Raw genomic sequence first — 120,311 nt, forward strand, 5'->3', positions numbered from 1 at the left:
TTACAAATAATATATTTTTGAATATTTAGAAGCCCAGTTTCTGTTTGTCTTCTTCCTAACAGAAGTGCTTCTTTAACTTTCTTTTTTTTCCACTCAAGGGTTTGAGTCACAAGATCACACGTCCTCCTGCCTGACGTGTCTAGGATTTTGCTCCTGTATTACCAGCATGTTTTCATTTGGGATCTATTACTTATCCTGGGATTTTTGAAGCTCATCGATTTTCAAAAGGGATTTTTTTGTGTTGTGGACTCGCCCATCTGGAGTTTGCACTGGCCTATAAGATCAGCAGTCGTTCTTTCCGCTTCTAGGAATCGAGCTTCCTTTTTGACATAGTATCTCCTATCAACATCTCAAGTGGTGTGTCAGATTGTAGTTGACTGGTGCGCTGTAATCTGCTTTTGTACTGCTGGATTCTGTTAATAAGGACCTTTCAGAAGTTATCTGAGCTGTTTCCTCTTTCCTCAAAGAAAAGTTTGGGATCTATAAACAATGATTTTAGCAGGAATAAGGTATTTTAAACGTCAGAAAGTGTGGGATTTATAGTGACTTTATAGAAATGTTATTCAGCTGATCACTGTGGTAAAGTGACATGTTCGCATTTGATTATGTGAACTTCTTTATATATATATATATATATATATATATATATATATATATATATATACAATTTACAATTCATCTGTCCAGTGATGAAAACTTATTTTCCAGCAGCCTCAAATCCATCCTAATTTGCTAATAAGCGCACTTAACATGCTTAAAAAGCTAATATGATAACATTTAGCATACAAACTAAAATGTAGCATGAAAGAGTTGCTATCTTTGTTTAAACCTGCAATTTTTTCCACAGAGGAGCATGCCTGACCTTTCAGCATATTTTATTCCACATCCGAGGAACTGTGAGTTATAAAGCCTTACTGTTGAGATTTATGTTTCCTTTCCCAGAAATCTGGCCTCCAGGAAAAGGTTGAGATGAACATCTTTCTATTCCATTTTCAAAGTATTTCACAACAACTTCAACATCAACATCACAAGGGCAGATACTTAATCCACAGTTAAAGGACTATAGCTCTCATTAGACAACAAGGAAGCAGAGTGCTGTCTGGTACTTGTATGGTGAACAAACTGGAAGTAGAAATAAAAATGAAAAAGGACAGATGTTTTTCTCTGCAGCTAGCTAGCCTCTCGCTGCGCTACTATAACTCTGAAGGGTACTAAACAAAGTTAGAGCTTACGTCATGCTCCTAAGTCAAAATATCGACTGTATTACTTTCCTATCGCCTCTGTGTTGGCTAGCTTAGCATTTTGAATAGTGTTGTAGGTGTGTGTTCACATGCCACTTACTGATTCTCTTCTAAACCATTGACTTAAAGAGACACATTTCTTCCACAGCCCCAAAGTGACTGTGATGGAAGCAATCAAGCACTTCCTTTCCCAGTGACTGTGGTACAAATGATTCTGTCTCCCTTGAACAAAATCCCATCATGGCTAATTGTCTCTCCTTTGTAACTCTGGCAGTCCTAAATGCTCCTGTAGAAATAGCAGAATCCCCCTATTTCTGCACCATTTTTCTTGTTACATGAAGTCTTAATTGTGGGAGTGCTTGTATGTATTTCCTACACTATTGGAGCACACCGGTGTTTGCTATCCTGGCTAACATCTTTCGCTGCATCTGTTCTCTTTCATATTCTCTTGCTCTTTGCTCCACCTTTCCTTTTCTTGTATCCGTCCATTTTCACCTGGTAATAATGTTGTTAACGTCAGTGGAGAAGCAGCATGAAGACCGTTGCTATGTTCATTGTGAGGGACTTTATTTTTGCAGTCGGTGGCTGTGACAGTACGCCAACTCGCTGAACACTAAACCAACCCTGAGAGTCATGCTTGCATATAATTGTACGTGCATTCAGAGAGGTTTTTTCATTCATTCTTGCTGTTCACATTGAGTACTCACAGCAGGCCAAATAGACCCTCAGGCCACCAGGAAATGTCCCAGTGCTCCCAACCTACAATCCGTGCCTGCTGTACTGGCATACAAGCTTTATTCATTTTAATGTAAATTTAAATATTTACCAAAACATCCAGCTTTTGCTTTAACTGTACAATCAAAGATCCTTAGTTTAAATTTATTTTAACAAAGGGCATACACACATTCACTTTTAAATAATGCCAATGTTAGCTATCTGAAATTGCCATGAATTTAATTTAGACTGAATTGATACAAATCAAGTTGGATTTATAGCCTTAAAACTGCAAAGAGAGTTTTAAATTTAAAAGTGGTTCTTGATAACAATAAAAATCTTGTACATGCTTTTAGTCATGTATTTATGTTTCATCAAAGGCTCAAAGCTTTTTCTTCTTTCAGACCGACTGCTCTTTATTCAAGTTACAAACACTCTGACAGTGGTGTTGACGTCATGGTATACAAGTGCAGGTGTTAAAGTGAATATTCTTTTCACTTCATGCTCATTCTCAAGGCTCCTGTTGAGCTTTTTCTCACCAGTTCTGTGTGCTCCAGTGGTTGGGAATAAAATGTTCTTTTGAATCTTATTTATTTTAGGTTTTTAAAAGGCTGGATCCTGTTTTTAGTTTCTGGATTAACTTCCTCTATTTTCTTCCTTCTAAATGTGAAGCCATCCTCATGTGATGCTGTTAAAAAATATTTATGGCTTCAACAGTAACCTTCTTCATTGTCCTTGAAAACTTCATGTCTTTACTTCAATTTGGAGCCAAAAGTATCAGAAGCATCTAAATGGGTGTTTAATATACACCGTTGAAAGCTTTAAAAATTAAGAGATAAATATTACGTTCTTATTACATGTGATGTCAAACAGTTAGTTGCCAAAAGCATTGCAGTTTTGTAGCTAGGATTAGTTAATGGAAAATTATTTTCAGACTTTCAAATTGCTTTTCATCAAACGTTTAAATTTTAACCATTTTAGTGTTCAGTGGACTTCTAGATCGTAACAGGCAGTTCTTCTGTCAGTTTATTTGCCTGAGTAGTTTTTTTTCTTAAAGCTCCTGAGAAACTTTATTGAATTATCTGCATCAATTTTGGCGCCCCATGTAGGCAAAGATGTGCATCTTATCCTTTTGCTGTTCCTGTCCTGTATGTTTGGAAGCCTCGTTGTCTAATGGAAAAAGTAGGCTAGCTTTCATTTTGAAAGCGTAAACAAAGGATGTTTCTATGCTGTAACTCACTTTATACAACACCCAGGCTGACTGGTTACAGTTATTGAAAATGTAAATAATAGAAACTTATCACTAATATCACTGATGGACTGGTTTGCTTTTGTAGTTCATATAAAAAGTACCAGTATTAAATTCAGCCTGCTTTATAATCAGTTATAAGGTCCTTACAGACGCTATAAAAAAACTTGGTGCAGAGGCATATTCCAGTTTCTATTACCCCTTCAGGCACTTTGAGCCATGAAAGAGCCTTCTATTGAAAGTGAGTCCTTTCAGATGTTATCTTTGTTTATTACACTAAATCTTTTTCCTGCGTTGACCTACATTTTTTTAAAACAGGCCTAAAAAAAAAAAAAAAAAAAAAAGGGAAAGCACTCCCATAAATGGAAAGATGATGCATCCCAAAAGGATGACAAGCTCTTTGATGATTGTTATGGGTCATTATTGACATTGCCCAGAATTATTCAGGTACACAATTGCTCATTTCAATACATAACAAATATACAGAAAAGTTGTTTTACAAACACTCAAAAAATGTTCCTTTAAATTCACTGAAGGCCACATTAAAAGTGATGTCGAAACTTCAGTAAAAAGCCAGAAATCATTAAAATGTGGGAGTAACAGTGCACATTGTCTGTCAGTCTCAAGATGAGAGTTAAGTGTTGCACTCAGTTGTCCAGGTGAAAAGGACATAGTGGTGTTAAAAAGGGAAAAAAGGAATGCTGGGTGTAAAGCTCAGTTTCTCACCTCTGCCTTATGGCAAATAACAGCCACTCATATAAGAGAAAAGGTTTGGAGGAGGGGGGTTTACACACGCTGTTTGATAAATTGAAAAGCACTTCTAAAGGCACCATTATTAATGCCTGTCAAACCAGTCCATAAAGGATTTCAACTCCAACATCATACGGTAGTTTTGAACATAACAATCTTTGTTTTATTCTTCCTTATATTCAGGCATTTGTTTGCACGTTTCTAGCTTCCTCATTACTTCTATCTGTTTGCCTGTGTTGGTCCTCGATGCTTCACAAACGCTGATGACATTTATTGCAGAGACGTCTGCCTCCTAGCAACGTGATTAGAAATCAAATTTACATGACTGTACAGAAACATGCAAGAGTCAAGAAAAAAAACACGATTTTGCACCCTTTGTTATTTTCTCTGTCTTTTGTGGTTTTCTATCACAAAATCACAGAGCCATTGAATGTCTATACCGGTTGAGGTGTATGTGAAAGATAGATATTGATTCATCCTCTTTTCTCTGCTCTGCAGGGATTTCTAAGGTTCTTCGTTTTCTGTGTTAAAACTGTCAAATGTGTAATTTTCACCTCCAGTTCAGAGAAAAAGGCGTGTGTGTAAGTGAAGAGTGTGTCCTTGTGTGTCAGTGATGACAGTGTCTCAATACTCCTGAATGAGTGGGCATGACTGAATAAACTGTGATGTGAAGGCATGTGGCACGAGACTGTTTCACTGCTCACATCTAGTGGTAGAAGGACAAATTGCAAGCTGACCGTCACTCATGAATTTAAACATGCATTGAAAAAACCTGCAAAGGTATGGTCTCTTTACCTGCAGCATGTAAAAGACCGACAGCATGAGAAGTTAAGACCATCAGGCCCAGACTGACGACTTCGACAGTTTAGAGGGCTGACAGTTCTGCTGTAGTAAATACTCAATGATTCATGTTTTTGACTGTAAAACGAAAGCTGGATGAGATTGCAGGATAGTACAGGACAAAATCTTCAAAAAGATAAGAGGTAATTGTTTTTCCACAAGGGGGCGCTGAATATCAGCACAAACAAAAAGTCCTTCTCAGGAGCTTTAAAATATAAAAAAAAAATAAGAAGAAAGGGGAAATAAAGGAAGCTCTTAAAACAACCACATAAGCCAAGTTACAATAAATAAAAGTGCAAAGACCTGCTGTGTCATATTCTATATCATTGTCATCCCAAATGTATTTTGGATGCAGTCAAATTATATGTGAGGTATTTATTGATACAAACATGGTGAACATACAACATAAAAACATGGTGAATCAATATTGAATTTGTTGTGTTTCTGTAGTTGAATGATTAGAAAAAAAACAACTTATAGTTGTGTCTCAGTTTAGTGTTGACACTATTTCGAAAAAAAAAGAAGGAGTTTACCTGTCACAGTTGTAACTCAGGTCCTTTAGAAACCGCAGACACACACTTTGCAAATTAATCTAACCAAGAATATGAGGTTTTAGTTCTGGTTGTGTAGTTTGTCGAACCACAGTTCTACCATGATCTCTTTTGATTGTTATCTATGGAGTCAGTTAAAAAATGACAAACAGGAAATGAAGGCAACCAATGGGCTTTTAAGTGGGAGGAAACTGGACTGTACCAATTAGGGAGTTAGGGGATGTTAACATGCAAGTGTAGAGTTGTGTGAAGTTCAATGTAGCAAATTACATTTTGCAAAACTGCAGGCATGTTTAAGACCCTATGGTATATAACGATACATCTTTGTTTATTTGCTGCTGAGTGAGTACAACTTTAGACAGATCAACCAAAAGTAGACAGCTTCCATAAAGGCTCCTTTTACTCTGGTCACACTGTTCAGGAAAAAACTGATGTTCAAGATAGAAAATTGAACAAAATCTTGTGCATCATTTTTCAGAATGATCGAGCCACTAGTTAGATGACGACTGCTTTTCTTGTCTTTCATAGATTTTTTTTGTCTGCCTGAAATATATATATATATATATATAAAAAATTAAGCAGTACATCACACGAAAACTGCTCCTGCCTTTATGTGTTCCCCCTTCACCAATCGATTTTTAGAGACTGTCAGGCTTCTTTTTTACAGATCGTGCCACAGACAAATGACAACAGACTTTGTACGGTGGTTACGCCCCCTGTGGGAGTGCATTGGTAATAACTTTATTGCAAAAATACAGGTTCCCTCTTTCCCCCGAGCAACACCACCCAGAGTTGACACGCAGTCTACAAACACCCACAAACAATGAGCCCTCTGAAGTTAATCCTCACCTCTGTCCGTCTCCTCTGCCATCACATCATTCACAAACACACACTTTCATCCTTTGGTCTACATTCATTCGCTCTCTTTCTCCAGTCTTGTTGCTCTCTTTTTGCATTCCATTGGTTAAAACATAGTAGTAGATGCAGAACAACAAAGTTCACCAGCAGCATTAAAACATGAGATCTCCTCCTCCTCCTCTCCGAGTCTCTGCCGGAGTCCATGAGAGTGCCAGAGGGCGGCTGTGTCTGCCTCCTGCACTGTCTCTGATACAGGAAATAGTGAGGGAAGGTTGATTTGCATAGCGGACTCATGCGCTACAATTGGCTACATTCTCCCACATCCAGAAACCCCCCAATAAAACAAAAGAAAAAAAATAATCTGAAGATAAATGAAAGTATAAACAGCAACTTTCTGAGTTAAGTGCCAACCTTTGGTTTAGTAACGATCAATCAACATCAGTAAATTCTTGGAGAACTTTACATTGGCCAGTTTTGTTATTTTTTTGTATTATTTCATAGACTAAAGCATATAGTAAACATACCTTACACATGTTTAACGCTCCTCAGTAAAGGGGCAATCAATATATGTTATTATAGTTCATTAATATATAATAACTGTTCATACAACTGAGGAATGGTTGACATCTCTGAAGAAGTAGCTCCCTGGCTGAAAAAATACCTCTAATACATATATATATATATATATCATATAAAGCATAATCATAGTAGACTGTCTCAGGCTGAGGATGAGCATTTTCTATTCACAACTGAGGTCTCCAAACCAGTTTCAATGAAAGTAAAATGTGAAAATTCATAAGTGCCACTAAAGTTCACCTGAGGCCGTTAAGGTAAACAAACAATCGACATCTCTCCTGCAGCTCTTCGGTCCAAAAGCCTTCAAAAAGTGCACTTCTTTCAGGTGCCCTTGTAAAGCGCACTTGAGTCGTTCCCTGTTTAAGAGAACGGTTTCCTAACCTACAATTTTCCTTCAAGACTTTCCTCCCCTTGTTGGCCTATTTCTGGTGCTACTGTTTCCTGTTTTGGAAGAAAATTAAGCAAGCGCGAATCAAAAGGAGCCAGAAGGAAGGAAAGAAAAGGAACAAGAAAAAAGAAGCACTTTTCTTGTTTAATCTCCCGGTAGAAACGGGAGAGCTGTCATTAGGTCGGCGAGCAGTTTAGGGGGGCGGAAACTCCAGCTAGACACTTGTGAAGTGCACTCCACTTCTATTTGAAATGCAGAGATGAGGAAGTACCACTTTAAAGTTTATCAATATTTCGTTAATTATCATTATCAACATTCCATAAGGTCTTATTAATTAACATACAGGTTTCATACATGAGTTTTTCTGTACATGACTTTTAGTTATTAGAAAGTTCGGTCTCGGGCGGGTTTTACTGTGCGCGCACACAGGAGAAAGAAAACAAACAAACCCCGAAAAACAAGAAGAGAAAAAATATGGCTGTCCATCTGAAATAGACCCAGTTCGGCTATGTGTGTGCGTCCAACAAGAAATGCCCGTGAAGAAAGAGGAAGAGGTGTGGCTACTTAAATAGAGCCTCTCCCCTGAGCTGAGGGTCCTGCTGAAGGAGTCTGCAGGATAATCCGGGTCCAAATCAGACCTGGTCAGAGAAGGGAAACCCTCAGAAACCTCAGGGGGAGACGAGAAACAGTCCCAGGAAGAAGGGGGGGGGGGAAGGTTGAGGTTGTAGTTTGGGGTCAGAGTGACTGCATAGACAGAATAGTAGGTCAAAGGAAAGGAAGGTAGGAAGGGAGGGAGGAAGGCAAAGAGGGTCGAAGCAAGGTGCTGCAGGCGCTGAGGGAGGCTCTACGTCAGTGCAGATGTGTGCGTGCATGTTTTTGCGTGTGCATGTTGTTTGAGAAGGAGGAGGAGGAGGAGGAGGTGGAGCAGGTTGGAGGTTATTTTGATCCTCCTGGCCCGATTCCAGGTCCGTCATAGCGAGGCTGTAGAGAACCCCTTAGCCGCTGGCCCCTCTTTGAGCCGGACAGGGTGATGTTAGTGAAGCAGAGCGGGACTCTGGTCAGAGGAGAGCTTGACCCCCGTCAAACACAGCCAGAAACTCCCTGCACCGCCCGACAGCTCCTGCACAGGAAGAGGAAGAAGAGAGAGAGCATGAGGGTGCACCTCAGAATACGCAAACAAAAGGTCATTACTGTAAATGGATTATACATTTTAAAACACTCGATTTAATAAGAAATACGATTTAGCTGTCCACAAATGTCCTGAGTTGTGCATTGATTTTTTTTTTAATTGTAAAGAGTTTGTATCTTCTTAATTGGCGAGAGCTTGCAGAGGCGTCATCACACAAGTCTGCCGCTTGAATTTTATTCCACATGATTCGATGAGTTATATTTGAATCCCATTGTCATACCCTTCGCTGAAGGAAAAACACAGACTCATTCAGGAAATAAATCAATCTCATGACTTGTTTAAAGGGAGCACATTTTCATTGAAATGATCCGTTTCAGATTCTAAAGGTCTCCTGCATCAGTTTAAGACGCGTTCCTTTAATTTACCATCCCTTCTGCGAATGAGTGCACACTAGAAGGTTATTCCAGTACAGGCTTACTGCTCTCAAAGACATTGAAACTAAGACACATTAATGTAAAACACAAGAAGCAACAACTTCCTGAAATCGGTTGCATCAACAAGCCTTCAGCTTTTTTTCCAAATGATGACGAGTAATGTTTGCTGATTCCTGATGTTTCATACCTGACTTTAAGCTCCACAGATACAAACATCATCATCATCACAGTATCCTGGTTTCTGAACATGCGTTTGTATTTGAACCTAGATTTTTTGGTTGTTTTTTTTTTACTGTGTCACAGTTTAATGGAATCAATGAGCTTCTATCTAATCCTGGTTTCTGGATGGTTGTGACGTTTGCTCGCACTGATCCTTTAAAACCTGATCATATCTCGGATAATGCTGCGCGAGTCAACATGCTCAGCGATGAAGACAAGACAGCTGTCAACAAATCCAGAAACAAGACAAATCAGATTTTAAGTGCAGCGTCACCTTGGTGATTTCTCCATTTTATTTGTAACAGATTTTTTTCCTGGTTTGCTTTTTCGTCGCAAACACTTCAGGCAGCCTCACAAATGGCTCCCACACTGACATGCTGCATGTTCATTCTGAAAAACGTTCTTTCCCGTCACCAGTGTTTCCTTTGAAGTTTGCTGTTTCTTCACTTGTTTTCTGCTCTTTTAAAATCTTTCTGCCTTTCGTTCTTGATCTTTCACGTTGATATATTTTGTATTTATTGTCTTATTTGGAAGGATATGTTTACTGAGTTGAAGAAGAACGTGCTGGTAATATCTGCAGTAAGTTTTAACTAAATTTGACACATGACAGATTTGCTGAGGGATGAAAATAAACTCTTGGCTCTCTACAGTAATCACAAATCAGTGCACTTCCCTGGGATATAGGCGTGTAAAAATAGGGGCTTAGCCTACTTTTGTGCTCAATGAGTCTAGTAATGCCAAAAAAATAAAATGTTTGCTCAAAATTGTCAAATAAATTAATGTATTTTGCTGATCAGACCTTATTTAAACCATGCACAGTCCGAGCAGTGTTAAGCAGATGACTGACACTTTAAGTATAAGGTCATGTGAGTTCAGCACAGTGTTTACCTGTGAAGCGGTGAAGGGAGGTGGTGATGAGAAGGTGTTGGTGATGAGGAGGATGAAGGAGATGATAGTGGTGGAATAGCAACAAGGACTCAGAAGAGAGGAAGTAAGCAAGGCGAGGCACTGACATCAGCCTGCTTCACCTTAGAGCGAGAAAGAGAGAGAGAGGACAGGCGAGAGAGGCAAAGAGAGGACGACAGGTTGGAGATCGAAAAAGCAGGACAAAAGGAAGAACAAGACAAACAGCGAGGAGAAGAGCACAGGGGAAAGCAATGTGTAAAGAGCCAAGGCGGGACAACAGCCAGGTGCAGTTCAACAGCAAGGCCACAAGAGGGCGGCAGAGCACTGAGAGTCACACTCACAAAGCTGCGCGTTGCAGTCAGACGGCTGCGGCGCGGGGTCACTACTGTGCCACTCAGGCTGCGTCCGATTCGTCTCAGGTTCTCCCCATCATCTGGCTCCGCCCCCAAACGCAGATCCCGCAACATCATTGGCTGCAGGGGGAGAAAATGTCTGTGAGAGCCTGGAAAATGGATCTATAGTCATTATGAGGGGTTTCTGTTGGAACGGAGATGCTTGCACTACCTTGTTGAGGTAGGTGGGGGTGCTGGTGCAGTCTGCCCCGTACACGCTCCTCTCCATGTCTGCGTTGGGGGTCTTGGAGCGAGCTTGCACTCCCACCCTGGATATGAGCCTCTCTGAGGGGCTGCAGCCTGAACACACAGACATACCAGGCTGGGGGTGAATATAAACAAGATACCCCTTCATTTTAGTGGAAAATCTTAAAGAACCTCAACTTTAAATGTGAGAAGGTCATATGGGAGACACGCTGTCCAGTTTATATATTCAATATCATTCCGTCATTTTTTATCAACACAATTCACGTTTGAGGATCAATTCATACACACATTATCCTGCAATGTGTTCTTCAAAAGTTTGGATTGTCTAGGATTCAATTTTTTTAGTCTATCTCATGAAGTGGGAGCGTAGGAGGAACAGTATGATCGAGCCTTGAGATGGAAAAAAATCTACGTTTGCTCAGAATCGCTATTTATTAGAATGTCTCGCTGGCTCTGGAGCGTGTCCCACATGCCCTCAGAGCACACTTGACTATCTTCTTTTCCCTGGTCTATAATTGAATCAAACGTTTGTTTTACAGCATGTCCAAGGCCTTTAAGATGCTTGGCCAGAAGTGTAATTAAAACAATAAAATGTAGAAAATCCACATAAAAAAATCAAAGCAGCTGGGAATTCCAGAGACCAGGTACTATTCTGTCTTTCAGTAAACTTTGTGCAAAAATACTCTGAATTAAACTGCCAATTCATTCATTTTACATTTTTAGTTTTTTATATTCCTTATTAGCTCATTGTTTATGCAGTGCATTGTTTGAGGAAAACGCATGGAGAGTACATTCAAACGTGGGGGGTGTTAAAGTGAAGACAAACTGCTTAACAGCCGCATCGCACACTGCAAACCCCAAACCTGCTTAAATAGCAGATGTGTTATTAAAGGGCAGAAGTTTCTGGCTTGTTTTCAGCAGTGAAAGTCAGAGCAACAAGGTTTAAAATAAAACGCTTATAACATGAGTTGATAGGTTCATTTACAGCCTTGTTTCTCGTAGGAATCAAATCAACGTTCATACCAAACATTCACTTAGACTAAAGCTTTCAATTTTAGCAGACAAACGATCAGTTAATTTGTCATTTGTCATCTATAAATGTCTCTTTGTTAGTACGCACTTTCCAAACCAAAGATAGTGTCTCCAAATGTATTTAAATGATTATTATGATAATCATTCTCATTTTATTTGACCTTGTGGAGCTAAGTTTATCTGCTGGATGTTTTATTCACTCTGTGTGTGTGTGTGTGTGTGTGTGTACCTGTTCTTCCAGCCAGCAAACTGGCCTGGTAAAGAGAGTCAAGTTCCGACAGCTCAGCCTCATCCCGGTCACAGAAGGCCTCTCTGTGTTGCCCTGGGGCATGATGGGAGCTGTAGTGCCCTGGAGATGACTGGCAACTGAAGCTGTAGTGCTGGCTGGATGTCTGCGGCCGTATGGGGACGCAGCGGTCTGGGGGCGTGTCATACGGCGTCACCACAGCATCGGGACGGTCCAAACTCCAGGAGGACCAATGACGCGTCCCGCTGTCAGCGGCGGCTCCCTGCAGAGGCCAATGCTGCACGGCGCCCGAGGGGGATTGGGGCTGGGGGGGTTGCCACAAAGGCGTAAGAGGTTTTCTTTGCCCCGAGGCTTCCAGAGGGGCAGATGGGGGAGGATTGGAGGTGGGAAGGGGAGTGTGTGTGTGTGTGGCTTCAAGGTGTGTGTGGTGTGCAGCATGTGTGATGTGTGTATCCCAGAGACGTAGAGGAAGCGACGGCAGAGAGATGGCTAAGTGCTTCCCCAGAGGTCTGACACTCACCCCCCCTGCCTGCAGCAGCTCGCACAGCCTCACCCCCGTCCCCTCATTCCGGTCCTCGCCTTCCTCCCCTCTCCTTCCCACGCATCCACCTTCCTCCTCCTCTTCCTCCTCTCCTTGGCAGGAAGGGGCGCACGGGTGAGGGATGCTGAGGGTGAGCGGGGGCCGATAGGGTGGAGGAGGTGGGTCCTGGCCCAAAGCAGCGCCCTGGTTGGGCGTAGCCTGGTCCTCTTCCTCCTCCTGATTGGGCGTCAGCAGTACTTGGACCGGGCCAGGCTGTTCACTGGAGGACACAGGAGAGGGAGGGCGTCACTCAGCAGGCAGCACGGGGCAACAGAGCCAAAAAAAATAAAAAAATACAGAGCTGCTCTGACGTCAGGTGAGTTACTGCATAGAGGGAAGGTCACAACAGTAGACCAGGATAAACAAGCAGAACACACACACACGCACACACACACACACACGCACACGCACACACACACACAAATAGTCAAAAAGCTACAAACACACAATGATGCAGCCTGTGCAAGCATCGCTTTGTGTATGGTGATAACACAAACATGCTGCTCATGAGTCAGCGACAAAGCAAAGCTCCTATGATCGCAGCACATTCACCAAACTTCACTTTTCTGATTAAAACCATCCACAAATGAGCTTTAATCTGATTATAAAAACAGCAGAGGCACTGATGCAGTTTATCAACACTGAGGATGAATGTGGCCTCCTCAGTCTGGAGTCATTCAGCCTCAGCGGGCCACTATATCACATTATTGATTTACATACATTGATATGATATATGTTGAATATTAGAGGATCCTCTCTGCAGAGACGTGCTACACACTCTATACAGTGGCAGTGTGTGTGTGTGTGTGTGTGTGTTTGTGTTTGTGTGGTGAACTTGTGTGTATTAGTATGTGCGAACAGCAAGTCGGGAAATTTGTGTGTCTATTTAAAGACAGCATGCACAAACCTGTGTGGCACTCACGTAGTGCCGACCCCCTTCCCCCACGTTAACTCTCCCCCGGTCTCTTTTCAGCCTTAGTAATTACCCAGCAGGCTTTGCAGCGGCAAGCTATAAATCAGAGGCTTGTGTTGATCAATAGAGGAGAGGAGGGAGGTAATAAAAGAGGGTGAGAACTGAGCTTCTCCTCCTCCTCTTTCCTTCCCTTCATTCTGCTGTTAACAGTTTGGATTTACAGTTGATTAATTTTGAACTAATTTTGCTCGTGTTAAACTAAAGCATAATGAAACGGAGAGTAGATCCGAGATTATATAACCAAGTTCTCGCGAATCTAATCACAGCCTCTACCAGTCTAATAACCATCAATTCAGCAGATTCAAATTGCTGCAGCAAAATCAAATGGGAGAATATAAAAGTCAGGACTATAATGACCTTTTGATGACCTTTAAGACATGGGAAATTCTCACCACTTTATTTCTGACGTACTAACTTGGTATGCACCTAAGAACACAATTTAACCTGAGTTAATGATGTGAACTAGAGGATAGTGGACCCTTGGATCTGGAATTACGAGGACTAACACAATATGTTTATTAATTAGTGAAAAATCCTTTAAAATTCAGAACAAATGTCTTTACTTTGGAATTAGTTTTTATACCTATAACACACCGACATGATTCTCGACTACCAGAAGTTCTCCTACAAAATAGGAATAAGAGGATGAGGGGTGGCGGCAGTTTAATTGTGCCTCCTCATTCTTCTGGTATTTCCACACATGCACAAAACTTCTGAAAACCAGCAGAATTTTCCAGGTTAGCTGCATGTGTGAGCACCTATGGCAGATTTATTTTTCACCCCAATATTACCTGTCTATCAGAGAAAGTCTCCCGCCATGAGGTGCACATGTGAATCAGCAAATAAGGAATATTTCAACGGTGGCTTATCTGTATTTTTTCGAGAAAGCATGACTGAAAAAGGCTCTCTGATCTATGTATTTTCTTTTCAGGTGGTTTGATTCATCATTCAGTTTGGTAAAATCCTAGGAAGCTTTGACAACATAATGCTCATTATAAGTTTATAAATTATTAATTTGAGTAGTTCTCTTACTCAGGTTATAAAAAACTACTTTTTTTTTTACCATGCAAGGCCAAAACTTTCATACTGACGCTCACTTTCTCTTCTCTCAAGCATCAGAACTGACACATCAGGAGGGAACCTTCACACAGACACAGCAGCAAAGACAAAAACAACAAAGAGGATTCAACAAACAGGATCTGTGACTGCAAACGCACCGCAGAACATAGAAACACGGTCTAAGACACACACACACACACACATACACACGCACGCACATGCACACAGACTGCAGCTTTCCAGTGCACAGAAGAACAGATCAGCAGCACAAAAAGAGCAGAGGGAAGCCTTGGCAGCACACCGCTACAAAGAGCAACACAACAACAATGAGGGGAGGCAGCGAAGCACAGCGAAGCAGAGAGAAACTCTCTCCCTTTTAATCTCAATGGCAACACATAGCCCAGCAAAGCAGTTTTTTTTACTGCACTGCAACAAACACACAAACACACAGAGGCTCTGAAGTTACTGTATAAAGTCAAGTGTGTGTGTTTGAGAGCACACACACACACACATTCAGACACGCATACAGCAGGATTTGAGAGTGGAGTGCTTGGGGTTACAAATACAGGGGGTTGGAAGGGATTTTTTTTTTGGCAGCCAGAGCTTGAGACACACACATGAGTTCTGTGGCAGGTTGAGGGACGAGCTGAGGATACACAGAAAGTGGGGCGGAGGGAGGGAATCTTAGGGGTTTTAAGACAGGCACCTGCTGTGGACACATAAGGGGTGGACACTGGTGGTACCTGTAAAGACCCTGTGGACGGGCGCTTCCTGTCTCCAGTTCCATTTCTTGTTCCTGCCCACGTTTGATTGGGGCCCCAGTGCTCCTCATGCACGCAGCTACAGCCAATCCACTATGAGCGCTAGCCTCATGCAGGGGTCTGAGCACAGCTGAGGATGTTAACAACAGAACGGGAGATAAAAAAGAGAAAAGACAGAAAGATATAAAGACAGAATGGTGAGAAATTAAAGAGTGAAAGAGGAATTTAAAGGGGAAAAAAAGAGACAGAAACACAATATGAAGGTAAAGAACAGGTGAGACCAAAGAGAGAAAACAGAAGCAGAACAGAAGGAGTGGTTATGAGGGGGCTGGCATGCATTACGCTCGTCTAATGTTACTCAATATGTGTTGAAAAGTGGGAGGGTTTATTCTGTGAATCCTAACATCTATTTTATAAATATATTTATTTATTTTTTTAATTATATTTTAGGTTTGAATCTAGACGAATAAAATGACTATAGGTTTTTCCTCCTTCCAAAATACAGCGAAGATATAAAACCAAGCAACCTGCTCGAAAGATTTACACCTGCCTATACATGGCTAGGCTACATATAGCTAGCTAAAGCTAACTGCTTTCCCCAATACAAAGCTCAATTTAGCTTCAAAACTAGATCATTTATCTAAAAAAACAATTACACATATATTAACGTGTGGATACCAACTCAACTTCATACGTCTAAAGCTTTACTATGTCTGATATGACCAGTAGCTTATTATGGCTAATGTTAGATAATGCTAGCTAGCTTACACAAATGTTAACACTCATTCTGCTTCGTTGTTTACTGAAATTAAAGGTTTAAAAATAGAAGAAAAAGAGTGGATATTTATAGTATAGAGCATCTCCTCCCATTTAGCAAAGTTTTACTATTAATGCATCAATATGTGAATTTGTACTGTTGTTAGTTCTTTAAAAAGATTCACGATTAGAAAAGTGCAGAGCAAAGTTGAGGCTACGTTCATCAAGCCAAAGACACCAGACAGGGAAAAATGACAAAATATGTTTTTTTTCCCAGACAGTTCTATGTATGTGGTGCCTGGCTTTGTGAACGCATTTTAAATGATGTTAGTTTGTTATAAAATTATAAAGAAGAGGACAACAAAAGAGCAGCACTTCCCCATCTTGGCTGGAGTTTACACATTTCTGATTAATAGAGACAGAACAGAAGAAGACTGATGGCAGCTCTGTTTTTGTTGTTGGCTGTAACGTCCTCTAAAACACTGAGGCAGATTGTTCAAGTCCGCCTCAAACCATCGATAAGGACGTGAGAAACCAAATTCTGTTACGTAACCGCACCAATAGTGAGGCCATCTGTTCGTTTGCAAGTCGTCCTTTCACTTCATCAAGGTTGAGTGTACTCTCTTAGGGGTGGATGTGTGTGTGTGTGTGTGTGTGTGTGTGTGTGTGTTTGTGTGTGTGTCAGGTACATGAGGCTAAACACACTGAAGCTGACACAGTAGGAAAGACAGGACACAACATTATAATCCCTGATACAGATTTAGTTAGTGCTGAGCTCGGGGGGAAAAAACCAGCACACCTGCAGTTCATACATGGATCTTTTTCACACACATACAAATATACACATACACACATTTTTCAAAAGTAGTAACACACACACACACACACACACACACACACACACACACACACACACACACACACACACACACACACACACACACACACACACACAACACACAAGCACAGATTTGTGTATTCATGAATAAAAATGCATAACAGAAACAGGCATACAGAAAAAAACTATTGGGCCAAATGTCTAATCTGTTGGAGTCTAAAGTCAAGGCTCTTATCATAGTCACGCAACAAATCTGCAAAGTATAAGTCGGGATACAAGTTTTTTAGGTCTATCATTAAAAAGAAACAGCATGTAATAACTTTTCTTTTTAGCCAAGTAATCCTGTAAGTTATGTGGTTAATATCTCATTGTGCGTGTGATTAAACACTTTTCTACTGTAAACGTCAGAAATTTAATATTTTGTGTTTAGGTCTGAAGTAAACCTCACAGCTAGTCTGTCCATTTGCAGCCTCAAGTGCTTGTGTTGAACTAAAGACATGTTTGGGAGACGTCAATCAAACAAGGTTAAAAAGATACATCCATTTTAAAGGCAATTGTGCGATTTTGCACAGTAATTCTAACGACTGATGAAGTTCTGCTAACACACTTCTTTCAAGTACGCTAACATTCCTTGGCTTTATCAGGTCTAATGTTCAGCATTTTTGTTTAGCTTTGTAAGCATTGGCTAAAATCAAAGATGATGATAACCAAAGTCTAAGAGAGCTATCCTGTTGAAGTCACAGAGGTCATAACTATTGAAATAGAAAAACTATATAAAAGGTTATTTAGCAGAAGTCTCTTTGATTACACTCTGAGGATTAACATAGGTTTACATCATTTTAAATACCGAGATTACCTACAACTCATTGTGCCTTTGCCAGCTCTAATGACAGCTTTAGTTTCTTCTACATATGTTTGTTATTTTAAATCATTTAATTCCAGACTGTAACAAATTTATGAAGCACCAAAGTGACATTGGTACTGCAGGAGCCATATTATCACAGATGTGACTGAGATAACACTTTATACCTGACTGGAAACCAAAAACGCAAAGAAGAAGGCTGAGATATAAACATGTAAACTGTAGATCTATGGAAAGGTTGTCAATATTTTCAATTCTTCAATACGTTTGGCTAGCACGTGTTTCAAAATTATATTGAAAAGTAACAATGCTTTAAAATAATTTCCAGATCCTGAGTCATATTTTTTTACCAAAAGCTGCCGAAGGTAGACGAGAGCACCGTCTGAGTTACAAAAAACATGTGCCAACATGTGTGATTTGAAGTGCAATTTAGAGTTTTCTAGAACTGCAACCCTAGCCCACGGTAAACTCTTTGTTCAAAGTGACAAACAGAGACACACTCACTTCCATAGATGAACACACAAACACGCCATGAGTTATAATAACACACTAACTGACAGATACATTTGAAAAAGACAGAGGGAGGCAGATGGAGAGACAAACTAACAGATGGGAATGAGGACAAAGAGGAGGTCAGACAGAACCACCGACATACAAGTCACTGCTGAGCTAGACAACAGGTGCTAATTTGACCTTAAAGCTGCACCAAACAAGATTTTAACATTAAAATACAACCTCGTCAGCCTGGAGAGGGAATGACGCACAGCATAAAACTATGGTGGCTTACAAGGACAAACTTTCGAGGCATACATTTATGCCTGGGGTAAGGAGCTGCAGCTTGAGGAACAATGACATACAAAATTATGAGAACAAATGCAACAGGAAACACTTTGGGTGAAAAAGAAACTGAAGGGCCTCTAGAGGGAGCTCTAAAGATTTGGGGGGTTTTCAACCGAAATAGAAGAGGGTAAGACAATAAGACAAGAGGGTGTTATATGTAAGAAAAACATAATAAATTGTTATTACTGTTACTAAACAAAACGTGTGGGGAGGAGACCACTTAAAATATTATAATATTGAAAAGGATTTACATAGAGCTCCCCCTTGTGGCCTCCATAACCCATAATGTTGGTTGTTTCATGTGGTATTTGTTTTTATTTGGATATGATTTTAAAATAGCTTGGTTTCCATATTTGCAAAATGCTATATGTTAAGTATAAGTTTGTCCTCCTGGCATCTCTTTCATCTTCAACAGCCTTCCATCTTTTCTGTTAAACATTGTGAATTGAAATTAAAATGTTTTGTTTCAGGAAAGTTTTTAAAAAGGATGATTAATCATCCTCACCTCCTTTGGTGAGAACATACAAACTGTTTTTGGGTGATATTTGAGCTTGTTTGGAAGTGTTTGTACAGCCTTAAATATCCTTGTTATTCTTTTTATTAAAGCATAAGTTCACTCAGAACTGTATGTCCTCACTTTGTGGTTCTGATATCTATCTGGGCTGATTGTTCGATTTGGGCATCCTATTAACACTTTTCATATTGACAAATGTTTTCCCAAAGGAATACAAATTCTATTCACTTCAGTAATCTGGAAGAATAGAATGAAACCTGAGAGATGAATGTTGAATATATGAACGATAAAATGTATCACTAAATATTTCCAGAGATAAGGCATGTCTTTTTCTGTAAGTTGGGTGAACTGACTTCCTTGATTCTCATCAAAACCTCCCACCCATTCATCTACCATAATCTTCGTCTTCTTCTTTCCCTCCCACCTGTCTCTTTCGCTCTCTCTCTCTTTTCATCCCTCCTCCTCCCTTACCCTGGTGTTGGAGCTGGTCCAGGTCCATGTATTTGCTGGGTTTAGGGTTAAATCCCATGGCTGCTTCCCGCTCCGCCTCCTTGCGCTTCTGCTGCTCCTGCTGACGAGCTCTTCTCGCCACCTCCTCCTGCAGCTCGTCCAGTTCACTGCGCCCTGAGCCTGACAAACGCGCAAAGGAGGGGGGAAACAAAATCATTAAGTAAATCGAAAGTGAGTTAAGGTGAATGCATTTAAGTACCTAAGCAAATGCACACCTGAGTTAGTGCCGCCACCCCAGCTCGGGGAGGGCAGCTCCTGCAGGATGGCACTGCTGCTCTTGGATTTGGGCACCGAACGCCACGAAGGTCCTGACATCAGCACCCGTTTCTGTTGCCCCACCTCTCTGAATAGAGAACGAAAAAGAAAAGAGGCAAAAAGAGAAGAGAAGTGAAGAGTGTATGCATCCCCAGACAAATATATCCGTTGATTGATTTGTTAGGACGACTATTGTTGGACAATTTGTTGTTGTTAATGTCACATTCCAATTTGAGGCTGTTAAAGTTAAATTGAACAGAAAATCAAGAGTGACAGAGAAAGTCAGAGGGGGAAACAGAATGAACGACAGAGGCAGAAAGGAAGAGACAGTAATTGTTATGTGTGAGTCTCCTACCTGTCAGGGCTGCTGCTGTTCCTCTCGCTGCTCTCGTAGCCACTCTCCATCCTCTGAATCAGACGCGGCTGGTGCTCCACCCCTCGCAGAGGTGGAGGGGCAGGGGGACCCATCGTCCGCCCGCTGCCAAGAGACCTGGGCTGCCCGACCAGCCCAAACCCCGCCTCCAACTCCCCAGCCTCCCTCCCTTCTGCTTCTTTTAACCCAGGCTGTGTGGGTGCAGGAGCGGGTCCTGGTGGTGGAAGAGAGTCCTGGGGCTCGGGAGGGAGAGAGGGACCTGGCAGGGTGCTATAGCCCAAAGAGGAGCCTCTCGGTCGGGTGAAGATACTGTCAATGTTCAGGGCCTCTCTTCTGGGCCTCCATGTGGGTCTGTAGCGGCCTCCAGAAGAACTAGAGAGCAAGAGAGGAGGATGTTTTTCATCTCCACGAAAGACCATCCAAAAATAAAGTAGAATAACTCATTTCAGATTTAAGCTGAAGTAGTAAAAATAACTGACCTACAAAATCAATTAAATGCAGTTCAGTCAAGCCTCACACAAAGACTTTGTTACCATTTATCGCTCGGAAAATTTGCATTTTAGATTCGAAATCTGGAGTGGGAATGCAGTCGTGCACAGCTTTTATAATGTTTGTGAATAAAACCACATATTGGGGGAAATTTTTTTACACATACATTTAAAATCTTTCTGATCAAAATTCAGTGTAGAGATGACGGCCGTCGTTAAAGCAGGCAGGCAGCAGTCCAGCAGCTGCTCTGCAGTGCTTAAAAGCAGAAAGATTCTGGTGGAAGACACGAATTATTAAGCTGTACGTGGCTTAAGTGACTACAAAATGACCACCCAGATCTCCACATATCTTTATTAACAATAAGCAGTAGCAGCTAGTTTCTCTCAATTTGTTGATTATTACCTTCATTCTGTTTATATATTGTAATGTGACAAACAAAGTCATGTTAGTTCACTCGTGTTCTAAAATTTAAGTTACTTCTTCCTGAAGTCACGTTTGACCTTTTTTACTCTTTAAGGCACTTTGGTTAACTTCATCTGTTTTGAATGTGCTATATTCAGAAAGTGAATTTGACTTCTCTTGCAGGAATTCATATCCATTGCACAGTACCTGGACTTGCTCTCACTGCTGGTGCTCTCATCCTCCCAGTGGGGCCCTCCTGCTCCTCCCTCGCAGCCCCCCACCCCTGACGAGGAGGAGGAGGACAGAGGCCGAGAGGACGAGGAGGAGGACGTGAGCGGCCGGCGGGAAGAGAGGAGGAAGACGGCCGTCTCCTTGTACTCCGGCAGGGGAGGAGAGGGAGGGCTGGGAGGACCCTCCACCGCTGACTCTGTGTGTGGGAGAAGAGAGAAAGTAAATCCAATAGTTTTCTTATTTATCCCACTGGGAGCAATTATCCCAGCAGCAGTGCCTGTAAACTTAAGAGTAACCAGTAAGGGGGCACAAAAACACTAAAGAGTCTGCAGTGATAAAACACAGGGAGAGAGAACTCACTTTCGTTGGACTGAAATGTAAAAAAATGACTTTTGCTCTTTTGGTCTTTGTTCCTAACAATCAGCCCAGCTTAGAACATCCTCGTTCTTTCCTATAACACCTTACCTCCGGCGTCGGCACTGTGCGGCGGGGTGCCGATGTCGTAGTTACAGACAACAGTGGTCTGCGATTCGCTGGAGAGGTGGCTGCCTGTCGACTGGTGGAGAGGTCTGCTGCGGGAGGCTCTGTGACTGGAGCTGTCTGTTGACGAGTCGGTGCGAGTATCACTGGATATAGATGGCTCCCGACCTGAGAGAGAACAAGAGAGAGAAAAAAAAAGAAAGAGAGATGACCTTTCAGTTAATCCTGCGTTTCCATATGTTTGCAGCAGAGTAAGTTCTCAGCAGTACACAAAGCTAGGAGCTGGATTATGAGGCTGAAGGTCAGAGCTTTGAAGCTGTAACCTAGCATGAATACTCCCCCCCCCCCCCCCCCCCCCAACCCACACAGTGATAAACACAGAGTATTGTGATCTGATGTTTGTCGCCTCTGCTGTACCGGAGTCCTCGCTGTCGTAGCCGGCTTTGCTGCTGCTGCTGCAGTGCTGGAGCTCGAGCTGCGGGTTGGAGCTGCTACAGGGGTTGGGGCTCTCCTGCAGTATTACCGGCGTCCCACGGGGGTCAGCATAGAGCAGCAGCAGGGGCTGATAGTGGCCTTTGATACAGCGGGATACCACGTCCTTCCACTTTGGGCCGATCTAAAGGTGCAGCAGGGAAACAACACACACACATAGAGAAACACATGAACATACATACAATCCCATAAACACACACACACAGGGAGGTTAATCTATTCTTTTCTGAGAATCAACATAAATCATGAGGCATCAAAAGTGGAAGGTCAAACATGCATTGTGCAGCTGTGTGTCCTTATTGATAGATTGTCGCTCTTTCTCATTAGCTGTGTAATCTAATGAGCTGACAGAAGTGTCAAGGGCACGCAGAGCCACTTTATCTCACATTTTGACTCAGCAAACCTTCGACTGAGCCACCACAACATTCACGTCACTTTCCAGCCGTGTGGGAGACAACTCACGCTTAATTCATGGGACATCACATCACAAGACGAGTGTCATCTGCGCCAAAACACGTACGCAAAAGGCGAGAGCGAAACGGCAAAAACATCTTATCAATCAAAAACGCCCCTGCTTCAAAAGAAAAGAAAATAAAAATCTGACCATGCAGCACTCAAACTAACACACAGCGTAGTTCTAGTCGTCGCTGCTCTCATCGGCTCAGCTGGAGATGCAGCAGATACCGTACATGAATACCCCCCCCTCCTCCCCCCCTCCCCCCACCCCTCCTTTCTCCTGCCCCGTCCTGCAGCATGCAGCCTCCAACTGCAAACTGTGTCTCACCTCTTTGACGTGGGCGTCGTCGAAGTACATCCACTTGCGTATCTTGGTCTGGAAGAAGAAGGTGGAGTAGTGCTTGCCGTAGTAGCACACCATGCCCACCAAGTAGAGCTCCGCCTGGCGAGCCCTCTCCTCTGTCACACGGTAGAACAACTAGAGAGAGAGAGAGAGAGAGAGGGGGGGGGGGGGGGGGACAGAGGGAGGGGGAGGAGACAGAGAGGGAAGAGAATGAGAGGTGTGCAGTAAGAGGAGGGATAGAGATAGAGGAGTTGCTGAGACTACGAGCACATTTCTTTTGCACACCTACTGTCGTGTATGTTCTGTAATCAGTCATCCTTTACATGCATTCTCATCTTCTCATGAAAGCTGCAAATCCAGCACAAAAATGCCGCGGGTGTACTGCGAGCGATCATGCAGAAGTGATGCACTGAGCTCACAGTTAGGTCTCAGTACTAAAGATGTATGTTCCTGAAGGGGCGCAGATGGCCGAGCAGAAACAGGTAGGTCGCGCCCATACAGTCCTTCAAGAGGGTCAATAAATAAAAGTCCGACCTGCTGCTCCTTTCCCACACGTCATTCCCTATTCTCTCTCCTCTGGTCCCTCTTCTATCCACTGTTTTTTCAAAAAGAGGCACAAAAAAAAAGTCACTCTTACCTAGTCATCGACTGTTATTAATGAAAACTGTTTGAATGTTGTGTCTTAGCTGCAATGCAACCGACCGCCACTAGCTGGGGCTGTAGCTCTTCCGCTCTACTGCCAGGATGTAAACGAGCACAGTGGACGGATCAGAGCAGAGCAGGTAAACTGGCGTATAACCGAGCAACATCAAGGATGAGGACAGAAGCTTGTTGTTCGAGCGCTGCTAACTGAGGATGTAAAGATTCATCGTGAGGAGGAAGGTAAGAATCGATTCAAAATGTGTCAGGGTTCGAATCTGTACTCTGAAAAATGAATCGCAGTAATATCCTGAGCGCCAGCAGGCGCGATCATGGCAGTCAAAACATTTTGGCTCTCCGGAGAGAGAGAAAATGGAAAAAAAGGTGAGAAGATGACAGACGAGACAAACACTGTGTGCGAATATGGCAACAAGATCACAACTTCAGAACTTCACAAATAGCACAACCAACATGACGCAGCATTTTATCAACAGCACGATGAGAAGCTCCGATCACCTCCCGATTATCTCGAAACAAATCGCGTCGTGAACTCAGTATTGTGAATCGTCTCGTGAGTCGAGTGAATTGTTACATTTCCAACATTTCAGATGCTCTTAAAATAGCCTTGATGTTGTTCATTAATGATGTGATAATTAGCAATTAAATACACAATATGGTTTTGACAAGTCTCGATAAAAATGGATTTTTAATCGTCAAGAAAATTAGTCTCTAGGAACATCCTTAATGTTTACACATCTACATGCAGTGTAAAACAGTAGAAAATACAAATAGCCAATTATTTCAACTTTACTTTCATTAGAATATTTTTTATTTCTAAATCTGTTTTTTTTTGTCAGAAAAGAGCCAAACTCCAAAGCCAAAGATTCCACTGCCTAATTTTGTGTTCAATTTGCTTCTTTTGTATGACCAACAACCCAAAACCTATAAATATTCCATTTCCAATGACAACAAAAGATAAACAGCAAATCCTCATATTCAAGAAACCAGAATCAGCGAGCGTTTTTCTGCTTGATAAACAGCTTGCAATGAAGATGAATCAAAATTGTTATCTCTTCTTTGCAACAGAATAATTGTTCCAACTCTGATATGTCGTTATCGGAGGCGGAGGAAGAACTTAAAAAAAAAGAGTCACATGGGGAGCAGAAAAAGAGGGAGAGAACAGATGCAGAAGACGGACAAAGAGAGAGAGTGACGGCAGCAGAAGAGGAAGAGGAGGGGGGGATACAGGAGGCAGATGGATTCCTTTTTTTCTGATCTGAACAGATAAACAAAAAGCAGAAAATGCGATAAATTATGCCCGCCGATTCCTATCTCACCACCAGCTTCATCTGGCAGCGTCGGAGGGATGAGAATGAGAGCGACAGCAGCGGGCGGAGACCGCAGATAGAAGGAAGAACTCAACTCACTATTACACTCATACTCATATTCACTGATCCATAATTCATAGATATCACTTCAGAATGCGGCGGGAGATGTTACAGTAGCATTAAAACGCATCAACATTGCTCAGTCGTGACACGGAGAATCAGGAGCCAAACCTGTGTGTGTGTGTGTGAGTGTGTGTGTGTGTGTGAGTGTGTGTGTGTTTGTGTGTGAGTGTGTGTGTGTGTGATCTTTGTGTGAGAGCAATGACAATCAGGTGGTCGATTTAATGTGTTCTAAATTTGGGTTTTTACGAATGCTGCGACAGGATTGGTTGAGTTTATTGGGCAGTGCTCTGCAGCACGCACATATTTATAATCTGCACATGTTCATTTGCACTTGTGTGTCCTTGAACGTGTTCCTCAGTGTTTGTTTAAGCATGCCTCCAGGTTTTTCACTGCTCAAGGTGATGTCAAGTTTTTTTAGGGTGTTTTTTTTGTTAGATAGTTAATCCACACCCCCCCCCCCACCACCACCTCCCCGTTTATAAGTTTGTTCGACTTGTTGTTTAATGCGTTAAAGCCTTTAACAACTTCTACAGTTAGAGGCAAACTCTCAAAAAAAAAAAAAATTTGAAAAAAAAATTGTTGTTTAGCGTAAACTCAGAATATTCACGTGTTGCATTTCTTCATAAAGACGTCAGTGTTAGTAATGCTGACCTGAATGTGACATCATAACGTCTTTAATAACTACCTCACAACCTTAACACGCTCAGACAAAATGATTGCACTTTGGAGTATTTCCTGAAAAGCTCCAACATCACAAGCTGGTATCTTTAAAAATGCAGGCGCGCTATTTTAATATTTTAGTCAGGCCCAAAGTGGTCGACCACATGACTTGACAAATGAAGAGAGGTTTAGAATGCGTGTGTGTTTTTTCCTGGTTTACTGTAACTGTTATCTCTTTAAAAGCCTGGACTCGCTGCCTCAGGCCTGTGAATTCATTGTTTCACTTAACAGATGTTCATCTCACTGTTACACATTGTCTAAGGGGCAGAGGCGCAAAATAGAAAGGGCACCAGCTGCATGCAGTGGGGCAGCAGCAATCCCAATGTTTTCTAGTATGTAGGGCGGCCTGTAAGGCACTGTATCACGTTTTCTACTTTGTAAGAGCTCCCTGGAGGGGAGTTTATCCTGTTTATGTATCAGAGGGCTATCAAAGAGGGTACTACTGCAGCTTTTTTTTTTGCTAAATTGGAGACATTTGAGCCCCCCTGAGTCCACTAGTGTCTGGTAAATGGTTACACACGGAGCGAAACACTCTTTCAACAAACAAACGTGCCTATTTTGTGTCTCTATTTATTTTAGTTTTGGGGGAAAACAGGCTCGCATAGGCCCACATGGCGCACGTCGATGTGTTAAAACGAGCGCGTTATTTGTTTGCGTGATCCGCTTACGTCTCCCAGACGCAGGCAGGTCCCCAGGCTGTGGATGACGTCCTCCGCCAGGTCCGAGTGGTCTGAATCCCACACCAGCCCGATGGAAACGATCTCCGGTGAGTTCATGAGCACCCGGCGGATACGCAGCACCTCCCCACAGTTACTCTGAGAGGAGAGAGAGAGAGAGAGAGGGTTAGAAATTAAAGAAGGAGAATGAGTGATCAAAAAGGCTCAATCATCCCGTTTTATGAGGCTGTGTGACAGCAGTGTGCAAACGCTAAAACCCTCCATTCATTTGTCAGCGATGAACATGCACGCCTGTATGGAGATACACACTCAGATAAAGTGGGGAGTGAGAGGCAGAGATTAAAGGCGGGAGGAAAGAGATGATGAAAGGACTTTAAGAGAGAACGAGAGAGGAAGGAGCCGAGCTGTATTTGTCCCTCGGGCCTTCTGTCGAGTTCAGAACCGTGTGTTCTGAGTCCTTCCTTTGAGTCATGACCCACCACAGAGCTTCTGCGCACGCACGCACGCACGCACACACACACACGCAAAAAGTGCACACACGAGCATGCACGCAGCGTTGGCAGAGCGGCGTCAGAAACAGCCTGAGAACACCCCGGCAACGAGACACTTTGCCAAACACTCGCAGACACACATATGCACAAAAACACACACTGAACTCTCCCTTTGTGGCCGGCGGGACGCCTCGAGTTGGCAACCCAGAAGACGACAAGGACGGTTTTCTGCCAGGGACTGCTTCTCAATTCTCAGGAAGACACAAGCATGAGACGAACAGCAGCGACGCTGTGAGCTCAGGACACATGCGCAGGACCTCAGCCGGCCTCTCCGCGCTGTCTCACTGCTGGTGACAACATCATTCATCACAGGATGGCTCAAACAGAGCCGCTCTGCTTCATGACACGGCACCGATCGCTGCACACTCATCTCCGGGTTTGATATGCAAAGATTTGTCTCAGTGCTCTGGGGCTCTGCAGACCCTTCAGAGAGGCAGAGAGTTATGTAACAGTGCTGCAGGTCAAAGGAGACCGTAGGTTTTGCAGAGTGCTGATCGTTGCATTCTTCAGAGAGCAAAAAAAAAAGAAAAGAAACAACTTTAGGGGGAATCTGCGTGCCTCTCCTTCCTCAGAACTCGTACGAAACCAAAATAAAACAGACATTCCCACTTTGTGAGTTTTAACGCTGAGACGGCAAACTGCTCACGTGGTAAACAGTAGAGCACCTGTCACTGGGTAACGGAGTTCAAAGCACAGACTGTGCATGAGTCTGTGCTTCATACTTAAAGGTGGTTTGTTAGAACTCAGGTGTTATTTTGTTGTCTGAGCCATAGTGATCCACTGATCGATCTATCTATCTATCTATCTATCTATCTATCTATCTATCTATCTATCTATCTATCTATCTCCATCCATCCATATAATAATCCAAATGACCGACAGGTAGACGAACCTTCGTTCTCAGGTCTCGCTCAGTTGCAGGAACATTTGATTAAAATTCTGTGGCACACTGATAATTACTTTACTGTCACTTTACTCTGAGTGAACCTCATGCACCTCAATGCACAAAACTCCTGAATACGTCCTGTCTGCCACCTGTTTGACTGCTCGTAGTTCATCAAGCATTCTTTAAGCGATGCTTTCTTTGCCTCCAGGGCTGACAAAAAACAACAACTTTACTTGAAACGCTGAACCCCTCTACACTGAAAGCCAATGTGACATAAGGAGTAAACTGTGCAGATCCAAATAACAAATGGTCAGTTTATCAAATAAGATGCACTGAAAACCTCCGAGCAGCATGTGGCGGCTCGTCTTCAAACACTCACGACATCAAAAGACTTCTTTCAACATCGATACTCGTGCTCTTCGAGGACCTGCTTAAGAGGCTGTTATCAGTTTTTGACTCTAATCCTCTTTGTTCAACTCTGATAAGCACACGGATATATATATATATATATATATATATATATATATATATGATATCACTCCTCCGACAAAGCTCTGTGCATTTTTCACAAAGAGGAAGACAAAAATACAGAATTTCAAATTGATCGAGTTTCTGCAGAAAAACACAAGATGGTGTCTGATCTGACGTTGAAATTAAATGATTTTATCGTCTTAACTCCGAATCTTCATATTTAGATGTTATTTTGTACACATAAAAAGCTGTGAAAACTTATTTTCTTTTCTATAGATTCAATAAACTGGATTATTTTTAGTTAAGTTAAAAAAAAAAAAAACATATCCGCAACTTCACAGTTTCGTCTTTGGCACCTTATATTCAGTCTGGCACCTACAGTATCTCCCAGCAGCCTCTCTGCCATCCAAATAGCATCACTTTGTTTGAGCGGGGCCCAGTGTGGTATTAACAAAAGATCAGCGCTGCCAGTGATGGAAGATAAACAGAGGCAGGTTGCTCAAGTCCTGCAGGACTGCGCACACAACGTCAGCGTTCGGCCGGTGAACACGCTCGCCGTGTGTGTGTGTGTGTGCTCGTGTCGCTGCTGCTGTGTGGAGAGACGGGGGCCGCTGAGCAGGCTCTTTGTGCCCATGCTTTGGCAGAGAGGAGCAGCCGAGCGGGGGCCAAACCGGATCTATTCAGCAGCACAACTTTCCCATGTGGCAACACAACACGCAGAGCGACAGAACAAATACATCGTCACGCACGTTTCTCCCTCCACCTCGCTCACCGCCTATACCTTCCTCTTCCACACTCTCTCTCTCTCTCTCTCTCTCTCTCTCTCAGCCTTTTCTGTCTCTGAATGGAACTTTTCCTCGATGCATCACTGTTTTTAGTTGACGCTTTTTTTGTTTTTATTCAAGTTTTTTCCATTCAATTTTTAAGCATATTTAAGCATGACTGTATCTGTCTTGTTTTGTTTTTTTTAAAGTTCTAGCACAACGATTGTTCTTTATTTCTTTGTATGTTTATTTCTTTACTTGCAGCAGGAAGATGATGAACATTTTTTTTAACTGTCAAAGACGGCTCAGAAAATGTTTCCGCTGATAGAAAGTGAAGAGAAAAATGAGAGGGGGGGGGATGCAAATGAGCTGCTGCTTATGTAAGGTAGACGCACCCAGAAAAGGAAAGGAACGTGGGGGGGGGGGAACAAAGTAGACATGATGAAACTAGCAAAGTGGTTACTCTGCAAATGATATTCTCAAAATGATGATGCATGTTTTGTTTCTTTAATCCGTTTGTTGATATCTAAAATGAAATGTGCAGATTTCTGTTTTTCTCAAACAAAAAAACTGAAAAGAAAGAGAATATTAAAGAGGATAGAACGCACGACTTCTGCTACTTTCATGTGTCTAGTGAGTGTGTGTAATGTGTGTGTGTGTGTGTGTGTGTGTGTGTGTGTGTGCTCTCACAGGACAGTTGCGCAGGTCTCCCATGTTGCTGGCATTGCGGAGCAGCTCTCCAAACATGTCCGGTGTGGGTTTCTCTCTGCACTCCAGCATCCTCACCGCCTGGTTACTGCAGCATCCAAACAACACACACACACACACACACACACACACACACACACACACACACACACACACACACACACACACACACACACACACACACACACACACACACACACACACACACACACACGTTACACACTCCTTCCATATGTATGGCAGCAGATCGTTTATAAATACAGGAAAACATCTTTTGTTTGGCTTGATTGTGACTTGTTGCCACCAGAAACACTCCCTCCATTCTTTAAACTTCTCAAGTTTTTCTTGTTTTGTTTTTTTTTCTCTGTTTTTCGCGGCGCTGTGCGGTAATCTGCAGACAATTGTTTCATTTTCGCTCGTATTGCTGGCTGAAAATCAGTTCAAACGCTCTGAGTTCTGCAGTGTTTAGTCCGCTCGCTTTGCATATTGCTTAGGCAACCGTTCACTGCACAGACTGAGTCAGTCCCTCAGGCTTTTCCTCATCTGCTTTAATTAAGAAAATAAAACAAAGGGGATAGAAAAAGAAAAGGGGAAAAAAGTAAGAACAAGTCTCAACTATACAGCCGTTAAGGCTGTGAAAAGATTCCCTCTGAGCACGTTTCTAAATCCTGTCGAGCAGATTATGATCTCTGACCTTCCTAAAGTGGTTAAGCTATAAGACAATGTTCCAACAGGGAGCTCAAGCAGTGAAAGGAACATTATTATTGTTGCGATTATCAAAAGAACAGTTCATCTTATAAAAGTAGAACTTGATGAAAAACTGAGACTATCTCCTTCAGCAGACTTTGGAGCACTGACACTGAGCTGTGTTTATCAGTTGGAGGTAGAATCGTCCTCTGAAGGACGAACTCAAACACACGTTATGATCTGTGAATACCCAATGAGCTGCTGCACGCTCCGTGCCATGTATGGGATTATGTACTGAATTGTTTTTTTTCTGTAGGTAAGTATTCCTTTAAGAAGAGCAATTTTCAAAATAAGTCTTCTCCCCCCCTCCCTCCCTCGCTTCTCCTCTCAGCCCTTCCATTAGCCTGAAATGAACTCAACCTCTTCCCTCTGCTCCCCCTTTCTCTCTCCCGGTTTTATCCCCTCGCTCGACCATGAAAGCAGGAGAAAAAAAAAACAACACTTGTTCCTCTCTTTACTTTCCTGTGAATCGAGCCTGAACCAGACGTTTGTTTTGTTGCCCTCTGATTATCTTACTCATGTTGACTTTTGCATATTTGGCTATCTCGTCTGTAAACAACAGGCTGCACTAAGGGTAAAAATAGCTTGGCAGCACTAACAAGCACAAACACAGAGCGGTGGCACCGCTGTGCCCCAAAACTACCTCCACACGCCGTGTTTGTTTGTACTTTTGCCCCCACATTTATCCCTCGATTTCCTCTGCCGTGTTCCATTTCCAAAAGGGATATGGAGTGATATACCCTCTTATTTCCCTCTTGTTAAGACTCTTTCCGACCCACTGTTCCAATTATAGATTTATGTCGCCCCCTGAGTCCTCTGAATCAAACAGCTGATTGATTACTTCCCCTGTTCCTTATTTCATTGACTCAGAGTGCGTGTGTGTTTTAACAGCTCTGAGGATGCACACATGCCCCTTCCGTCCTGCGTGTTAGCTAAAGCCACTGTCTACCTGAATATTCTCGAGAAATTATGCACAGGCTCACCTGCTATTCCATATGCATGAACATAAATACGTGTGTGTGTGTGTGTGTGTGTGTGTGTGCATAATGTGTGTGTGCATGTGTGCGCTTGGTGTTCAGCGGGGACCCGTGCAGGGAAGAAGAGAACACGCTGTACCTTCCTTTACTGCCACCCAGCCTCAGCTTGCTGCCAGATTTACTGCAGTGTGTGTGTGTGTGTGTGTGTGTGTAGGTGTGTAGGTGTGTGTAGGTGTGTGTGTGCGTATCTGGTCTTACCAGAGGGATGTAGTGGAGATGTAATGAACCATCTGAATGAAGGGTAAGGGGTCTGAAGTGGCTCCACAGCTGGTGCACACACACTGCAAACACAAACACATCTTCAGAGGAGTCACCGGGCGTCAGACTGTTCATGTGTACGAGTTGTTTTTAAACTAAAGCCCCAAAAACTGTTATGCAACAGCTCTTTAAAGTCCCAGGGAAGCTAGCTTGAAATAGCACAAAATACATACATGATATGGAATGAGTGTCTCTCTTCTAAAATGAGCCCTTCAAAACTTACAGAAAAGAAGAGCAGACCACGTATCTGCTGAGAACATTACCCTCGCTGTGTGGGCGGGGCCAAGCAGATTATGATTGACATCTGCCTGGCTCATCTGCACACCAGTGAAGCTTGTGACAAGTGCAGACTTGAACGTTATGTTGGAGTCAGAATCAGACTTCTCGTGCCAAATTTAAATCAGCAGTGAGGTAGTGTGACAACATTAAACTGATGTGACACAACTGATAACCCACTGGCTGCTGACATCGTGGCGTCTAACTTTATTTGCAGATGAGCCGGTGACAAATAAAAAAAGAGATTTAATCTCAACCCTGAATCAAGGAGACAAATTCATTGAAATATCATTCACAGAGGAAATATCCACAAACAAAAAGAAAGAAAAGTCCAAACAGACAAAAAGATGCTGCAAAAGAGTCTTCCCATTTTACATTCTGAATGATTTGTTCAAAATTTCTCCACGTGGAAAACCAAAACCACTTCATGCAACCAGTTTCGGAAGCAAGGTGGAGTGCGTAGCTTCCTGGTTTTTTTTTTTTTAAGGGACCATTAAGGTCCCTCTGAGGCTCCAAAAAGAGCCAACACTCTCAGGACAGAATCCTCTGTTAAACCCCAGAGCAAAAGGAAACAGTTATTGATCAGAACTGATAAAGTAATAGACAATAGCCAAAATAAATGCAGCAAAGTGGCGCCTTATCTTCCCTATTCTATTTGCCAAATTAGAGTCTTAGCAGCATTTGGTGCGGGCTCGCTTTGGACCGTGTCCAAGTCTAACCTCAGCCAATCGAAACCCAATTGTCCTCACTATTTCCGAACAATTGTTTCGAGTTGGCGTTCTTGTACGTACGATGTGACATTACGAAGTCAGAAGGCTGCTGGGGGGGGTTTGTATTTTCCAGGGGCTCTTAAAGGGACAGTAGCATCTCTCACCTGTTCAAACAGAGTCATGGCAAACTTCTGGTGTGGTATGCAGTGTTTGGCCGTGCAGATGTCCTCTCTGCTCTCGGCACTGATGTGGAAGTGGATACGCATCAAGAGGTTCTCCTGAGAAAACAAGCAGCGGAAATCTATTAATGTGTTTGTTTGGGTGCTAGGTTGGTACACGTGCATGTTTGTGTTGTATGCACATGTACAGTGTGTATGTATGTGTGTGTGTGTGTGTGTGTGTGTGTGTGTGTGAATGTTTGATTGTTCCTCTCTGTTGGTGCACTTGTTAATCTGACCGTGGGAGCAGCATCTATATTTCATAAGAAGCCGACGGATTCCCTGACTGAACACATTTACTACCAATCGATCAGACAGAGCCTTGCGTGCACACACATAAAACACACACGCAGACACACACACACACACACACACACACACACACACACACTGTGGAGGTCTCTAAGGCAGAAAGGAAAAGAGGGAGAGAGAGACACTGAAAGTGGAGGAGAGCTGCAGAGAGAAGTGTGAAGACATTTCAATAATAAAACCTTTGACTAATGACATTTTCTTTTCTTCATTTTCTCCTTCCATAATTGATAAAGTTCACTCCGAACTGAGACAGTCACGCTTTTCAAAAACTTCTCTGAAGACTCTGCTTCTGAGGAGGCAAATTCCAAATATATGATCAAAGAAATCTTGTTTATAAAAGACAAACTATATCAATTGTGTTTTTGGTTTTTGGGGTTTTTTTTGGCATCAATAAAGATAAATGAAAATAAAATGACTATGCAATAAAGACTATACAGAGCCGGATCCAGCTGAGCGACGATTTTTAAATCATTAATCTGCAACATGAGTCACTGAAGACGAGCGACATCGTGACTGCCTTCTGGCTGAATGGAAGAAGAGTGCGAGCAGATTGTCGTGTAAAACTCTGACACTTTTTACAAATCTTTATCAAATTTAACACTCAAGGACTCACAGAAGTGTCAGGCACAAAAAAAAAAAGCGTCAAACTATAAAACTTTAATTAGCCAGTTAGGCTCATCTCTCTGCAGCAGAATAAAAATTTACACCAAAGCAGCTGTTCAACATAAACTGAAGAAACCTCGATCTGGGCAGGTTCCTTCAGTTCTTCAGAAGCTTTTCTTAATTCAAATGTATCACTTTATACAAACCACCTTAAAGGAGGCGGCTACAGGTGTGTGTCGCGCTGTCAGATCTTTGTTAACTCTGGGACTTCATCACTCTTTAAAAATCTCCAAACGCCTCATTATTTTTACCAAATTAAAAATAAAAACCCTGAAGAAGAAATATTAAACCTCTTCTCCCCCTTCCTGCTTCTTTGGCAAAAGGTGCCAATCATATTTAAAGCTGTCCTCAATGACATATTAGCAAGTGTGCTCGGCGACATCCCCCGTGGTTAAAATAAGGCGTGTGCTCTCTGTAAGTTCAAAGCTACATGAGGTCGAATATGGCAAGGATGGCTTCACATGGTCTCACAGAGTAACATACCAAGAAATGAGAATTTCAGCGAACAGGAAGACGAAAAAAAAAGAAAAGTATTGCACACAAAGATTCTCTGCGGCTGCCGTGTTGGATATCTCCTTTACCCTGAAGATCTGTGACTCACACAAACACTGATTTAAACCTGAAGGCAAGTCCTAAACCACTGTGTGTGTGTGTGTGTGTGCGTGTGCGTGTGCGTGTGTGCGTGTGTGTGCGTGTGTGTCATACTCACGAAGCACTCTGCAGCGTCGTCCATGATACCCAGCTGAAAGCGTTGCTCGTCTTGGAAAGTCTTGGCCAAAGCGCTCCGCAGTGCATCTGATGGTAACACACGCTCACTGCTGAACTGGAACTGAGCAAAGATACTCTGCACACACACACACACACACACACACACACACACACACAGAAATCCATTAATTCTTCACTTCAATGCTACAAATATACACAGTGTCATAAATTCTTTTACTCCTGTGTTTTTGGAGTGGAAACTCACATTCCACGCACACACGTACACACTCGTGTTTGTGTATTTATGACTTCATTTCTGTCCGATTGAAAGAAAAGCCTGTGAAAGCTGTATATCAGCATCATGGCCCGTCTACTGACCCATAAAACAGAAAACAGTGGAACTAGTTGTCAGAGCGTCGGGAACCAAAGTGCTGCTCAACAAACGCAGACCGGACTAAAACAAACGCGGCAGCAGAGCCCGGCGGCTATGCTGGCCTCAATATCACAGCTTATCAATAATAAATGGCATTTGTAGTGCATTTTCATTCCACGAGAAAAAAACCCAAAACAGCTCTTAAAGTGCTTTGTGGCGGTAGAGACCGAATCAAAGAGTTGCAAGGGTCAGAGAGAAAGATAGGCCGGTGAAATGTGATTCCAGGGCAGAGCTCAGAGGCTAAAGACGAGGATCAGTCCGTGTAGAGACTTTAAAACTCTTTATCTATACTTGATGGTTTCTGATCCTGTCCCTGGAGCACTGAAGATAACCAAACCCAAATTTCACTACCAAATCTACATGGTGCACCTTTAAAGTTTGGTTTACATTAAAATGACACGGTGAAGTTTCGCTGTAGCTCCCAGTAGGAGGTTTAAAAAAAAAAAAAGTAGCAATGATTTTTCTAACTGTAACTTGAGAAAAATCTACTTTTCCCAACAGTTCCCTTTGGCAGGGCTTAAAGTGAAAAAAAAAAAAAAATCCTCAGCCTGAAAAATTTTGCTTCAAGCGCAATTGGCAAAAACGGATCTGAAATTCATGGAACCTTTCTGTCTGTTTGGGTGATTTCTAGATATTAGAGAACAAATCAGAGGATAATTCTTCAATTCCCGCCTTAAATTTAAATCTAAAGAACCGTGGCAGGATTTGACACCATGTGGACAGTGTCTGAGATGTCGAGTCGGTGTAGGTGCTTGTGTCTCTGGTCTTCTCGCCCCTCATCACAGCACAGTTATCCACTCCAGCCCACAGGATAGCAGGACATCTGTCATTTCCTGAATGAGTACTGCAGCATTGGCAATATTTACAGATAGAAATGATAGAACTATTTTCTGTTTATTGGGTGAATTATTTATTTATTTTGCACCACATGCTTCATGCCTGAAAACTTTAAGCCCTGCTTTTGTGCGAAGGTTTGGGCTCCTCGGGTGTTTGCTAGTCGTTGTTGCTGTGGTACACAGTGGAGGTCGTTTCATGAGCAGCAGCTGTAGTTGTAGCGCTGGGAGTAGTAGCTGTCGTCTTAGCAGACGGCACGTACTTGGATTTGGGTTATTTAAGTCTAGAGTGCAGAAAGTTGCATCCAGTTCAAGCAGAGTCCATTAGAGTGAGACCTGACTGAGTCTGGACCGAGGAGAGCAGCAGACGTCTGAGAGGGCAGAGATAAAAGCAGAGACTCTCTGAACATCGCCAACGGATACAAATGACCTCAATTTTTTTTTTTTTTTTTTTTTTGTCAGACTCCTCTGCCACACACAAAACAAACAAACAAAAAAAAAACAAGCCAGTATTTTTCACCAACAGTAAAACAGCCCAAACCAGACGTCAACTCGAGCCTGTCTGACATGGCAGGCCGCTGCTTGTTGCTCTGCTGGTTTTCTGCTCCACTGGTGATGCTATCACTTTCTTGATGGCTGGACTGAAAAACCACCAGGTGCTCTGTGACCTCAAGAAGGAGAAACAGGGTGTTATCTGTCAGAGATATTTTTAGAAAATCACAGCTCAAAAGCAACACGTGTCTCGTTTGTTTCCACACTCGCCGGGGTTCTTTCGTGTCGTCGCACAGCTTGTGGTTCATAGGTCGGACCTTCTCAGTAATACTCTTTGTGTAGAGCTTTTAAAAAAGTTACCGCAGGAATGTGTTTGTTTTTATTGTCTGCCAAATATATTTGAATAAAGCATTATCGGAGTATTCTCCTTCATGAAAAACCTTCCAAGTGTCTGATGACTTACGACTCATTTTTCAAAATTTTGACCGATTCAAAAGCTTTGTCAAAATGAATGATCGAATCGAATTCATCTCCGTGTTAAGCCCCGCCTTCTTTCTTGTGACTGGTTCCGTCCTGTGTCAGTGGGAAATACGTCACGACGCATCACCTCGACACTCTCAGAGTTCTGTTTCATCAGACGCCGCTCTCGTCATGTGGTGGACCACGTCGTGGGCACTGACTCATGTCTGGACCCAGCTCATTGTCTTTCAGTAAGAACCACTGACTGTACAAAGATGGACGTCGTCTCGGTGACTTCACCCATCGGTTTCTGCCACTTGGTAAAAAAACCGAGCGAACGCAGTAAGCAGCATAGAAACGCCACACTCCACTCTATCCTCCTTGAACTCTCTGACCTGAAATGTGTGCAGGACACGATGAAGACATTCAAACACAGTCAAAGTGTTGTGATCGTGTTGGACGGTTGAAGCACCTGTTGAGGCTGCATTAACTGAAGCTCTGCTGCAGAACATGACCTGAAGCTCATGATACGCTAAAGAGCGCTAAGCCTATCAATCCATCTGAAGGAAACTCAGACAGGTAACAGTTCATTCCTCGGCAAAGCCATGATGCTTTATTTACATTGTTTGATCATTTTAAATCCTTTGTTAAGATTTTGGGAGCAATAAAAATGATCATATTGAGTGAAAATGTAATAACACAATGGGCCTCAGTGTGTGAGAGTGGCTGAGTGTGTGCAGGCTGAGAGCTGGCAACAGGAAAGGTAATGCAGTCCTACTGATGGGAGTACAGTGTGTGTGTGTGTGTGTGTGTGTGTCTGACAGAGAGAGAGAGAGAGAGAGAGAGAGAAAACCAGAGAAAAGAGAAGAGGAAAAAGGAATGGTGTGAGCAGTGTGTGTGTGTGTGTGTGTGTGTGTGTGTGTGTGTGTGTGTGTGTGTGTGTGTGTGTGTGTGTGTGTGTGTGTGTGTGTGTGTGTGCGTGTGTATGTGTCTGCGTGTGTGCGTATGCTACGGTGGCTGTGCTGACTGCAGCAATGCGCCAAGGAGAATGGAGGGGGAATATACCCTACAGAGAGAGGGAGGGAGGAGAAAAGGAGGAGGAAGAGTGGAGGAGAATAAGGAGGGATGAGGCAGAGTGAGTAAGAGAGGGTCGGATATATGTGTGAGTGTGAGTGTGTGTGTGTGTGTGTGTGTGTGTGTGTGTGTGTGTGTGTGTGTGTGTGTGCAGTGGTCTAAGCGTGAAGAGAGGAGCAATCTACAGCAACTCCCCCAATCATCTGTCATTCTTCTCTCCCACTTTCTTCTTCTTCTTCTTCTTTGTCTCCCTTTCTTTTTCTTGTGTGACCGTGTTTGTGTGTGTGTGTTTGTGTGTGTGTGTGTGTGTGTGTGTGTGTGTGTGTGTGTGTGTGTGTGTGTGTGTGTGTGTGCGTGCGTGTGTGAGTGCTGTTGAGAGAGATAAAGTGTTGCAGTGATTTCTAGAGGGATAGAGCCACAGGCAGCCTCTCAACTTATGTTTACTAGAAGGGCCAGCGTCTTTATCTGCTGCAGTTAAACAAAAAAATCTCCCCCCCCCCCCGAAATAAAAGCACCTATAATCATCACTTATCTCTTCGCTGCTACGAAATGGATGTTTTTAAAACGCCGTTAAAGTTCATTTGCTGCCTGCCTTGCACAGTTATTCAAAGACTTTAATCTATGTTGCCGCAGGGAGCGCAGCTCCGATCGCACGGTGACCAAAAAAAAAAAAAAAAAAAAAACACATTACATCTGTTTGGTTTCTGACAAAGAGGCGATGACAGGACGCTTAATGAACAGTGACAGCAAAATGTGAACACTGAACACGTCAACAATACCTTTGATTTGTACGCCCGCACTTTACTCACACACAAGCTAACGTGTGTGTGTGTGTGTGTGTGTGTGTGTGTGTGTGTGTGAGTGTGTGTGTGTGTGTGTTCGTGAGTGTGTGTGTGTGTGTGTGTGTGTGTGTGTGTGTGTGTGTGTGTGTGGTGCCTCTCAGCATGGTTTGGAAGATTTGTAAGCATCGTAAGGTACATGTGTGTAACCGCCTAACATGTGCGGGATGCAAGTATGATTTGTATGCACGTGTAGGTGTGTGTGTTTGTGTGTGTGTGTGTGTGTGTGTGTGTGTGTGTGTTTGTTTGCATGTGTGTGTGTGTGTGTGTGTGTGTGTAGCATCCCAGCGTGGGCTTTGCTAGCTCAGCGCTTTCAGTCAGCCAATTAATTACAGGGAAGCGCAGGAGACAGAACAGCGTGTAGAACACACACATCGCCACTGCTACACAAACACACACACACTACTACACTTAAGCACTTTACACACAACCCTTCCCTTCGCTCAGACGCATATTTGTCATCATCGATGCAACAAATGGTTGGAGCAGAGCTGCATACGTCTCGCTCATTATGAGGGATTCATGGTGTTTCACATCTTCAGCTCCCGTTTGCTTCCTTTCTTTCTTTCTTTCTGCAGCTGCTGGAAAACAAGGCTGATTCAATCTCAGGCTGTCTTATAAAGAGGTTCAAAGTGCTGCTTCTTATTCAAAGTGCATGCTGCTTGGTACCAAACAGTACCAGTACCTTGATGCTAACATATTCTGGTGGTAGCTTAAGGGTTATACAACAGCAAACAAACAAAACAAAAAAAACTCACACACTCAGCTTATTTGATATCAAATATGTTCTGTTTGTTATTTTACTTTAAACGTGGCTCTATGTCTTTATGGATTTTCTGTTTTTTGTTTTGTTTTGCAGAATGATAAGGGAGTCACTGAAGTTACAATTTGTCCGATTCTCAAGCAATAAAACATTATAGAAACTTCCCCGTCGGAGCATGTCTTAATATGAATATAGTCTGTATCCTCCTTTGTTTTAACTTTCTATGGTCGTAGGTTTCATCGCCTTACACTTTTTCAATGACTGTCAAACAGCCCTAATTATCGTTTTGAACCTTTTCTTTATTTCCACTTCCTGCTGTGACAACTTTATTCTTATTTTACACTCACGGTCGGAATTTCATAAAACCATGCAGCTCATTTTCCCCCGTTTTCGATTAATTCTTAGCAGATTAGAACAAACTGTCAGACAGAGCGGCTGTCTTTGGTAGACGAGTTGTGCCTACCACCGGGTGAGCAAAACTTCCAGGAAAGGTAAAACACGAGGGAATAGAAGAGAAAAGACAGACCAGATCGAGTTTCTATCAGGTTTCAAGTGTGCAGTCTTTAGGTGTCATGTTGGTTTAGCCGTCCAATGAAACGCTGAAATGTGCTGGACGAACAGAAAAACAATACGGCAGCACACAGTCGTCCTAAACAGATTTCCCCCCGTCTACTTCATGATGACTCGTCAAAGTGGAGCAACGTGAACAGAAGTTTATTACCAGGAGAAGGTGTGTGTGTGTGTGTGTGTGTGTGTGTGTGTGTGTGTGTGTGTGAGTCTGAAGAAAAAAAAAAAAAAACGAAGTTCAGCACCGTGTGTGCAGAGGAAAGCAGCGACACACAAAACGGCAGCAAACAAGAAAAATGGAGTCACGGTGCTGTCAAGAAATCGGTGAGTCATTAGCGGACAAAGGGAGAGTTTTATGTTTACCTTCAATGCGCAGAAGATACACGAGTCCTCCATACACTTGTGTGTGGTCAACTGTCGGAAGCTCCTGCGGAAGATGTCGAGATGCCACAGGACCTGAGAGACAAACACGAAAAAATGAAATGTAAGCAGTTGGCTCAAGGTCTGAGATTTAAAGTGAATATACTGTGTATCTTATTCAGCCACATGAATGTTTTTTTTCTCTCCGGTCCCCGGTGGATCTGAGGCCTACTCTTCTCTTCATTTCTTCTCTTTCTTTGCCCATTGTTCTCCCTTTGTCTCTCTGAGCAGGTTTTGTGTTTCTGCCCTGTGTTTGAGTTGTCATCTGCTGTGTCTGGCAGAGAACAGGGGACATTTCCAGGATCTACTTTTAAGGGGAATTTCTGGACTCTTTGAACATGGGCCCGGTTTATAATTATTTTGGGATCTTAATGACTTAAGGGAACAAAAAGTTTGAAACAACCCGGGTGGATCACTTCCGGGGCAGCTGTCAGTGAGACATGAAGCGAGGCCAGATACTGAATCCTGCATACCCCTAAAACAAAGCCTTAAATGTGTACGATAATAAGGACACAATAATGTGAGTGTTCGGTGTTGGATGTAGACATGTCGGTATAAAACACCCTGACCTGTTAGGAGACAATACAAGCAATTAAATACATCATCAATTCACATTGGATCACCCGTTTAAACCTGTTTATACACAGCGACGCGTCATTACAGCTGGTTTGCTCTATTAAGGCAACAGGACAGCATTGAAGGGATTGGGATGCAAACCGAACGGTCGCCGGTTCAAGTCCCGGTGTGGACCAAATCTGGAAATCTGTCTAAAAGTTGCCAGTTCATTTTCCACTTGCTGAGGTTCCCTTGAGCAAGGCACTGTCCTCCTCCAACCCAGATCAGGAGCGTTCGCTGTGGGCAGTTTAGACGACCGCCACATGTAAAACTGAAACTTTGCCATGTGAAATGTAAACAAAAGGTTTTTCAGCATTGACATCGAGGCGTTAAAACGACCGAATGCAAACAGTTTATCTTTATACGGATAATCCCTTTGCTTTTGTTTAATTCATCCTCATGTTTAGTCCATTTCATAACAAGTCACAGTAGCTCTAAATGATAACATAATGTTGACTGTTTCTGTCCAAACGGACTCAGGTGTTGAAGAGCAAACAAGCAGAATGAAGCTCATTGGCTCAGGTGCACAACAGTGTGTACCATTTTCTCTTGGTCGCATTTTGGGCCGAAACTGGTGAAGATTTTATTTTTAACCTTTATTGGATATGTCAGCTGAGAGGAAACGAAGGGAAACATGCTCCAAAAAAAAGGTTGCAGGTCAGAAGTTGACCAGTTTGGAGGATCACGTCTTTGTATGTGGGGCGCCACACTGCCTCTTCAGAGGGGTTTAAAGTTCGACTTCATCAGACTGCTGTCGAGAGGGTCCCTCTGCTCGCCCCTCACCTAACATCATGGCTCAAATACTGCCAAGACAGCCTCATCTATATGAGTTCTCTGCGTAGAGCTCTCTCTATTAGTTATGACTGATTGGCCTTGAGGAGAAATTTTTTCTAGAGTACCACGGTTCCATTTTTTTAGAGGCCACTTTTGTCTTTATCGGCGGGACAGGTGAAGAGAGATGTGGGAAAAGTTGAAGGAAAGAGTGGTGAAGGCAAGCAGCATGAGGCCAAACGGTTGGAGTTGAACCCTGAGCCACTGCGTCAAGGACTGTGACCTCTTCAATCACTGAGCGGTCACCACCATTTTGACAACTGACTTCTACATGTGAGGTATACATTTAGTGTCCTGTAGATTTAGACTTGTCTGACTAAATTTGGATCTAAAGACTTCCCTCAGTGTGTGTGTGTGTGTGTGTGTGTGTTTGTGTTTGTGGGGGGGGGGCTGTTTTCCACAGCTTTGTGTGCTTTCCAGCCATTTGGAGCTAATTGGTTTTCCCAGCAGCTCCTGCTGAGTGTGTTTTCCACTGTGTATATTTTCAGCAACAAAAAAAAAAGAGTGAGAGGCAGAGATTCAGCAGGACCGACAAAAAAAAAATAAAAACTCATCCGGCACAAAGCCCAAAGTAAGGAGGAAGAACATTTTAAAGCTTGTTGGAGAAGTGGTCTATGGAGGTAGACCTCTTACTGTCCTTCCCTTTCTTTCTCTCTGGCGCATAATTAGAGGAAAGAGCTCTCAGTACAATCCATCCAGCATGCTGAAAGATAATATTGACACAACGCTGTCCCTGAGGCTTCCACTCAGAGCCACAGCACAGGACCACACACACAGACACACACTTACAGTATGCACGAGCGGCACAAGATACACACACAAAACCAATATGTATGGCAACCTTAGTGATTCAAGTCTGCACCATGTCGGTGTGTGCGAGTGTGTGCGTGTTAACTCGAGAGTGATAGGTGAAGGAAAGAGGGGGCGGAGGATGACGGACTGCATGCTGACGCTTGTGTATGTGCGCTACCTTTCCTCCCTCCCTGCTTCCCCTCTCGCTCGCTCTCTCTCTCTCTCTCTCTCTCTCTTGTTTCTGTGGTCATGATGAATCGGCTCCCTGCACAGGACTGCAGCAGCCACAAGGAGGGAGCACTCTCTCCATGCCCGGCTCTCTCTCTCTCTCTCTATCAGTATCTATCCATCAATCTATCTCTCTGCCTCTTCCTCTGCTCACTTCACTTCTTCTTTCTCCGCGCTCTCTCTCCAGTGGTGTCATTGTCTCCCTCTCTCTCTTTCACTCTGTTTTTTTTTCTGCTAGTAGAACTAACAGGCAAAGATACAAAAAAGTGACTCATTGGCCTCATTGTGTTTTAATTTGAGGTGCAGATGAATCTAGCAAGTAGAACTAGTAATATGTTTGTGCATCTTTTTGTATTGAATGTTTCTCTTTATGTTAAACCTGTAACAAAAGAATAATAATAATTTTTTTAAAAAGGAACTAGTAATATGTTATTGACAATGTGGGTCTCGGAAAATTAAAGAGGCACTATATCTGTGTTTATTAATACGACAAGGAAGTTGAAAAATCCAAAATATGTCAAGAAAAACAAACTATTTATGATGCAATCCATGGTCTCTAGTTTGGGTAATATCCATTAATGATATTTCTTGATGTATTTGTTGTGAGTGTTTGTGGCGTGATTTCTGCTCCTGTCAAGCCGCGATGAATTCAAAGGAAACAACAGATACATAAAATCCACCTGTTTATTTCAGCTGTGAGACGCCTGACTGTTCTGATTTTTCTGATGGAGCTGATTCAAGTTACTGATGCAAACTGGAATTCAAAACACTGCGTTTATTGTGAAGAGGCAACAACTGCAGTGCAGCGCAACTGGCTTATAAACAGTGCAACACTGTAACCAGATGTGTGAAAAACTTTTTATCACTGCACCTACTAAGTCAAAGAGGAAAACAGGCCTTAAATGTTTAGGATTACAACTTTGACCATGACACCATGATCACCACTGATCTTCAGCTCCAGCTGTCCACAAGGCCAAGCAGCCGCTTCTGGTGTAGAAAAAAAGAAGCTAATGTGCAAAAAACAAAAAAAACGCAGTTCCTTGAGTGTCCACTTGAGGCTGGTTTCCAAAGCACCCGAAGTCACATACACACATTGTTAAAATACCCATTTCAAAGCAGAAATAAACAAGTAAACAGCCTGGTTCAAAAAACAAATCTGATTGAAATAGTTCATGCCTTGATCAGCACACACTGTACAGGGTTTTTTTTTATGACTCATCCATTTTGATTGAATAAGAACAAGAGCTAAGTATAGTTAGTGGAGTGACTGATATTACTGCAAGAGTGAATGTTGCAGCTGTTTGCTATGAGTTAAAGCTCCAGACTACACTCTAGCTCTTTACCTGCTACTTGATTGAAAGTTAAGAGAAATCATTTTCAACATGGCCACTGGCATAGACTTCAAAAGTCTGCTTCAGAAGCCAATGGGTGACGTCACTGAGATAACGTCCATGTCTTATACAGTGTGTAGGAAAGGCGCTGAACCCGAAATTGTTCCTAGTCCCTTTAACATTAGTAATGGGTATGGGAATAGTTAATAGTGTTTGACACTTTACATAAGCTCTTCTACCATCAGAGTGTGAATGTGTGCTTGATGTGTGAAAAAAGCCTTTTGAATGATCAGAAGGTTTGAAAAGTGCTTTACAAGAGCAGTCCATTTACACCAGACTGTAGGATGGATTATATCTGCACAGAACTGGACATGCTAGTTTCTGTTAGGCTCATCCCCAAAAAAAGAGGAAATTATACAGGATTTAAGATTGGAAAAAAATAAATCAAAATTTCCATACAACTCTGAAGAGTTTCAGTTTCTGTGAAAACAACACGTCTGGCCTGTAACTGCGGTCGTGCACATCAGCTGATTAACTCTCTTTCAACAGCAGACATATTCAAACCAAGCAGCTCACTCTATAGGTGAATGCAGCCAGGTTAATACACTCATTATCTGCAGCTTGATTACTGCCCTCCATGACATCCTCCTCCTACTGTTTTTGAATCTTATTAACACTCGTGGCAAAGGCACATCTTCTCCAGAGCCTTTTCTGCATCACATGATAGTGCTGTAGTCATGGCAACGTTCAGTATCGTAATTTTTCTTGCACTTGTGACCCCCGGTAAGCTGTCTGCCAAGTTAACAGGTTTTCACAGCAGAAATGTTGACCTAAAATTCACGCGAAATTAAGAATGACTCGAATGAAGTGTCCCAGTGAGCCAAGGCAGTGAGACAGTGAGAGAGCATGCACAATAAGATAACCGAGCATGAAATTCAGACAGCGTTCATTTCATCATTAACACCTCGCTTTCTGCAGAACTAAAGGTCTCAGAGTCAGGAAATTTGAAGGATTATTTGTCTTGTTTTCTTCCAATGCAGCAATTTTGTCTCCGTCAGTGGTTGTCATCAAACCCCTGCAAACACTTCTACAACGTCTGAGTCGACATGCAGGCTCCCTACTCTTCAATCTTCCCCATTCCTCTGCTGGATCTTTCTACCACACGTGTCAAAACTACATGTTGTCTTGCTAAATCCTGCACGGCCGCTCAGATTTATTGGAAATCACTGCCCAATGTGACTGATGGAGGAACAGGCCATGCACATCATGCTCCTGTATTCTCTAATGGAAGTGTCTCCTACAGGGACATTAATGCAGACCATCAGCAAAAGAAATTGAATAATCTATTTGGCAAAACAAAAATGTCAATTAGCGCCTTCATCAGCCGCAAAGAAAACCTCTATCCTAGAAATTACATTTCTTTCATACTGAGCTGTTTACCCATTTACATTGTGATGGAAATGTAATGGCCTCCTGGATCATTTTCAGAAGTAAATGTTTGTTTGTTTGTTTTTTAATTCACGAAGGAGGGGTTGGGGCTTCATTTATGTACTAGACGGTGGGTGGGAAGCAAAATTTGACACAATAGATCAAACCTCACATCCTCATTCCTAAACAGATGTTTCATTTAAATATGGAGAAACTAGGTTCTCTTTTGAATACTGTTCAGTACCCTGTGATTAACATGAAGCTGCTGCAGGCAAAAAGAGAGTAAAACAGTCGGCCAGTGAAATCCACAGACAATTCTCTATTCATTTTAGCATTTCATATAGATGCAAAAATACACATACATCTCTGTGAAACAGAGGAGGTCAACTGTTCTTAAGAGTGCAAATACATTGAAAATGTTTCTGTACTGATGTCAATGCTTTGGTGCAGTGTGGAGGAGGTTTACTTGGTGATTAAAAACAAGTAATTTCTTAACTTGCGTTGCCTTGGACAGAGGTTCTTAAATTAGCTTCCAGCCCCATCTTTAGCTTCTTGTACATTATGATGGCAATATACATTTTTACTTCTTCCTACTCCTTTACAAATACTACTATTCTGTCTATTTATATATTTTTATTTGACTTATTTTAATGTTGTTTCGAAATAAACTATCAATCAACCTATCAAACATACAGCTTCTTAATGTTTTACTATCAATAAAAAAATCTATTTATTCACTAACTGTCTTTTTTGTCAGCAGCCTTTTGTCATTTCTCTCCCAGCAATTATCAACAGATGTTTATTTTTACTTAAAGAAGTTAAGACTTCTGGTCTCCTGGCAACACTAAAGGAAAACACTTTAGGAGCTTAAATCTCTGCAGATTTTTCCAAATAAAACCGAAACCACAATATTTTAATACTTTGACTTCACTGCTGTCAGCCCCTGGACATTATTATGAAAAGTGACAGTGTGTTATTAAGAAGTATTGATTAGAGGGTGTTGAGTTGGAAAAAGTGTGACTTACTTAATTAGTGTTTAACACGTCTTCATCATGTTCATCACAGATCTTTAGAAACACAGTTTTGTTGTTTATAATGTCATGCTGTGGGAGCCCTACAGCTACAAACATGATGAACTCCCATGAAGTCAGGAGAGGAAAATGACTCAAATTACCTCAAAGTCTTCTGTCATTTTTAGCTTCTTTGAAATAGCAGGCATCAAACTTTATGTACCTTTGAGCCTCTTTTAATATAATTGAGACAGGTACGCATTCCCTTATTGTTTCTTCTATGTTCTGTCGTTTGATTTTGCAGCATATCATCACCCAACCCAACCCAATCCATAGCAACATCTTACAAACGTTCTTTCACTTCATCCATGTGTGTGTGTGTGTGTGTGTGTGTGTGTATACTAAGAGATTATTAGATCATGTTTAACTGCCCTTGAACTTCTCATCTCTGCGCTTTTCATTACTCAGCACTCAAATCTAATATGTAATGTTTCTCATTATTCTTCTGTTTCATTCTTTCTTCCCACTGATAAACCGACACAAACACACAAATACATTTACTGCTTAATAAGTGCATCCATCGACTTCATGCCCCCTGTTTTATCTGTACCTCTGTTACACAGTGAGAAGTTGCTGAGCATGCACGCACACACACACACACACACACACACACACACACACACACACACACACACACACACACACACACACACACACACACACACACACACACACACACACACACACACACACACACACACACACACACTTTGAATCTCATTAAAATGCGCACATCCAAACAGACAAACTATTGTTTCTGTTTCTGCTGCTGGTGCAACCCTGCAGCTTCACTGCAGCAGCGGGGGGTTAATTGCCGTGCCCATGGGGCCCTCAGGGGCCAGGAAGGCAGCAGAGTATTTCAGTCTCTTATCACGAATGAGGAGAAAAGGCTTTTTTTATGAACTGACAGATGTAGATGTGTCACCATAATTCATAAATTACAAATATTTGACTAAAAAAGTTCAGATAACCCCCACAGGGAACAACTTGCATCGACTCAGTTTAAGATCGCAGTGACTAAGTGAAGGAAATAGATTCAAATGAAATAGAATTTCTGGCTGCATCTAGAGACGCTTCAAGGTCATTTTTTCTTCCTCATACTGGTTTTCAAATCAGACGTAAGTGTAGGCTGATAGTGAGTACCCTGATACTGCATGTAGGAGCTGCATTCAAGCCATATTTGCGGTGTTTGTGGATTTTTCCTGCCTTTTATGAGTCAGGTGTTTCTTTACTTGTCTTTTGTCAGTGTGCACAGCATCTGGAAGGAAGACGGGTCACAGCGCATGCAGTCAATGACAGGCAGAATGATGTTAATTGCATTAAAGAGTTTGAGCACATTTGAGCCACTGCATGTTTCCTTTTCTAACACGAGCAGCTTTAAACATCAACTCTCGCTGGATTTATTCCTCGGATAAAGTCTGCTCGCGTGTAATGAACTGTGCCTGTACTCTCCCTGAGGTGAAGACAAGAGGATCCTGGAGAGCTGTACGACTTACCTGGTATTAATGAGAAAGTATTGCTATGCTCTTGCTCTGTACACTGAAGGAATCCTGACCTAAAATCCAGCGGAGCTCCAAGAAACAAGCTTAATCAAGGTAACCAGCAGCTTGTGGAGTCTCCTGATCTCATTTTAAAGTTAAGCGTGTCATAAAAACCCAGATTTTAAACAAGAAGCTGCTTTATTTTCTGTCTTATCATTTAACATAATAATTAAAACTCCTGGAAGGAACTCTTAGTTTATGTTGATTTTGGCGCCCCCTGTGGACAAACTAACCTGTTACCTCTTTGCTGATTTGCTCCTTTACATGATTAAGTACAGTCGTGTCTTTTTGACCTTTATTGATAGCACAACTATAGACAGGAAATATAGGCATATAGAGTCATTGAGACTCTTTGCCATTAATAATGTAGAACACTTATTTCTGTAGCCGGCAATAAATCCCTTCATCTGACACCTACCCCTGGCAGCGGTTTCAAACTATAAAAGTAACGATATAAAAGCGCTCCATCTTTACTGTTCTTACAGTTTGGTTTGCTTTTGTAGCTCATAAAGACTTTGCAGTATTCCTTTCTTTCTGTTTCATACCCAGCTACAAACTCTTCACCTGAACTTTTACTGCAACTTACAGGCCTTGAAATTGGTGCAATACTATCACTAAACGCAGTTATTTCACCGGCTTTTTTTGCTGATTCGTTTGCAACTGGCACATCTTTGCAGCTCTAAAACAGCATAGCGGGTGGCAACCTAAACAAGAATGACAGCTATAGGCTAATGAACAAGTTTGATTTTTGGGGGCTGATTAAAAATGACTAGTATATCCCAGATATTGAACTTTATGCATTATTGGAAACATAATAGTTCTGGTATCACAACTCTACGTACTCGAGCTGCAACCGTGCTGCTAATAGAGCTAGGTACGTCCCAAACCTGAACTTTGACACCTTATAGGAGACCTCTAATGTGATCTGAGCTAAGTGAAAAACACATCGTTTAAATCACATTAGCAAACAATCATACATAAATAATGGCATATATACAACCAACAAGAATTTATCATCGCTGTTTGTTTTATCTCCTGTTTAACAACCCCTCTCTTCTTTGTCTGTGCGTGTGTGTGTGTGTGTGTGTCCTTGAAGTGGCCCATTTCGCCCCCACTATGCTCGCCTTTGCTAAGACATTTTCATCATTTCTAAAATAAACTTTATGTCCTTCACTTTGTCTCTTCATCTTGCTCATCCTCTCATCACAAGTGCTCGTGTTTTTTTAAGCCCCTACCTTATTAGACTCTTTAATTCCACTCTTTCTCCCGGTCGAAGTATCCCCTGTAGTCTTCTCCTCTGTTTTCTCATACTGTATACTCCTCATCCCTCTTTCTTCTCTTCTCCTCCTTCAGAAACTTTTCTTCCTCTCATCTATCCCTCCGCTCGCTTCAGCTCTCCCTAAGCTTCTGCCTCATCACCCCTCTCCCTCTTCGGCTTACTCCAACCTCTCTCTCTCTCTCTCCCCTCTCTCTCTCCCCCTCTCTCTCCCTCAAGCCAGTGCTCGAGAGGAATTTGTGTTAGTGTGTGTGTGTGTGTGTGTGTGTGTGTGTGTGTGTGTGTGTGTGCGCGTGTGTTCGGAGGGTATGTTTGTGCCAGCTGGAAGTCTTGGGAGGAAGGTGTGTGTAAAGTGAGAGAGGAGATGCAGTAGAAGCAGCAGTGCAGTGTGAGCAGCATCTTATCACACACACACACACACACACACAAACAGACACACACACACACACACACACTCACTCACACACACACACACACACAGTGAGGATGTCCACGCTGAAGCCAGACTGGCAGCACTGCCAAACACCACCAAAACACGCAAACACCCATTAATAAAGCCCTAATCTTATCCCTGTCGTGATTAAATATCAATTTACTGCAGTGGGGACAGAGAGGAGGGTGGGGGCATGTGAACGGTGCATGCTGGAGTGTGTGTGTGTGTGTGTGTTAGTGCATCTTGCAATTTGTGCAAGTCATTAAAATGCTGAACCCTTCATCGATGACGTACTTTGAGAAAGCAGTGACATAAATCAGAAGAGGAACTGTCCTGAAGAGCTGGGAAGATTTATTAATCAAAAGACTCCAGAGAAAATGTCTCACCAAGTGTTTCGGCAAATGCTTAAACCAACATATCACAATAAATTCTTGAATTCAAAAACTCGTAACTTTAGGTTTTTCAAACATCTCCTGATGTTCACTTCTTTACTGTGAGGACTCGCTGCTTTTTGTCATTTGACATGGAAACTCTTTGATACTGAACCGTCGATTGTTTGTGTATTAGTGTGCACTTTGGTACACTTCATTTATAATTATTATTTGAAACGTACAATATGTACACTTTTTTAAACAATTTTTTCACTAAAATATAATATATAAAAATACACATTAATTTTCACAGGGGCGGGGGGGTAGCAGTGAGGATTCCATGATACCCCGCGAGCCTCAACGTCATATTTCCTTATTGTATTAAAGATGGAGATCATCAGTGGACTTCTGTTGCTTTTGTTTTATCATATTACTCCCGTCAGATAAAGATAAAGTATTTGGACATGTTTGAGTGACATCAAATTCAAACTAAGTAATCTTATTAAATAATTCAGTGACTGTTTGAGGGCTTCAGCACACCAGACTTCAGCAAAGATTCACTTTCTTACTGTGTAACTCTGCAGAATCGTACTGCAGCGTTGACTTTTTCTGGGGCGTTTTGGTCAAAGTCTGTTCTTCAGCAAATGTCAGAAAATGCTCAAAATAATGCAGAGTTTTTGGCTGGCTAACTTGGTCAGTAAATATATAAAGACATGGTCCAAAATATCTCCAGGAGGGAGTTGTTTTTTTGCCATTCTGACTTAGTGAAATAAGCGTCTTTGTGCAGTGTGTGTATGTGTGTGTGTGTTAATCTGACTGACCTGCAGAGCACTGTTGAGGAAGCAGCTGTTCTGTCCCGGCTCGTTGCTCAGGCCTTTGCTAGGTGCAATAGAGGTCATGGTCCTCGGGGTCACCAGCCCCTGCACCCCGCCTGCCGCTCCACCACCAGACGCAAAGTAGTTCCTTTTCCACGACATTACTACCTGGACGCCACCTTTTCCACGATGAGGCAGGGAAGGGGCGGGGTAGCAGACCAAGCGCCGGCCTCTATGTCACTCCCATGAGAGAGAACGAGGGAGAATGAATGAAAAGCAGAGGAGGGATCAGAAGGAGGAGGAAGAGGGAGGCGGCTGAGGAAGATAGAGGAGATGCGAAGTGTCTTGGATGGGGATTCGGCACCCATATAACCCTCCCCCTCTCCAGCTGTGATTTTACTTAAATATCTGTCTTGGCTTTTTGGTTGTCTTTTAGCTCCTTGGATTTAGTCTGAAGTTGTTAAGGACATGTGAGTGTGTCCAAAGCGTCCTTTGGCATCCTCTGTCAAAGAAATGTTGATTAAGAGGCACTGCTGCTTTCATGTGGGGACCTCTTCAATGCTTTCTTCTCCTCTTTTACTTTACCTGTAAGACACAACAAGATACCTGTTAGGACATCTGGAAAGATTTAGCAGAGGTAAATCACAACAGCGGTATTAAAAAAACATATGAAAAATATGATTTTATATTATGCATATATGCATTTAACTAAATTCTATTGTTAGCTTTGCACATTAAAAAAAAGGTTTAGCTTAATTTAAATCAGAGGTCAGGACTCAAAAAAAGTTTATACCCTAAACTCTGGAAAGTAAGCCAGGCCCCAAACTGTTAGCTAGCTAACTTTAGGGGTTATTGACCTAAGCTCGGCAAGCTATAAAAAAAAAAAGGCTAGTTCGCAAAGTTAACGTCCTAATACGTAACTCTGTGTTACTGTCAAGCCTTTAAGCTTTTTTTTTGATTTTTCTTACACATGTAAACCTTACTTAAACAAATAAGCTCTGAAAAATATATCAAGGCCATAAAAATGCAAAACAATATGAGCCAGCCAATGAGCAGAAGACAAATGCAGTTAGCAACTAGCTGGTGAGAGCGCTAAAGATTTAACTGCGAGACAACCCGATTTTCATAATGAGGTAGGGACCGAAACATGCTTAAAGGATTAAGTAGGACTCTACTTTTAACACTGAAAAACACATTCGGAAGTAAATAAAAAAACTCATTTTGAATAGAAAATTGTCTCTTTTTTTTGCTAACACATTAGCAATAGCAAATGCTTAAGTTAACAAAGTGCTCATGTCATGTCATTGTCATATAATCGTGACGTTTCTCTGCTCCGTAATTATAGTATACCAAGAAATCTAAATGTGCTGTATCATCTTACGTTATCATGAATCATCAATCAATGAATCATGGAAATCGTCACATGAACACACGAACCACGTTAGTCAGACACAGGGAGTGCTTGGAGAAATCTGTTATGTCATAATCGGTACTTAGTCACATTATCTAGAGCTTATGTTGGTTCAAGCATGGCTATGCAAAGCTTCCAATTGTGTGTGCGTGTGTGTGTGTGTGTGTGTGAGAGAGAGTGAGGGAGTGTGTGTGAGTGAGGGAGTGAGGGAGAAAAAGAGAGGCAGTGTGTGTGTTTATTACCCTACTGTAATTTTGAGTGGGCGTGTGTACATGAAGTTGCGTAACACAACAGGGCAGTAGCAAACAGATCCGCAGTGCCCCCCCTTCCCCTCCCCTTCTCCAACTCTGCCCTCCCTCTCTTCTCCTATAGCTTCCCCACTTTTTGGCAAAGCTCCCTCAACTGGTTGCGTTGTCACCACAGCACCCCCGATGGCAAAAAGCCAGAGGGCGCTGGGATGTTGCGGCGAGCAAGTGTATAGCGTGGGCTGTCGCTATGGCGATGGCCACACTGGGGTGATGAGGGGGTGGGATGGAGGTAGGGGCAATGTCGTGACAAGGATGGAAAAAAAACGCATCAGTGCAGATACTGAGAGAAACATTATGAAATATTTTAACACGAGTTCATCCACTTTTCACACAGTCAGACTGCAGCCTGATAAGTTCCAACACCCACCTACCTGTCTGTCTGTCTGTCTGTCTGTCTGTCTGTCTGTCTGTCTGTCTGTCTGTCTGTCTACATAAAAAAACTCAGAGATTCATATCCGGCATATTCATCCATAAACAAACAAATCCAAATTGCCAGAGGATTTATAAAGGGATTTGGCAAGCATGCCTGTGTGCCTTTTTTCTACAGCCCAGCATCCTGAGCTTCTGTCCCAGCATAAAGTGTGTGTGTGTATGTGTGTGTGTGTGTGTGTGTGTGTGTGTGTGTGTGTGTGTGTGTGTGTGTGTGTGTGTGTCTCCCGCTGAGCCCGTGTGGAGTGTGTGATCACACATCCTCTCTCTGACTGCACCCTACAGCCACACACAACCGAGATCGATCTGGCAAACCGTCGTCCAAGCACTGTTTTTGAGGCCTGCACATGAATGTGTGTTAGCTTATGTGCATGTGTGTGTCCCCACATCTTCGGCTAGTTACCATGGAAATAGGCCAAGCGGCAGGCACGCGGGGGAAAAGCCGAACCATGTGATTTAACTGAGAGACACACTGTGCCGCACTGGTTGAAAAGGCATACACACACACATACATACACACACACACATACAGAAACACACACACAGCGTCAGACGCGGCTGGCGAGTGATGATGATGTGTATTGATGGTCGAGAGTTCCTGGAAGCCAGAGTGAGTCAAGGCCTGAGTCAATCAAACTCTCTGACCCTGGCAGGCATAAGGAAACCAGGAGCTGAAGTCGTGGTCCAGAAGGAGACCACACATGAGATGTGAGATGTTGAAGTGAGGACGCTGGTTTGACACGCAGACAGACACGAAGCACTTCTGCGTGTGTGTGAGAAAAGAAACTGTCTGAGTATCTTCACACATTAAGAAATCAGTCCCAGCTTAACTCTTACTGTTACAAAGCGAGGTGCTGACTTTAAAAAGGGTTTAGATATGACATAGTTTTTACCATTAGATTAAAAAGTAGAAAAGGTTAATGTACCAAATTACTATTCAGCGATTTAAAAGCAGTGTGTGGTGATTTATCCACAATTAAATCAACAAACAACGCATTTTGTTTTACCCTCATCACTTTGAATTATACTTCTTTAAAAACTCAACAGTATCTAATAAAAATCCTGACAATAGGGCTGCACAATAGTCTCAATGTCACTGTTGTCAGTCTCACTCATATTGTACATTGTATCTGTTAGATGAAGGCCTGGGTTTGAATGCCCATGTCAGGTGAGGCTCAGGACTTCTTCTGGAAAAGTAAAAAATCACTAAAAATCAGTGAGAACATGCTGTGGAAGTAGATTTTGATATTTTATTGTTTTATCATATTCAGTCACCAAAAAACTAAAGTTCAATCACCTCAGGCCAATCACAACTCTGGATCTAACATGGGGCAGGCTGTAGCGCACAGCAGACAACACAAGCTGTAGGTTTACACACTCACATCATCACATTAATTTTAACAGCAGTCACACAAACAAGTCATTTGTTTGCTTTAGGGTTTGTTTATAAGGACTTTAATGATACATGGCTTTTCATATGAATTTATTATGCTTTGGTTTTATTTGTTGGTTTAATCAAGTTGTGTAGTTGAATCAAGTACCTGGCTGCTTCCTGCTCTCCTTCCTGGTTTGGACAAAAGATGAGGTTGAGGGCGGAGCCTGACTTTCTGAGGAAGGACTGAACCAAGTGCTCAGAATCAGGGTAACTTCATGGTAAGTGGTTGGTATTTTGTATTCCCCCTGTGTGTTATTCTCAGTTTGGTCTGTTGATATAAATGTCCCTCTCAGTTCTCACTCTGTAAAGTCTCTTAGCTCGGTGTATATCTGATTCAGTTTGCCTTTTTTTTTTTTTTAGATGAACATTTACCTCTTTTACTCTGGTACTTGTACTTGTTTGCTTTTGTCAAAAACGTTCTTGTGATGATAAATGGCTTTTTTAGTCTCACCGCAGGTCACACCTCCCCCTTCACACCCTGACGGCAGAGGCTGCTATGTAAAGTGTCCAACAGTGTTAACTAATAAGATATTCATATGCTGCCAACAATAGCAGCAGGAGAAACTTGGGGTTCGATTTCATGCCCAAGGAAACAGGAGCTGGAGATTGAACCAGACCTTTTGGTTGAGAGAAAAATGACTCAACCACTGAGCCACAGCCGCTCCAATCAGACCTCAGAGTATGTTCTTTTAGCTCGACCGTTTGGTCCACAACCGTGCCGTTAAACAACAAAGATGGCTGCTGCTGATGTGGAATCTTCTGAACTCGCTTTGAGGTCACTTTAAGGAACAATAGCAGCAGTTCACATCCCCTATAAGTGTTAAGAGTCGGCAGCTCATTCCCGTAATTCCAAACGTTTTATGTTGGATGTAGGAACGAGCTAACGAGCCGAGCATCTTGCCACAACTTCACACATTTAGCTTCTGCGATTGGTTGTAGCGTCCAGAGGCATCTTCATCTGCTGTCCATTTTTACCTGAACATCAGGAGAAAGGTCTCAACGTAATATGCCCTCATGAAATGTTCTCACGACATCAGACAGTTTTTAGGTGCGTCTTATTCATGATTATTGAGGGTTTCTTTCTTTTGTAGTTCCTCTAAGCACACTTTTTATAATCATATAAGCACGAGTAAGGTGTACATAACTCTAGGTTAAAAGGGCTATTTCCTGTTTGTATCTAGATGAACGTGTGTGTGTGTGTGTGTGTGTGTGTGTGTGTGTGTGTGTGTGTGTCAGTGTGACAGCAGATGATTACATGTGGATCAATAAGAGTCAGTGAGGTCAGTGGCAGCTTCGAGGACAGACAGCCGTTTTCATGCTTCCTATTACCACTACTTCTACTTTCTGACATTACATTCTTCATTTTTTTTAAAAACCTCCACTTTTTTCTTTTTTCTTCTTAGGACACAGTGTGAAGGATTTGTCATTGTCTCAGAAATAATGCCACCTTACACATGCAATCTCTCATCCCATGAGAGATCCCATGATCTCCGTCTGCGGGCCAAGTTTCCCGGTTGTCATTAAATTTTATATGTTACGATCAAAACAAACTGGTTTTAGATTGCTTTTCTGGAAATTCCTTTTCAAACTAAAAAAAGCCACACTGAAGGGCAAACCATCAAACTACTGATGTGCTGAAAGGACTGGAAAGTAGCCTACTGTAAGGGTGGGCCAAAATCTGAATATAGGCAATGTATGGACTTGTTTTATACAATTATTGAATTGCTGATGACATATATTGTTGTTTATTTTGTTGTTGTTTAATTTAAAAATAACATTCAGCTAACAATAACACTCTGACCAATTTGACTCATCGCATTACTACTTCGTGACTTATCACGTTGGTTTTTATGGCATGGATGACGGTAATGGAAGAAGAAGAAGAAGGAGAAGAAGAAGAAGAAGAAGAAGAAGAAGAAGAAGAAGAAGAAGAAGAAGAAGAAGGAGAAGAAGGAGAAGAAATGTCAGACAGTGGACAAAAGAAGTTCAAGGAAGAATTTGCGACATTCTGCTCATAAAGCAAAAAGCCCCAGCAGCTGTGTAAGGATGTCATGAAAGTGTGTTTAGATCACGGTCATTCCTGTTCAATTTATGTGCAATATCAAGCTAGAACGAAACGAACAAAAGAGCGCTAACATTAACCTGCTAACGCAACAATGCATGCCACAGGTAATAGCAGCTCGAGCAACAGGACAATGTTGTCCGCCGGTTGCGCTGAATGGTGCTTTTATGGCGAGGTCTAGATGACAACTCCCTCGTGCCAACGCGAGTGCAGTAAGGGTCGTAGCTGTGCCGCTGTAGGAGAGCGGAGGTGTTTGTTTTGGGTTAATGCTGGTGCTCAAGCGTCACATAGATGGTTTAGAAAGTTCTTCCACGAAGGCAATGAAGCGTTAAAAGAGGTGAAAATGACCACAAAGTGCAGTGACATATACATTAATCCTGCACTTTACCTTTAAGGCGCCTTTTATATTCTCCCATATGGTGATGTATCATTGAACAACTGTCTTTATTTATGAACTGCAACGAAAGGTCATATACTTTCTGTTTTCGTCTTCACACGTTTTATGTCCGAAACAGCACCGTCAGTGTGAGCAATCAGTGCCTTGCTCGTTCCTAGTTAGTCTTATTTGCTCTTTTGTTCTCCACTTTATGATTTGATTGATCCCTTTCAGCTGTGGGGGGAAAAAAACATTTCAGCAGTCAAATGCTGGCCTGTACTCTTTGAAGGGGCTAAAACGCTGTGAATGACAGTATGACTGTCTGCTGTGGGTCAGTGTGGCTCGGTGACAGTGACACCGGTGTCATGCAAGCTGAACAAAGAGCTGATACTGTCCCCGAGGATAATAGCCTGTCTCTCACTCTGCCTGCCTCCCTCCCACTCCAGCAAATATAAAGCCGAGAAGTATATTTATATATATCCCTGTGACGGAGAGAGAACGTCTGGAGCTGTTCTTTCACAAACTGCGCTCTCTGCTTCCCTCTCCTTTGGCTGCACTTCCTCCCTCTCTCTCTCTCTCTCTCTCTCTTCCATTCACTTCATTCCTGATCTCTCTCTGTCATTCACTCTCTTCCACTGACCTCTATTTTCCATTCTCATTCACTCTCTCTCCACTTCTTGCCCCATTCATCTCTGTCTAATTCTTCTCTGTTTCCAAAAAACTTCAAATACATGTGTTCTCTCTCTCTCTCACACACACACACACACACACACACACATGCAGTGGTTTCCCTGTAACTGGGTTATGTGTAACTTCAAATAGCCTTAGTTGACAATAGGGAGAGCCCAGAGTTCATCCTCCCCTCAGAGCTTCTGCTTCTCCTCCTTTTTCCCACTTTGGGTCCGGAGAGAAGGTATACATGTGTAAATGGTGAAGGGACTTGAGCTTGTAAAGCGCTTTTACACTGCATGTCATACCTACCCATTCAAACACTGAGGGAAAATGTTGCTATGTAGTGAGACCATCAGAAGTAACTAATCCCATTCAGACACATTCACACACCGCCAAAGAAGAAGCGGGAGCGAGTCGGGGTTAAGTGTCTTGCCCAAGGACACGTCGGATATGTTGGTGCAAGAGCGCGGGATCCAAACCCTCGATCCCTCCGGTTGAGAGACGACGACTCTTCCAACTGAGCCACAGCCGCCCCGATCGTGTGTGTGTGTGTGTATGTGTGTGTTAACATATAGTGGGCACACGTGCAGCTGCATGTGTGAGCATACTGGCAGGACAGAGGTTTGTGTGAGCTTCAAGGTCATTTTCCCGTTCAGCCTCTGTAACATTAAAGTATACATGGGAAAACACACTAACAGACATGTAATCGCATGGATGCACATGGAACACACATGCACATGCACGTGCACACCATAACCTAGATGCAACCCATTATCAGCATGACACACGTGCACAGCCAATCCTATTAGTGAGAAATATAAAGAGGGGTGAATATTTGCTTAATATTTAGGCTATTACATAACCAGCCTTATTTACAACGCATGCTGGGAATAATGTGAGGTTTTTACAGTTTGAGTCAAAGAGGAGAGGAGACGAGATCGGGGAGAGAAGAGGAGAGAATGGGGGAAATTAGAATAAAGACACAAGCAAAAAGAAAGGGGGAAAGAGTGAGAAAGAGCTGAAAGGGTAAAGAAAAGACTGGAGAGGAGGAGAGGAGGAAAGGAAAAGATGGAGAAAAGAGGAGGAGATAGGAAAGAGACGAGACAAAGAGTGCGAGGTAGGGAAGAAAACAAAGGAAAGGAAGGGACAGTGAAGTTAAAGGGACAGTAGGGGAAAATAAAAGGGGAAAGAGGGGGAAAATGCAGGAAAGGAGAGGGAAAGAAGAGAGGGTAGAGGAGGGAAGAAGACAAGAAGGAAAAGAAAAGGGAAGTGACACTGGACAGGAGAGGAAAGGAGACGAGACGGGATGAGAGGAAAAAAGGGTTGGCAAGGAGAAAATGTGAGAGAGAAAGAAAAAAGAAAGACAGAAGAGGGGAGAAGAGAAGAGGTAAAAAGGAAAAGAGTGGAAACAATCTGAGAACAGAGGGGTTTGAAAAGAAAGATAGAGACAAGAGGAAGACAGTGGGTGTTGTAAACAACCACATGTAAAAGAGAAACAGAGCAAGAGACGGTAAAGGTCAAAGGAGCAGTGCCATGTGAGCATGCGCCAATCTCTTCTTCTCCTCCATCTTCATCCTTGATGTAATCTGCTCTTTTCTTTATAACTCTGCCCTCTCATAATCCCGTGCATGTGGACCGACCACTGAGGCGGGAACTCTCTCAACTCAAACTCCAACGCCCTGGGAACCGCTCGAGACACAACCTCGGATTCTTCCCGCATGGCCACGTCCACAAAGAAATACTCCGACAATTAGGTTTAAGTGAAGTTTAACAGACGTTTTATTTCATCACATGACGGCCTGTCTGCAAAATGTGTAACAGTCAGTGAGACCTGGAATTTGACATTTTTCTCTAACACATTTTCCCACGCATGCAAGAGCATTTACTGGGCTCTCAGCAAAGAGCTGAGAAACACGTCCTGTTAATTCCAAGCAATCACATAATCATTCAGCAGGGAGAAAAAAAAATAACCTAACATTTTTATTACTGAGCATCCCCCGCTCTGAGGATGCTTTTTGTCAAACGTCAAGTTTCCTGATAGTCAACCAAGAGATAACCCTTCCTTAATGGTCAGATTTAATGCTCTGGGAAGGAAGATCTTTTTTCCCATAAAGTAAGGCTTATTGAGGTTAACTTCAAACTTTCTGAGATAAAAGAAGTCAGTTTTCCTGCCAGGGGCTAAAAGCTTCTTAAACAAGGCTACAGAACCAAAGCTACAGTGACGGCTCATAAAATATGGAAACAGCCATATATTAGGACATGTCATATTAAATAAAGTACACATTTGGCCATTTGAGCCGCTCTTTTTTTAATCTAATAAAAGGTCAGAGTGAGTGGGAGTTGCAGATAAGTGCACAAATTGTCAACATTATCAAAAATATAAAATAAACAACAACAATAAGAGACGAAGAAAACACACACAATAAAAAGCACAGTGTTATATCTCCCAAAAACTAAAATTGATGACAAATCCAGCTTAAATGTCAAGGCTTCAGCCCAGCGTGTGTTTGTGTGTGTGTGTGTGTGTGTGTGTGTGTGTGTGTGTTTGTGTGTGTGTGTGTGTGTACTCCTCATACTAGCCTCCAAGGCTCAAATGTTGTTTTAGGTGGAGTCTATAGGTTTCATGTTTGGCAAGATTAAGGTTGAGGTATATGTCAAATCGTGATCTATGTCAGGATCAGCTTTCTGGAAGGACTTTTGATGCAATGTCCTCACAAGTATAGCAAAAAAAAACAACAGCGTGCAGCTGCTTAATGAGGGGATGGCATGTACCCTATTTTCCTTTTTTTTGCTAAGTATTCACGTGTGAGTGCGCGCGTGAGGCAGGCAGTCAGGCAGCAGAGGGCTGTGTCACCCCCTCGCAGATGTGACGGCGCCGTAGACTGGCGGTGATGCGGGCCCGGTGAGGGGCCAAAGTCATCAATCACGCGGATCGAAACCGCAACGTTAAATCAATAGTGGCCCCCGGGAGCGATGACAGCGGCGCGTGAATCCGCCTCTGTAAAAAGGCTGCGGTCTCTCGGTCATCCATCAACAAGTCCACGGCTCCAGTGTACAGTGAACCAAGAACCGCGCGCGAGACCAAAAAAACACGCAGTAGCCGACAGGAAAAGAACCACGCGCTACAGTAGTGGCACGTGAACCTGAACAATAACACCTGTAACTACATACAACGAGCCCGGACTGTGATGAAACAAGGAAGAAGTTGAGGTGGAGGAAAGGATGCTGATGTCTGTTAAAAGCAGCAACCGGTAGAGCACGAGGGAGAGTTGCTGCGTATGTGGGACACGAGACCTCTGATAAAACACTCAAAAAACTGACACGAGCCAGAGCAACAGAGTGGAAAAAAAGACCACGAACAAGGTACAAACGCTGCACGTGCTGCTGCTGATGAGAGTGATAGTGACAATGATGGAGACATTAGATGAAAGTGACAGCTTTCTTCCGACACTGTCACGAGAGCACATCTGTTGGAGGTTCACATCTGGCCGACATGCTGACTTGCCCCCACTTCCATAAACACACACACGCAGACACACCTATTGATACTTTGTGTACTCTTCTGTGCAATCACACGCGCGTGCTCCCGGCCTCTCTACAGCTGTGATGGAGCCCCATGTCAGTGCGTAGTGTGTGCAGGTTTTTTTTTACTCACCCCGGGTGCTGTCACCGCCAGTCTCCGTCCGCTCGCGTGTCCTACCGTGTGATTTAACGGGAGAGAGAGAGAGAGAGGGCGAGCCGTGAGTGCACCCAGCCCCCGCCAGCGCCATCCAGCGCTGCGGTCGCGGACACGTCGTTCTCGCGATACCGTGCCATCTTCCAGCTCCATCCCTCCGACGGGAGAGTGTGTGACGTAGCGCTTTTTATCAAGAAGGGCTTGCTCAGCACGATGCCGCCGCCTTCTGGGCACGAGGCGAAAGGGAGCGCGAGGATGTCGATGATGTCACCTCGTGGCTGGTTTATGTGGCCCTTTACCTGTTCTCTGTTTTTGTCCCCGGCGTTTGTGTCTGTGCTGCTCTCCACTGTCAGTAACTTGTAAACGACATCTGTTCAGCTGCTTTCACTGGGGTACTGCCAGCAACAGTTTACAGCCACAGCCTGAACACAGCTATTCATAGAGCAGGTCATGGGAACATTGTTTAGTTTGGCAATGTTTTTTTAACACCACAGCTGAGATAAAGTGAGCATTAGAAGCTAAAAGGACAAAAGAGTCATGAAACAGAGCAGCAAAGGAGGCTATTAGGCTATCCCTTTACCATTTCTTCTCTGGACAATTTAACCTTGAATTTCCCTCAGGTTCAATTATCTATCTATCTATCTATAGATTAAGCTAACATAAGCCTGACCCACACCGCCCAGCAGCTTAATCATGGTAGTGGTGCCTAAAAAAGTAGAAATAGTGCAGGTGATTGCTGTAGAGCTCTAAGTAGAACATAACGCGTATTGTCCCTTAGCTCTCTGCTTGACAAACACATGCAGTGTTAAAACAGGAGGCACGTAGACAGTCTGTCAAGGGGGAATTTATTGAATAAACACATAGTTTCAAGAGTGCAGAGTGCGTAGGCTATCTATATTTTTCACACAGACCTCATAAGCTTAGAATTTGTAAAATCATAGTAAGACTCAATCATGGTTAGGGAGACAAAGATGAAAAGCACATAGGAGACCAGGGGAGAAACTTGATAAATAATTTCAATTCGTATTGAAATAGTTTTCATACATTTCTTTCAGAGGTAATTCAAGTACATTTCCATATATGCTCATGGGACTCTCAGCAGTCCTGACAGTGTCTGTCAGTAAGTAATTATCTGTACCTATTGCTATTATGCATTGGTTCAGTTGAGGTAATAGGTGTGTTTTATGAGTTTCAGAGTGTGTGTTCCTCAGGCTACATGTACTGTAAATACATTTGTGTGTTCATGCATGTTCACAGGTCATCTGTTTCTCCGTCGAAGGGCATGTTATCCAGGTCCATGTGGATGTTTGAGTTGTCCTCGCTGCAGATCCAACCGATGGGCGTGCGGTTGAATGAGGGACGTGAACGGATGTCGGCCTGCAGACTGGGCAAAGGCTCAGCCTCCTCATTGGCGATGTTGATCTCTGGGAGTTCGAAGCTCAGTGTCTTGGCCCCCTTTTCAATTCCACCGAATGGCAATGCCGTCCTGGAAAAAGAAAAAGAAAAAGGCAGTTGAGGAGAGACAAGGAACAAGTTTTCACAAAGTTACAAAGCAGTAAAAAGTAGCTCAGTCTGCTAGGACTTGGGATGGGAACTAGAGGGTTGCTGGTTCAAGTCCTGATGCGGATTAAACTTATGGTATTTGGTCTGGTGGCTGGAGAGGTGCTAGACCACTTCCTGAGCAGTGTGTAGCAGCCCCACTCTGACATCTCTCCATAAATGCGTGTCCTCAGGTCCTTTTTGTGCATGTGTTTGTTTAAGTTTATATTTGTGGCCTATGTGTCTGAGCTGCAGGATACAAAAAATGATCACAAAAAGAGAAAAAAATTGACTTCAAAGATGTAGAAAAGAACGACAGGGAAATAGAAAACTATCGAAGGAGACAGAAAATATCTTAAACTCATCACTGGACTTCTTTGGAGACTTTATTTATATTTGTACGTGGGGTCTTGTTGTCTTATAATCCATCTATTTATGGCTTTTTATTGCTGGTTCAGAACCATTCGTAATTACCTAACATACAGCTGCTCTTACCAGGGTACTTAGCGACCATTAGGAGTATTACAACAGACAGAGATCAAGGGTTGAAATAAGATTAATATAATTATATTTGTGGCAGATGCTGTCTCAGTGGTCAGTGTAATGGTACAACATTCACAAATGTCAGACATGTGGTGCCCTTTTTTGAAACGTGTGCAGCTGCTCAGTGGACAGAGTCAGAATCAGGGAGAGTGAGAGAGTGGGGAATGATTTGCAGGGAAGGAGCCGCGGGTCGGACCCAAACCCTCGCCACCCGCCTGGAAGACCACAGCCTCTGGGGTGCTAGTTTTGTGATTGCATTATGGCAATTTAGGCATCTTCTGTTTTGCTCTCTTGGCAAACTTGTGTCAAACATGCAGCCAATCCAGTCCGCCCACAAAGATGACTGGGCCCCTGAAAGACCTATAGTAAATGGGCCCTCCCCAGATGTCACTTAATTTGGATTAGCATGGTTCACACTAGCCTCCTGAATAATATTTGCCTGCTGGGCCTGATTTAGATTATCTTTTACAGCTGACGGAAAAAGGTTTGTTGCAGGTCCCGGTATGGCTATAAACAGCTCGAAAATACTAGCCCCAAAGTTCATTTCAGTAATCCCACCCACAACATTCAAATTACATTTAAAAAAAAGTTAAAATACAAAAAACACTTAGAACCTAACAACAACAATAACTAAGATGCTGACAGTTGTGGTTGTGAGGTCGTACCTGTTGAAGCTCTTGTACAGAGGCAGTTCTTGGTGCATCTGGATGGGTCCCGGCATGCTTGCCCTCATGGTGGCTGTCAGCTCCTCGTTGCCCTTCATGGCCCGTTCCCAAGGCGATATGTAGGTGCGTACATATTCCTCATTCCTCTTCTCGTCCACTGGCTCCTCCACCACTGAGGCACACAGGGCATCAGAAAATTATAGGTGACGAGGAACAACATCCTAACCAAGAAAAAGCAATTGAACAAAGTGCCACCATGACCGTACCTTCCACCTTTGGCATCTCAGGCTTTGGCGGGACCGGGGGAGGGGACATGAGCAGGTTTTCAAGGTTCTGCTGATAGTAAAAGAAAAGGAAAATCAGCACACGCATAGAAACAGAACATGCACATCACTGCTTTATTTTTTCATTTCATAAATACCGTGTTCTCGTTGGTCACGATGAACTTCTCCACTCTCTGCTGCCTCTTCCTGAACATCTTGGAGCCTTTGTTCTTGAGCAGGGAGAGCTCCTCCAGCATGGTGTCCTTAGGAGTCTTGATTTTGGTGCCCAGGTCAAACTCGGAGGCTTCTGGGTCTGACTCATCATCTGACGGGGGAAAGAAGAAGAGGAAGATTGTAATGCCTGGGCTGAACATGAAACTGAAGGTGGTCGTAGGCAGAAATAGAGGGAGTGAGGAGCAGTCATGGATTACACATGTGATGATAAAATAACCATGGTGTAAGTACAAAAGCTGAAGCAGAACATCTTTCATTTCAGCCGAGTCGTTCGGGTTTATAAAAATGTTGCATAATTAACATCATTTTTTAATGACGTTATCTTTCTGAGAAAGCTGCAGTCTGGGATTTTTCTCTTACACCAGAGCAGCAACTTGACATAATCTGTGCTGCCCTTAGCTTTACCCATTTAGCAGATTAAAATGTGATATATACGGGATGTGTATGACTTTTAAATGTGTATTTTTCATCCTCTAGCTTCTGTGGAACGCTTGTTTCAGTGAGTTATAGTTAAACCCAGTTGGGCAGTGCTGAAGGATGTGCGTAAGAGAGACCAGGGGAGTTGTAGGGGGTTACTGGGCCAAAGTAATATGAAAGAAAAGGGCGCTGGGGAATGTCGGAGCGGGTTTTCTGCTAGAACTGTTTATGGAGGGGAAATCCGTCTAACATGCTGGCTCTCTCCCCGCTCTCAGTGATGGAGAGATCTGATGGATTTTACTGCTCCACCGAGCTCCCCATAAAACACTCCCCTCATCCACCAAATACACTCTGATATCACTCATAACACCTGGAGTCCGGCCATAACCCACACGCACACGTAGACACACGCACATGCACAAACACATCTATAAAGCTGGGAGTTGGCATTGCAATGCTGCAGAGAGCTGGTAGCAGTGCGTCGTAAATCAGACTTGGGCAAGTGGGTGTGTGTTAAGCATGTGTGTGTATGAGAGTGAGAGAGGGAGTAATTGAGGCTGCTGAGAAGAGCAAAGCCTCCCATGGGGATATTGATTAGAGTGTTAATTCAGAAGAATGTGAAACTGGAGCTGGCTGCTGACTGGAGAGAAACTGGACAGACTGACGGAGACAGAAGGTGGACAGAAGGACAACATGGAGATGGACACAAACACGGGACAAAAATCAGAGCGGCATAGAGGAAGGGATGATGGAGAGATGAGTGGGCATTAACTGGAGCAAAAAAAAAAAAAAAAAAGAAGGGATAAGCAGGATAAGCTCCTGAATGACTGACTGGTGACACACTGGTGGAAAGACAGAGATGTGAATTCGGAGGGAACGGTTGAAAAAAAAATAAAAAACACAAACGGGAAAGTCATCAACAGATTTACGACAAATATGAGGGTTTGCACAGAGACACACTTGCAAACAGCATGCTCATAGTTTGGTGGAGGACATGTTGTGGTCTATAAGAGTGAGATATTGTGCAAGTAAAGGACAGTGTTTGATATTTGTTAGAAACAAAGTACATACAATAAAAAGATTTTGCAGCCAAGCTTGCAGCTCTGCAATAGTTTTCTAGTTGCTAACTAGAAAACATATATATATATATATATATATATATATGTTTACATATATATATATTTGAAAATATTCTGCAGTTTTGTAGCACTTTTCTGGTTTTCTGACAACTCAAAGGACTTCAATATTACACGTCCCATTCAACCATTCACACCACAATCACACACTGATTACAGCGACAGTGTAAAGTGCCTGACTGCTGAACAATCAATTCACACATCCCCAGCAAAGCGGGAGGAGCAGATCAGTGTCTTGACCAAGGAAAATTTGATATGTGACTGCAGGAGCTGGAGATCAATCTCCCAATTTTTCGGTTGAGACTCTACCACCAAGGCTGTTGTAAGTTGTAGCGTATAGTAAGTATACAATTTACTATCAGTGCTTTCACACTCCCAAAAACTTCTAATATTTGCAGGAGTTGTATGTGTGAATGCAAACATCCATATTTTTCACTTTGAGTTTATCCAGTGTTTCTTCCAGTGAGCTGATGTGGGAACGCAGACCAGGAGAATTCTCCTCGAGTGAGTGTGCACAGACCAGTACGATATTCATGCTTGATTTACACTCCTGCATTTTGTTTTTATGTTTGCTCATACTGTATGTTCATCTAACATTATGTACAGTGAGTTTTTGGTACAGATTTTATTGCAGTTTTCTGCACAATGCAAAAAAACGATTCCTTTTTAATTTCTTCTTATGCAAACATACAATCTTAAATCTAAATCTCACTATAGGGTTAGGGTTTGTACACTAACATTTATGATGTAGTACATTTCTCTTGGCCACTGACCTCAGTGTGTTTTCTGTATAATGAGTCTGCCAACGCTTTGCCTGACATGTAAGGGTTAATTTGGGGTTTGTAGATATGTAGTCCACTAAAGTTCTAAAAGTTTGTCAACGATTCAGCTGCACAGCAAGATGAACAGATGGTACGTTTTAAACACTTCCCCTTCATTGAGTAAAATCTGTGGTTCACATCAAGTTGGCTTTGAGGCTCAGTACGTGCAGCATTGATAAAGCAATTCATAAAGCAAAGGGCATACATCCACCTCGAAAGTAAATTAATCTTATAATCACAATTTGAGTGACGTTGTGTCAATAAACAATACATTCATTTTCCTTTGGTGGATTTAGCATCATTTTTCACCAGTTCAAATGTTGCATTTGGTTTACTTTCAGTGCACACAGCCTGAAACAAATATGGTGTGAGCTGAATAACCTTCTGGTATCTTGTGTGGCTGCTAATGGTGCCTGATTTGTAGCTGCTCTGCCATCTGATAATGCTCCACGCTCTTCCAAGAGATGCCACATGCATGTAAGATATTGTGTTACTACTTGGAAGAAGCGTGTGCGTGTGTGTGCGTGTGTGTGTGTGTGTGTGTTTGTGTGTGTGTGTGTGTGTGTGTGTGTGTGTGTGTGTTGTTATTAAATTGTAGGATAAGGCCACACAGCGATTTACACCCAGGCAGTTTAATTTGCTCACACATGCTGTGCAGATAACAGACACCACAGAGAGAAACTTCTAACCTGATTAAATTACTAACGGCGATAGTGGAAGGTCGTCGAGGGGTGTGGATGAAGACACTGAATGCTTACAGGTGTGTTAGCGTGTGATCGAGGTGCTGTTTGTGTGTTTTACCGTTCTGGCTGATGTTGGACAGGTCAGTGATGATCCTGTTGGCCTTCCTCTTGTTAGAAGGGGCTGAAGTTGGGAGAGACATGGCTGGAGGAAAGAACAGACGAATCACAACTTTAAATAATCAATATTGTAAACATGTAGCACATTTCAGACAGAGAATTGCTTTAACTTTATAAAGTGCCTCATCTCCATTATCATGCAAGTGTCCAGATTGATGTGGTACTGGTCGGGATGCAACCTTGTTGTTTGAGTAGTATGACTGACTGTAGAGAGAAAGAAGGACGGAGCGTAATTCTGCATCCATCGTTCTTCACTCAATGATGATTATCCTAAAACTAACTTTATCATAAGTTCTCAACTCATCTACCCCCAGGACCCACCACCAACTCTGTAATGATAAATTGCGACTACATTTTCCAATGCTTTTCAACCAATGATATCTATTTAATTTTATAAAAAGTGAAGGTTTGGACCGAGACGGTACAAAAATACAGAATGGATCAAGCTTGTTTTAAAAGCTCTTTGTAAACTTTTTGAATTCATTCTCTTCCGGGGACACATTTACTTTTGGGTCCCGACCCACAAGTTGAATAGCACTGCTCTATACTGTAAAAAGGTAGCTTAACACACATGCAGTCAACTACCTGCTATGTGTCGCCTCTTTACTTCAACTCCAGCTTTACTTTAGAGACTGTAGGCAATGGAAATGTTTAAAAGGGCTAAATCCAAGCAAAAGAAAATTCCTTATGAAGCATTAAAGCTGAAGCAACTTACTGTTTAAAGCCCTCACACCTGACCAAGCTTATGTAGTTTGTTAGTTTAGATGTTGTTTTATTTAGTTAAAGAAGTTTTAGAAAATTTTACAAGCAAATGCTCAAACTGGAGGACAGACAGCCAACGTATGACGCAGATCTGGATCCGTCCAAAACAAATGCATCAGATCAGAAAGTTAAAGCAAAGTATTTCTCGGCTTAAATTTGACAACTTTTTGATATACATTTTGATGCACTGCCCCCAAGTGGAGAAAAAAGGTTCTTATAATTACAGAATCTTGGTAATGGACGTGTCTTTTGTTGATGCAGGATTGAAACTTTAAAGTTTGACCTCAAACACCACGAAATAAACTTTAATGAAGGCCTTTTTTATCCATAGTTCACTGAATAAACTGAGTGTTCAACATTAAATGGGTAGCTAGAACTTGAGATATGAAGTGATATGTTGTACTATCATGACAACAACAATTTGTGGAGTTCGCTTTTTTTTAATGGATTTTTACTTTCGATAATGCACTTTGTATTAAATGTGTTTGGCTGTATCAGTCCCCAAATGTTTCAGTGTATTTGCTCTCTCAGGAGTCTGGCAGAGAGCATGACAGAATTAGCATCAAGACACTGACAGGCAGTGAAATTTGATACAACAAAAGTGCAGTAAAATATTTTATGATAAAGTCTAAACTGATTTCCGAGACATATTTGTGTCTGATGAACTTGCAGATCACGTCCCAAATCTATGAACTGCAGCAGAACCAGGTCCCTTAATTAAGTTAAGCACACTTAAAACACGTTGTATAGCCCATCATTCCCCTGAGGACTCTAATTCCCAGTGGCAGCTCTCGTCTCTCTTGACTAACCGCTCAGATGGGGGCCGGCTGTATGTTGCTGTCTGTCGCACGGGTCGAAAGCAATTATGTAAGGCTGTAGGTGAGTCCCAGTACAAGGAGAAAAAGCTGGAGGGCCAGTCCATTGGGAGACAGTTAATGTAATTGCTTCTCATCCGCTGTAATTGAAGCTCATTTCCTAGCCTGTGATTCAGTCCTGTACAAGCTATTTTTATGAACGCATGTTCTATAGCGCTGTGGTGAGTGGGACTGTCATCAGCACAAGACACACACACGCACAGATTTGCACTTAAATTGCTTCCCCCTTGTGATTAATGTGAGTCAGCGGCTGTGGATTAAAAACTGGAGATTACAGGTGTTTTTAAATGTTCTGGGAAATGCAAGATGGAGGCTGAGCTGATGGCGACTACAGGAGCAGCATAAGGGCCTGGCTCCTGTTACCGGCCCTCAGACTGAAGAGGCACTCCTGTCCCCCATGACCAGCCTGTTTTAGCTCCAGATAAATCTCCAGGGGACAGCTGGGGAGGAAGGGCATCAGTAAGCACATTCCCCAATGCACACATACAGTACATCCATACCCACGGACTAAAAACTCCACCGCACAGGGCCACATTCCTCAGCTACCACAGTGTTAGGTAAGAGCAGCTGGAAAAGAGTCTTCAACTGACTGGCTTATATGATTTAAAGTGGTTCAATTTATATTTAAATGAATAATTTTCTCACCAAATTGTCATTTCTTTCAATGTCACGGTCAAACTATGTGTAATTTATGCTTTTTTTAAAATCATGTTTTGGAGTTTAAAAAGTTTACAAACTAAAATTTCTCACATAAAATAATCTCTGCACAGAAGCGTCCCAATACAGGATCCAGAATTACTATGCTACTTCCAGTAAGTCATTAACCTTGAATGCATTTACATTCAAATGTGTAGGAGGGATTTCCTTTTGACTTCTCTAACGTCTTACCTAAGACCCAGGTATCCACACGAAGATGCAGTTCACAAGGTCCCAGAAGGGAGATGAGTATGGATCCTTAGGTAGATTTGAGTCCCAAAGCTTGTATTGTACTGCCTGCCCTCCTCTTCGCCCCGGAGAGAGTGAAACCCTATCGGCAGGGCTGTCCCATGCACTGCTATGAACTGGGCCCTGGTGGGTGGGTGAAGGGGGGGAGGTGGAGGAGTTGAGTAGGTTTGGAGGGTAAAGAGGGAGGTGGGTGTGGTGTGTAAAGTTCATAATGAGTGATAGAAGGATGTTGATGATGTTCTTTTTGGTTTCCATCACAAAGGATCTATGGGAATGCTATTTTTTTCTTTTTTCTTTTTTTTACATATATTGCCATCCTTTCCCGGAATCATCTCTTACTCAGAGAAAGGCAGATACGGAACATCAAAACACTCAAATTAATATGTGTTGTAAATCTGTTTCCACAGTTTACAAACCTGTGCACACGGTTCATAATCTGTGCACCAATTCAAACAGTGAGTTTGGTTTTGTAAACACTGCTTTAAGAAAAAAGTGTATACAAATCAATCTTGTAAATGTCAAGATATTTCAGTCTGGATAAAACTGACAAAGGATGAACTGAGCCTTATAAAGCTATGCGAGCTGCACAGATAACAATCACTCGTGCAGTGTGGTAGTCTTGAAATTGGATGAGCCAGATGGCCTTGACACAGATGTGTGTTGAAGCTAGGCCATAAATCCATCAGGGCAGGAAACTCCCAGTTTGAAGGTTTATTACACGCTGGTTTGTCATTACAAATCAACTCCCAGTACTTTTTTCCAATCAAGCTGTACAGATAAAGTACTGTAATCAAAATATTACAATGAAGAGTCAAATGACCTCCACACTGAAAATCCCTAAATGATCCATCCACAAGACCGTTTCTGTTCCTACCCGCTTCTAAACCTTCAACTCCGAGCGCTCGACTCCCTTGACCCAGTGACTCGCTGAGATCAAAGAGCCTCTGTGTCAAAGCAGCAGGATGAGACAGGATGTACCAGGTAGCTTTTTCCCCCTGCCACGCTCAATATCATTGTAAAAAGCCATCAGAATTAAGCTTTTAGCACAGCGCCAAATAGCTGGAGATTAACTGCTCCAAAAATAGGTAAAATGGGCTATGTGTGCATGTGGACAACAGAGAGATAAACAGAAAAGAGGGGCGAGAGACTACATAGGTGAATTGTAGAACTAATTTTGTAATTTGGCCAGGAGTGAAAAACAACCACTCTAGTCATTACTAAAAGTGCAATCAAAGCTTTTATACATTTCTAAAATCCTTTGACCTACTTTGTTGAAAAGTGAATTTTCTGCACGAGAGATGCAGTTTTCGAGTGTGTTTTACCTTCCACCATCACAGCAACTTAACTTACCAGTGGACCTGAACTGAACTAAACTTAGCAGCTAAAGTTAGCGTTCGTCTGTCACCTGATGCTAGTCAAGGGTCATAGGTTAAATCCCTCTCTGAAGACGTGGTTGGGTTTCACAGCTCTGGGGACATTGGTTGGCTGTTGTTAATCGCTTTTAAATGTAAGCCAACAATCATACAACTGGAATTATCATATATTAAATTTCAAGCAAAAGAAAAGAAATGCATGCATTTGAAATCTTTCATGTCTTTTTTCTTATCTTGATAACTTCATATCCTGTTTTTAGAGTCATAGGAAATATATTTAATGATGTGAAAAGAAAGGAGTATATCATGGAAAATGTGCATATTGCATCTGTCTAAACTCCAGCTATGTTAACTCTCTCGAGTGAATTAAGAAGACCATAAACTGTACTGTAGAAGGTCAACGTGTCCGGATGGCAAATCCTGCAGTGCCTCCATGTGGCGAAAGTTAAAACAATATGTTGTTACTTTAACTATCGCCTTTGAAGGTCAGGGATTTCATCCTAAAACTGTGTAAATCCTGAGGGAACAATTAAGCTGTTAAGAGTTGTCAGCCACTACCTGAAAGAGAGAAAAGAATAAAAAGTGATGGGAGGAGATGATACAGGGACCTGGTGTGGGAGCAAGTGATGACGTGGGTGACACAAGAAGAAACAGAGTGACAGCTGATGTGAGTCACGTCTATTTTTATTCAGTCTCTCACAGCTTCACAGCTAAACAGACATGTTATCGCACTCCTGTATCATTTCAAAGAATCAAAAAACTTACTGTAAAAGATTTACTGTAAAAGATTTCCCTTCTTTACAATAGCTGTTCTTCTCAACAAATGATAAACTACAGAAAACAAAGCACAAACCGCAGCATATACATACTAAAAAAAAACAGAAATATGAATACAATTCTTTTAATTTGTGTATTTCTGAAGGGGGATTGACCACAATCAAATGGATTATTTTTTCTCTGATATCACTCTCATGGTGGGAAGCATATAAATCTGAAATGTTTTACTGTATTGTATTAACCTTGGGAAGTTGAAAAATATTCAACTAAAAATACAATTCACAGTGAAGATCAAGAATAACATCATACATTTTAACACGTTTTAAATCCATTAGGTATTGTCTGACAACAGCTAATGGTAGCATTCAGCCTCTTCATCTCTAATAAATAGAATGCTATGACGTGGGTGATGCTAACTTAAAAAACAATAATTAACATTTCTGATGAATTGGGAAGTAGTACAATATAGTGATTGTCTTGGAACGCCACAGTACAAGATAATAAAGGCTTCTTTTCCCCACTTGACATCAGAGAAAAATTGACATCTGAGTGAATGTTGTGAATTAAAGCAATTAGCAAGATGTTAAATTTGTTAGTAGGCAAACTTTGTAATATGATATTTCTGGATGACAACAGGTACTATAGGATGTTGACATATTGTGAGGCTACAAGTCCAACTTGCATTTCTACAGCTCATAAGCTATTGTATAATAAAAACTGTCACTTCATCAGTGCTTTTCTTTTCATTGCTGACCACACCTCTTTCAACAGTCTTGTCTTCACATCCTCTATTCTTCTTTTTTATGTTCATCATCAATCAGTGCATTTTTATTAATTTCACTCAGCCTGACCGGCTGCCATTCAATCTGCCATTGTGCACAATTTCTTTCAACTTTTCTCACGTGACTTTGCCACATTTTCTAACTAAAATTATTACAAAATTCACAAGAAAAATGGGTCAAAAAGATTAAATGCAATTGTTAAATGTTGACTTGGGTGGCCATTCCAAAAGGTTCATGTGATAAAACATGGCTGATAAAAAAGATAGCTGCAGCCCTGATTAACAATAACACAATACTAAAACATTCCTCTGTGTTTCTGGTCTGAAATGTCCAGAACAGAGTTCAGTGTGCAGTAGATCCAGGGCGCCAGACACAAGGCTGCAGACCCAGGTTGGAAGTGCTGAACCTGGGCCTGGGGACCCTGGTCAGTTGAGTGCTGCTATACACTGGCAGAGCGCTACCAGTGGGGCTCAGGGGACTCAGATCTGGGGCACTCTTGAACTGCCTGTTGGCCTGAGCAGTGTTGGAGGGCTGAAGGTGTGAGAAAGTAGGACATTGGACAAGATTTTGAGCAGGAGCTGAGGAGAAGGAGGGAAGCTGTGGGAGTGGAGCAGTGGGGGCCGGTGGAGGTGGAGGAGACATAGGGGAGGGTGCCCACTGATTTTGGTAAGGTTGAGGTGGAGGTTGATATGGGTGAGGTTGAGATTTGAAAGGCTGAGATTGGAAAGGCTGAGCTTGGCAAGCGTGGTAGGGGGTTTGACCAGCTGAAGGTGGAGGAGAAGTTATATCAGAGCGCCACAGAGGTTCTCCGAGTGTTGTAGCTGACCGTGGTACGATAACTTTTAAGGCTGGCCCTGTGGATGTTGGGGGAGGTGTTGAGAATCGCTTTACCTCAGACACTCGTGCTGTTTTCTGAGGACCATTTGTACGCCCTTGCTGCTGCTGCTGATAGGTGGAAGTATCCTGGTGAACCCCGCCCCCATAGCTGAACAGAGAAGAGTTGAGCTGGTATGGCTGATGGTTCATGATGTCCACAGATTTCGCTGGAGCTTTCTTTCCTTTGGCTATAGCTGACCCCAACTTTGCCACCTCAGTCTTCTTTTGGGCTTTGAGAGGGCAGGAGGGAGAGAGTAAGGGGTTGTAACTGATAGGAGGGGGAGCACGGATGTTTGATGAGTATTTCCAGGTGGCTGGGAGGGAAGGTGTGGGTGAGGGCTCCCTTGTCTGGGTGGGAGAGAAAGGCGCGGCCGCAACAGAAGGGGCTCGCTCCACAATATACCGATCCATCCTGTTTTGCCTACGGGCAAACAGTTGACCTCCTTTCCCTTCCAGCTGTGGCACTTGAGGAGTCTGTGGTTTCGGAGCAACAGGAGGTGGTCTTGGTCCCTTCTGAGCTTGCAAAAAGTTGCAAGCCTCTGCACCAAGCCTCAGCCAATCCTCTTCAGGCCCTGACTCATGTCCAGTTTCCCCACTGGGTGCAGCTCCAGTTTCTGCACCTGGGGTTCTCTCAAAACGATCATCCATGTTCTGAACCATTGACATCAGGTCAGGGTTTGGATTAATATCTTTGTTCTGAATTGCACAAAACATTGGCTTCTTGTTGGCTCGACGACGAGCATCATGCAGGATGCCGGTGCGAGTGGCAGGGACAGAGATGCGTTGCTCTCGTGTCTCTATTGAATCAGCTGGAGGAGCTTGAGGAGGTGAAGCAGTTTCCATGACAGCATGGGAACCAGGAGTCATTACACCTGTTGTATTGACGTAGGGGTGGACAGATGGTGATAAACCAAGTTGGGAGACAGTAGGAGGAGGGGTTGGAGGGGTATGGAAAACAGCATGAGTCAGATCAGGTGCATGTGGTGGAGAGATGAGAGATGCAGTTGTGTGGGTGGAAGGAGATGGATTGGAAGGAGATGGGTGTGAGGCATATGACATAGAAGGTTGAGGGGAGAAAGGTTGAGCTGCATAGACTTGAGTGCTTTGAGGCGCTGAAGGAGAGTATGGAGTGGATTGGGAAGCATACACTGCAGGCTGAGGGGAAAATGATGGTGGATTTGTGGTAGGCTGGGAGAATGGCACAGAAGAAAAACAGGGGGGAGGAGAGTTCCCAGAGGGGTTAGTATTGCCATTCGTGTTTCTTGGGGAGATGTATAGAGATGTGCTAGATACAGCTCTCCTAGGATCTGGCCCTGATGACTGGCGAGAAGGTTGAATGGTCATCATGGAGATTGCAGCTACTGGTTTACTTGCTGCTTTAGGTTGGGGGGGGCGAAACATCACAGAGGTTACAGTTGCACGGGAAGGTGTAGGACCTGGGGTGAAGGGGCGGGCAGTGCGGTTAAGAACACTTGGAGAATTGGCGTTCAGGTTCGGATCGGAGTCAGTGATAAGGCTAGGATTAAGATTTGGAGTAAGATTAGGGTTGACAGGTTGCCCATTTTGACTTTGAAGGTGCGTTTGAGTTGGGGGACTTAGAACAACACTGGCACGACTAACAGCTACTGATCCCCCATTGGTCAAAGCAACAGCAGGAGGAGACATTGATGAAGGATTGACACCGATAGGCTGCTTTGTGATGCTGCTCTCCAGTCTTGATCCCTGATAGGCTATGCCCTCCAGCCCAGATATCTCCAATCCTGGATTTTGATTGACCGGGGTCACAACTCCTGGAGTATGATAGTTTGAGTTATCTAGCCCAAAGCAATGATTGGTTGTTGGTGTTGTAGGAGTAGTTGGTGTCGTTGATGGGCAAGCAGAGCTTCTCTTGTCAAGCAGATCTAGATAACCTGTATCCCACGTTGGGTCAAATGATGCTGAGAATCCTTCTTCATCAACTTCTGAACCACTAAGAATTGAACCTCCTCCTTCTTCCTCTGTCTCCCCTTCTGTATCACCTCCTCTGTCTCCCTCAGCTTTGCCGAAGCAGGTCAATGTGTATTTCTTGGCCCTCTGTCGGCGTTTCTTAAACATCAGCACCCCTTTCGAGTTGGGGTTGGGGGCATCAGTCAGCAAAGAGGCAATAGAGCGACATTTAGTACGCGCTTCTTTCACCTGTTTCTCCACCACACTCTCCCCACGATGCAACTCTGCAAGACAGAAAGAAGATAGAGAGAGATACTGAAATTAATAAGCTTAAAGGGAGGGATCGCCGGTGGCGCAGCGGCAGTGCGCGCGATCCCATGTATTGAGGCTATAGTCCTCGCGCGCGGGCGGCCCGGGTTCGCGTCCGGCCTGTGGCCCATTTCCCGCATGTCTCTCCCCACTCTCTCTCCCTGATTTCCGACTCTATCCACTTTCCTCCCTCTATAATAAAGGCATAAAAAGCCCAAAATAAATCTTAAAAAAAAAAAAAAGCTTAAAGGGAGAGGAAACAAAGGATGGAACTAGTAATGGAATTTGGATGAATAAATAACAAGGCAAAGGCTGCACACAACGGAAACAACAGTGGGATAGCTGGGATCAGGATTACCACTGACAGACAGGAGGAGTATGTGATGTGGATTTACAACAAAGAATTCCTGCTGCTCTCCCGAGTTGACTCACACTCCAGGAAGGTTAGATCAGGGTTTATCTCCGGCACATATGCTTGTCTTTGCCTTTGTGTGTGCACTTGTGCTCACCACCATATGCACAGAACACAAGTGTATCTCTTCTAAGTCCAGGCTATTTAAGACTTTTTAGTACCCGGGCTTAAATGACTATCTTCACTACATAACTATTGTGTGATGCACCCTCAACTCATGCACATAGTACATTCGATACCTGATATAGTGTAATAATATTCTAAAGTTTTCCAAGACAAAACATTCTTACAAACACATTAAGAACCAAATTTGTAAACAGCTCTTTAAAACTGTACTTGGCAGAGTGGCGCAGGAAACTAGCCTACATGCCAACACTTTCTAGTTTAGAATGTTAGCATGCTAATGTTTGCTAATGAGCACTTCACGCAAAAAAACGACTGATTTAAGAGAACATCAAAGTCAAATGTTGACATTAAGATTTAAGCAAAACTCATTAAATTCTTCATAGCTTTGGAGACATTTTACTTAAAGGACTAATATGAGCATACTTTTTATCAAAAGTCAGGGATCACCAAAGACATGAATATGTGTTCCGAATGTTATCCCTTTTTATTCAATATTCATTGGGATAATTTAGTCAAGGCGAAAATTGAAAAGTGAATGTTTTTTTCTTTTTTAAATTAGTCATTACTGCTTACATAGCAAACAACAAAGCTTAAACAAGCTGCACTGCAGATGGTTGTTTCTTTTTTTAAAAATGCCTTACACCACAAAATGTCAAATTCTGATTCAATCACAGGTAGAGTGATTTACAGTACTTCCAAAAGTAACTTACTTAAATTCAAGCTAAGGATCTTCAGACAAATAATATTTGTATTGATGGTCATTTTTTTATGTTGATGAGAAAGTCAAAATAAATCCATATCCAGTATCAAGAAGTAATACTTTGAAAAGGAAGGACAACATTGCATTATAAAACAGATACGCCTAGCTCTTTTTCAAAATGAATTACATGTAGAATAGTTTGAATGTATCTTACCTGCGTACACACTGTTTGGTATTGTATGTCCACTTACATCTGAACCTGAAGTAGTTGTGAGGTCCCTCATCTCATAAGTATGAGTGTGTTTGTGTCCTCAGAGTCCCTCAGACCCTCCCACACACACCCAGTCCAGTTCTGCTCTGAATGGTAAGTGTTTTGTCTCTGTTTTCCAGCTCTTCCCTCAGAGCACAGCCCATGTAAAGACCTTTGTCTGCGTCCAGCAGCCCAAAGCTACACATGATGTCAACCCACTATTCCTGTCGATGTGACAGGCATCAAACACCTGTCCACACTGTGTCTCAGGCACACACACACACACACACACACACACACAAACAGACAAGGACGGAAGACCCCTCATAAGAGGATATTGAGACAGCAATGTCATTTGTGGTCTGTTAAATGTTTCTGTGTGCATGAGTTCATAAAGCCATTTATAGTTTAGAGGAAAGCCTGGTCATAACTCTTCACTGATGTGCTGTTCTTTGCCGATGACACTTCACACCATACAACCACTAAACATACACACACACACACACACACACACACACACAGCTCTCTGCAGTACCAACTCCAAATCCAAAGGCCATGCATGCTTGTGTGTGTGTGTGTGTGTGTGTGTGTGTGCGTGCGTGCGTGCGTGCGTGCGTGCGAGCGTGCTTGTGTGTGTGTGTTAGTAACGTGAGAAAGGGCAGGTCCCTGAACACCTCAGTCATCATTTGGTCCTATAGTAAACCTCAACCTAAGTCATTCAGACCTTTAGGCTCTTGTACCTGAGGACAGATCTCTCATTAGAGCAACAGTCACAGCTCACTCAGTGCATAACTATGTAGTTGTATCAGATGTGATCATTGTTTCTTTGAAAGAACTTAACTGCTCCATCGTTTCATGGCAAACACCTGTCAGTTTGTCATTTGTCTGGCAAACTGAGTGCCGTCTAAAATGGCTGTGTGGGGGTCGAACTTCTCTGGACAAAAACATTCCACATCAGACTCAAAACTTAGAATGAGGACATACTGCTTACTGGCTGCAGCAGTGTTGTGACAGAAGCTAGCATTTCAACGTAGCATATTTCCTTCACGTCTGATGATATAGTCAGGTTATTTTCTCATTGAATTCATTAGATATCTTAACATGATGTCTGTTTAGGCAATTTTTGCAGCATTTAGTGTTATACATTCTCTCACTTTACAGCCCAACAGCAATCAGTGAATCAAGTGCAACGATAAAAAAAACACACAAAAAAAACGAAAATCAGATATAAGTGATTGCCATGTCTGGTAAAAGTCTGACGATCATGTCAATCTGTCAGAACAAAAAGATGTAAATCTGCCCGGTGTTAGTCTGAGTACCTAAAACCTGCCCACCATCACACTCTGCCTATGCAGAGAGGAGCCTCCACTTTGTATAAATCCTTTCCTCTGCTTCCAGCTTGGAGCAGAGTATTACCGTTCATTAACATCAGTTTGATAAATAATATCATCTTTTCATAACCGTTTAGACATTTTTGTCTCCAAATGTTTATCTTATCAAATTGACCACAAAAGCCGTTTTTCTCTACTTTTCAGTTTCTGTATATTAATTTGTGAATCCCATGCAATCCATTAACTTGCACATAAACACATTCATCCAAATTTACACAACCCCGATCTCATTCACCACATATGCAGCTGTGGGGCCGATGAGTTATAGTCCACATCCAGTGTGTCAATCAGAAGCTTTGATGCCTATAAATACAGCAAGTGAGGCAAATGCTCAGAATACAGACAGACTGCTGTTTCAGGGGACAGCAAGGGGGGAGGTGGAATATCTCTGTGGGTATCTGGTATATCTCACCCCATCACCACCAGCCTGTAAATGTAACTTGATGCTCCAGTTTTAGGAGATGACCACTAGAGGGGGGTCTAGCTGTTGTTTCAGGCTCAAACACTACACCCCAAAACTGCAGCCGATGCCTTCGGGGATACTGAGGGCAGTCTTTGGAATTTTAATGAAAAAGTAAAAACCCTGCAGATAATTCTAAAATAGTTGCATCATAAACAAGATCAGTTCCTGCTTATTCATTAGGTGCTGGTCTATAGTCCCTCTCACTTGATAAGATAATGTTCAGATTCAACTGCATAAAGTTGCATCAGAGATCTAAATAATTAGAAAATATTCTTTTCAGTTTTTGGCAACAAGTAAGCCTCTGTGTTGCATAGTAAGTATCTTTCCAGAGTTATTCAAAACTATTGGTTTGGCTCCGTAGTAGTGGTTAGAGCATGTTTGGGCTGACGTTGTCTGTGGTGATACGGTCCAAAACTATCTTCATAACAGACCCGAGAAATAAATGTTACAATACAATATCATCGTATTTCTGGAAATTAAATATACATCCATGTCATGGATGCTGTAAGGATATGGAAGTGCTGTGACATCATGGACACTATTATCTTAAATGTGACATACAGATTCAATTTCTTGCCAAAAACAGATCCTGTTTGAGAGCTTGATAATAAATATCTTTTCTCTGCTGATAGGAAACTAAAGGGATATTCCCATCATCCTTAAATGTATGACATTTTAAAGCATTGAAGAATTTCAGAATTTCACAAAACTAAAATGAAAATACACAATGATTTTGTGTCTTTTTTTTTCCTGTTTACTTGTAAAATACCCTGAGATGTCTAGTTTTATTTTTAATGCCTGTGTTTGAGGGATAGGAACATGGAAAGAATCAGACATTGTGGAGAAAAAGAGAGGGGGGAACAACAGCAGCAAACGAGCCACAGGTCGGATTTGAGCCCAGACGGCTCGCTTGGTGGTCTACAGCCTCCGTACATGAGGCAAGCACACGAAGAGGCTACCTGTGTTTTGTTGTATTTCAAACTGTTTTGGAATGTAATGTGTACTGTAGTTTGTAAGGGGATATATACTCACTGGCTTGTCTGGCTTTATCCATGTAAGTGTTTAAGAGCTCATCACTAAGAGGGGTCATCTGTGGTCCCACCATTGGCACCAGATGTTTACCTGAGCCCGACATCAAAGCCTCTTTAGCCCGCTCAGGAGACACAAGAGGCGGGCAGGTCAGCCCGATGATGCCCCCCGCCTCCTGGAAGCCGCTGTCCCCTTCTCCCTCTCCCTCAGCTAAGCCCTGATCAGGGGTGGGTGTGAGCGAGTGAGGGGTCAGAGTGTGTGGAGTGTGTGCTGGAGTGGTCCAATCGTTCTCGAGGGGCTGGTAGATGAGCTCTCTGCGAGGCACGCCAAGAAGAGTCTGACCATCCCACTGCCCCTGCATGGAAACCCCGGCATCTGTGGCGCTTTCATACCTTAGAGGGGATTACAGAACAAACTAGGTTGATGCATTTAATAATTCAGATGTCTAACATGTCTGAGATTGAGAGGTTGTCATAGTGACTTTGTTGGCCTTATTTAGTGTTGACATCTTGTCATCTGTCTCAGTTACTTTTACAAACAGGGGGGCTTGTGGTTGTTAAAGACTATTCTATGTTTAATGTTAGGCATAAACCAGGAAAGTTCTCTTTACTTTATACTTTATAAAAATATAAAATAAAAATATTTTTGCAATTGATATCCTCAACATAATGTTTTTTTAAAGTGAGTAAAAAATTAGATAAAAAAAACTTTTTTGGGGGGGGAGAAAACAAAGAACAAAAAGTGGGCTCTGTCTCTCACCCGCTCATCTCTGAGGTCTCCTCCTCTTCCTGGTTGTCATAGCGAGCAGGTGAGCGAGCATGTGGGGGTGTGCGACGGTGGCGTCGGTGTGTGTGCGAATTTGTGTCTGCGTCACTGTCTGTTTCTCCGTAGTAAGCCTCGCTGTCAGGAGGGGAAGTGATGCCACTGGGTACTCCCGTGGGGGAGAGGATGGAGGACCGGTTGGAGGTGGGAGACAGGACCCTCGTGGAGGAGCGGGTTGATGCTGCGTGGAAACCAGGAGGAGCCCTAAAAAACAAAACAGGTGATGACATGTAAAAACGTTAACCATGAATCTGTTTGTTCTGCATTTCCTCATGTAACAAGATCAGAGAGTGATTGCGTAAGAGTCCACATTCTGACCTTTTGACCCTGAGGTTGAGTGTGGCGCTCTGTGCATCTATGAGGCTCATGGCTTGAGCATGACTGAGATCAGCACACATCTGATCACCAATGGCCACCAGCTCGTCATGCTCTTTCAGTCCTGCTCTACATGCCTTGCTGCGCCTGCGTACCTGCAGAGAGGAAAGTGTTAATAACACATTGATTCTTGTAGATGAGCACAGTAAACATGTATTTGACATTAAATAGAACGCTTTGACCCTCAAACTTTTCAGCAATTAAGATGAACTGAAAGGTCAATCATTGTTTGGCTCGCGACTTTTTACATTTTCATATTAGCAAGTACAATTCAGTCATTTTCACATGGTAACGTTTTTTTTGTTGCTCATGTAGACAGTGATTTACAGTAAGTTAGGATTCAATGTATTCCCTGTAGAAGTACTACAAGTCATGTGCATTATAGTTTGTGGGAAAGAAGGACTGCCCACTAACTAACTGTAGTATATAATTTGCATTTTCTCTCTCTAAGTTTTGCCATGAGTAAAAAAAAAAGGCTGAATAAATTAGCATAATTCTCAACTCTTTTCCCACAAAAAAAGTTCTCTTAGATGTCCTTCACCTCTTACTAAATGTGCACAATGGTTTACTCCAACTAAGATTCATCTGACCCCAGCTGACTGACGCTGGAGATCAATGTTGCTCCCAAAGAAAGCACTATCAGTTCAAATGCAAGATAGGTGCATTTATAACATAATTTTCACTTATTCATTGTTTAATCAAGCTGCATTAAGGTTTATATACTGTGTTTAAGTGTTGCAGTGTAAAGTAATCGGTTTGTTATAATGAAACTGAAACAGATGGCATACTTATTGATATCTTCCTGTACATATTTTGATGTGTACAAATGTAAGTTTAAAAAAAAAAAAAGAACTGCAGATGTTACCAAACAAGTGTCACATTTTCTCTGTTCTTTTTTTTTTTTTTTTTTTTTTACCCCAAGTTGTCAGAATTTATCCCAAAGTCTTCATATTTCAAAGTTTAATTGGGTCATTTTGTCTTGAGACCCAGAATCCCGGACTCTGTTCCGACCCTGCTACAGATCGAATGTGGTGTGTCAACCCAAGTTCCTTTTGATAAAGTGTTCTGTTGCTCTTTAGAGGACCTGATGAACAGTGTTCAGCAACAGGCTACCCTCTAATGTTAGACATCCTGGTACCTGTTTGAAAATAACTCATGAGGTCATGCAGCTGCTCCTGGAAGTCGCTGAGATATGATGTCATAGGATCCTTCAGGAAGTATGTCGGGGGAGTGGCAGATATACGGGATAGATGGGAAAGTGTTCTTGTAAACTAGATTACTGTTTCCTTCTAAAGAAGAATATTGGGCCTCACAAACACACACATCTTATCGCTGTAAAAATGTTAAGAGGGGAAAAGAGTTCCTGCACCTACTTGGATGCTCTAGGGGATGCAGTTATTGTTTTTTTTTTTTATCAGTAACTCTTGACCTAATAATCCAAATGTGCCATGACACAAACACATCCAGGACCAAGCTGTCTCTGTCAAACGCTCTCACTCACACAAATGTACATGCACACAGGCTGCACAAGTCAGCATCATGAAAGAGGGGGTCTGAACAGCTGCATCACCAGTCTGGACGATGGGGGATTCCTGTCATTTGCCATATGTTCCTCACAAACCCAAAATAAAACCGAAGCGATTAAAAACAAAAACATTCCTAGACATCGAGAGAGAGACGGGCGCTACTTTGATGGGAAACCGAATTCAATAGCCAAACGTACAATACTATTAAACACCTAATTATGAGACAAGAATGTGTGCAAGTGTCCGTGTGTGTTTGTGTGTGAACAAGAGGCCTTCTTTTTCCATGCTCCGCTTCCAGCTCCTCTTAAATGAGCTATTCTGATCCTGCAGTTTGTGCTCCCGTCCCAACAGAGCTTATCTGAGGTATGTCCAACAACACACACACACACACACGTAGACACACACACACACAGACAACAGGCCAAATACACCTACTCCAACAAGAGGAAGCACACACCGATCAAACTCTGATTAAAGGTGACCTTATCAGAAAATCCTGGATAAAGAAGGGTATTACGGCGGCCTCTATTTCACATCAGAGGTTATGACAGCTTCTGAGTGACCGGCCAACTCTGTAAACGTCAGCGAGGTCGCGTTCCTCCCCTCAAGAATAGATTTTCTTATTAGAGAGAACATTCTGGACTGTCAACAAATATAAACACGGACGCAAAAAGCCCGCAGAGAAACCACGCATAAAGAAGTGGAATATTTTTGGGATTAAGGTCGGATGATTTTAAAAAATATGCATGATGATGACAGATCTGAAACGACTTCATTTTGTGGACACATTCCTGTCGACAAATGTGTGTACTGCTGTCCAGATCTTATACAGTGATACAGACTGCATGTGCGAGCACACATCCACTTTACACTTGTCTCTGATACTCTATTACTACTCTAAATTAAAGTAAATAAAAGAGCAAATAGATATGGTACACACAGAGGCATTCTGACATACATACTTTGTGGCTGTAGCAATCCAACTTTTTTTTTAAATCAGGTAATCAGCCCACTTCTACTTTTGAAATCCTCAGCTGTTTTGATAATTAATTCCTTTTTAAAATATTTTCCCAATGATTAGGGTTGGGTCATTTTCGTAAAGTCCCTCCCTTTACGTCTATATGACAATAAACTAAATAATCACCATCATTTTCTTTCAGTTTATAGACAAACCAACTGAACAATAATTCAAGGGAATCATTGCTAGATGACTTGATAGTGAAAAAAATCATAAAAGTGTAAGGCCTACATGATAAGAGAAATAGATGCAATGTGCGATAACATTGTTTAGTGTTGCAATAACACTATGAATTACGATAGATTAAAGAGCACATACAAGCTATTACTGAGGTTCAACGTCCACCTGCTGGTCTTCATGTTTTGCACAATACCTGTGTTTGCAGCATGTATCACCTGAATCCAAAATAGATTTGAGATGAGAAGTGGTTTTTTTTTACATATAAATTTGGGGGTATTTGATAGCTAGCTTAGGCTTCATCTGACTGCATCAAAATGATAGGAAAGCATGGCCGTTATAGCCAGGCCTCCATCCAATTGATGCACTGCACACATGCTGAGTCAGAGAGCTTTGCTTGATTTCATTTAAAGGGTTTTTTATTTTTTTAGACAAATGTCACGATGTAAAGGCTCATATCCGGATAATGATCAAACTGTGATTCATTGCCCATCCTTAAAGTAGTATAGTATACCCCTCTATACTGATAAAGTGTATGTTTTTACAATGGCACCTTGAGCACACCGTTAGAGATAGATTTTTATATGCCGCTTGGATATCTCTCCTCTTACAATGAACTAATACAAACGTGCCCTGGGTTGTGAAGGTCAAACATTGCTGTCGACATATTGAGGTATCCGTTTCTCTTTTTCTGTACTGTATACTGTAAGTAATGTTGGATGTACCAGAACCAAAAGAAGGTTGATTTTTTCTTCTTCAGATAAACAATCACTTATAAGCATAGATGCTAAAAGATAGTCTGATTGAGTCACAGTGACTTCACTGGGAAACTAATCTGTCTTCAATTCGGTAATATTCTCCTAAAGGTCAGTTTTGCCTTTTGGAACTAGTGAGAGTCACACAGAGGATACACACAAAAGCATAAGTGAGTGGAAGAGCTAAGAAATTACAATGGCAAGACTTCTTGTCAGTGAAATTGCTAACTTATTAAGAAATATCTAGTTAAGTTAACTACTTAACAGGTATGTTTGAGCATCAGAGGTTTATGCTCATAAGGACACTGATTGGATAATTTATTCAGATGTTGTCCTCAACTGCAGGGTTTCTAACCAAAGCTCGAGTTACAAACACAGCAAACCACAAAACTGACCGCCAAGGCCTCAGGCCACATTTTACAGCTACAGTCTATCAAACCCATCTACTCATTTTACCACCTTGGCAGTAATTCTTCTCACACACACACATACACATACATTCACACATGCAAGGGATCCACTATACCTTGGCCACCTGTAGAGGTTTTTGCTGCTCTGCTCCTCCTTGCAGCCTGAAGCCCCATGGAGCTCCTCCTGAGAGGCATACCACGATCTCCTCCGCTACCATCCCAGCTCACAGCCTGCTGTGTGTCTAAGATGGGCTTTATAAGTTTCTTCACCTTTCTTCAGCGTCTCACGCTGCCAGAATTAGTGAGTGAGGTCTCCTGCTCCTCTCTGTGACCACTGAAAATCTCTCCACCCACAAGAAGACAGAGGGAGGCTGGCTTTCATCTGCTCACACTGGAATGCTGTGTCGGAGGTGAGAAGGGGCATGAGAGAGAGAGAGAGAGAGAGAGAGAGAGAGAGAGAGAGTGTGTGTGTGTGTGTGTGTGTGTGTGTGTGTGTTCATCCTCCCCAGTATTCAACACTTGCCATGTCACTCTCAAACACTCTATTCAGGAGGGGATGCTTGCTGATATACTCGCCCGAAATAACCACAACAGCCGCTCCCTCTTCAACCCCCAGCTCAGTCGGCCTGGCCAGCAGCCACAGCCCACAATTTTATGCCCCCCAATCACCACCAAAACCACCACCTGGGTGCATAGACGTGGGGTTAAAGATGGCATATTTTAGAGATTGACTGTCTGCATAGTTTAGCAGCTTCACAGCAACTTCTAGACGGAGCTTTTCTCTTGCAGATCTCTTCACGGATGTGACTTTCGTCCCTTTTCATGACTTTTTGGCAAAAATAAAAATGCAGGTACACATCCACGAACTCCACTGGGAGTCTTAAAAGAGCCAAAGCAGGAATGGATGTGTCTGCATACATTTTAATGTGATATGATGTAAAAACAATATACTCATAGTATCGTACTCTTGCATGATCCACCGTCTTGAATTTCCTCCACGCCAAAATTTGATCTCAGAAGTTGCAAATTCCGATCTGCCAGTCAGATACAATATTATGAATGCCCTCTGAAGTTGGAACTCTGACTTGTAAATTCAGCAACAAATTCAATTCGAGCTCAAATTCCAACATGACTGCTTGGTGCATTAACAGTAAAGTATACGCTGTAAATTTACAACCAGTCTTGTTTTTCGTGTACTTAAATCAGTCATGCCGATAGTATTGTGCAAGTTTAATCTTTGGATATGTTGTCATGTTGCTTTCGCACACTAGCTTGAATGTGTTGTTCACGCCTGGTATTATCTTACGAAATAAAGGCACCTGAAGGCGTCCATGTTGCTTGTGATGTCATTCCAGGAACCAACTGAAGAGATCCTCCTGGGAGCCCCCCACAACCACCACAAACTTCTGTCCCAAAGGAAAAACTTCATGCTTTGAGGAATGTGTAATCATAAAAAAAATGAATTAACGTTTCATGGGTAGACTGTCCTTTATAGAAATGCTCAGGGGTATATGAGTGAAAACAACTAATGTCAGAAGGGGCCCTGCTACTACTTGATGACACAAATTCATCACCCCATAAATTACATGAAATCTTCTGTGAAAATTAATGTGGGTTAATAGCGTAGGATGTATTGGTGACAGACATGGCTATATCAAATTGGTTGATATTAGTTCTCTTCCAGTTAAGAGGTCTTTCAGAACATGTGATAGCCAGCTACTTAAAAACATGAATCTTAACTGTGAAATATTGTGTGTGGACTGGGTGGTTTTGTTTCCTTTTTAAAGAGGACATATTATCGCCCTTGTTCATCTTTTGAAACAGTCCCCTGTGGTCTGCACGAAAGTTTTACTCTGGGCTGGAGGTAGAGTACATGGATGGAGATACCAGGAGAGGGGAGGGGATTTATTTTACCAGAATCCAACTTGTGATGTTACAATCAAAGAAAAATTGGAGCATTTTTTCTCTGTATGGGAAGACTGGACTCTGTTGGTTGATAGACACTCAGGTTACCCACATATAGGCTATGTTCAAAAATCTTGTAAAAGTGGATTTTTCATAACATGTCCCCTTTAATATAATCACAAAAAGTTACCTGGTGGTAGCCTGTTTTTTTATTACAAAATGAACTAATAAAATAAATGACTTACAATAACACCTCACACACTGTGTACGGTGCTGTGGGCTCAGTAGAGGAGGTGAATCTGGAGGGGAGTCGCTCTGCAGAGTCCGGATGTGGACGTGGCACAGCGCTGCAGCAGTTCCGCTGAATGTCCGCTTCTGATACCGAACAGGGATTAGTGAGACACCCTGGGACGACATCGGCTCTACAGTTTGTCGCCCACCGGGTTTCAGAGTTTTTCCCATACAGAGGACAGCCTTACTGCTTAATACCCTTCGGAGGTAGGTTTCGATTTTATATAGATTAGTGTGTGTTAAACTAGCCGGCTTGGCTTTTTTGCTACGTTTGCTAATGCTAGCGTAGTAGCTTAGCCATTAGCTCGCTAACCAGGCTAACCTCTGCTAGCCCCGGTGCTAGCTGTTTTAGTCACAGCTGATTCAGCCACTGCTGCTGTCATCCTCATTCAAGATACATCGCTGCTGACGGTAGCAGACTCAATTTGCCATTATTACTTGAAGGTTTGTCAAATGAAGGATGTTCGTGCTCGGAACTCCCTCGCTGTTTAGAGAGTGTTGTGTTATTTACTTTAAGATCTGTGTTGAAGTTTTGTGGTTGCTAACTAGCAAGCGAGCTAAATGTAATGCGGCACTGAGCTTTCCCAGCTTTCGTCGGGTTTGCTGTTCTTACATTAATGCGTATTGTGTTACACCTTTTGTCATGGCATATCTTAATTTCTCATACTTACAAACTATTGTACGTTTTGAATGATGTTATCAATGCGTTGAACATGCTAACGTAGCTGCTTCATAACCATATGTGCAGATGTGGGTCTCCTCTGTAGGCCCGACACACTAAACAGATCCACGGCTCCAGAGATTGTATTTCTTCTTGTTGCACCTGCACTGCTGAATTATTCAAAGGCCCGTGTTTGTCTGTTAGCTGATACTCATCACTGTCATACAGGCAGACTTGAGCTGACATGTGATATAGGTGTGTTCATAATAATAATAATAATAAAGTGGACAGCTCCACAGAGGTACCTTCAGGTGGTCATCCTGTTATCATGACCTGTTTACACCTAACTCAGACACCTGCAGGAAACAGTCTTCATAGTATCAGGCATTTCATCTCACGAACATAACAGTGAAAGTATCTTTTTTTAAATTTTATTTTTCTGTTATAGTTTACATTTCATACTGTGAAAATATTTGATATTTCTGTTATGTCCATTCAAATTTATTATGCTGCTACCTGTAACTCATACATGGTTGTGAATAGTCTGTAGGTGGGGCCAAGTTAAACATAAAAAAGCCAATAAAGGTGGTGTCACTTAACCAGGAAATATTTATGTCACAAGAAAGTTGACTTGTGACTGATGGTAAGAACCTATTCAACATCAGTGTGTAAATAGCTTCACAGTTGTTGACTTTTTGTGTAAAGTGTGTCCAAACACAGTTTTGGTCAGTATCCTCTTGGAACTGCTTTCACGTCTCTCTGACTTATGTGTGTGTCGATGGAAATGAAAAAAGGTTCTTGTTTCTGTCCAGGAACATTAAACTGAATTTCTGTCACATATGTTGAGTTGGTCCTGCAGATGTGTTGTGTGTGGTTTTGGGATAGCATCTGTAGCATGGCATGCTGTGAATGCAGACTGCACTGGGAGTGAAAGGCTGTAAACAAACAATCACAGTACCCTTTATCCTTTAATAACATCACATTCTGATAGGCTGTTACACACCGGGGGTCCTGCAAATACAATCTGCAGTTAGAGCCCAAGAAACGTGCCGAACAGAATCTGGGTTAAACATGTGTGACTTTGTTTACGATGCCTTCTGACTCTGTGAACTTGTCGCCCAGTTTTAGGTATGAACTGAGGATGAATGTAAACCAGCACACTCCAATGGCCTCACCATATGGCCAGCCTCAGCCAGGCTACGGCCAGCCCGGCTACGCACCCCTGGATGGGGGATACCCTGCACCCTACACACCCTACAACGGCCCAGCTTACCAGCCTGGGGCTTCACCGCAAGGTAAACTGCTGTCTTTGAACACGTTTTCAAGTTTAAGTTCGCTGTGATGCTCTTGAAGCGCTCATACAGACAAAAACCTTGGGGTGTCCTTCTAGCTGCCATGTGATTGGTCATGGCCATGTGAGCGCCCGAGCATACTAATCTGAATGTCGACCGCCCTCTCATATCTTCACATTGCTCCTCACATTTCCCTTCATCTCTCTGTATTTGGCCTGTTTCCCCACTTTTTCTTGTATTTCAGGTTACTCTCCTTTCACAAGCTTTCCCTCTAAGGCTGTGGCCGCCAACCCAGTCTCTGACCTCTCCTCTCCTCTTGACTTAGGTAACTGCCTCTTTTCGTGTTCTTTCATCGTTTCACACTCCACGTGCTCTGCACTCATTAAATCCTCTCTTTACCTACAGGCTGCACTCGTGCTGCCATCTCCTTCTTTGACTTTTAAGAGTTGTAAACTTTTTATTCCCAAACTTTATATCACTCCTTACAAGCTTCTTCTTTTTCTTTTTCTTTTTTTTTTACTGTGAAATAGAGGTTACATTTTCAGTCGCTGCATCTTCTCGTCATATTTGTTTCTCTTTGTTCATTCGGCTCACATTGTTAGTGTCCAATAGGAAATAACTTCTTTCTTTTTTTAACACCCTACTCCACTGATGGTGAAACATGTTTATCAACCTCAGCGGAGTCGTGCCAAGATTGAACGTCCTCGCCTGCAGCATCCTAAATCTGTCCCATTTTCCTGAGTGTCTTATTAGGAGCAACAGTAACTGACTTAGTAATAACTGTCTCTGCGATCATGGTGTCAGCGTGTCGTCAGTGCTCAGGACGTTAAAACCAAGAAATGTCCTCAGTTGACTCAAATCATTTGTTCAGACTCCCCACATGGACCCCGTCTAGTTTTGCTCTTTGAAATATTTTGTTTAATTAAAAGACTGATAATAAATGAACATCAAACTATTGACTCCTCCATAACATAATCATTTTGTTTGACTTTTGTCTCCTGTATTTCAGGTCCCGTCAGGGGTCCTCCTGTTTCTGGAGCCCCTCCGGTCTCTGTTCCTCAACCGTACAATCAGTACAGTCACAGTCCAGGGGAAATGCAGAACGGACCCCCTCCTATGACACAAGCACCTCCTAGGTGAATCCATCTGTTGATTTATAACCATATATTTCATAAGGCGAGCGGGTTACAAAGCATTGGTTCTTGGAAGCACAGGTACTTAAGCAGGTTATTAAAATTCTGCAGCTTTCCCTTCACAAGTTCAGCTCGTTCCCGCAGCTTACAGAATCCATAGTGACTTTTTATTGAAACAACGCTGGGGAACCTACTGACTTCAGATTGCCTGTGTGGTTACGTGTCGTTCAGAAGCAGCGGCCCCTCATTGCAGCGCCGTCGGGTTCAGGTCCGACCTCGGCCCTTTGTCCCCACGCGTTCTCCTTCAGTTTTCACATTTCCTGTCTCTCCGCAGCTCTCAAAAGATCCCCAAAATAACTTTATAATAAAGACTGTCATTTGCTTAGTTTGGAGTGAAAGAGGACTCAAAACCAACAAAGAGGAAATTATTCAAAGGAACACACATTGTGATATGCGGTAGGCGATGGATTATTATTTATAAATGTCCGGCACTGAAAAGGAAGTGACAGAAAACTGGAGCTTGCTGCCACTTGCTGCTGGTGATGAGTTAGAATTATTCTTCATGTGCTGGTTTTGAACTTGAGGTAAAAAATAGTCTGAACCACAAATGGATACAAGTCCATTTTTTGCTCGTAAAATGAATTCAGTCAGCAAGGACAGTCCAGCAATTGCAGCCCGGTTCGTTTCCAACATCTTACTGTAAGCCGGCACCTTCGCTGGATGTAAACTCACTGAGGTGTGTGTGTGTGTGTGTGTCTGTCTGTGTGTCTTCAGGCCTGCTGTGTCTCAGTCATACAACCCGGCAGGGATGAACATGACAGGCCCACCTCACCCCTCCTATCCTCAGCACTATGGGCCTCCTCCCACAATGCAGCAGGTCACGAACCAGATGACTGGGATGCAGATCAACTCTGGACCGCCGACCCCTGCAGGACCGGGATACGGTGAATAAGAATCAGGGCTAGTCTCCAGCGTTTATTCGTTTATGTTTCGTTGATTTTAATCACTCTTCTTCTCTCTCTTCTCAGCTCCACCTAACAGCTCTCAGCCTCCTGTTAGCTCCGCCTACACTGCTGCTCCTCCAGCTTCCTACACCCAGGGCCCTCCCCCTGCATCCTCTGCCCCCACCCAGCCACCACCTCCCAGTGGTCCTGCAGCTCCTCAGCAATACTATGGAGGTCCTTCACCTCCTTCTCAACAGCCATTCAACGCTTCTCTCCCCCCTACCTCTCAGCAGCAGTTCACCTCCCCTGCTCCAGCTCCTCCTCCCTCCCAGCAAACCTTCCCCCCCTCCTCCTACTCAGGTCCCATGCCTCCTGGCAGCCAAGCTCCCGCTCCACCTGTGTCCCAGCCACAGCAGTCTTTCCCTCCTCCAGCCCAGCCCCCCTTCTCCTCACCTCCTCCTCCTGCCAGCCAGCCCCCGGCCTTCACCCCCGGCCCGCCTCTCCAAAATCAGGGCTCCTTCCCACCCAGAGGACCGCCTCCATCCTCTCAGCCGGGGTCTTACCCCCCTCCCGGTCCTCCCCCAACTTCCCTTTCATCTGGACCATACCCGGGCCAGATGCCACCCCAACAGCACCCCCCTCCATCCCAGCCATCTCCCTACCACTCAGGTCCACCTCCTCCCGGCGTTCAGATGCCTCCGACCTCCATGGCTCAGAGCAACCACCTGCCTCCTGGACCACCTGGGACCCTGCAGCAGCCTCCACCTCAGCCAGGCATGCCTGGAGGGTTCCCTCCTCAGCAGAATGGTGAGGAGAACTGGAGAACTCTTAACTGGAAGAGGAATTGTTTTGGAAGTGTTATCTCAGTCGTTAATAAGCCTTATTTATTTATTTATTTGTCTGTCAGGTGCATTTGGGCAGGTGAGAGGGCCCCAGCCCGGCTATGCAGGCCCGTATCCCGGGCAACCAAACTACGGAGCCCCTGCACCAGCACCCGCTCCTGCTGCCCCTGCACAGAAACGACTCGATCCAGACGCCATCCCGAGCCCGGTGAGCAGACGAGCACACGTACAGTCCCAGTTTACAACACAGCATCCATTTTTATCTCTGATCTAAGACCTTCTCCTCGTCACACTCTCGGGTGTATTTTTAGCAAAACGGGGCGACGTGTTTCACAGTAGATTATAAATACTTAATGCGGGTGGAGCTGCATTAAATTGTTCAATGGTACTTTATAGATCAGCCTCTAAGTTTACATGATGAAGATGTATGTATTTTATTACACACCAATCTTAAAGTGAACGCACATGTTCATAATGTATTAATGACCAGGTCTGTTTAAAACCAATCAGTAAGCATTAATGGGAGATTTTGGCAAACATAATCAATCAATGATCTTGATTATGCAGTCGATTCAGACTTTGAACACCTGGATCCACTCTTTGTCTTTCTATGAGTTGTGATATTGTTGATCATGTTTGTCTCGCACTAATACTAATACTGTTTTAAGGCTGCCATATTCAGGCTCAGATCTCTTTAAAACTGGACTACTCGATTCTGCCTTTTCAAATTCAGACAGCCAGAGAGATTTTATTAACATGAATTGAGGATGCAACAATCATAACTGTTCAACACCGTTTAAAAAATATATATATAAATGGACTTTTAGAACATTTCTCGTATGACTTTACTGTTAGAAATAAAAAAAGTTCATTTCCAGTTTGTTCCTAGCTGTCATGTTTGAATCTGGAGCTGCTTGTCATGTGTGTTAAACACTCTGCTGGTATATGACTCTATATGTGTCTGTGTTTGACTGTCATTGTCACTAATCTTCTGATCAATACTAATGATCCGTCTCTGTCTGGATAACAACAATGCTGCCTGCTGCTCAGCACAGTCTTGCTGAGATTTCTCTGCTCACACAACTTTTTTTTTTCTTTTTTCTTTTTTTTTCTCCCCCCTCTCTATATTTTCACTCTTTGTTTGTATTTTATTTTGTACCGTTTTGGACAAAATGCTGGACAAACGTTGAATGTAAAGCAAGCGTCTGACATGCCGGCTGTGCAGAAATCAAGACATAGAATAGATCCAGACGCTATCCCCAGCCCAGTAAGTGTCCTGTGTGTGTGCCTGCCTTCTCCACCTCGCCCTGTCCGTCTGCTCGCACTAACCCACATCCTCCCTCCCTCACCCAATACACACACACACACACTCAGTGTGGTGGACAGGCCGCTGTTTGAAATAGACTTAGACTCTTAGACTCATATTTAACTTCAGTGTCAGGTTCACTCATATTATTTTTAATTCCTTTTAAGATGCAAGTCTTAACGCTGAAGCATCTCCCTGATTATCTGAACAAACTTATTGATCTACTCACCGTGCTGCCATCCTAAACACTGTAAACATCCAGTGATACTCGACGTCAGAGATGCGTTTGGTGAATTAACACTTTTCAGCAGCACTGCCAACCAATGAGCTTTTAGTTAATAATAATAAACAGCTGCTGCTACCTGTCGGCTTTAAAGGTATGGAAGGTTCTGAAGATCATCCAATAACATGCTGTAAGACAACAACAAAAAAACCTGACTATCTCTATGGAAGGAACCGATTCTTTCTGAAGCCTCCATTAGTTTCCTTCAGTGTCAGGATCCTGTCGTATTCGTCCTCCAGCACAGTGTTAGTCACACAAACCACAGTGAACGGGTTTGTTCGTTTTCTGCTTTACATGCAGTGTGATGGATAGCTATCACTACCGCCTCACCTTCATCCCCTCCTTTTCTTTGTGTTTGAAGAAGCTGCATACTCGGTCCCTTCTCTTCCTGTTTCCTGCATGCTACTGTTTGGACTTACTCGCATTAACAGCATGCTTGAATAATCCTTTTTTTGTCCCTCAGGGATGTCATTTAGTTTTGCTCTTGACAGTAATTTTCTCATGTTTGTATAACCAACGTCTGCATACGCATGAACCATGTCACACATGGCTCCACTCAGTTCTTCATCCACAGACGTTGATTGGTTAGTAGCTCAACGTGTGTGTAGGGGGTTGTTGTGAAATCCGTGTCCTGCATGGGTTTTAATGTTCCTTTATTTTGTTTTGTTTAGACTGTGTGATGAGAACCTGGGACAGTGTGTCATCATGTGCGTTTAGATGTGTGCGTTTCTGCTGTAAACATGTAGCGTGACGTCGCTGTCCCCTGCTCTCTCTGTTTCTAGATCCAGGTTATAGAGGACGACAGGGCCAAGAGCACTGAGCCATTCACAACCGGGGTCAGAGGTCAGGCCCCACCGCTGGTCACTACCAACTTCCAGGTCAAAGACCAAGGTAGGCCCTCCTTGAGGAAGTAGCGTTAAATTACTCTTCAACCAAAAGAGAGTTCAGGAAATAAGCGTTTTAAATTTCAGACAGATGTCTCACTGATTTCACTCTGGGACTGTAAGAAAAGATCGACTATCTGCCAATTTCCACAAAGTCCTTTTAGTCTAACGGTGCACACTCTGCCCCACTGGGTCCGTTTCTGAAGTGTGAGCGCAGACATTAGTAGCACAGGAGAACTACAAGATCCTGCAAGAATAAAGAATAACACCATGTCTGTCTGAGGTTGAGTTGTAGTTCAGTTGGTGTCTGCGTTGCTGTAACGTTGATGGAAAATGTGACAAATGTGATTTGTCTGTATATATTTTTGTGACCAGACACTCTGTGCATTTCTTTGTCTGACTTCCTGTCCGGGGTCGTTCTATTCTGGGCATCTTGACGCCTGTTTTTAACAACAACAAAAAAAAAACTAGCAGCATTTTTTAAACGGAGCAGAGAGTAGCGTAGAGATGGGCCGTGGCGCTCTCTGTGGAAACAGAAGCAGCAACTTGAGTGGCAGTGAGCAGCGGCGTCACAGATGGTGGCGCTGACGGAGTACTTGGAAATCGGCAAATAAGAGCTCCTAAAAGTGAAGCCGAAATAATTAGAGCTCCCCCTTCTGACGGGTCACAAGCGTGGCCTCCTCCATGTTGCCAGATGAGCAAACCTTGAAACTAAAATACAAGTCGACTACATTTTGTAATGGCGAGATGAAGCCTAACAAACACATGCGTGCAAGTGTCTTTGAACTTTCAATAACCAAAAGTGTCTGGCTCAAACACAAGAGTCCATCCTGCTGTAGCGACCTGGATGAACTTTGTAATTTGATTGGTACGTTAAATGTGTGCTTCGGTGAGAAGAAGGGGAAGTCGTCAATCCTGGGTCTTTCTTGGCTTCACATGACGTCATCAGAACTTTATATCAGCACATGTTCAGTTATTTTGTCGTTTCAGGTTTTTACAATTAAAAAAGGGTGGAAGCGCATTGTTGATAATTGTCTACAGTTTTACTTCCTGTGACGTTCGGCCTGCTGACTTTTCAATCTGATGAACGTTCTGTTTGTAATATTAACCGAGAATCTGTGTGTGTGTGTGTGTGTGTGTTCAGGGAACGCCAGTCCCAGGTTTATCCGCTGTACGGCCTATAACATGCCTTGCACCGCCGACATGGCCAAGCAGTCTCAGGTGCCGCTGGCTGCTGTCATCAAGCCCCTCGCCACGCTGCCGCCAGACGAGGTGAGCGATGCCCCGTACTCCCCCCCCCCCCCCCCCCCCCCCCCTTCCAGAAACCCGATTTACACTGAGCTATTTCCTTTTGTCTGATCTGACACCAAATCCTTTGAGAGGTAACATTTTCACTGGAAAGCCAACAAGAGGACAAAGGAAGATTATGTTATGACGTCATGCTAAATACTTCCTGGTAATATATACAACATCCAATCGCCTTCACTTTCCCGAGCCGGAGCCTTTGGTTGACAGATGGTGGAACAAGCTTCCAGTGAAAGTAGCTCTTATTTAATATTTATAGCATGTTATCTTTGAGGATTCTGACCAAAACGTCCTGATTAATCAATAAGTACAGTATTGGAACGTCAGTGTTAATGCCTTATTAGTGATTAGTGATCATAATGTGTTTTCGGTGGTTGTGTCGTCTGTCTTCCCGTTTGTATTTTTCATCTCTTTCACCTTCATGTTTCAAAGTGCAGCCAGGAGTTTTCCCGTGCTGAAGCCTGATGTGTCGTCTTTATGTCTCTTATGTAATGTGGGATTATCTCTGTCAGACTCACTGAGGTGGGAGTGGCTGCGTGACCTTGTTTCACTCGCACGTTATAAGTGTAACAAATATCCATCTGGAGCAGCTCTACATGAGGTCCCTTTAGAACGACATGTGACGGAAGAGGGCGTAAATATTTACTGCATCACGTCCCGGTTTCAGTAATTCCCTTCACGTCGGCCTTGAAGCTGAATCGTTGATTTCAACTGTGTCCGCCTCAGATCTCCAGATGTTTGCTTTAGAATGGTCTTAATCCGTTCATTGCATGTCTTGTTTAGATCCCCCCGTACTTGGTGGACCACGGCGAGAGCGGTCCGATCCGCTGCAACAGGTGCAAGGCCTACATGTGTCCCTACATGCAGTTTATCGAGGGAGGTCGCCGCTTCCAGTGTGGCTTTTGCAGCTGCGTCACAGAGGGTGAGTAAGGGCCTTCTCTCCTTCTCTCCTTGTCTCCTTCTCTCCTCCACAGTGCTGTTGACCCTTTTCACGGTCACACATGCATTTTAAAGGTTCACCCTTTATAAAGATGCACGGCAATAAAAGTATGCCAACCAGCATTGGGGCGATCATCCTCCACTCTGGTGAAGACCGGAACGTTCTGTCAGCATGCGTTTATGTCACACTCAAAATTACAACCTCTGTCTATGACAGTATCTCACTGTCATGTTGTACTGCCAACTGAAATGGGATTGAACCAATCACAAGATGGACATGACGTTGGCATGAATTTGATTGGGTATTTAGTTTCGACAAAGCTTCTATTTGGTCAACAAAAAAAACCAAAAACAGTTATTGTGACATAAAAACACACCCAGTTTAAATGTTTTAAATCAGATGTCATTTTTCATTTCATGCACTCGTAACACTCACACAACAATTTTAGTCAGAAACAACAGTAACCTTTCAGGAGTTCTCGATAATGAGAGGCTGTCAGTGTTTCTGACTTTGCTCGTGTTGAACCAAGGAAGTGTACCGTGAGCAAAGAAAGGAGCGCTCGCACTGAACTTTAATGGTGAAGACTAGCCAGACTAGCTTAGACAGTTGGAAGGGAGCGTATGCAGTATGCAGGGGCGACATGAGGAGGTTTGGAAGTCTCTGTTTATTTATTTGACATGTTTTTTCCTAATGAGTGAATCGTACTGATGCTACCTGGTTATCTCCCCTCAGTGCCTCCACATTACTTCCAGCATCTGGATCACACTGGGAAGAGGATGGACTGCTACGACAGGCCGGAGCTTTCGCTGGGCAGCTATGAGTTCTTGGCGACGGTCGATTACTGTAAAGTAAGTTTTAAAAAAAACTGTTTAATGCGGTAAAACAAACAGATTCCATGGTTGTTATACGAGCTCTGTTTGAGGATTACAATGTCTTCTAAATTCCCCGGTGCTGAGTCTGATGTAATAGAAGCTTGTTACATGAATTTTATTACAGAATGATGAAATAATGAACACGCCAACAACACAAGATAGACAGAAAGCCATTCTTTGCTCCTCATTATTCTGTAAGCTAAAACAAGCCGAGCCTGAAGGCTGCTGTCTCAATGGAGCCTTGCTGAAATTGTTTTGTTTTTTTTGTTGTTTTTTCTTAGTTAATGGGTATTAGATTAAACGGTTGTCTGCAGGGTTTACACCAAGTTCATCATATAAATTCACCTCACAGTCACAGGTGTAATGATCCCAGTTCTACCTCGATCACGATCCTGAAAACGTCAGGACAGTCTGCCATACCTTACCAGAACCTTACAAACAAAAGAGCGGGGGGAAAACACGCTGGCGAATATGAAGATCGAGCCGGTCTTAGCACCAGTACCAGGATCTAAATGTCGATGCGCTCGCCTGCTAGCTTGCGATGAGTATTTCCTGCTGCGTTCACATATACAATCAGGGGGAGGGAACCTTCTCGAAGAGGAGAAGCAGAGGTCCGCGCTGCGCAAAAAGTATGCCTAAGCTTGAGAAAAAACTAAAAGCCCAGTCTGGGTAAAGTCATTGATGAGAGTGAAAGGCGACCTCATGACAAAAATCAAAAAGCACATTTTAGTTTTTTTTAATTTTCCCTCCTAGTTTGTCTTCTGTGCATATTATTGGATTCACACACATCTGTCATTCCAGATAACTTCATACCTTCTCTTTGCTTGTTTTCCAACAGAATAACAAGCTCCCTCAGCCTCCAGCCTTCATCTTCCTCATCGACGTGTCCTACAACGCTGTGAAGAGCGGCATGGTCAACATCGTGTGCCAGGAACTCAAGACCCTCCTCGACTATCTGCCGAGGTACTCCAACGTAACACGCAGCAGCAGTAGGAGGGAAGGATTAGATAGGAAGAGTTCAGAAAGAAAAGGAGAGAGGGAAAGGTAACCATGATGACGAGGGAGGGTGGAGTATGTGAGGAATAACAGTACAGTGAGGATGAAGGAAATGAATCAGGGACGTGACAAAGGAAGCAGAGATTTGAAGCTTTTGTTTGTGCTTCATGTCATTAAATGAAACTTGAACAATCCTCCTGTGTTTCTGTGCTCAGGGAAAACCCAGAGTTGGACTCTGTGGTGCGTGTCGGTTTCGTCACCTACAACAAGGTTATGCACTTCTACAACGTGAAGTCGAGCTTGGCCCAGCCTCAGATGCTGGTGGTCTCAGACGTGTCTGACATGTTTGTACCGCTGCTCGACGGCTTCCTGGTCAACGTGAACGAGAGCCGGCAAGTTATCGAGAGGTGAGAAAGGCGTAAACTACATTCTTAACACACACACACACACACACACACACACACACACACACACACACACACACACACACACACACACACACGTGGAGTCAAAGGACCAACACATTGATGCCCGTTGTGTTGTTGCAGTTTGCTGGACCAGATCCCAGAGATGTTTGCAGACACCAGGGAGACAGAGACAGTCTTTGGACCTGTCATCCAGGCTGGACTCGAAGCTCTCAAGGTGAAGGAAATGGTTTGATTGGCTCCTTCTTTGATCCTGTGTAAAAACCTACCGAGGTCTAACAAGTGGAACAAAATAGTTTCAAACCACCAGTGATGGTTCATTTGTTATGAGTTCTTTCGCGTCTGTATCCACAAACGGTGGCAGTGCCCACGACCTCTGAACTTTCTGTTGAAAAGTCCAAAAGTCCATCATGAGTGTGAGGCATTTTGTGCTTAAGAAAAGGAAAAACCTGACCTGGCATATGCAGCAGCTTGAGACCTTGAAATTGTGCTCGAGTTCGTTCTCCTGCACCACCGATGTTGACAAAGGAGGGGAGAGCACAGATTTTTTTTGGTTTGACCTTGGTTTTTGAAAACAGGCGCTGCCAGTACAACAAAGAAAACAGGCACCTGATAGGAAGACTTCCAGACTAAACTAAAGCCAAAACGTGGGCACCAGTAGCCTAGTGGTTGGCACACATGCCCCACAGTGGCTATAGTCCTCTAACAGGGCGGCCTGGGTTTGATTACACTTGTCATTCCCCACTCTCTAACAGTGTTTTTTTTTACCACTTTCCTATCTCCGTATGAATGCGTAAAAAAAACCAAAAATAAATATTTGGGGGATAAAAAAATTAAAACTGAAAGCTATTTGCAAAAACACTGAATGTAAATGTGTTGAGAAGACGGAGCAGATTGTCTCTCTGACATGTCTGATGATTTGTGTGTTTCTCTTCGTCAGGCTGCCGACTGCGCAGGGAAGCTCTTTGTGTTTCACACGTCTCTGCCCATCGCAGAAGCTCCCGGAAAACTCAAGAACCGAGAAGACAAGAAGCTGATCGGGACCGATAAAGAGAAGGTAACCATGAAGTGGTTTTCAGGACGTTTTTGCACGTCGCCGCTCCGGGAAGTCTCCACACTCACCACCTCTTTGTCTCTCGTCTTCCTCAGTCTCTGTTTCAGCCGCAGGTGGGTTTCTACAACACTCTGGCGAAGGAGTGTGTAGCTCAAGGCTGCTGTGTGGATCTCTTCCTCTTTCCTAACCAGTATGTAGACGTTGCTACATTGGGGGTGGTTCCTGTCTCCACCGGAGGCTCTGTCTACAAATACACGTACTTCCAGGTGAGAGAAAATCTTTGACTCTGTGAGCCCAAGTTCCCATGACTCGTCGGCGTGTCCCGCTGGGATCATGTTTAAAATACCAGCTGGGAAACGATTTTCTCGGCGTAACGCACGGTGTGTTTTCTTTACCCTCAGGCTCAGTCAGACAGAGAACGCTTCCTGAACGACCTCAGACGAGATGTTCAGAAACTCGTTGGCTTTGACGCCGTCATGAGGGTGCGGACGAGCACGGGTACGGATATCGCCACGTCGAAAAACGTTACAAAAACAAAGAAACCTTTTTGGCCAAGAATGGCTTCATTGATCCTGCCTCTTTCTGTCTCGGTCTCTCTTCCCCCCCCCCCCCCCCCCCCCTCAGGTATCCGAGCAACAGACTTCTATGGCTCCTTCTTCATGAGTAACACCACGGACGTGGAGCTGGCGGGCCTGGACTGTGACAAGGCCATCACTGTGGAGCTCAAACACGACGACAAACTCAGCGAGGAGACGGGGGCTCTCATGCAGGTGGGTGCAACAACATCTTTTAAAGAAAAGCATTTTTAAGAAAGGAATTATTAAGTACTTGCTGCTGTTGGTAGTTAGAGTCACCTTATTTTAATTCTCTGATCATTTTATGGATGCAGTGCCATTTATCCTGGAAATCTTGATGTGAAGCTAGAAACCATAAATGATACATTTAGTTAAAATACTCAAAAGCAAAATATGAATAATGCCTGGGCCGGTCCGTTTGTAAGAAAATGTCTGTGTTTCGCCCTCAGTGCGCCGTGCTGTACACCAGCTGCAGCGGCCAAAGGCGTCTCCGCGTCCACAACATGGCGGTCAACTGCTGCTCTCAGCTGGCTGACCTCTACCGCAACTGTGAGACCGACACCATCATCAACTTCTTCTCGAAATATGGTGAGGAACAGCTCGTGCAGAATATCACCTGGACCTGTTTTTTTTTTTAAATTATTATTATTGTTCACACATTGCACAAAATTCAGCATTGTACTTTAAGAGGCTTAATCAGGTGTTCGCAAGGAGATATTTTTAGGAGTGACACTTTGTAAAAATGTGAAGAAGTTAAAAAAAGCTGCTCCAGGGGAACATGCAGCTGTGTTTTCTTTGTTTGGGAGGGATGTACTGCGACTCGTGATAGTGCTTTCACACATGGGTAAAAAAACAAATCAGAGTAAGGGAATGTGAGGAAGCAGCTGGATATTATCCGGGAAAGTCACGTGGAGCCAGCAGGAGAGAGCGATGACGTTGGTCATCGCACAGACGGGATGCACGAGACCTCGACGCTCTCTGTGCACGTTATTAAACTGCTGCATTACTTTTACTGTTCTCCAGTATTTTCTGTCTTCTGCAGCCAGATCCTAAGTTTGAAGAAAAGCGTGTCTCTACGTGATAAAGAAAAGCTGCAGATAATAAATAATAAATGTTGTTTTTTAAAATTCAGAGTGAGGTGTAACTTATTTTCTTTCAGAGTCGAGCACTTATTGATTCCTGGTTAATTTAACACTCGTGGATCGCCCTTCATAAGTATAAGTGTGTGTGTGTGTTGCAGCCTTCCGTGGCATCCTGAACAGCCCCAGCAAGGCGGTGAGAGACACTCTGATCAACCAGTGTGCTCAGATTCTGGCCTGCTACAGAAAGAACTGTGCGAGCCCCTCGTCGGCTGGTCAGGTACTGAGAAGATTCATCATTCTGTAATTATTAGTACAATAAAGTTGTGAAATTCTACTATTACATATATTCACGCATTAAATGTCGGTTTAGTCAGTCACATCTCTTACATTACTCTCGTGTGTGTTTTTCTAGCTGATCCTTCCAGAGTGCATGAAGCTGCTGCCCGTTTATCTGAACTGTGTGCTGAAGAGCGACGTGCTGCTGCCGGGCGCCGACGTCTCGCTGGACGACCGGGCGTACCTGAGGCAGCTCATCAGCTGCATGGACGTCTCAGAGAGCCACGTCTTCTTCTACCCTCGCCTGCTGCCCCTGGTGAGACCAAAGACGCACACACACACACACACACACACACACACACACACACACACACACCTCATTTCTCTATGTGAGGGTGAAAAAGTTTAAAGCAGCTCTTTCTAAACTTCTGTGATCATACAAGAAGTGAGTCAAATAAGAAGTTAGTAAAATAACTTCTGGCTTATATAGAAACATGATTTTGTGTTTTTATTACGCTTCAGGTTTGGATTAAACAACATTTCATCTTTTCATTGGAGGAACCTTTAGCAGGGAAAGGATTATTCGATCATCAGATAGCAACATATTCATTGATCATCTGTTTTTGTCTTCTGCAGACAAAGTTGGAAAGCGACTCGTTGCCAGTTGCGGTGAGAGACTCTGAGGAGAGGTTGTCTAAAGGTGGAGTTTACCTTCTGGAGACAGGACTCCACCTCTTCCTGTGGGTCGGCGCCAGCGTTCAACAGGAGCTGCTGCTCAACATCTTCGGCACGCCGAGCTTCAGTCAGATAGACCCGAGCATGGTGAGGCAACGCATCATCTCCGTACTGACCAGCAGCAGTTTTACACCATGCACAGCGCTCTTTATGTGAACACAACACAGCTCTCCAGTTGTTTTTAAATGTTGTCTCGAGTTTCTTTGTGATCTGATAAGTTCTTGTAACTTTATAAATAAAAAAAACGTATCATACTTCTTTGTTTACAAAGTAGCAAATGGTTTTATGATCATGTTTTTGGTTTCAGTGACAATGAAGTCAAATATTTATTATATATTATATATATATTATTTAATATGATCACTACATCTATTCCACCCAGTTGTGTTTCAGCCTAATTTTCCAAACTTCCTGAACGTCACTGTTGTGTGTTTCAGACGAGCCTGCCTGTGCTGGACAACCCGTTCTCCCAGAGACTCCGAGAGATCGTCGACTCCTTCCGAGCTCAACGATCACGATACATGAAGGTAAACTTTATTCTGCTCCCTATCACAAGTCTCCGTATTAGTTTAAAGGTCCTTTAAAACAGGTTGTGACTTATATTCTGGATTTTAAGTTAAATGAAAGGGCAACAATTTATTCAACTGTCGAGCAAAAATTGTCCTTTGATCTGCTGTTTGAGTGTCATTTTTTGGTAGCCTGTACATACAGTCTTGGAAATAGTTTCCATACTCTCAGAATAATATGGAGTTAAGAATATTGAAGACGGTTAAAAAAAAAAAAAAAGACAGTTTTGAACCTATGGGATCTTCAAAAAGTGCTCCCTTTTTTTTAAGATACCATTTTATTGACCATTTAATTTAATTAAATAGCATTCGAAGTCATTTCATTGTAGTGCTGTAATTATAAGAACTTTCCCCCCCAAAAGGTTTTAGTTTCACCCTCTTCCTGCACGCTCTGTTTCTCACTCGCTCTCTCCTCTGGTTGCAGCTGATGGTGGTGAAACAGGAAGACAAAACCGAGCTGATATTCAGACACTTCCTGGTCGAGGACAAGAGCGCCAGCGGGGGAGCGTCATACGTGGACTTCTTGTGTCACATGCACAAGGAGATCCGCCAGCTTCTCAGCTAGGCCCGACATAGTCCCACCTTCACCTTAATGACACCCCCCCCCACCCCCCCACCTAGTTCACCCTTCCCTGTGAGAGAAAGCGCTTTATCTTTTTTTTTTTTTTTTAAACCTAATGTACTAAAGCTCTCCTCCCTGTCTGTCGGCTGAGCATCAGAGACCAGCTGGCAGATTCCGTCAGGTGTGTGTTCGTGTGAATGTGTGTGTGACAGATAGAGAGTCTGATGATAATAGAGCTTTACTCTGCCTCAATCTACTGCTCCAATACAGCAGGAGCAAAATAACTGACCAGTGAGGCTAATGTATATACACGAGTGAACAATAATGTATGCGACAGACTGAGTGACGGAGTCGGCTGGTGTTGACTATAGTCGGTGTACTGTCTGTATTACGAGCACTGAAAGGCTTTTCTGGGCGCATAAACGACCCTCGGATAGCGAACACTTTTTATATGATTGAATCCCAATAGAGTGAAGGACACCTGCATACCGAGACATAAATGGAATTAAATAAATGCTGTTATCGTCTGTCTCTTTTCTCCTTTTAATCATGGCCTTAGTACCCCCTCCCCACGCTGCTCCAATCATCCATAAGTGTGTGTGTGTATGTGTGTGTGTGTGTGTTTACAAACAGGAGAGGATTTGTCACTCAGTCCTTATTTACCAGTGTGTCTCCAGGTGTGAGCGTTCATTTGGATGCTTACATCTGGGTCTGATGACTTTTCACCTGCAGGAAGCATCAAAGAAATGTCGTGAAATGTGGTTTTTATCACCCACAAATAAACAGAAGAAGTAAAGGCTCACAATCATCACGGTGATTGATGTGATCCGTGTTTGTTTAAAAACAGGCTCTGTTGAGTTTTTGTTCTCCATGCTCAAACGAGCACTCACAATCCAGATGTGCATGTTATGAGAGGACGCTTTCATTTGATCAAAGTCTATGCAGCAACAAGAGAAACCAGAAACAACACAAATAAAGAATCAAAGAAATCGAAGACAGGTGTGAACTTTTGATTTCAGGATCAAAGCGATGGGAAATCCTCTGGATATTTAACCTGTCAGTGGGGTTATGTGAAGTGCTGCAGACTTTATATAAATAATAATAATAAAAAAGTTCAGATGTACAAAAAAACAAAGTTTCCAGCAGACAGTGAGCGCAGATAAATGGACATGAGTTGCTAATTTTCACTTGTCTCCGCACTGACGACCTGCTCGGTGTGTAAATAAAATATATAATCTGTACAGAATTAATAGAAAATAACGATTTTAAAGACCTGCCTGAACAGCTGTGGGTTGCTGATGGCCGGTTTCTCTGTCACAAAAAGTCTAAATATTAAATCTCGACTTTTACTGAAGAGAGGACGACGCCTTGGCTGGCTTTTTGATATGTTAGTGTGTGTGTGTGTGAGAGTGAGTGTGTGTGTGAGAGTGAGTGAGTGCAAGGTATGACTGTGTGTGAATGTGGGGTCGGTCCTGGTGAATTTCTTCTGAGGAACAGAGGGATCAGCCAACACACACACACACGCACACTGTCTCTTCCCATGAGATTAAATTTAGTCTTCTTCATTTATCACTTTCTGTTCCTTTTGTAACAGTGTGACTTTTGTTTGTTTGGTGTGTGCGTGTGTAGCCCTCTGTTCCATCTTTACGTTCTCTGGCTGTGATTGGCCCACCGTCTCGACTGTAATCTGAATTTCCGTTTCTTTCTTTTCTTTGATTTGTGTTTTTTTTTTTTTCATTGCCTCTTGGGGACTGCTAATAAAATGATTGTTGAAAGTGAAATATGACATGGCTTCTCCTTTCTCTGGTAGTCTGTTTTCTCCATAAAAAGAACTTTATTATAAATGACACAAAAAACAAACAAGCATTCTCTGCAAGAATTATGTTGTAGCATAAGAATCACTTTTTTTATGGAGTTCCAAAAAGTAAAAAAAAAAAAAAAAGAATAGTGCGCACAAGATTTTCTTTTTACTTGTTGGGACTTCAGGGGCTCCGTACCTTTTTAAACATTTTTATTTGATAACGGTCATAAATACTCTGGTTTAGTTAGAATCAGCTCAACATGTCGCCTAGTTGAAAGCCATAAAGGGTTTCCATGTTTTCTGTAAATCAGACTTTTTTAACTGGAGTGCTGTCTTATTTTATTTTATTCAACTATGCCTAAAATATCTGAGATCAGGCTGAACTGCTATTTTGAAATCATCAGATAGTGTTTGGAAGATTGAGCCTCAAAAAGTGAACAGAATAGAGCAAAGCAAGAGTGAAGTGAACTTTGTTTTTTGGGTTTTTACATAAAATGTCCTTGTTATATTGAAGAACTTAATTCGAAGAGTATTCTTCATAAAAAAAAAAGAAGTTCAAGGAGAAAAGCCTGTTTGAATCACACAGGCACATTTTCAAGCTCGAGCAATGAAGTGAATGTTCATTATTTTCATATTTAACTGTGTCACAGTGTAACCAGAGGTTGAGTTAGCTTTGCACAGATATTAAAGAAATTCTCATATTAAGTATAATGGAGAAAAAACTAAAAACTTTTGACCTACTTTCCTAAAAAAAAAGGAGAATTGATACTTCAACTTTTCAACATTCATGTCATACATTTGTACTTCCAATAATATATAGACATGAGCATAACTCTTCAGTATCAGTTCTTCTAAATCCTTTATGTTTGGATTATTTCCTTCAACGCAAAATTAATCTGAAACAATCAAATCCAAACTGAGGAAATACTTCAGAACATAAAATGGTTTTTTTTGTTTCTGGATCAAGAGCAGGGAGAAGAGAAACTACATCTTCAGGGTTTTTGTCTGACTGAGAGGGTCAATGAATGTCCAGTTTATGTTTAGCACAAGTACACTATTGAGTCCACCCAACCGAGCCAAAACCCTGGGTAGACCGGCTCAGTGAAGGTGGTGCGAAAGGTGTGGAGGAGGGTCGATGCACCACAGGTGATCTTATAGAAGGACAGTGTCCCCAAGGACCAGTCCAGAAGGACTCCCACTTTTTTGAAGTTGGGAGGGATGTTTACTGCAGTGCCTATGTTGTTGTGCCAGATCTTGTAGCCGTCTTTGGTGAAGTAAAGTCCCCAGGAACAGTCATTTCTGCCTAACCAGCTGTCCGGACCCTCTCCTTTCCTGCACATCCTTTTGTAGGCCACTCCAATGAAAGCCCTGCCACACCACTCTGCCTCCCAGTAGCAGCGTTCAGTCAGTCCCTCCTTGCACAGCACCTGTGTCCAGAAGTTGAACCTTTCTGGGAGATCGGGATATTTTTGGCTGGTCCAGCGCGTCGCTTTCCTGTTGTCCTCCTCCAGAAGGAGATCTTTGTGTGCTGTGTTTGGGTCCAGGGTAAGTTTTTTGGTATCTGAGGAAAGCATCCGGAAATTCATATTCAATGCAAAACCCTAAGCAGACGCGTAATCCTTATATTTAATTCACTCAGTTTTCCTGTAATAACAAATCATTTCCAGGGTCTTTTCATTATCTTGAGTCAACCTCAAGATAATGGGAACAAATAGGAAAACTACATTTAGCTATTATTTGTTATCTTAAGAAAATTAGATAAATAAGCTGAGATCTTTAGAGAAAAAAGACACAAAAAATTACTCATGTCACGGAAATTAAAGTAAATATAATAATGGGATTCCATTATATGATATGTTATTTCTCTATGGTGGAAAAAGAGAACTCCAAATAATCTGTGACTTACATTTCTTTGGACTTGGCTGACTCCTGGATTCACCACACTCCTCCACACTATAACAGAACCAATCGTAAAGCAGATTGCATACATAAATCACTTTTGTATTTCTTCAATGGTAGCAACATCACTTACATTATCTTCTATCTTATCTATACATGATCTTACATTAACAGCCTGTGGGCTACACTTTCTATGTAAAGGTCTCAGGAACGCTCTCCTCTCTTTAGCTCCCCAACAGTACCAAAGGTGTGCAGCACCAGCTCACATCATCACATGACCGGCCCCCAATAAAACACTGTGGTCAAGTCAAACCTGATTCATGCTTCTTGCGGTCGGCTTGACTTTATTGCCACTGTAACGTCTGTGTAGGTTCTCAGTCATTCAGATCATGGTAAATTCAAAGCTTGAGCCAAAGGCGAACAGTCCAGTTGCCAAGGAGTGCATATGCAAATACAGCTTTAGAGAGCTTTTAGAACAAGTTCAATAGTAAATAAAGATTAGCTAGACTTCTCCTAAGTCTAGCTAATCTAAGTGGTGAACAACCCAAAATATGTAATCAACCATATCTAGAATTTCTTTACTGCAATATGTTTTCAATTCCTGACTGATACAGTATATTTCAGTGCCAATTTATCTTCAAGCTAGCTTCATGTGGCTTGGCGCTAATGTCAGCACAACCGTATACCTGAGCTTGTTCAGGCTGCATTGTGGGTCGGCTTCGAGGGCAGACAACAGCTCCAGACCCGAGTTTCCTGGGTGGTTGTAGCTCAGGTCGAGCTCTCTCAGTCTGGATGAGTTCAAAGCAGATACCAGGAAAGTGCAGCCTTCTTCAGTCACTCTGCAAAGGGACAAACTATAAAACAGAAAACAAAATGTCTTCTTACAGATCTTCAAGGCAACAAACACAGTTACTTACTCTGCATGATAGGCTCTTTGTTAAATAATTCCCTCTGTGCACTCACCTGAGTATTTCCAGTTTACAGTGAGGACTTTCTAGTCCACCAGAGAGCTTCTGGACTCCTTTATCCATGAAGTCATTATCAGAGAGGTCCAATTCTTTTAGCTGGCAGGAAGCTGAGCTGATAACTGAGGCCAGGAGATCGGAGCTGACGTCTGTTAGGTTGCAACTTCTCAGTCTTAAACCAAAAATATGTAAAATGTGCTTAGACATAGTTACAAAAAACATTTCTGACTAGATTCGTAAAGAATAGAAACTGTTGGGTGGAAACCTTAGTGTCTCCAATTTGCTGTTCTGGAGTCCAAAGGAGAGCTGTGTTATGCCTCCATCTGTCAGATTGTTGTTACCCAGGTCCAGCTCTCTGAGTTTGGACAGGCTGATGGCATTCCCCAGGGTTCTGCAGCAGTTTGCAGTGAGATTACATGCATTCAGACTACAGTAGAAAAAAACAAGATAAGAAATGTGAATTATAGTGTAAAGAAATGAACTTAGAAGTTAACTTTGAATTACTATGACCTGGATGATTTAGATCTTTTAACGAGGCTAAGTAACACAGTTCAGAATATTATTATATTACCAACATATTGAGACAAACATTGATGTAAAAGATAAAAGACCTTTAACTTTGCAATTGGGGGGTACTTCAAGACCATTAACATATTAGCATCCAAGCTAATGTCGTTTTCTGTTTACATGCCCTAATAGTTTTGTGCCTGGTCTCTTGATTAATTATTTTCTTTTTCTTTTCTTTTTTTGACTGTTTATGGTCTCCGCTCCACTTTTGAGGATAAATGTTTGTGTTCACCCACAAACTTTGTGTATACCCTGTGTAGGTAGATGAGCAAAACAAAGAGCGGGACTTTCAGAGAACTTTTTCAACCCAGAACAAATGCTGTCTTCAGACACACTTCCTTAAAACCTCAGTCCCTATCTCCCCTGCTCCTCTTTCTGCCACACTTCCCCCACCAGCTTCCTTCCTCTTTCACCAGCAAGCATCTCTAAAACAGAGAGCTGCAGACAAAGTGCTGATAAGCATCTTTTAATAAGATTCTGCGATCGATTCCAAGTGATAAAAATGCATCTCTACATTGACTTGGTTGATATCTTCTTTGTCTATTTAGGCCAAAGAAAATATTTCATTTTGACTGGAAAGATGCTTGCACATCTCCTGTGTCTTGATCGATTTGCTTTTATTGTGTTTTAAATGTTCAAATGGTTTGGCTCAAGGAATACTGTCACTATGTTGTTGCATTGTTGTCCTGCAAACCAGAAAAATTACAATAAAGCTTTGTATTAGCGTAAAGCAACCAGGGGAGACATTTTGCTCGCAGTACCATCTAAAGGTGACTCAATGCTCTTTCCCCACTCCGACAGTTGATATGCTTTCAAGGTCAGTTCTCTGTGGAGCACTTACTTTGCCTTTTGTGCGGTTTTGACAACAGGAATCAGCCTCAGAAGACCTTCTTCTGTCCTGGTGTAATTGCTCAGTTGGAACAAACTCAGCTCTTCTTCCGATGTCAGTAACACAAACACTAAAGTGGCCCACTGGGAAGGTGAGAGTTGGGCTTTGTTCAGACTGCCAGAGTGAAGGAAGCTCTGAATCTCCTCAATAAGAGAGTGATCGTTCAACTCATTCAAGCAGTGAAAGAGATTAAGGCATCTGTCGGGTGATGGGCTCTCCCTGATCCTCATTTTTATGTGTTTGAGGATCTCAGTTCTTGTCTTTGGGTTGGTTCTGTTGTGCGTCATTAGATGCTTCAACCGAGTCTGATTAGTTTCCAGAGACAAGCCCAAAAGGAAGCGCAGAAAGATGTCAAAATGTCCATTCTCGCACTGTATGGCCTTTTCCACTGCCTCCTTGTACAGGATGAGCTCTGAGGAGCCTCTTGATAGGAACCGTCGAGCGGACGACTTCTTGATCAAGACGTTTTCGTTTTCGTTGTGGAACGTGAGAAAGACATACAAAGCAGCAAAGAATTCCTGGACACTCAGATGCACAAAGCAGAACATCTTCTCCTGGCACAGCGACCGCTCTTCGTTGAAGATCTGGGTGTAGATTCCAGAAAACATGGATGCCTGTCGGACTTCGATGCCGTTCGCTTTGAGGTCACTCTCGTAGAAGATCAAGTGGCCTTTCTCGAGCTCCTTGAAGGCAAGTTTACCCAATGAGATGAGGTTCGTTCTCACGCATTCTGTTGTTGACTCTTTTCTTCCGGACAGCCTCTCCTTCATGTTGCCCACATACAAGTACAAGAAGTGAATGTACATTTGAGTCAGAGTCCTTGGTGTGTCTTTGCCATCTGTTGTTGCCAAATTCTCCTCAAGGACACTCGCCGCCATCTTGCAAAAGATTGGTATGTGGCACATGATGTGAAGACTCCTGCAGGATTTCACATGTTTGATTACTCTTTCTGCTAAGGTCTTGTCACTTAATTTCCTCCTGAAGTACTCATCTTTCTGAGGGTTGTTAAATCCTCGCACCTCAGTCACACGATCAATGTACTGAAGAGGGATCTGACTGGAAGCGCCAGGCCGAGATGTTATCCAGACAAGAGCAGAAGGAAGAAGTCTCCCCCGGATTAGGTTGGTCAGAAGCACAGAAATTGTGGTCGGCTGTGTCACATCAGTCAGTATTTCAATTTTGTTGAAATCCAAAGATAGTCGGTTCTCGTCTAAACCATCCAGGATGAAAAGCATTTTGTTTTCACCGTATCTAAAGATTCCTGTGTCTTTCGTTTCAGGGAAAAGCACACTAAGAAGTTCTACAAAGCTGCAGTTTTTCTTCTTCATCACATTCAGCTCTCTAAAAGAGAGAGGAAACACAAAGTCCAGGTTGATGTTTTCTCTCTCCTCAGCCCAGTCCAGAGTGAATTTATTGGTGGATACGGTTTTTCCTATGCCAGCTACTCCCCTTGTTAACACAGTTCTTATGGTGAGATTTTGTTCCCCTTGTTGCACAAAGAGGTGACTGCAGTGGATTGATTTCTCCTGGGTCACATTTATCCTGGACACTGACTCAATCTGTCTGACCTCATGCTCCTGATTGACTTCACCCTTTCCTCCCTCAGTGATGTAGACCTCCGTGTAGATCTTATTGAGAGGTACCTTGTTTGCCGCTGTTGTTATCCCATCCAGCAAGTGACTGAACCTCCCCATTAGGGTAGCTTTCAGTTTTTTTTGGCATTCTTCGATCTTATTGTCTGAAGGAAAAAAAGAGGGAACGGTGGTATTAAAAGGTTTTAAATATATAGCTTTTTATTTTAAAAATCAATAAATATTTCTCTACGTAGTTACGGGCAGTACTCACTTTTGGGCTGTGGAGCAGACTCTTCCTTGGATAAAACTATAGAATCTGCAAAAGGTAAAATAATAGAAAAAAAAAGATCAGAGGATGCCAAACCCTGGTTTTAATTTCTAGCTTGTGATATATTTGTACCTTTGAGTGTTGGGCTGACATTGATGTTTATGTCGCCACTGGTACCAAAAAAGGAGGGAGCGACCACAATACTATGACTCTGAGCAGAGTAGCTGGGACAGAAATGATGAACTGCAGTCTGAATAGATGGAGGTGAGTCTAAGGGAAACACACATACAAAAAGAGATTTTACACAAATACATTGCAGCTAATGATCATTGCAGCGCAATGATTACTTAAGCCTGATTCAAAGATCTTTCTGAAATGTCTTAGGTCAGTAAGTGTCTAAATGCTTTAGTCCATGATTACAGTCTAATAAATTAATCCTTCTTTGAACCCTTTCTTGACATTGGGGTTTTGTTTGGTTTAAGTTCATACCATTTGTTTTTCTTTACAACAAATTGAAATTTACCGTCTGGCACCTCACCTGTTTTAACAGCAAAGGTCGTTTGCTCCGAATCTGTTTCATCAACTCCCATGTTGGTCGACAGCTATTCCCCATAAATGGTCGTTATCTGTGTCTTCAACGCAAGGCAGAAGCTTTCTTCAATATCATTCCCTCAAATGCAGAATGAGCGTTCAGATGGATTAGAATTGAACGGAAATCACAACTTAAGTAATAACTGTGATTGTGAGCGGATTCAAGCACCCACTGAAGCTGCGAGTCAGAACTTTCCTGTGATGCTGAACAAAACAGGAAGCTGGTGTTTTTTTGCAGAGTTGAGCAGTTTTTTCAAGTTTCCTTGAATAAACCACAACTCTTACAGTTTCATTTACTACATAATGAACTTCTGTTTGAGATGTGTTGTACCGGCACAGTTTGGTTTGTCACATTTAGACTGATATCAAACACAAAGTAAAAACAGTTTTTCCGTATCTTGTGCTTTCTCTAGTGGGTTGGAAGGTTTTCACATCAGTACACCACTTTCAATGATGTCGCTTTGAGGGAAAAGTTTGACAGACAATACTTAATGAAGCCCCCACTGCTGTTTTCATCTTCATCACCGTCACCACCTTCTTCATCATCATCATCAGTTTAAACAAAAATCAAAGTTTCGGCACAGCTTCTACATAAACATCACCTCGTATCAGCAATCACACAGTCCGTTTTCAATTCGAGCTCTATTCTGATCCTGCTGGGATTTCTAAGCAGTGTGATGGTTTTCCTGTCGATGTCTTTAAGATACCTTCTCTTGATTTTCATAACAACAATTCATCCGTTTTGTAGTCGTAGTCCTTTCTGTCAGTGGCCTCCTCTGTTACTCCCAGAGTCCACCTGGTCTGTTTCACCACCTCCACTTCCCAAACAATGTTTTCCTGAGTCAAAGCCCTCGCAGCTTTGAACCAGTGGATAATTGGAGAGGTGTTCTTTGTTTTTACAGGATGCTGTTACCAGGTGTCCATCACTGGTACCTTGGTCAGACCCTCAGGCAGAGAGAGCAATGATAGGGTTGCAGTGTTGGGGTCTAGAACCACAGGGGGCTACAGAAGTACTTCACTTATTGGATCCAGACAGAGGTGAAATATAAATTAATTCAGAGTCTACATGCCCTAAAAGGTTTGATGACGTTTAAAATCTTCTCCTAAACATTGGACTAAAGGTTTCACACTGACACAATGCCAGGTAACGTATGGAGGCAAATTCACTACAGCAGTGAATTAGTGCAGTAATACTGCTTTTACAGTTTCACTTTCTACACGCTGCAGTTCTGCCTGTTGGACAGATGGTGGAGGCAGAGAATAAGTTGTGCTGGCCTGTTTTATTCTCTCCATGCACAGCCCACGCTGTCGCTGAACTTTTTCATAGATAATCATACCCATATAACCTTTTGCCCTTTTTTAAAAGGTTCAATATAACAATAATAATGAAACACATCAACTTGGTTTCTGCAGTGCTTCCAGCGCGTTAGAAAATTAATGATTTGTATTGACTCTCGAAGAGAAGACAACAGCACAGTACACTTGAACCAATGAATTACAAAGTTGATCCAGGAGTCACTCTCCTTCAACAATAATAAAACAATCCTGAGGCCCATTCAGATATCTTGATGATAAACAGAACTTAATATTTAGAAGATTCAGAGGTTTCTCTCATTTTGGTTTAAAAAGACGAGAACTAAGCTATCGGAGATTTCCACAGTTCATTCCAAACCCACTTAGTCACTGTAGCCTTCCTAGCCAACATGCTGTCCCTTCAAATGGGTTTATATACTTACTAGTGGGCATAAAGTGAGCTGGGAGGCAGCTGTTGTTGTTCTGTTGCATATCTTTTACACCTTCAAAATCCTGGAGGCCAACATCAGAATGTCTTCCCATGTTTCTTTATTGGGACCTTCAGCAGTCTACAACATAATGTTGTTCATGATTCAGGTTTGTCTACGCTAAAATCCTCAGAATAAAACCTCGATGTTCAGGTTTTGTTTGATTCAGAGAAGAATCCTTCCAACAAGGTGCGTTTACTGATTTCTTAGAGATTCAAATGTTTTAAATTTAACAATGTCTTTTTTTAAACCTTCTTTTAACTTAAAGGATAGGTTCTGTGTTTCCCAATTATTCCTTTAAAGATAATTTTATGAATGCTGAAATCATTCTTTATGTTCATTATGAAACAGATGAAAACTGAACGAAGAGAGTCCCTTTAAAAGAAGCCTGTTGGAAAACTTGAACTTTTGTTTGTTTGACGACTTGTTTTAAACATATCGAGGCTTATTTTGTAACCTGTTGGAAGGCACATAATAAGGGACCTCTGAAAGGTCAGAAAGAGTAAGAGGAAGTATCCCAGCAAACAAACCTGTTTGTAGGTGTATATTAGCACCTCTTTTAGTTTGCTGACACTCCTTTAAAAAAAGCTTTGAGGTATCACATAGTTTACTTGGTACTTGTCTTCCGTGTACATGATGTTCAATTGAGAGGTTTTACTTCCTGCTATCTGAAGCTCAGGACATTTAAAAAAATCATTGATATAGTTGTTCAAAGTGTTCCAGAACATAAATATAGCATGTTTTTCGGACAGTTTATGTATTATTATATGGTCTCCGAGCTGTAAAACCCAGTATGTAGGCCTCTGTTTGCCTTATGAGAGCTTATATGGCCAACAAAAAGGCACCCTTGAAACCAGTGCATATGACAGGGAGATATTGTTGAATTTGTCTGACGAGGTTTGCCTGAGGAAAAAAAAGGAAAGCATAAAAGAGCAGACTCTGAACTTTGAATGACTAAACTCTATAATCATCAAGAAAAGGAGCAAAGAACATGTCACCTCTGATTTTTGCTGTGATGTTCAAAAATGTAGCATTATTTATTTATCCTGGCTGAGCTGACTGAGCACTGGCCTTTCATCAGCGACACCCCGCTTTTCACCCACTCAGCCACACACACTGACAGCCAGGGCGCTGTCCTACACAACCACAACAGTCAACTTGAGCAGTTGGAGGTCAGGTCAGAGTAGCTTATCGCTCTGGGGCATCACGACGACGGTATCTGAGGAGGAAGGAGCGTTACTCATTCACTTCCTCCAGTCAGATTATTTCTCCTAAGAAAGCGGCGGAGGAGCAGGAGTGTCATGACTCAGCTCTTGGCCCTGTTCACTCCTTGGGTTGTGATGATGTAACAGATGGCATGTTCACCCTCATTAGTCACAACAAAGGAAAAGTCATGCCTAAATGTATTGCAGCTACTGCAGCTCTGTGAGGACAATGATTCTATTCTGGATGCAAAAAGAGCGTCAGTTATGGGAAAATGCTGCAAACAGACATGAGATATTTTGGCTCTGCAGATCATACCCCAGGACTGTTTTAGCTCCAGGAGAGCATGTAGAATTTTTTGCATGGGTGTACTGCTGCCTGCTTCATACAAAGCCATATAGGTGGGCAGATTTTCTCTACTGCTGATAAAACAGGATTATAGCCTACTTGTTTCCTCCAGCTACATTCAGCGAGGGAAGTTTGAGAAGAGACTTATTGCTGATTTATAGATGCTCAAAAATCTTGTATTAATCCAAGACATGGATATGCATGTATAGTTGGTCAAAGTCATAGTAAGTATCAACAAGATTCCACTGTATGTTTAAGGGATTCTCTTACAGTCCCCTAAGTAAACCCAATTTTATGCTTTGCGGAAATCAGTTTAGTTTCAATACTAAGGATGCTTGATTCAGGAATGACCCAGATGACGTGTTTTACCTTAATTTGCAAAGAAACCTCTGTTGAGGCACCAACACAAACACATGTGCTTAAAAATGTCATCTAATCAAGGTGTATGTCGTCAATCTACCTCTCTATCAGCATTTACTTTTATTGTGTGTGGAGCCGCATGGTAGACTCATCATCATATTGCCATGACCATTTTTGTGTGTTTCATACAGCAAGCTGACATTTTAGTCATAAAGCAATTATTTTTCCTCCGACATGATGCATATCAGAATGTATCCAGCTGCTGTGTTTCATGTTGAAAGTTTTAGAGATTTTAGGCATCTGGCAAATTGTTATCATTTAATTGCTACATGCATGCTTCATTGAACATGGGCTCTAGTTCAAGTTTCAACAACATGTTAGATCGGCTAAAATTAGCGACATTCAAACTATGGCAAATGTTGGCAACTACGTACTAGTTTATTATCATCTTTGGTAAGGAAGTGACTGAAAGTTACATTCAGACGATATTAGGCAAGTGTGATTGCAAGTATAGAATCATGTTTAGCATTCGCTAAATAGTCCCTCAGAGCTTATAACCTTAATTATTTATTTTGACAACAGTTAATTAGCACGCTAGTACCCTATCTCCACATAGGATACTAGCTAATAATACTTACAAGCCTGTTAGCTTGAAAGACGCTGAAAGCTAATATTATTTGGGAGTGTTACATGATCGATTTTACAAGTTAAAGCCTTGCCACAGTTACTTTGGGATTTACTAATTGCTGACCAATTTCTCCTCTTTTTCTTCAGACTACATTATATCCTTTCATATGTATCATCCACCCTACAGCTGTATGCCTTAAAGCTTGAAACATGGCAATACAATGTCATGAGAGCATTTGAGAGTTGACCCTCTGTGGAAAATGGCCACTTTGTTGATATGATGAAAGAAGACACAATGTGGAGTCAGCGTAGAGAGTGCAGTCTTTATCTTGGTTGAAACAACGAGCTGGACTTCCTTCTCTTGTCAGACTAATTTCATAATCAGCTTGTGTCCTGGGTCACGTGTAAAAACCAGTCTGACTGATAATTAAACATATGAATATGAGGTACATTGTGGAGAATGGTTGTATGGTTACTCAAGAGGAAATGAGAGGTCTGACTTTGATAAAAAGCTTACTATAATAATAATAAAAAAAACAAAAATAATACTAAAAGGAAAATTCTTTTTTCTGTCTTTCACTGAGTCCTGATTTCAGCTGAAACCATCCTACTTTTCTTGTCTCTCGGCCCCCCGTGCTCTCACTCCTCTTCCCTCCTCTGCTCCTCTGTCTCTCATCAAGCAGCAAGGCGTAGTGTGTGGTTCGTGTGCGATAACAAAGGCTGAGGAGTTCACCATTATATAACTTATGTGGAGGCTGAGGAGGTGGAGGAAGAGGAGGAGAGGCAGCAGGGTTAGCACGTAGGAAAAGGAGGGCAGGAGAGGGCTAGTAGCCTACGTTGCAGTGCTCATTTGTCTTCCACATAACATGCACACACATACACACACATGCTGGCCTCCTTTTTTCTTGCTCTCCATCACAGATTCAGCAGGCTGCACTTGCAGATATGGCTTCATAATATTTGAACTTTTCAGTGTTCCAGCTTTGTGTTCCCACGCTGACAACCACACAAAGATTTTCAAGCAAAAATCACCATTTTGCTCTCCAACTATGTAAGCCAGAGTGCTGAGCAGGCACACACACATGCAATAACGCACACTCACGGGGCCTCTAACTCTCAAGCTCTACGGCTCCCTCCAGCCCCACCCTCCTGTCCTCTGATGGCCTCCCACTCATGCCACATTAAACATTTAGTGAAGCACTCTGGATCTTTGGGACACCGTCTTTTAGCACCGCCAAGCTAACAGCCCTCACACTGTGGAAAAACATAGGTGCGTGCTCGTTGGTGGAAACCCGATACAGCAGTCACACTATTCCTTCTTCTCATCCCTTGCTCTCTTATGCACAAGCATGCACAGACTCTCAGATGCAAAAGGCAAAATCGGTGGTTCAAAAGGTCTTCTGTGTTCAGAGCAAACCTGCATTAATCAATATTGATTCCTTGGGTATGTGTCTATGTGTGCATGTGGAAATGCTATGTATTTGTCACAGTTTGTCTCCCTGCTGCAGTGAATTGTGACCCAGGCAGACTTGGGTGTATCACAACCTGTGCAGTAAAATGCTGCTGCTCTGCGCTGTTCCCTGCAATGTCTTGTAAACAGTATATACAAGAAGAGACAGGAGCTGTGTTACAAAGCTGTTTTTTTCTTCAGCTAGGCATATGCACCATTGTCCTTTTCATTAATATGTCAAGTAACTATGATCCACAATCCTCATGAAGAAGTTGCATGTATTCTAAACTGAGAAGTCAGCTCCATCTCCCCACATCTTCAGAGGCTCCATTGAACTAGATGGTAATGTGCAGTTTGGGAACGAGTTGACTTTAAGATCCGACTCCTTGAAGTAAAGGGAGTATGCAGGCTCCCATACCTGAACCCGTTTTTTTTTGTCTTTGTTTATCATCACAACTCATCAAAAATGCTATGGCTGTATTTGTTACATAAGTTCCAAAGATTTCCAACGTTGGTTATGCACAAAAAACACAAAAAAAACCTCTTACACAAAAAAAAATAATACTTAGAATCAAATGTTACAAATCAGATCAAATTCTGTCCTGTTTTATTTTGTCTGAAGAGAATTGGAATAGTTATTCTTCACATATCAACTTCACATAACCTAAACTGCCACGCTATGACGGATTAAGCTGGGCCCTTGTAACGTAGCAATAAGTAAGGTCTTTTACCTGCTTTTTGTCAACATAACAATAAGCGTGGTCTTTAACCTTTTTTGT

General features: G+C 42.6%; 4 protein-coding genes across 11 annotated transcripts; 1 reads left to right on the forward strand and 3 right to left on the reverse strand.

The window, feature by feature from the left end:
• Window positions 1–8,068: 8,068 nt before the first annotated feature.
• Window positions 8,069–61,810, reverse strand: LOC306817435 (ubiquitin carboxyl-terminal hydrolase 54-like). 3 transcript variants are annotated; one of them, XR_013778024.1, is made up of 21 exons: window positions 61,703–61,810; window positions 51,361–51,939; window positions 40,567–40,659; window positions 34,745–34,879; window positions 33,007–33,120; window positions 31,797–31,879; window positions 29,797–29,902; window positions 26,426–26,572; window positions 22,933–23,082; window positions 22,074–22,272; window positions 21,642–21,824; window positions 21,153–21,372; window positions 20,037–20,426; window positions 19,642–19,769; window positions 19,388–19,546; window positions 15,089–15,236; window positions 11,716–12,533; window positions 10,420–10,547; window positions 10,197–10,328; window positions 9,838–9,977; window positions 8,069–8,287 (listed from the first exon to the last, which is right to left on the reverse strand). XR_013778024.1 is itself a non-coding variant. In XM_079334292.1 (20 exons), the coding sequence occupies exons 2-20, from the start codon at window positions 51,514–51,516 to the stop codon at window positions 8,201–8,203; spliced, it is 3,576 nt and encodes a 1,191-aa protein (XP_079190418.1). In that variant the 5' UTR covers window positions 51,517–51,939; window positions 61,703–61,810; the 3' UTR covers window positions 8,069–8,200. The 3 variants fall into 3 exon arrangements, 2 of the variants coding, with proteins under 2 accessions (XP_079190418.1, XP_079190419.1); XM_079334292.1 differs by lacking the exon at window positions 9,838–9,977; XM_079334293.1 differs by lacking the exons at window positions 9,838–9,977; window positions 51,361–51,939; window positions 61,703–61,810 and adding an exon at window positions 49,695–49,950.
• Window positions 61,811–62,571: 761 nt separating this feature from the next.
• On the reverse strand, window positions 62,572–88,517 carry LOC306817434 (synaptopodin 2-like protein). Of its 3 annotated transcripts, XM_079334291.1 has the most exons (10): window positions 88,431–88,517; window positions 86,397–86,679; window positions 82,338–82,489; window positions 81,957–82,223; window positions 81,201–81,589; window positions 68,143–68,226; window positions 64,892–65,058; window positions 64,737–64,806; window positions 64,471–64,642; window positions 62,572–63,209 (listed from the first exon to the last, which is right to left on the reverse strand). In XM_079334291.1, the coding sequence occupies exons 2-10, from the start codon at window positions 86,496–86,498 to the stop codon at window positions 62,975–62,977; spliced, it is 1,638 nt and encodes a 545-aa protein (XP_079190417.1). In that variant the 5' UTR covers window positions 86,499–86,679; window positions 88,431–88,517; the 3' UTR covers window positions 62,572–62,974. The 3 variants fall into 3 exon arrangements, with proteins under 3 accessions (XP_079190417.1, XP_079190415.1, XP_079190416.1); XM_079334289.1 differs by lacking the exons at window positions 62,572–63,209; window positions 64,471–64,642; window positions 64,737–64,806; window positions 64,892–65,058; window positions 68,143–68,226 and adding an exon at window positions 72,823–76,801; XM_079334290.1 differs by lacking the exons at window positions 62,572–63,209; window positions 64,471–64,642; window positions 64,737–64,806; ... (5 more) ...; window positions 86,397–86,679; window positions 88,431–88,517 and adding exons at window positions 72,823–76,801; window positions 78,279–78,819.
• Window positions 88,484–106,990, forward strand: sec24c (SEC24 homolog C, COPII coat complex component). Of its 4 annotated transcripts, none has more exons than XM_079334283.1 (25): window positions 88,484–88,683; window positions 90,260–90,432; window positions 90,674–90,754; window positions 91,439–91,565; window positions 92,337–92,506; window positions 92,591–93,313; window positions 93,414–93,556; window positions 94,547–94,615; window positions 95,720–95,828; window positions 96,966–97,093; window positions 97,910–98,048; window positions 98,799–98,914; window positions 99,777–99,901; window positions 100,150–100,341; window positions 100,483–100,576; window positions 101,300–101,416; window positions 101,509–101,679; window positions 101,815–101,911; window positions 102,038–102,183; window positions 102,438–102,576; window positions 103,229–103,347; window positions 103,483–103,662; window positions 103,983–104,168; window positions 104,519–104,608; window positions 105,072–106,990. In XM_079334283.1, exons 2-25 carry the CDS (start codon window positions 90,279–90,281, stop codon window positions 105,210–105,212), a joined length of 3,756 nt encoding a protein of 1,251 aa, XP_079190409.1. In that variant the 5' UTR covers window positions 88,484–88,683; window positions 90,260–90,278; the 3' UTR covers window positions 105,213–106,990. The 4 variants fall into 4 exon arrangements, with proteins under 4 accessions (XP_079190409.1, XP_079190411.1, XP_079190412.1 ...); XM_079334284.1 differs by lacking the exon at window positions 88,484–88,683 and adding an exon at window positions 88,747–88,920; XM_079334285.1 differs by lacking the exon at window positions 94,547–94,615 and having other exon boundaries at window positions 88,485–88,683.
• A 242-nt stretch (window positions 106,991–107,232) lies between these two features.
• On the reverse strand, window positions 107,233–113,926 carry LOC306842459 (NACHT, LRR and PYD domains-containing protein 3-like). Its single transcript, XM_079372739.1, has 9 exons — window positions 113,711–113,926; window positions 113,305–113,442; window positions 113,176–113,220; window positions 111,283–113,068; window positions 110,140–110,301; window positions 109,873–110,046; window positions 109,596–109,763; window positions 108,917–108,963; window positions 107,233–108,571 (listed from the first exon to the last, which is right to left on the reverse strand). The coding sequence occupies exons 1-9, from the start codon at window positions 113,760–113,762 to the stop codon at window positions 108,051–108,053; spliced, it is 3,093 nt and encodes a 1,030-aa protein (XP_079228865.1). The 5' UTR covers window positions 113,763–113,926; the 3' UTR covers window positions 107,233–108,050.
• Window positions 113,927–120,311: the final 6,385 nt, after the last annotated feature.

This window comes from Symphodus melops (genome assembly GCF_947650265.1).
Source record: "Symphodus melops genome assembly, chromosome: 21".
Lineage (NCBI taxonomy): Eukaryota > Metazoa > Chordata > Actinopteri > Labriformes > Labridae > Symphodus > Symphodus melops.

Bases quoted from the DNA above. Each gene is read 5' to 3' on its own strand.
- LOC306817435 (XM_079334292.1), bottom strand. From the start codon at position 51,516: ATGTCGTGGAAAAGGAACTACTTTGCGTCTGGTGGTGGAGCGGCAGGC. The intron at 15,237-19,387 runs GTAAGGGAGGAG...TAACATCCTCAG, and splicing joins GGACCAGCTCCAACACCAGG to CTGTGCTCAGACCCCTGCAT. The intron at 8,288-10,196 runs GTGAGTGTGACT...CTTCCTGTGCAG, and splicing joins TGACTGCAACGCGCAGCTTT to GAGCTGTCGGGCGGTGCAGG.
- LOC306817434 (XM_079334289.1), bottom strand. From the start codon at position 86,498: ATGGTAGCGGAGGAGATCGTGGTATGCCTCTCAGGAGGAGCTCCATGG. The intron at 82,490-86,396 runs GTATAGTGGATC...TCCTCTCTGCAG, and splicing joins AACCTCTACAGGTGGCCAAG to GTACGCAGGCGCAGCAAGGC. The intron at 81,590-81,956 runs GTGAGAGACAGA...ATCCCCTCTAAG, and splicing joins GAGACCTCAGAGATGAGCGG to GTATGAAAGCGCCACAGATG.
- sec24c (XM_079334283.1), top strand. From the start codon at position 90,279: ATGAATGTAAACCAGCACACTCCAATGGCCTCACCATATGGCCAGCCT. The intron at 94,616-95,719 runs GTAAGTGTCCTG...CTCTGTTTCTAG, and splicing joins CAGACGCTATCCCCAGCCCA to ATCCAGGTTATAGAGGACGA. The intron at 99,902-100,149 runs GTACTCCAACGT...TTCTGTGCTCAG, and splicing joins CTCCTCGACTATCTGCCGAG to GGAAAACCCAGAGTTGGACT.
- LOC306842459 (XM_079372739.1), bottom strand. From the start codon at position 113,762: ATGGGAGTTGATGAAACAGATTCGGAGCAAACGACCTTTGCTGTTAAA. The intron at 113,221-113,304 runs GTACAAATATAT...TACCTTTTGCAG, and splicing joins TGTCAGCCCAACACTCAAAG to ATTCTATAGTTTTATCCAAG. The intron at 110,047-110,139 runs GTTTCCACCCAA...TTTTGGTTTAAG, and splicing joins AGCAAATTGGAGACACTAAG to ACTGAGAAGTTGCAACCTAA.